At 32.9% G+C, this 144,179-nt stretch overlaps 7 protein-coding genes and 1 long non-coding RNA gene across 19 annotated transcripts; 3 read left to right on the top strand and 5 right to left on the bottom strand.

Annotated features, from left to right (window-relative positions):
* Positions 1 to 56,742: 56,742 nt before the first annotated feature.
* Positions 56,743 to 78,284, top strand: LOC112726825 (uncharacterized). 2 transcript variants are annotated; one of them, XM_025776349.3, is made up of 11 exons: positions 56,743 to 57,041; positions 62,228 to 65,260; positions 65,694 to 65,933; positions 67,920 to 68,645; positions 69,221 to 70,048; positions 70,241 to 70,945; positions 71,040 to 71,858; positions 72,382 to 73,149; positions 74,760 to 75,619; positions 77,190 to 77,251; positions 77,908 to 78,284. In XM_025776349.3, exons 2-10 carry the CDS (start codon positions 62,291 to 62,293, stop codon positions 77,206 to 77,208), a joined length of 7,935 nt encoding a protein of 2,644 aa, XP_025632134.1. In that variant the 5' UTR covers positions 56,743 to 57,041; positions 62,228 to 62,290; the 3' UTR covers positions 77,209 to 77,251; positions 77,908 to 78,284. The 2 variants fall into 2 exon arrangements, with proteins under 2 accessions (XP_025632134.1, XP_025632135.1); XM_025776350.2 differs by having other exon boundaries at positions 56,747 to 57,041; positions 62,252 to 65,260.
* Positions 78,285 to 79,866: 1,582 nt separating this feature from the next.
* LOC112726824 (uncharacterized) lies at positions 79,867 to 81,790 on the bottom strand. Its single transcript, XM_025776348.3, has one exon. The coding sequence runs from the start codon at positions 81,699 to 81,701 to the stop codon at positions 80,043 to 80,045; it is 1,659 nt and encodes a 552-aa protein (XP_025632133.1). The 5' UTR covers positions 81,702 to 81,790; the 3' UTR covers positions 79,867 to 80,042.
* A 2,132-nt stretch (positions 81,791 to 83,922) lies between these two features.
* LOC112726823 (plant UBX domain-containing protein 9) lies at positions 83,923 to 88,923 on the bottom strand. The gene is made up of 11 exons (XM_025776347.3): positions 88,750 to 88,923; positions 88,038 to 88,114; positions 87,092 to 87,515; positions 86,915 to 86,998; positions 86,720 to 86,809; positions 86,016 to 86,138; positions 85,704 to 85,913; positions 85,496 to 85,615; positions 84,909 to 85,052; positions 84,594 to 84,650; positions 83,923 to 84,218 (listed from the first exon to the last, which is right to left on the bottom strand). The coding sequence occupies exons 1-11, from the start codon at positions 88,831 to 88,833 to the stop codon at positions 84,111 to 84,113; spliced, it is 1,521 nt and encodes a 506-aa protein (XP_025632132.1). The 5' UTR covers positions 88,834 to 88,923; the 3' UTR covers positions 83,923 to 84,110.
* A 5,922-nt stretch (positions 88,924 to 94,845) lies between these two features.
* Positions 94,846 to 100,107, bottom strand: LOC112729134 (sugar carrier protein C-like). The gene is made up of 2 exons (XM_025779489.2): positions 99,827 to 100,107; positions 94,846 to 96,651 (listed from the first exon to the last, which is right to left on the bottom strand). Exon 2 carries the CDS (start codon positions 96,602 to 96,604, stop codon positions 95,054 to 95,056), a length of 1,551 nt encoding a protein of 516 aa, XP_025635274.1. The 5' UTR covers positions 96,605 to 96,651; positions 99,827 to 100,107; the 3' UTR covers positions 94,846 to 95,053.
* Positions 97,861 to 99,436, top strand: LOC112726821 (protein EMBRYO DEFECTIVE 514). Its single transcript, XM_025776345.3, has 2 exons — positions 97,861 to 98,389; positions 99,000 to 99,436. The coding sequence occupies exons 1-2, from the start codon at positions 98,045 to 98,047 to the stop codon at positions 99,318 to 99,320; spliced, it is 666 nt and encodes a 221-aa protein (XP_025632130.1). The 5' UTR covers positions 97,861 to 98,044; the 3' UTR covers positions 99,321 to 99,436.
* Positions 100,108 to 102,291: 2,184 nt separating the features above from the next.
* On the bottom strand, positions 102,292 to 104,113 carry LOC140177278 (uncharacterized). The gene is made up of 3 exons (XR_011869094.1): positions 103,543 to 104,113; positions 102,890 to 102,999; positions 102,292 to 102,777 (listed from the first exon to the last, which is right to left on the bottom strand). It is a non-coding gene; the product is annotated as an uncharacterized lncRNA (long non-coding RNA).
* Positions 104,114 to 115,928: 11,815 nt separating this feature from the next.
* On the bottom strand, positions 115,929 to 128,562 carry LOC112726818 ((+)-neomenthol dehydrogenase). Of its 11 annotated transcripts, none has more exons than XM_072208746.1 (7): positions 128,135 to 128,562; positions 127,537 to 127,611; positions 127,222 to 127,401; positions 126,330 to 126,431; positions 125,336 to 126,078; positions 125,071 to 125,184; positions 115,929 to 116,271 (listed from the first exon to the last, which is right to left on the bottom strand). In XM_072208746.1, exons 1-4 carry the CDS (start codon positions 128,510 to 128,512, stop codon positions 126,402 to 126,404), a joined length of 663 nt encoding a protein of 220 aa, XP_072064847.1. In that variant the 5' UTR covers positions 128,513 to 128,562; the 3' UTR covers positions 115,929 to 116,271; positions 125,071 to 125,184; positions 125,336 to 126,078; positions 126,330 to 126,401. The 11 variants fall into 11 exon arrangements, with proteins under 11 accessions (XP_072064847.1, XP_072064849.1, XP_072064850.1 ...); XM_072208748.1 differs by lacking the exon at positions 115,929 to 116,271 and adding an exon at positions 120,691 to 121,387; XM_072208749.1 differs by lacking the exon at positions 115,929 to 116,271 and adding an exon at positions 121,821 to 124,731.
* Positions 120,758 to 124,557, top strand: LOC112729675 (zinc finger CCCH domain-containing protein 48). The gene is made up of 8 exons (XM_025779839.2): positions 120,758 to 120,829; positions 120,917 to 121,662; positions 122,367 to 122,552; positions 122,636 to 122,737; positions 122,858 to 123,004; positions 123,095 to 123,274; positions 123,403 to 123,500; positions 123,597 to 124,557. Exons 2-8 carry the CDS (start codon positions 121,075 to 121,077, stop codon positions 123,721 to 123,723), a joined length of 1,428 nt encoding a protein of 475 aa, XP_025635624.1. The 5' UTR covers positions 120,758 to 120,829; positions 120,917 to 121,074; the 3' UTR covers positions 123,724 to 124,557.
* Positions 128,563 to 144,179: the final 15,617 nt, after the last annotated feature.

Genomic DNA, 144,179 nt, shown 5'->3' with positions numbered 1-144,179 from the left:
TGTTGCCATTTAACGAACAAAGAGGCTGGATTGGGAAGTTTGGGTCAGTCTCCCAGAATTGACGGTAGCAACCTATTGGCGGCGTTACTCTTCACTCTTTCATATGTTTTGTTAAATTTCTTTACATGTGTATGTTAGCGAGAAAACTCTTGTTTCGTTGTTTTTCTTGTTTGGTTGTTGAACTATGTCATCTCCATTAGGCGTACTTGTGCTCAGAACTCAGCCACATGTGAACCCACTCTTATTAATTCCGATTCGTTTTATAACAGCTATTTTTGTGAAATTAATTAGCATTTTTGGGCCTAATTAACGTTATGGCGTAAGTCACGCTGTGCTGGGCCGAATGAACGTAATAATGTAAGCCCAATAACAACTGCTTACTCAGATACTCCTTTCTGCGAACAATATATGGGTCGATCCATTTCTTTTGCGAACGGAAGGGTTAAAGCCTTTTAATAGAGACCGATCCAACAAAAAAATTGTTTTATAATCGAAACTCTCGCTAAAAAAAACCAAAAAAAAAAATTCAATGTGATTATGTGACCCATCAGGCACGAAACCTTTTGGCTTCTAGAAGAAGACTACATCCAAGGGTAATGACACATAATCCTAAGGAGGGGAAGTCTGACTGCAGTAATTGGATAGGATTCACCTTTCATATCAGCCCGATTCACACGCTATCCATTGTGTTCGTGTTCTTGTAAGTTGTGACTCTCAGAATTTTCCCTTCTTCTCTGTTGGTGCCTCGACGAAGAAATGGCCGCAAAAAAACGCAACATCCCCGCGTGCACAAGGGCACAACGATGCGAATGCCGATGTCGTTAGGGTAATCAAAGCGGCAGGAGAGCCGTCGCGACCGATGGAAGGTTAAACCTTCCTCTTCTGTTTTATCCCCAGCGCATCGACCATATAATGCCAATGATCTACAAACTCCGAAACCTCATAATCAAAAAGCATGCATTTCTTAAATTCAGAAGTAAATGTGGGGTTGCTTAGGTTAGAAGTGGCATTCCTCAGCAGATGCCACGCACACAAATAGTGATAGGCCCCAGGAAACACCGCTTCGCTTGCCTTTTTCATCACTCCATGCCCATCTGTTATCACACACCCAGGTGCTTTACCCTTCATGGCGTCCAGAAACTGTTGCAGCAACCAGGTGCAAGTCTGCTCATTCTCATTTGCAACTAGCACAACGGCAAACACAATTGTTTAGTTATGGTGATTGACTCCGGAAAACACAACCAGTTGACACATATACTTATTCTTCCAATATGTCGCATCAAATGCCACGACATCTCCAAACAAACCATAATCCAGCTGACTGCAATTATCCGACCAAAACAGGTGCACCAAACGACCGTCCTTGTCCGCCAACTAACGCACAAACATTCCTGGATTAGCCTGCGCCATTGATTCCAGGAACTTAAGGCAAGTCGTGGCATCCCCGCCAATGAGCCTCCGTTGCTTCCCTATCTGGTTATACATATCCCTCTTTAGAAACGGAAGGTTTTGGAATCCCCCGGCAGTGTGCACAAAAGATGAATAAATCTGTGGCGTTTTGATCCCAACTCTAAGCATCATGTTCATTTGTTCCAAGGCGGCTGCATCTATTTTTGCTATGCCCCGGTAGTATGAAAGTCAGTCTATTGTCCAGCAACTCGTGGTTGTGAACGTCCTGAAAGTACGATGTTATCCATCTACCACTTTCCAAGTGCACGTGGACGCGCATTTCTGCCTCATAGCCACATCTGGTCTCTGCCTTTGGCTCACGTTTCCATCGCATGCCGTCGTTAACGGACCCCATTTCTCTGAACCCCTGCCAGAAACATACAAATTCTTGTTGCGTAACCTCATTCTTCACATTTTGCCGAATCTTATTCTTCTTCACAATGAAACCATTCATCTTCGCATACAAACTGTAAAACAAGAATGCCACCGATCGATCCGGAAAATGGCAGTTATTTCCTTGAAATTGATACACCCCAACTCTGCAATACCGTCAACTGCTCTCTCTTCCCAGTTGTCAAAGAAGTTATCCCCGAAATTCTCCTATGCATCCGACTCCACCCCTAATTCCCCATTAGGGCTGGACATGGATCGGATAATATCCGCATATCCGCAGTAATTATCCACATCCAATCCGAATTTTGCGGATATAATCCGATCCGCACTATGGTAGGATCGGATTGCGGATTTGGCAGTGATATCTACGGATCCGATCCCCAAATCTGCATATCCGCACATCTCATATAAATAGCATAGTTTAAGAAAGTAAACCCTAATGTGATATGAATTTTAGTGTGTTATTTTATGAATTTTATGATATCTTATTTTTAATTTTTTATGTTGTACTTCAACTTAGAGTAATTAAACTTAAATCTTGTGTTATTATTTTGTTTTTATTTTTCAAGAGAACTTTTATTGATAATATTTAGAAGTAAATAGGCTTAAACAGGTGAAAAATGAATTTTCTGGATATTTTTTGTAAAAACTGCTAAACAAAATCTTAAAATAGTTTTTTTGAATTATGTGGATATACCCGATATCCGATCCGATCCGATCCGATTGCGGATCGGATCGGATCCAACCTGAAAAAATGCAGATATCGTATCCGATCCGATCTGATCCGTGTGCAGCCCTATTCCCCATCCTCAACTTCGTCACCGAATTCGCCGGCACCAGGACCAAAGGCATCGCTTCCATCGCCTCCATCTTCTTCAGCGGACAATGGCCGATAACATTCGTCCGCCGCAGATTCTCCCTCCATGCAGGCCTGTGCAGACAGAAATGGCGTTCACAGATTAACATGTTTTTACATAAGACATAATACTCTGTAACAAAAAATTGCCAAAACCCGACCATGCTCTGTCCTAACTTCTTTGCCACCCAGAAATTAGATTTTGAAATAATATCATCGCCAACAGCCGCAGATTCCAATTAGCCTAGATCCCTTAAATTTAGGGCTTCGCCGTCACTTGAGACACTGGTTCATGGTCGTTGCTCTTCACGTCGTCCCTCTCCCAAATGGGCTAAAACTCAGTCAATAGCCCATTCATACAGGGGGTTGGAATGAAAATATATATATAAATTTAGGTATCATAATACTATATGCAGAACTTTATAGGCAATGTTGTAAAATACCTAAAGACCTGACATCAAAGCAGAAACTTGTGTCAGAGGTGACAGGTGCATCCTTCTCCTCAATTGGACCGGTGCAGGCTATAACTCACCATTAAATTATAGTGATGGATTTTATAAAGCAAAATTTGGGCCGGCAATATTCAACTTAAGAAGTGGTGTGTCTCTAGGCTCTAGCCGTGTCAGCAACAAATTTTTAAATAAAATTTAAATTTATAATAAATTAATTGAATAAATTATCATTTGTACTCATGAAAGATACAGACGCTGACAAATGTACTCATATAAGAATAAAACGACAATTGTAACCAATGTTATGAAAATCGGTTCGAACCGTCTGATCGAACCGGGAACCGTTAGCAAATACGGTTCGAGTAGAAGACAAAACTGTCAAATCCAAAAACCAGAGTTGAACCGTCGAACCGGCAAGAAACCGGTCGATCGAACCGAACCGTGACCCGGCCGATTTTTGAAATTAAGCCAAAAAACGCTGCGTTTTGACTTGGAATCAAAAGAGGAACCCTAGTCTTTTGCCCAGACACCCATAGACTCACAGAGCCTCCCCTCTAGCCCTCCACTCTCACCTTTCGCTCTCAGTTCCCACTTCCCAGTCTCCACCTCGAGCTTTCGGCGCAACCTCTGTCCATCCACTGCCGTCGTCGCAAGGTCCGTGGAAGTCACTCACCATCGCAAGTTCCTTTCAGCCATTTTCCGTTCGCACAGCTAGCTTTCCTTTCAGCCGTCGAAATTGAAGCCACCGCCAGCGCCAGTTGCCGTCGCAACCTTCCTTCCCTTCTATCGCGCAGCCACCGTGCGAACGTGGAAGCCTCCGTCGCGCAGCCACGCCGCCGTCGACGCTAGCTCTGTTCCACCACAGCCACTGTCCCGATCAAAGCCCGTTTGAAGGTGTGCCTTGTCTCCGTGTCTCCCTCTTGCGTGCTATGTTAAAGGCTTCTTCTAGCTTCTAGGTAATTTTTTCTTTAACTATAATTGAATAATTTTTCGATTCTATGAAGTTCTGTGAGATATGAACTGTGATTTGTGATTTTTTATTTTTCTTTGAACTGTGAACTGAAGTTACTGAACTGAACTATGAACTTTGTTGAATAATTTTTTATTTTTCACTTTCCACCCCTAATGCGTTCTGCTAACCGCATCACAGAGCACTAGTTGCGGAACTCTGCCGTCGGTGTGCCGAGGAAGACAACCTTGAACTTCCGCAATCTTGTCGCCATCCGTCCTCCTCTGCGATCGAAGGTCATTGACTCAGAGCTAACTCGTTCTTCATCTTTTTTAATTTTTTATGCTTTCTTCAGAAATCATTAAATGATTATTGAATATTTTGTGTTTTTATTGAATGATTATCTATTAATAATTATTGATTAGCTCTCTGCTGTTGTTTTGTATTTTTTGTTTTGTGACTTTTTGGGATTGTGATATGTTGCTGCCTGCTAGTGATGAATTTGTTTTTGTTTACAATTTTGTGAATTTTTTTGATAGTGATGTGCTGCTGCTACTGTTGATGTGCTGCTTTGTGTTTACTGTTTTATGGTTTTCTTTGGTTTTTTGGGGTAGTGATGTGTTGCTGCTGTTGAGGTGTTGTTTTGTGATTTAATTATGCTTATATTGTGAGTTTTTTACTCTCTTAAACTCTTAATGATTCATTGGTTTATGATTTAATTATGCTTAGATTGAGTTTTTGCAAATTTTGATGATTGATAACAAACTTTCATGTTGGCTTTTTATTTTTAGATATTTTTTGTGTTTTTAATTTTTGTTGAACGATTAGTTGATTATTGATTAGCTCTGATTTTGCTGTGCTACTATTTTGTGTTGTGATTTTATTATTTTGATTTACTGATTATTGATTATTGATTAATTGTTTGTGCATATAACCTCTGTCTTGTAAGTGCTTTAACTTTTGTGTTTATGCACTACATTGGCAGAGAAACTATATGATTTTGCAAGCTACCCTTCTTAGGAGCCTGATGAAATGGTTTTTGTTCCCTCTTCTATAGAGCATGATGAACATTTTGTTCAGAAATCACTTTGAATGATTATTGATTATCTCTGTTTACTGATGTTGTATTCGTTCTTCTCTACTCTGAATTTTACTGTATTGTTGTGCTTTTTGTGCTCATTGTTTTTAATTCAATGAAGTAATAGATGAATTGAATTAACTCAATTAACTAGTTAAGTATATGATCAAATATTTGTTATTGGTTTGGTTAATTCTTTATTTTTGTTTTGTTTTTTGTGACTATCTTAATGAGTTCAATAGTAATATAATGACTAATGAATGATAAATTGTTAATAATTATGAAATCAAAGGTTCCATTAGATTTTGGTTGATGTAATACTTTATATTTGGAAGACATTTTAAAATTTATATTAGATTATAATTATGTTTTAGAGTATTTATTTATAATTTATTTATTATTTTATATAAAACGGTTTTTTCGGTTAGATCACGGTTGAACTACTAAACCAATGAATCAATGACTAGAACACTTCAATGACTGGTTCAGTTTTCAGAATCTTAATTGTAACTACGAAAGATTGCTTCCGTGTGCTAAGAGTATCCGGATATTGGTTACGCAATTAGTCCGTTAGGATACTCTTGGCACACGAAAGTCATTTTTCGTGATTACAATTGTCATTTTATTTTTATATGGATATATTTATCAGCGTTTATATTTTTTATGAGTACAAATACTAATTTATTCTAAATTATTTTTAATTCATTAGATTGAAAGATACTGTGAACAACCAAAAAACAATAAGAGAGAATTTTGGTTATGTTAAGTTATTTTTGCGTAATTGACTCCCATACTTGAAAAACGGGATAATTCGTTTGAATCAAGTAAGAACATTGACGTAGAAATAAAATAAAATAAAAATAAGAATTTGGAGTGCTTTTTGACATGGCTAATTAAAACTTTATCAGAAACTTGTATCAATTGTGTGAGAATGACCATTATAATACCTGAAGGGTTGGCATATATGTGGGAACTGAAACGACTTTACTTTCAAGGTTTTTATTTTTTATTTTTTCGTTTTCTTTTCTGAAAGAATATTTGTGATCTATTATAGAATAAGTTTAGTTAATTTCCCGTTCTTACATTATAATTGTTTTATTTACGACTTACTTTTCCACGAGAGAATGAAAGAAGTGCAATTCATTTCACAATACTTTCATTGTACAATAAATTGAATTTGTAATTTTATCATACATAAATTTCATTATTTTAATTTAAAAATAATTGATTTTTGATTTTATTATTTTATTAATTTTTTCACTTTAAAAGATCTTAATCCTATATATAACTAGAGTGAGATGATAGATAAATTATTTATACTATATAATATATTTTAATAAGTGATATGTTATTTAAAAACTAATTATATAATATGTAATTAAATTAATGTTAAATTTAAAAAGTATGTTTTGTATTAACAATATTTTTCAGAACATTTATTTGACAACTCATATATCATTTCATATAATTATTCAACTAAATGTAATGCAAGTTGAAATTTAGTTTATTGGTTTAAGAATTTAAATTCGTTTATTTTTTTAAAAGATATAAATTTTTTATATTAAAATTATACAAAAATATATCTTTATTTATTGTTTTTATTTTTATATTTATTTTAATTGTCATATTTAGTCTTTTCATATAATATTTTTTGGTTTATAAATAATTAAAAAAAATAAATGAATGAGAATAAAAAAATTATGAATTAACTTCATAATCCTGACATATTTAAATATGTATAATAAAAAGATGTATTAAATTTAAACTTATTTAGAAGAATTTTTAACAATTAGTAAGAAAGACTAAGAAACAAAGAGTAGTAATAATCTTATGAAGCATGTATAAATAGACCAAATAGTATAGATATAGTAATAAGAGTCTTTTTTTTTTTTTTTTTATCAAAGATAGGATTGGAGACTCAAACCCGCAACCTCTTAATTGAGTATGGAGAGACTATGCCATTTGAGTTATTACTCATTGGCATAGTAATAAGAGTCTTAATATGTAGAAGTTGTAGAATTTAAATATTTGTAACTGAAATTTTTTATAATAATTATCATTATGATACTTGTAATGTATGTTTATTGCATTTAATTAGTACTTTATATGTTAATTGAATAATAGTAATATATAAATATAAGATTTTTTAAATTTTTAAAAAATTTATACTAAAAAATGATTGATTAATTTTTATTTTTTTTTTCAAATTATTAAAATTGTTGATGTGATATTATTAGAATAAAAAAGATGGTTTAAATTTATTATAAAAGATGTTGGTATCAACAATTAAATAATACATATGTTTATACACAAATTACAGGATAACTATTTAATGGCTGATATAAAAAGTATAACAATTTTGAATGAGGATTTGATACCTCCAAATGAATAAATTAAACTAAAAAATTATATTTAGCGACAGTTAACAATATAAAAAGTATGAATTTCATAAACTTTTAAAAATGATTTGATCAAAACTAATAATTTAAAAAAAAAAAACATTATGAGAACTTCTAACACCATTTTAAATAGAATATAACTCGTAATTTTTTTTATTTGATTGGATTATCAAAAAATTAAAGTTAAAAATACCTTGTTGTTGAGTTACTCAATTTTAGAGCATTATTAACCATGGAAATTAATTACTTAATCTTTTATTTTTATGTGGAAATTATTGTTAAAACACTTTGAGCATTATCCTAAGAATAATGTGTGTGTGATGATTGATTTAATTTATATATAGTTTTCTATGGTATATTTTGGTGGTTGAGATTTTGTGATGTGTTAGTTGTATTTTATAAAATTTGTAATTTGTAGGTAATTTTTGATGAAAATGTCAAAAAGATTAATTATGAATAAAAAGAAACTTGACTTTTCTATTTGAGTTGAGGCTAATACAAATCATCTAAAAAAAGGCTTGAAACTAAGGCTTGAAATAATATGTTTTCTCATTTTTTTATATCAAAAATGTTATTTGTATGTAAAATTAGTCATATATATATTATTTAATTTATTTTTATCAATGTGTATTTTATATTTAAATATATATTATATAATAGTGATTAATTTTATCGTATATCTAGCATGGTTTTTTTTTTTAAAAATAAATAAATACGTTTCCATTTGTTGGATTATGACGTTATTGTGGGTCTGCTTGCAGCATAGACCAATAACTAATGAAAAATTTATTTTGAAAAAAGGACAAATAGGTTTTTCACTTTTTGTCCCGTTGATATTTTCATTCATAACCATTGAAAAATGTTTTTAAGGTTCTAACTTTCACAAAATTCGGACAGATCCCTCGGTCAACAGAAAATGCTTGTCACGCGTACATGTCACCTGAAAAACTCTCCTCTCACGCGTCGTATGGAAAACTTCCCTACGCGTCGCCATGAATTTAACAATACCTCGTTTCTTCGTGAATTCTCCACTTTGCATTTTTTTTTTCATTTCTTTCAAGCCATTCTTGCCTTCAAAACTTTAAATCACTCAAACAAACATATCAAGGCATCGAATGGGAGAAAAGTGAGAATGATACAACCTCTACATGATTAAAGAAAGTTACAATGATGAAACTGTTAGTAACATTTTTCGTCAGTTTTCTTTTATTTTCTTTTTTATTTTTTGCATCATCATAGTCTTGCATTATACATCAAAATGTTAATTTAGTATTCTTTTATATCGTACTGTTATTCCTGCACTCTCAATAAGTTTATTCTTAATATTATTTTGGAATTCAACGTTTATGATTATATTATTACCTATGATTAATTTTTTATTTAATTTATCTTTTTTAATAAGATCATAATTTATATTATAAAAAAATTACACTAAAATATAGTACACGAGAATTACAATTATAAAAGAGAATACTAAAAATATTTATCTTGACAATGATGGAAATAAATCCAAAAGTTTTTTATGATATTTTTATATAGATATGTTTAATACTCTTAATATTCTTTTTTAGTATGCTATAATTTTATTATTATTATTCTATACAAAAAAATAATAAGTAAGAAATGTATATAAACAAAAAAAACACTAAACCTATGTTTGATGCTTCAAACGCTAAGCTAAACACACCCTAAATTGCTAAATTTAATTTACTTTTCTATCATTCGATGCCTTGATATGTTTGTTTGAGTGATTTAAAGTTTTGAAGGCAATAATGGCTTGAAAGAAATGGAAAAAAAAAAAAACATACAAAGTGGAGAATTCATGAAGAAATGAGGTATTGTTAAATTCATGGCGACACGTACGCGTGACCCACGCGTACGCGTGAGAGGGAAGTTTTTCACACGACGCGTACGCGTGACACACGCGTTCGCGTGAGATGGAAGTTTTCCAGGCGATGCGTACGCCTGACACACGCATACGCGTGACAAGCATTTTCCGTTGACCGAGGGGCTGATTCGTCCGAGTTTTGTGAAGGTCAGGGACTTAAAAGTATTTTTCAATAGTCAGAGACAAAAATGTCCGCGGGACAAAAGGTTAGGGACCTATTTATCCTTTTCTCATTTATTTTACATGGAGGTAGATTTATTTTTTGGTCTAGTATTAATCTAGTAATAATTAAAATATTCCAGCTTCATTTAAATTTTTAGTTAATGATTTTTTTTAATGATTATGTGTCTACGCATTTAATTTTATTATTGACCCCTGTTTTTAAATGAATTTTAAAATAATATCTATTATTAATTATTAATACAAAAATATCTAAAGTGTTTTATATAAATAAAAAAAATACATTAAGATATTTACTTAAATATTAATAAAAAATTATCAAGATATCAGTATAATTTATGTACAACACTCTTTGTATTTTTTTTTATATATCATATCTTCGTGTATGTCTAACAAATATTTTAAATTAGTGTACTCATATTTTATGTGTCTATACGTCATAAAACATATTTAAAATATGAAAAGAAATTGAAATAAATTAAAAGTTTGAGATATTTTAAAATTTATTCCAGAACTAAAAGTATTTAAAAAGTAACTAATATTATGAACTAAATAATAGGGTAATATCCTCAACATAAAAAATGAGCAAGATTGAAACGAAGATGTGGGTATCTTTATGTTTTATTGTAATGTCATATTTAGTAGAAATTGAGTAACAAATCATATTTGAGGAAGAAAAATGTGTGTTAGAATTTTAAAAGTGAAAATATAAAGAATTTGTTTGGATAAGTTTTTAAGAAAATATATTTTTTGAGTTATTTTTTAAAAAATTATTTAAAAAAGTAAAAGTTATTTTATGTTTGGATATTTCATATAAAAAGATATTTTTATTTATCAATTATATTTAAGTATAACGATATAAATGTATTTTTTGTTTATTTATCACGTGAATTTTTTTTAAAAGATGTAAATTGTAATTTTTTTAAAAAGGTATTTTTTTTGTTTGTCTAATACTTTTATTTTTACTATTAGAAATTTATCAAATAAATCTAAAAACAAAATCTTTTAATAACAAAATCTTTTTTTTATCAACACTCAAACAAGCACAAAGCTAGAATCGTCAAATGGGCAGACCTATTTAGGCCCAACCCATTTAAATCCACTTCATTCGCAGATCATAATTTTTCAGCTTGGAATGTTTATGGTCAGGTTGATGGGTTAAATGGACTAACTCGTTTACTCTTTTATTTTATTTTTTAAAAAATATTTTGACAAAAAATATCACTTTTAGATAAAAACTTTAAATAAAAAGTTTTTTTTAGTTAGTGAGTTAGATTTTTGGGTCGGATCGAAAAATATATCGACTAAAAGTGCAACTTTTTAAAAAAAATATTAAGAAAATAAACGGGTTACCTGTTTAACCCTCAGGCTAGCAAAATTTTTTTTCTTCGAATTAATCAAACTCAACCCATTTAGTCTGAAATTTAAACAAATTTAATTTTAGAGACAAATTTCGTCTATTTAAATAAATAAATGGACTGACTCGATATATTTGATCCATTTTAAGGCTGAGCACATATGAATAAATATTTATAAAATTAATTCTTAAAGTTAATAATTTTTTAAAAATGAGTAATCTCAATTCTCAATAGCAAAGTATTTCTAACTTTAATTTTCTAATAATCTAACTAAATAATAAAATAATAAAGAGTTATATTCTATCTAAAATAGTGTTAAAACTATTGATAATGTTGTTGTTCTTTTTAAAATCGTTGGTTGTGATGAAACCATCCTTCAAAATCTATGAAATTCATACTTGTCATCATGTTAACCATCTCTAAATCCAATTTTGTTATCCAATTTACTTAGGTATCAGAATTTGGTCCAAAATTGCCATACTTTACAAACATAATGTTATTCATAATTTTATACGATTGTCTAATCAGAATCATGTATTTACATAACAATTTAATACATAACTATAATTTTTAAAATATTATGAACTAAGTCACATTGACATTGTTGCTTTGAATTTAACATGAGTTAATAATGTTGTTAATAAGATGATTAGTATAGTAATAGAGTTTTATTCATGTTGAGAGTAATCCCATTATTCCCAACTAGGGTTGAATAATGTTGGCTATGTTTGTGTTGTAGAAAAGAACTCTAGCATAAGGTCTCCAAGGCCTTTCCAAGAAAGTAGAATCATTTCAAAGACATTGCAATTCTTGAACACAAACTTATTTAAATTCTATGAATTTGTTCTCCCTTGTACGGTTATATATCCTACAAAACCCTTTTTCTAACGCCTCTCCAATCACATTTATACTACACCTCTGTCATTGCCAATACAACCATAATACATTTAAATAATCAACAATTCTCATTCAATCCATTTTTATTTTGGTGGAGTTTATGATAATTGTAGTTATAATAGTTACTATGACTAAACAATCTTAACATTATTTAAAAAATATTATTAAGATTAAATTCATATATTTTTTATATGAATTTTACATTAAATTTTAAATTAATTTTTATGATATATAATTCTATAAATATTTATGTGACATTTTATAAGATTTAAAATAAAATTAAACTAAAACTAAGTATTAAAGATGTTCTTGCGACTAAAAAAATGTTATTTTAACTGAAATCATAGACACAATAGTATGCACCTTTTATATTTCAATAAAATTCAATTACCTCAAATAATGACTAGCCAGCACCAAAAATAAAATCAACAGCACTTTAAATGGTATAAAGTTTGTAGTAATGTCTTCTTTGATTGTCCCATAAAGTGTCTTGCAATCCAAAGAATTCAACTCTATAAAAATAAGACTTGTTTCCACTTATAAATGCAGCTACAGGCAGGAGCCGTGGGGTTTGTATTTAGGCCAATTCTATGTTGTCTATGAGTTAGTGTCTAAATTTTGTCTAACTTACTTTTTGTAGTAAGTTTTAATTTTTTTAAAAATTATTTATTGTTATATCTTTTAAATTAAATATTATTTTTTAACCTTTTTTAGTAAATAGGCACCACCTTTTAGGCACCATAGCAATCACCTTGTATTTATTGGATTGTTGTATGTATTCTATTCCAAAAAAAAGTAAATATGAAATTTCTCAAAATATTTGAATTTATTTTCTGAGAAATTATTTTATAATTTAGACAATATCTTATTAATTTTTAAGATATTTATTTTTAGCTTTGTAACACCCTAATATTCAAATCCTTATACTCGAGTCATAAGTCAATGATAATAAGGTGGTACGACTCTAAAGGTGAATTTTTAATACATAGTTTATAAGTATAATTGAAAGGAGTATTAATCAAGAAGCCTGAAAAGGAATAAAAATAAAATCGTGAATTCGTAGCACTCACGTATTGACAACTAAAAGATAAAGCGTGAAGTCGAAAGCGATATACAGATAAAGGCATAAAGGAGAGTAAGAGAAGGACAGTATATAGATATATAACATAAGTAAATAGCCACTAGTCGCAACTCGCGAAGTTTAGGCCGGCTAGGGTATAATATAAAATTAGTTGACAACAATATCTCCTAATCTCTCCCAAAAGAAACATAAGAGCCTCTATAAGCAAGTTTTCAAAAGGATTAAATACATAGCATGAGTTCTTTAAAAACAAAAGCAAAGAGAATCTAAGCAAAAGTAAATAAGAAATCTTAGAGGTCCTCGCCGTCTTTCAGACAAACCACAGCTCACCATTGAGCACCTGGACCTGCATCTGAAAAACAAGAGATATATACGGAATGAGAACCCCCGACCCATGGGTTCCCAATACGGTAAAGGTGCCAAATAAATACAATGTATTGTAATAAAAACTCACTAAGCATCCTAAACTTCCTTTCACCAAATATTCATCCTATCTTCTCGCTAATCCATGAATAGGCAACTGTCATAAGGGAATGCTAAATCTGATTCATGTTCCTTATGCTTCCCAACTTTCTAACCCTCCAACAATTCACAATCAGAATTATAAACGAAACCATCTGTCTCAGCAATTCTATATCATTACCTCATATCCTTACCTAGAGCAAGTGAAATCACTTCACTGCATCTGCCCAGGGAGCTCAATTACCTCATTTAATAACCATCATCATTATTCAATTACATCATCAACTCATCTCATCAAGAACAGCCCTCAGCATCAACCGACACCAGTATGAGGGACCTCTCAGTTGTACAAACACAAATAATACAGGCAAGTAATATAAAATAAGGTACAAGTAGAACAAGTAACACATAATTAGGTAACATAACATATATGATATAGCAATCCAAAGTAAATAGGCAAACCCAAACAATCCAAACATATGCAAATGATGTATGTCTACCCTATGGCTGATGATATCATCTGTCGGTTATCAAGCCAACCTGACGTGTCCGGTAGCTAACCCAGGCACAGTCTCTCTGTTGCGCCTTATTACCATTATAGGGAATACGTGCCCTGTCACCATTAGAAAGTATATGAGCCCTGTCACCATTAGAGGGTATATGTTCCCTGTCACCATTAGAGGGTATTGGTGCCCTGTCACCCTTACAACCAGAGAGAAAACACAAGCATACTCACATTCAAACATTTTCCATCATTATTCATTTACCACATTCATTCATAATCACTCTTCATTATTACCAATTCTCAAACAATGATCCGGAGCAAGCGGGACGAACCACGACCCTTGCTACTACCCAGGTATCACAAATACATATTCATTCATAATCACTCTTCATTATTACCAATTCTCAAACAATGACCCGGAGCAAGCGGGACGAACCACGACCCTTGCTACTACCCTGGTATCACAAATACATATCCATTCAAAACTCCATAATTAAACTCATTTATCATAATTCTCCTTTCCTATCTCATACCCGGAGCAAGTGGACAACGCCACTTCCTACTACCCGAGGTCACACGTCACATTCATTTTCAAATCAACATTTCTACACTTCATCAATCACAATTCATTACTCCAAGTCTTTCTTCATCAACAAGTTATCACATTTCCTAGCCTCTTCTCATTACTAGGCATACTATATAAATTTAGGACTTAAAGGATGAAAATGGAGGTTTAGAAGTCTGAAATTCGGCTTTAAAAACTCAAAAATCAAATTTTGCTGAAAACGGAGTCAAGCGTGCGCGTCGCCCACACGCACACGTGGGAAACGGAGAAAAGCGGGTGACGCGTAAGCGTCGCCCATGCGCACATGTGGAAAGTAGAGGGAGGGTGATGCGTGCGCGTCAGCCACGCGTCCGCGTAGATACGTTTTATGCCCCTCGCACAAAACCGGCACGCTACCATCACAACTCTTTGGAATTTATACCACGCACTGCATCAATACAACGATGCGTATGCGTCGACCAGGCGCATGCTTGAGAGAGTAAAAATCGTGAGTGACACGTGCGTGTCGGCCATTCGTGCGTGTCGGAGTACATTTTATAAAAAATTTTACTAAGTTTAAAAAGCTGCAGGATTACATTTTCAAACTCGAACCTTCTGACGGGCATAACTTTTTCGTTTCAAATCATTTTCCACCCGTTCTTCGAACGGCATAAACATCTCGGATCCAATTTTATTTCTAAATAGATTTGTTACAAAACAGGGATCCGGAGTCCAAGTTATGCTCCGTTAAAATAGACCAAAATCACAACTTTCGTAAAAACCAACAAAAACTAAATTTTCAACACAAACCAATTTCAAACCTTTTCAAAACCAACCAAAACTTACCAAAATCAACCTCAACCCTCCTCAACTCATATTTTCAACATCCTCATTAAATTCACAATCCACCACTCCACCATTTTAACCAATCTCAATCAAATAACTCAATTTCAAACAAAATACCATATCATATATTTTATTCCACATCTCAAGTTCCAACAATACCAATTCCATCAACCCCCAATACATATAAATCCATATCATCATACACAACCCACATGCATTACCAATAAAGACATCAATTCCTCCCTCAAAACTAATAACCACATAATCCATACAATCTATTGTAACCAAACAACAACAATCACAATTCCATTCAATCTCATATGACATCACACAATACACACATCACTTACCTTTCTTATCTCTTTCTGGTCTCCGGCCCAAGATTCACGGCCTCCGGCCCAAATTCACAATTTAAATGCATATTCCACAAACTAATATTCATTACCCAATTTATCAAATTCCCAATCCAATCATTAATTTACATTATATATCAACTATACATATTAGTACCAACCATTTACATAATCAAAACTTAATCCTAGGGGCATCTAGCCTAGGAATTCTCATCACACCACACGGTACTTAAATAAAACTTAAACCGTACCTCTTAGAGCCAAACCAATTGATCCTCTTCTTTGAAAGTCTCCACCAACCTTAGCTCCAAGCCTTACCAAAGCCCCACAAGTAATATCAATCTTCCAATTGTGCACCAAAATCACCCAATACTCTAACATATCAATTTTCGCACTTATAATCAATCTAGGGTTCATGAAATTGATAAATCACAAGGGTTAGAGGGTTTCTTACCTTAACCCACTGTATTTTATGATGAACATCACCAATGACTCATATTAGAGCACCCCTAAATAACCAAAATCACAAGATTTCCTCAAAACCCAAATCAAATTTGAATTTAAAGAGAAAAATGAAAACTGGGCAGAAGACAATAAAATACTCACCACAAAACTTAGATAAAATTGTAGAGGATGAGAAGAGTGATGCGTGATCGCAAACAGCTCGTCAATCGGAGTTCCGGAGAGAAAGTTATGGTGATTTAAAGTTTGGGAAGTTAGGTTTTCTTTCTCTCTTCTCTCTATCCGCCTCCTCTCTCATTCTCTAGGGTAAATGAGCTGAAATGCTCATAGCTAGTGTTTATATATGTTGGGTCTTGGGCCCACTTAGGCCCGGTTCACTTGGTTTAGTTCGTTAGTCCAATTTTGGGCCAAAACCATTAAGATTAGAGTTTTAAATCGTATTTTAAATATTTCTATCTTCCCAAATTATAAATTCTTATTTCTTAAAATTATTCACTTCTAATTAATTTTCTCAGCCACAGTATCAGACAGATCGCAGCCAGTACTGTCGGTCAAATTTTTAGTGCGCATTTTTATTCAGAAAATTATGTTTTCTGACTCAAAAAAATTCACTGAATCCAAATATCATATTTAAATTATTAAATTCCGATTGCTAAATTTTCTAACTATATTCGCTCCTATTTAATTTATTATTTAATTAATTATGGTTTAACCAGATCTTACATTCTACCCCTCTGACAAAAATTTTCGCCCTCGAAAATTCCATCCGCCACCACGAGTACGTGAGCGTAGTCTGCCTTTATATCCAACGCATAGTAGTCCCAAGGTCTTTTTACTCAGCGCGCTTCCATTGTCGCACTCTGATTCCTTTATCTCCGAGGATCTCGATCATTCGTCCAACGCCGAACAACAGCCTCGTTCATTACTTTCATCATCTCATCAACTCACATCTTATTAAATCTCAAATCATGTCATCAATGATATCACCATCATCATTAATCATAGTCATCATCCCACATCATTATAATCAATCAAAAATCATCACCATACCTTAATCATATTCCATCACTATCCTCTCTCTCTGTCAAGCCAATTACCACTAATCACAGCTCAACTCCAAGCATAACCTCCAGACTTACTTTCTTATTCCCAAACCCTCGAATTTATATATAAATTGTTGTTTTAAAGTCTTTGACTAATTAATCAAAACTCTCTTCAGTTTTTAGAAATCAAATGAGTTTGAAATAACAAGTTAACAAAATCATAAGAATCCGATTTTCTTTAATAATCTATAAAAGCATTTGAAACACATCTCTTTTCTTAAAGTTACTCAAATAAAAATTCATTTTCAAAACCATAACCAACAACACTCTTTCAAATTCTTGGAAAAATTTCGACAGCACCTCCCCTAAAAATTGGAGTTTGCCACCCGTCACAGGTCCTGTTCATACCCTGGGTCGAGCTATCTGACCCGGGATGTTTAGCAACAAGGCGACCGACCTCTTCAGGTCAGATTATCCGACCTCTTCTCAAAGAGCTCGGCCAAACCGATAGGAAAGCCCAAAGAAGGGCCCAAAATCAAGGAACACGACCCAAATCCTAAGGCAGCCCAAGCCTACAGGAATAAGGGCAGTTCCCTTGAAGATAAGATGACCTCACTCAAAGATAAGATAAGATAAGATAAGATAAGATAACTAACTTATCTTATCTAAAAAGGTCACTTCTCACCATTATAAATACACTGGAGCACCTAGGTATAACTCATACTCTGATTCTACTAAAAATCCTACTTAATACCCTTGCTAACTTAGGCATCGGAGTCCCTTGCAGGTACCACCACCCTCCGGTGACAAAGGATTAGCAGCATAGCCAGTCCAACAAGTCGGACGCGACAACTCTGGCCGTCACACACCAACCGGACATGTCATCTCTGACCAGTACAGAAGATCTTGTCCGAGATTAACCTACAGTTTCAGGTAACCTTCGGAACATTGGCGCCGTTACCGGGGACCTGGAAGTCATCCCATCACCATGGCGGATGACCATGACAACGACCACGATTCAGATCTAGAGGATAGAATGCCGCACAAAAATGCGGACACCACACCAAAGGATACTCCTCAACTTAACAACGAAAAGAATTCTCCAAGCACGGGAGCCATGGAGGCACTTCAAGATCGATTAAAAAAACTTGAAAAAGAAGCCCTACATCAGCGAGAGGCCGAGAAAAACCTACAAAGGAAAATAATGCGACGCTGTGAATTAGAGGACAAACTCCTAAAACTCGAAGCCGATCTCAAGGCCAAAGCTAATCAACCCTCTCATGAGGATAGCTCTCGTAAGGACCAAGATCCATTTATCAAGGAGATCATGAAGACTAAAATCCCAAAGGACTTTAAACTCCCGGATATGACTTTGTACGATGGCACTATAGATCCCGGCCATCATCTCAGCAATTTCAGAAGTAGAATGTACCTCACCGACGCCTCAGACGTTGTTCGCTGTAAAGCTTTCCCAACCACTTTAACAAAAACAGCAATTAGATGGTTCGACAATCTACCTCCTCGGTCCATCACAAGCTTCGATGACTTAGTGGTGCACGAATTGTGAATCACACTTTTCACAACGCGTACCACTAACCAGCAAGTGCACTGGGTCGTCCAAGTAATACCTTACGTGAGTAAGGGTCGAATCCCACGGAGATTGTTGGTTTGAAGCAATCTATGGTTATCTTGTAAATCTTAGTCAGGAAGTCAATTATGTTTATCAGCTGAATTGTGAATAACCAAGAGAGCATAAATTAAAGGTTACTTGATGTGCAGTAATGGAGAATATGTTGGAGTTTTGGAGATGCTTTGTCTTCTGAATCTCTGCTTTCCTCTGTCTTCTGATTCACGCACGCACGTCCTCCTATGGCAAGCTGTGTGTTGGTGGATCACCGTTGTCAATGGCTACCTTCCATCCTTCCAGTGAAAACTACGCTCACGCGCTCTGTCACAGCACGGCTAATCACCGGTTGGTTCTCGATCCGGTTGGAATAGGATTTACTATCCTTTTGCGTTTGTCACTAACGCCCAGCCTTCAGGAGTTTGAAGCTCGTCACAGTCATTCAATCCTTGAATCCTACTCGGAATACCACAGACAAGGTTTAGACTTTCCGGATTCTCATGAATGCCGCCATCAGTTCTAGCTTATACCACTGAGATTCTGATTAAGAGATCTCAGAGATACTCATTCAATCGGATATAGAACGGAGGTGGTTGTCAGGCACACGTTCATGGTTTGAGGAAGGTGATGAATGTCACAGATCATCACCTTCATCACAGTTAAGCGCGAATGAACATCTTAGATAGGAACAAGCGTGTTTGAATGGAAAACAGAAATACTTGCATTAATTCATCGAGACACAGCAGAGCTCCTCACCCCCAACAATGGGGTTTAGAGACTCATGCCGTCAGAGAATACAAAGTTTAGATCTAAAATGTCATGAGATACAGAATAAGTCTCTAAAAGTTGTTTAAATACTAAACTAGTAGCCTAGGGTTACAAAATATGAGTGGACTATGATGGATGATGCAGAGATCCACTTCTGGGGCCCACTTGGTGTGCTGGGGCCCACTTGGTGTGTGCTGGGGCTGAGACTTTAAGCAATTCACGTGCGGAGGCCATTTGTGGAGTTGAACGCCAGTTTTTATGCCAGTTTGGGCGTTCAACTCCAGTTTTTTATCCTTTTCTGGCGCTGGACGCCAGAATTGGGCAGAGAACTGGTGTTGAACGCCTGTTTACGTCGTCTATCCTTGTGCAAAGTATGGACTATTATATATTGCTGGAAAGCCCTGGATGTCTACTTTCCAACGCAATTGGAGGCATGCCATTTCAAGTTCTGTAGCTCCAGAAAATCCACTTTGAGTGCAGGGAGGTCAGAATCCAACAGCATCAGCAGTCCTTTTTCAGCCTGAATCAGATTTTTGCTCAGCTCCTTCAATTTCAGCCAGAAAAATACCTGAAATTACAGAAAAACACACAACTCATAGTAAAGTCCAGAAATATGAATTTTTCCTAAAAACTAATAAAAATAGACTAAAAACTAACTAAAACATACTCAAAACTATATGAAATTATCCCCAAAAAGCGTATAAAATATCCGCTCATCACAACACCAAACTTAAACTATTGCTTGTCCTCAAGCAACTAGACAAATAAAATAGAAGACTAATAGGTTGAGAAGCAATAATATCTCAGAGTTTTTGATTGAAGCTCAGATCCTAATTAGATGAGCGGGACTAGTAGCTTTTTGCTTCTGAACAGTTTTGGCACCTCACTTTATCCATTGAAGCTCAGAGTGATTGGCATCTATAGGAACTCAGAATTCAGATAGTGTTATTGATTCTCTTAGTTCAGTGTGATGATTCTTGAACACAGCTTCTTTATGAGTCTTGGCCGTGGCCCTAAGCACTTTGTTTTCCAGTATTACCACCGGATACATAAATGCCACAGACACATAATTGGGTGAACCTTTTCAGATTGTGACTCAGCTTTGCTAAAGTCCCCAATTAGAGGTGTCCAGAGTTCTTAAGCACACTCTTCTTTTTGCTTTGGACCTTGACTTTAACCGCTCAGTCTCAAGTTTTCACTTGACACCTTCACGCCACAAGCACATGGTTAGGGACAGCTTGGTTTAGCCGCTTAGACCAGGATTTTATTCCTTTAGGCCCTCCTATCCACTGATGCTCAAAGCCTTGGGATCCCTTTTATTTGCCCTTGCCTTTTGGTTTTAAAGGTTACTGGCTTTTTCTGCTTGCTTCTTTTTTTTTTTTTCTGCAAGCTTTGTTCTTTGCTGCTTTTTCTTGCTTCAAGAATCATTTTTTTGATTTTTCAGATTATCAATAACATGTCTCATGTTCATCATTATTTCAAGAGCCAACATATTTAACAGTCTTAAACAACAAATTCAAAAGACATATGCACTGTTCAAGCATTCATTCAGAAGACAGAAAGCATTGCCACCACATTTAACTAATTAGAATTTCTCTTATTAAACTCGAAATTTTATTGCCTCTTATTCAAAAGATCTACTATTTTATTCATGTTTACTGATGATGAGAAAAATAGACTATAACTTAATTGGGGATAAAATCAAACTAGACACTAATTACTACTAATGATCATGTAATGAAGACACAGACATAGATAAGCACTTATCATAGAGAAAACGAAAAACAGAGAAAGTAAGAACAAGGAATGAGTCCACCTTAGTGATGATGGCATTTCCTTCTTGAGGCACCAATGATGTTCTTGAGCTCTTTTATGTCTCTTCCTTGCCTTTGTGGCTTGATTCCTAGTGATTTTTGGTATTTCTATCCTCAGTTGCTTCCAATAATTATGTGGAGGGAAGTGCATCCCCTGAGGTATCTCTTGATTTGCAGCCACATGTTCTACCACTGAGCTATAGATCCTTTACATAATTGTTTTACCACACCAAACTTAGAATGTTGCTCGCCCTCGAGCAAAAGAAGAAGAAGAAGATGTGGAAAGAAAAAAAACTAGGATTATGAGGAGGGAAGGTGGGGATCCTATGGGGTCCACAGATCTTGAAATGATCCTGTGAGGTCCACAGATCTTGAGGTGTCAAGGCATTTACATCCCTGCACCAATGTGGACATGCAAAATGCCCTTGCACACAACTTTGGGCGTTCAACGCCCATTTACTAGCCATTTCTGGCGTTGAACGCCAGAACCATGCTTGTTCTGGGCGTTCAGTGCCAGGATGTTGCCCATTTTGGGCGTTCAGCGCCAGAACCATGCTCTGTTCTGGCGTTGAACGCCAGACAGGTGCTTCCTCCAGGGTGTGATTTTTCTTCTGCCGTTTTTGATTCCGTTTTCAATTTTTAATATTTATTTTGTGACTCCACATGATCATGAACCTAATAAAACATGAAAAATCATGAGAATAAATAAAAATTGGGTTGCCTCCCAACAAGCGCTTCTTTAATGTCTTTAGCTGGACTTTGCTGAGCTTTTAATCTAGCTTCAGCCTTGAGCATTCTTGCTCAGTGTTGCCTTCAAGATAATGCTTGATTCTCTGTCCATTGACAATGAACTTCTTATCAGAATCAATATCTTGAAGCTCCACATAACCATATGGTGATACACTTGTAATCACGTATAGTCCCCTCCACCGGGATTTCAGTTTCCCGGGGAATAGCCTGAGTCTAGAGTTAAACAACAGAACCTTCTGTCCTGGTTCAAAGATTCTAGATGACAGCTTTCTGTCATGCCACTTTTTTTATTTTTCTTTATATAGTTTGGCATTTTCGAAAGCTGTGAATCTGAACTCCTCTAGCTCATTTAGCTGGAGCAATCTTTTTTCTCCTGCTAATTTGGCATCAAAGTTTAGGAATCTGGTTGCCCAGTAGGCCTTATGTTCCAGTTCCACGGGCAGGTGACATGCCTTACCATACACCAGTTGGTATGGAGAGGTCCCTATAGGGGTCTTGAATGCTGTTCTGTAAGCCCACAGAGCATCATCCAAGCTCCGTGCCCAATCCTTTCTACGGGTATTTACTATCCGTTCCAGGATTCTCTTTAATTCTCTATTAGAGACTTCAGCTTGCCCATTGGTTTGTGGATGATATGGAGTGGCCACCTTGTGGCGAATTCCATACCGAACCATGGCAGAGTAAAGATGTTTATTGCAGAAGTGAGTGCCCCCATCACTGATTAACACTCTAGGGACACCAAACCTGCTAAAGATATGTTTCTGGAGGAACTTCAGCACTGTTTTAGTATCATTGGTGGGTGTGGCAATAGCCTCAACCCATTTTGATACATAGTCAACTGCCACCAGAATATAAGTGTTTGAGTAGGATGGTGGGAAAGGTCCCATGAAGTCAATTCCCCATACATCAAACGACTCTATTTCCAAGATTCCTTGTTGAGGCATGGCGTAACCATGAGGCAGATTACCAGCTCTTTGGCAACTGTCACAATTACGTACAAACTCTCGGGAATCTTTATAGAGTGTGGGCCAATAGAAGCCACATTGGAGGACCTTGGTGGATGTTCGCTCACCTCCGAAATGGCCTCCATACTGAGATCCATGGCAATGCCATAGGATTCTCTGTGCTTCCTCTCTGGGGACACACCTACGGATGATTCCGTCTGCACATCTCTTAAAGAGATAGGGCTCATCCCACAAGTAGTACTTTGCATCAGTAACTAATTTTTTCTTTTGTATTCGATTGTACTCCTTGGGTATGAACCTTGCAGCTTTATAGTTTGCAATATCGGCAAACCATGGTGCTTCCTGAATGGCAAATAGATGCTCATCAGGGAACGTCTCAGAGATCTCAAGAAAGGGGGGGGGGAACGTCCCTTCCCTTGGCTCTATCCGGGACAGATGATCAGCTACTTGGTTCTCTGTCCCTTTTCTGTCTCTTATTTCTATATCAAACTCTTGCAGAAGCAATACCCATCTAATGAGCCTGGGTTTTGAATCCTGCTTTGTGAGTAGATACTTAAGAGCAGCATGGTCAGTGTACACAATCACCTTTGATCCTACTAAGTAGGATCTGAACTTGTCAATGGCGTAAACCACTGCAAGTAATTCCTTTTCTGTGGTTGTGTAATTTTTCTGGGCATCATTTAGAACGCGACTGGCATAATAAATGACATGCAGAAGCTTGTCATGCCTCTGTCCCAATACTGCACCAATGGCATGATCACTGGCATCACACATTAACTCAAATGGCAATGTCCAGTCTGGTGCAGAAATGACTGGTGCTGTGACCAGCTTAGCTTTCAGCGTTTCAAACGCCTGTAGGCACTCTGTGTCAAACACAAATGGCGTGTCAGCAGCTAGCAGATTGCTTAGAGGTTTTGCGATTTTTGAAAAATCCTTTATAAACCTCCTATAGAATCCTGCATGCCCCAGAAAGCTTCTGATTGCCTTAACATTGGCAGGTGGTGGTAATTTTTCAATTACCTCTATTTTTGCTTAATCCACCTCTATTCCCTTGTTTGAGATTTTATGCCCAAGAACAATTCCTTCAGTCACCATGAAGTGACACTTTTCCCAGTTTAAAACTAGGTTGGTTTCTTGGCATCTTTTCAGAACAAGTTTCAGGTGATCAAGACAGGAGCTGAATGAGTCTCCATATACTGAGAAGTCATCCATGAAGACTTCCAGAAATTTTTCCACCATATCAGAGAAAATAGAGAGCATGCATCTCTGGAAGGTTGCGGGCGCATTACATAGCCCAAAGGGCATCCTTCTATAAGCAAACACTCCAGATGGACATGTGAATGATGTTTTCTCTTGATCCTGGGGATCCACTGCAATTTGGTTGTAGCCTGAATAGCCATCCAAAAAGCAGTAATAATCATGACCTGCTAGTCTCTCTAGCATCTGGTCTATGAATGGTAAAGGAAAATGATCCTTTCTGGTGGCTGTATTGAGCCTTCTGTAGTCAATACACATGCGCCACCCTGTAACTGTTCTTGTAGGAACCAGTTCATTTTTTTCATTATGAATCACTGTCATGCCTCCTTTTTTTGGGACGACTTGAACAGGGCTCACCCAGGGGCTATCAGAAATGGGATAAATAATCTCAGCCTCTAGTAATTTGGTGACTTCTTTCTGCACCACTTCCTTCATGGCTGGATTTAGCCGCCTCTGTGGTTGAACAACTGGTTTGGTGTTATCCTCCAATAGGATTTTGTGCATGCATCTAGCTGGGCTTATGCCCTTAAGGTCACCTATGGACCACCCAAGAGCTGTCTTGTGTGTCCTTAGCACTTGAATAAGTGCTTCCTCTTCCTGTGAATTTAAAGCAGAGCTTATGATTACTGGAAAAGTGTCACCTTCTCCCAGAAATGCATATTTCAAGGATGGTGGTAGTGGCTTGAGCTCTGGTTTAGGAGGTTTTTCCTCTTTCAGAAGAAAGTTTAGAGGCTCTTTCATGTCCTCTGAATCCTCCAAATCAGGCTGAACATCTTTAAAGATGTTTTCCAACTATGATTCGAGACTCTCAGCCATGTTGATCTCTTCTACCAAAGAGTCAATGAGATCAACTTTCATGCAGTCTGTTGATGTGTCTGGATGCTGCATGGCTTTGACAGCGTTCAACTTAAACTCATCATCATTGACTCTCAGGGTTATTTCCCCCTGTTGGACATCAATGAGGGATCGTCCAGTTGCTAGGAAGGGTCTTCCTAGAATGAGAGTAGCACTCTTGTGCTCCTCCATTTCCAGCACAACAAAGTCAGTGGGAAAGGCGAATGGCCCAACTCTGACAATCATGTCTTCAATCACGCCTGATGGGTATTTAGTGGAACCATCAGCAAGTTGGAGACATATCCGGGTTGGTTTAACCTCTTCAGTTAAGCCAAGTTTCCTGATAGTGGATGCAGGTATTAGGTTGATGCTTGCCCCAAGATCGCATAAAGCTGTCTTGGTGCAATCACCTTCTAATATGCATGGTATCAGAAAACTCCCAGGGTCTTTAAGCTTTTCAGGAAAGCTTTTCAGAATGACTGCACTGCATTCTTCAGTGAGGAGAACTCTTTCTGTTTCTCTCCACTCCTTTTTATGACTCAAGATCTCTTTCATGAACTTGGCATAAGAAGGTATTTGCTCAAGTGCCTCTGCAAATGGAATCTTTATTTCAAGAGTCCTCAGATAATCTGCAAAGCGAGCAAATTGCTTATCCTGCTCCTCTTTCCGGAGTTTTTGAGGATAAGGTATCTTGGCTTTATATTCCTCAACCTTAGTGGTTAAAGAAGCCTTTTTAGAGGGGTTGTTATCAGCACTTGTGTGTGTCTGATCCCTTACTGGCAATTGAGTACCAGAGTCAGAAGCTGGAGTGACGTTAGACGCCAACTCACTGTCTGTTCCTGGCGCCTGAACGCCAGAAATGTGCCCATTTTGGGCGTTCAACGCTGGATTCTGCGCCAGATTCTTGCCCATTTCTGGCGTTGAACACCAATCCTGCCTTGTTTCTGGCGCTGAACGCCAGTTTTGGGCATGGTCTGGGCGTTCAGCGCCAGCCTTCCACCCATTTTCTGGCGTTTTAGTGCCAGAATTATTTTTCCCTGGGCTCTTACTGTCCTCAGGTGAATCTTTGGTGGGTCGCTCATTTCTTGAATTTTTGATGCCTTGAGGTGGGGTATTTAATGTTTTCCCACTTCTTAATTGAACTGCTTGGCATTCTTCTGCTATTTGCCTTGATAGCTGCTGCTTTGTCTGCTTAAACTGTTCGTCCATATGTATGTTAGCTATCCTTGTCTCCTGTAGCCTATCTTTGAATTCAGCTAGCTGCTTTGTTAGAAAATCCAATTGCTGATTGAATTCAGCAGCTTGTTTTACAGTACTGAATTCAGCAGTTACTGTTTTAACCTCTTCATTCATGGAAGGGTTGCTGCTTAGGTACAGATGCTGATTCCTGGCAACTGTATCAATGAGCTCTTGAGCCTCTTCAATTGTCTTTCTCATGTGGATAGATCCACCAGCTGAGTAATCTAGAGACATCTGAGCTCCTTCTGCAAGCCCATAGTAGAAGATGTCTAACTGGACCCACTCTGAAAACATTTCAGAGGGGCATTTTCGTAGCATCTCTCTGTATCTCTCCCAGGCATCATAAAGGGATTCATTATCTCCCTGTTTAAAGCCTTGGATGTCCAGCCTTAGCTGTGTCATCCTTTTTGGAGGGAAGTATTGATTCAGGAATTTTTCTGTCAGCTGTTTCCATGTCCTTATGCTGGCCTTAGGCTGGTTATTCAACCACCTCTTAGCTTGATCTTTTACAGCAAATGGAAACAGTAATAGTCTGTAGACATCCTGATCTATTTCCTTATCATGTACTGTGTCAGCAATTTGTAAAAATTGTGCCAGAAACTCTGTAGGTTCTTCCTGTGGAAGACCGAAATACTGACAACTTTGCTGCACCATGATAATGAGCTGAGGATTCAACTCAAAGCTACTAACTCCAATGGAGGGTATGCAGATGCTACTCCCATATGAAGCAGTAGAGGGGTTAGAATATGACCCCAAAGTCCTCCTGAACTGTCCATCTCCACTTATGTCCATGATGGATATATGGATATAACTTGGACTAATTTACCTTTTTATTTATTTTATTTTATAAGAAGTGAATACTTAAATAAAATAAAATAACTAAAAAGGATTTGAATTTTGAAGTTAAATTTTTTTTTTCGTATAAAAAAAAATAAAATAAAAAATAAAAATTAATTAGTTAATAAAAAAGAAATTTTTGAAAAAGAGGGAAGATATTTTCGAAAATTAGAGAGAGAGAGAGAGTTAGTTAGGTAGTTTTGAGAAAGTTAAGAAACAAACAAAAAGTTAGTTGGTTAGTTAAAACAAATTTTGAAAAGATAAGAAGTTAGGAAGTTAGAAGAGATATTTTGAAAAGATATTTTTGAATTTAGTGAGGAGAGAGAAAAATAATAAGATAGTACAAGATTTAAAATTTTTAGATCTAATGCTCCTTGTTTTTGAGAATTTTGGAGGGAAAACACCAAGGAACACCAAACTTAAAAATTTTAAGATCAAGACACAAGGAAAACTCAAGAACACTTTGAAGACTCACAAGAACACAAGAACATGAAGAAAGAACACCAAACTTAAAATTTTTAGAAAACCAAACCAAAATTTTCGAAAACCAAAGGGAAATCAACAAGAAAACACCAAACTTAAAGTTTGGCACAAAATTTAATAGAGAAAATATTATTTATGAAAAAGAAGGTTTTGAAAAGAGTATAAAAGATTCTAACCCAATTACCAAGAACACAGATTAACGCTCTAGCCAAATGAGTTATGGAACTTTCGAAAATTTTAAGAAAGATTATTTTTGAAAACACCAAACTTAAAGTTTGGCCCAGGATTTAACAGAAAAATTATTTTTGAAAAAGTTTTTTTTTTTTTTTTAAAAATATGATAGCCAATTACCATGAACATGAACACCACGTTCTAATTAACTGAGCTATAAGTTTAAAGTATTTTAACAAGGGATAAATAATAAAAGACTCTAAACCAAAAAAGAAAGATTTTTTTCCTAATCTAAGCAACAAAATAATCCGTCAGTTGTTCAAACACGAACAATCCCCGGCAACGGCGCCAAAAACTTGGTGCACGAATTGTGAATCACACTTTTCACAACGCGTACCACTAACCAGCAAGTGCACTGGGTCGTCCAAGTAATACCTTACGTGAGTAAGGGTCGAATCCCACGGAGATTGTTGGTTTGAAGCAATCTATGGTTATCTTGTAAATCTTAGTCAGGAAGTCAATTATGTTTATCAGCTGAATTGTGAATAACCAAGAGAGCATAAATTAAAGGTTACTTGATGTGCAGTAATGGAGAATATGTTGGAGTTTTGGAGATGCTTTGTCTTCTGAATCTCTGCTTTCCTCTGTCTTCTGATTCACGCACACACGTCCTCCTATGGCAAGCTGTGTGTTGGTGGATCACCGTTGTCAATGGCTACCTTCCATCCTTCCAGTGAAAACTACGCTCACGCACTCTGTCACAGCACGGCTAATCACCGGTTGGTTCTCGATCCGGTTGGAATAGGATTTACTATCCTTTTGCGTTTGTCACTAACGCCCAGCCTTCAGGAGTTTGAAGCTCGTCACAGTCATTCAATCCTTGAATCCTACTCGGAATACCACAGACAAGGTTTAGACTTTCCGGATTCTCATGAATGCCGCCATCAGTTCTAGCTTATACCACTGAGATTCTGATTAAGAGATCTCAGAGATACTCATTCAATCGGATATAGAACGGAGGTGGTTGTCAGGCACACGTTCATGGTTTGAGGAAGGTGATGAATGTCACAGATCATCACCTTCATCACAGTTAAGCGCGAATGAACATCTTAGATAGGAACAAGCGTGTTTGAATGGAAAACAGAAATACTTGCATTAATTCATCGAGACACAGCAGAGCTCCTCACCCCCAACAATGGGGTTTAGAGACTCATGCCGTCAGAGAATACAAAGTTTAGATCTGAAATGTCATGAGATACAGAATAAGTCTCTAAAAGTTGTTTAAATACTAAACTAGTAGCCTAGGGTTACAAAATATGAGTGGACTATGATGGATGATGCAGAGATCCACTTCTGGGGCCCACTTGGTGTGCTGGGGCCCACTTGGTGTGTGCTGGGGCTGAGACTTTAAGCAATTCACGTGCGGAGGCCATTTGTGGAGTTGAACGCCAGTTTTTATGCCAGTTTGGGCGTTCAACTCCAGTTTTTTATCCTTTTCTGGCGCTGGACGCCAGAATTGGGCAGAGAACTGGCGTTGAACGCCAGTTTACGTCGTCTATCCTTGTGCAAAGTATGGACTATTATATATTTCTGGAAAGCCCTGGATGTCTACTTTCGAACGCAATTGGAAGCATGCCATTTCGAGTTCTGTAGCTCCAGAAAATCCACTTTGAGTGCAGGGAGGTCAGAATCCAACAGCATCAGCAGTCCTTTTTCAGCCTGAATCAGATTTTTGCTCAGCTCCTTCAATTTCAGCCAGAAAAATACCTGAAATTACAGAAAAACACACAACTCATAGTAAAGTCCAGAAATATGAATTTTTCCTAAAAACTAATAAAAATAGACTAAAAACTAACTAAAACATACTCAAAACTATATGAAATTATCCCCAAAAAGCGTATAAAATATCCGCTCATCACTTAGCCAAGAAGTTTCTAGCCAGATTCTCCATCCAGAAAGATAAGGCTAAACACGCCCCGAGCCTATTGGGGATCAAGCAAAGAGATTGGGAAAGTCTTCGCAACTATATGGAAAGATTCAACAATACATGCCTGGACATACAAAGCCTACCAACAGAGGCTGCCATTATGGTCCTCATCAATGGCTTGCGAGAGGGACCTTTTAGTCAATCTATATCGAAAAACACCTCACATCTCTGAACGAAGTGCAAGAACGAGTAGAGAAGTACATCAACATGGAGGAAAACTCTCGACTAGGAGAGACCTCAGAATCTGGATTCACCTATCCCTCCCGGGATAAGGATAAAGAGTCCAAAAAAAGGAAGATCGACATGGGAAAAAAATCAAAAAATACCACAATTACGCCCCCTCTTCGGGTGTCCCTTGTGGACGTCTACAGAGGAGTTTGCCACACTGAAAAAATACCCCCAGCTCAACCACTCAAAGGAAAGAAAGGGGGAGGAAATCGGACCGAATATTGTGAATACCATCGAATCCGCTGGCATTCCACCAACGAATATTTTGACTTAAAGAATGTCATAGAAAAACTAGTAAGAGAAGGAAAACTAGATCGGTATCTGGCCACCCGGGACGATGAGCAAAGAAAAAGAAGAAGGGACGAAGATGTCGGACAAACAGAGCGATCACCTCGTACACCAGAAAGACACCTCCATATGATACATGGTAGATTTTCGGGAGGATGAATCTCCAAATCATCTCGCAAAAGATACCTTAAAGAAGTGTATCATGTTGAGGGGAAAGAGGAAACACCCGACATCCCTGCAATTATTTTCACCAAAGAAGACGTATCCGGTATCATCTTAGGACACAACGATCCCATGGTCATCACTATTATACTAGCGAACACAAATCTCCACCGCACACTAATAGACCAAGGGAGCTCCGCCGACATCTTGTTCAAAACTGCCTTCGACAAGCTCAGCCTGGAAGAAAAAGAACTTAGAGCATATCCGAACAGTCTGTTCGGACTGGGAGATACCCCAGTTTAACCACTTGGATACATTTCACTACACACAACCTTCGGGAAAGGGAACCAATCAAAAACACTCAAGATAGACTACATCGTGGTCGACGTGAGCTCAGCTTACAACGCCCTAATAGTCGGACAACATTGAATCAGCTCGGCGCAATAGTCTCGACTCCACATCTGTGCATGAAATTCCCAATTGTAGAAGGGATAGCTACAACAAAAGCAGACCAAAAGATGGCACGCCACTGTTACAACGAAAGTCTGAACCTCAGAGGCAGAGGAGAAGAATTCCACACAATCGAACTCGGTGGAATTCAGAGGCGGGAGGAACTCCGCCCACAACCCGAAGGTGAAGTAGAGAAAGTCTAGATCGGAGACATCCCGGACAAAACAACCAATATTGGTACAATCCTAAAAGGAGACATAAAAGAATCACTCGTACGGTTCTTACGAGATAACGTCGACCTCTTCGCATGGAAGGCTGCAGACATGCTAGGCATAGACCCCAAATTAATGTGCCACAAGTTGGCAGTTTACCCAGGATCTCGGCCAGTACAACAGAGACGAAGAAAGCTCGAACCAGAACGATCCCAAGCTGTGGAAGAGCAGGTACAAGCTCTATTGGAGGCAGGATTCATAAGAGAAGTCAAGTACCCACTATGGCTAGCTAACGTCGTCTTGGTGAAAAAATCAAATGGGAAGTGGTGAATGTGCACCGACTACACTGATCTCAACAAAGCCTGCCCAAAAGATCCTTATCCACTCCCAAGTATCGACACCCTGGTAGATGCCTCCTCCGGATATAAATACCTCTCGTTTATGGACGCATATTTGGGATACAATCAAATCCCAATGTATCCACCCGATCAAGAAAAAACTTCATTCTTAACTCCAAAAGTAAACTACTGCTACACAGTCATGCCTTTTGGTCTTAAAAATGTGGGGGCTACTTACCAGAGATTAATGAATAAGGTCTTTTCGGATCATATCGGTAAAATCATGGAAGACTATGTAGACGACATGTTAATAAAGACACAAAGTGAAGAGACGCTATTGTCCGATTTAACCCAAGTGTTCGACACTATAAGAAGGCATGGCATGCGACTCAATCCTGCAAAATGCACCTTCGTAGTAGAAGCTGGCAAATTCTTGGGCTTTATGCTCACACAAAGAGGAATCGAGGCAAATCCGGATAAATGCCGAGCCATACTTGACATGAAGAGTCCGACTTGTGTCAAAGAGGTACAACAACTAAACGGGAGGTTGGCAGCCTTGTCCAGATTTCTAGCCGGATCGGCAATAAGATCTCTCCCCTTCTACGCCACTCTAAGGAAGGGAAAAAAGTTTGAATGGACAACGGATTGCGAGCAAGCCTTCCAAGATTTCAAGAGATTCTTGGGACAACCACCTATCCTAACTCGGCCACGGGAAGGAGAACCACTCATATTGTACCTCGCGGTAGGAAGTCGGGCAGTAGCCTCAGCACTAGTTCGAGAAGACGACGGTGGGCAACAACCCGTATACTTCATCAGTAAAGCATTATAAGGATCCGAGCTGAACTACCAAAAAATAGAAAAATTTGCCTACGCTCTCATACTAACATCTCGACAACTTCGTCCATAATTCCAAGCTCATACCATTAAGATTCGGACCAACCAGCCCATAAAAGGGATTTTGCAGAAAACGGACTTAGCAGGCAGAATCTTGCAATGGGCCATCGAGTTGTCCGAATTTGACCTTCAATACGAAGCTCGGACAGCCATTAAATCACAATACTTGGCCGACTTCATTGCAGAATTTACAGACACCCCGAAAATCCCCACAGAATGGAATCTCTACATGAACGGTTCCTCAAATAAAAATGGAAGTGGCACGGGTGTGATAATTGAAAGCAACCAAGGGACTCAAATTGAACTCTCCCTCAAATTCGGATTCCCTGCCTCAAACAATCAAGCGGAATATGAGGCACTACTAGCTGGTTTGAAGCTGGCTAGGGAGGTTGGAGCTCAAAAGCTTACCATCTTCAGCGACTCACAAGTAGTCACTTCACAAATTGCAGGGAGCTACCAAGCCAAAGACCCCACCATGAAAAAGTACTTGGACAAAACCAGGGAACAGCTCGGACAACTCAGAGAATATGAGGTCCGTCACATACCCCGAGAACAGAATGCCCGAGCTGACGCACTCTCAAAGCTAGCCAGCACCAAACCAGGGGGCAACAATAGAAGTCTCATCCAGGAAATGCTACAGAACCCGTCAATCTCGGAAGAGGAAAAAGTCCTAGCCATAACAGGTCGGGATCAAGGATGGATGACTCCCATAATTAACTACCTCAAAACAGAAACACTTCCTACAGATGAAAAGGAGGCAAAGAGGTTAAAACAAGAGGCACAATACTACACTATCATAAACAATACCCTATACAAAAAAGGGATTTCAATACCATTGTTAAAATGTGTGCCGACTTCCAACACAAAGGAAGTTCTAGAAGAAATACACAGTGGCATCTGTGGCAATCATCTCGGAGCACAAGCAATTACCAAAAAAATACTCCGGGCAGGATTTTATTGGCCAACTCTACAAAAAGAAGCCACGGAGTTTGTAAAGACATGTCCATCATGTCAAAAACATGCCAACTTTCACATCGCCCCGCCAGAGGAACTCATCAGCGTGACCTCACCTTGGCCATTCGCAAAATGGGGACTCGACCTTCTCGGACCCTTTCCTCAGGGATCGGGACAAGTTAAATTACTCATAGTAGGGGTAGACTATTTCACAAAGTGGATTGAGGCAGAACCCCTAGCCAACGCCACTGCTCAAAGAAGTCGAAAATTCCTATATAGGAACATCGTCACAAGGTTCGGGGTTCCGTACTCCATCACCACAGACAATGCCACCCAATTCACAGATACAGGCTTCAGAAAGTTAGTGGCCGACTTGAATATAAAACACCGATTCACTTCCGTAGAACACCCCCAAGTCAATGGACAAGCCGAAGCCGCTAATAAAGTCATATTGGCTGGGCTAAAACGAAGATTATAGGACGCAAAAGGAGCCTGGGTGGAAGAGCTCCCACAAGTCCTATGGGCATATCGAACAACGCCACACTCCACCACAAAGGAATCACCCTTCCGATTGGCGTACAGAATGAAGGCAATGATCCCAGTGGAGATTGAAGAAAGGTCGCCTAGAGTAATCCACTATAATGAAGAAGCCAACTCCCAACTTCAAAGGGAAGAACTCGACCTACTTCCAGAAGTCCAAGAAAGATCTCGGATCAGAGAAGAGGCATTAAAACGTTGAATGGCTTCGAGATATAATCAAAAGGTAGTGCCACGAGGTTTCGCTGAGAACAACCTCATCCTAATCCGAAATGATATCGAAACAACTCGACCTGGAAAAGGAAAGCTGGCAGCAAATTGGAAAGGACCTTACCGAGTCATAGAAGTACTTGGAAAGGGCTACTACAGACTGTCCGAACTCGATGGACGAGAGCTTCCTAGGTCCTGGCACGCCTGCAACCTAAGAAGGTACTATAGTTAGGGATGATAAAGGATCTTGGCATAAGGCGCACTCTTTTTTCTGAAAAGGTTTTTTAATGAGGCACCAAGCCAAGACCTACAAATTATCCAATTTAAAGGGATAAAAATTCCCGCATGTATAAAAATTATCCCAAATTATCAGCAGAAAGTGAAAATCAAATTCACTGCACAATCACGATAAAGACCAACAGAGATGAAAACCAAATTCATCAAAAGGTCGACCAAACGAGGATTAAACCCAATTTCTACAAATCGGCAAAGATGAAAACAGAATAATGCAAGAAGTTATCGAAAGTGATCCATAGAAAGGACCTGACGAGGTCTTAATAAAATGGATTGCTAAAAAATAACTTAAAGACTGGCCAACGTAAAGAAGTCGGCCCAGTTGCAATAACCAAAGTTATAAGTTAATCCCTGGAAAGTGGTCTGGCCAACCCTATAAAAGAGGATTACTATAAATTAGAAGGGCCCGACATGACGAAGTCGGCCCAAAACATAAAAGTTATAAAAAGTAATCCCTGAAAGAGACCTGAACAAGGTTCAAGAAAGAGGATTACAAAAGTAACTTAGAAGGGCCCGACATGACGAAGTCGGCCCAAAACATAAAAGTTATAGAAGTAATCCCTGAAAGAGACCTGAACAGGGTCCAAGAAAGAGGATTACAAAAATAACTTAGAAGGGCCCGACAAGACGAAGTCGGCCGAAAACATAAAAGTTATAGAAGTATACTCTGAAAGAGACCTGAACAGGGTCCAAGAAAGAGGATTACAAAAATAACTTAGAAGGGCCCGACATGACGAAGTCGGCCCGAAACATAAAAGTTATAAAAAGTAATCCCTGAAAGAGACCTGAACAAGGTCCAAGAAAGAGTATTACAAAAATAACTTAGAAGGACCCGACATGACGAAGTCGGCCCAAAATATAAAGTTATAAAAGTCATCCCTGAAAGAGACCTGAACAAGGTCCAAAAAAGAGGATTACAAAATAACTTAGAAAGACCCGACATGACGAAGTCGGCCTCCATAAAATGCTAAAGTTATAAAAAGTAATACCTGGCAGAGACCTCATAAAAGGTCCAAACAAAACAGGATTACTAGAAATAACTTCAGAAGCCTCAAAGGAATCAAAGCCACAAACAGGAAACGCAAAGGCAATCCAAAGAGGTCGAGCAACAAGGCTCCAACACTGCCAAAAACCTAAAAAAGGTACCAAGATAAATAAAAACCGACATGATATTAAAAGCATGAAGTTATAAACAAAAACAAGCTCAAGAGGCTACCCAAATCAGCCCCAAGAACTTGGAAGCTATTTTGTTTTTCAAAATGAAGTTGCTAAACAAGCAACTAACAGAGTGTCAACAGTCAACATCATCTATTAAAAAGAGTTTAAAAGCCCACAAGCCGGGCTATCCACATAAACACTTAGAAATGTCATTCAAGGTTTGAAGGCTTCTCGGCAGCATTGACACGGGGTGAAGGAGGGCGAGTCTGAAGGGGCACTGCATCCACCGTCCCGTCATCCCGATTTAATATCTGACAATCAGGTTCTGGTTCGGGATGACTAACCCCAGCTGGAGGAGCTGAAGAAGTCGGCACAACAGTGGCTTTGGCGACCGGCACTGGAAGAGGTTCAACATCGTCGTCATCAGGGTCGTCAGGGACAATCTTGCCATCCTTTACAACATTGTCCAGGCTGAAGAGAGTAAGGTCGACCTCGGGAGCAAGAACTCGAACTTGCTCATTCAGGTTCTCATAAGCAGCATTTACGCTACCTACAAGGTGACCTTGGAGCTCGGCATAATAAACTCGGGCAGACTCCAACTCCTCCCTAAGACGCATTACCTCGCGGTAGGATGTGACATAACTTTCCTTGTGCCTCAATGCCGTGTCTTCAGCCAACCTCACAGAAGCCGCCAAAGCAACAGAACTAGCCTTTTCGCCCTCCAACTCCTTCTCCATCCTGGCCACCTTCACTTGAAGCTCCTCCTTCAAACCCTTCATTCTGTCAAACTCCCGCTTAGCCTCCTCCATAAAGGCCTTGGTAGCATGAAGGGGAAGATCTTGAGCAGTACAGTACATAGCAGCTCCCATATGTGCCATCTTAATGCTGCTCCGAGTAATGAAGTCTAAATGGCGAAGGAGAGAGACATCGTCAGTGGGGATGGTACCATAAAGACCAATCTGCTGATCAACAAACTCAACCGCGTCAAAGTCAGGGGCGTCAAGGTTAAAAGGCTCAGTTGTCTTCTGTTTTTTATTGGGAGGAGCACCAGAAGTAGCCACAGAAGCTTGCGGAGGATCGACCAAATGAACCCGGGGAGTAGGGATTACCTTCCTCGCCCTTGGTGAGCTCGGTACGGCCGGCTTCGACTGAACCTGGGACGACCCCTCACCGGCCGCCTTGGCCGAGACATTTTGGGCTGCAGTAGCCTTCCTTGCCCTTTGAAGGCCTTCATAGATTCATTATTTTTAATCATCTCTGCAAACAAAACATAACAGCAGGAAACCAAGTTACGAATCAGAAAAGAGCTTGCAAGAAATAATCTCGACAAACAAGGAAAACCAAAAAATTGACCACTACCCAGCTCAGCTCGGAGGAGAGAGGGGTTGGTTAAAAATTTTTTTGTGTCGAGATGGGGAAGCTACCCCCAGTTTTCTTCCAGTACAGTCACGAAAGCTTGCTCAGCCTCATCTAACATTTTCCACGTATATCTAGATACTCTTACATCCTTTTGCCATTCCAAGGGAAAGGCGGGCTCATCATTCTCATCCAGAAAAAAGGGTCGAGCTCCTTCAACAGCTCGATCCCTAAAAAAGTAATTTTTGAAGTCACGGAAAGATTCATCAAACATGGAGAAAACCTTTTTTCCCTGGGAAGCTCGGAAATAAACCCAAGCGGCTTTCTTCTTAACCACCCCAGGCTTTGTCAAAACAAAGAGATAAAAGAAGAGAGATTGTGAAGCAGGGATACTGAACTCACGACACAACAACTGAAAGATTTTTATAAAACCCCAGGAATTGGGGTGAAGTTAGGATGGAGCTACGTTGCAGGACCATAACAGATTGGTCTCAAAAGGGGTAAAAGGAAGAGTAATATTCATTTGACTAAAAAAGAAGTCGTAGGCATAGAAAAAGGGGCGCTCTCCAGCAATTCGGGTAGAAAAATAGACCCTCTCCTTAGAATTTGGAGACACAAGCTCATAGTTCTTCTCATCACTACCGTTATCACAAATCCTATGAAATTGCCTAAGTTGCTGACAAAACTCAGAATCAACCAACGAAACACACAGAAGAACCATGGAATCCACCCAATCAGCCATGCCCTCAGGGACTTGGGAAGACGTCTCGACAATATTTTTGCGAGAAGACATGAGGTGAACTAGTCCTACAAACAAGAAAAGAAAATGGGATTACTAAAAAACATCTCGAACGTACGACTAAACAGCTCGACCAACATAAATCAGCGCAGTACAAACAATAAAAGAAAACCCCAGGCCCCACACCAAAGATCCAGGGGCATCCTTTGGAGGCAGGCACAGAACAAGGAAAACCTACAAGCTCACATCTTGATACATCCTAACAGGAAAACAACAAACCCCTCTTTATTCTGCAACTAAAGCGACACTTTGAGAAGAAGGCTACGAACCACAAAGCCATCAAAATAAATTATCTCCCAGGCTCACCGTCCCAGTTCAAGTAACAAACGAAGCCACCAAGCGACAAAATGTATCAAAGAAGAAATCATCGAAGACGCACCCCAAACAAACAAAGAAAATCAAAAATTTTATCGTTATCTCCTACAAAGTTCAGCAGCAAGGAAAGCTATCAACAAGGCAAAAATCAAGGGGCAATCTTTTCAGAAGACAACAAGTGCAGTTCACAAAACTCAAGCATTAAAGAACTAACCAGAAGCAGCAACAAAACATGCAAAGACAAAAAGCCAGAAAAAATACATCACAATAACGAACAAACACAAGACCACAAAAAGGTTCAAGCTTTCCAACATACATTCAGTCAGAATCAAAGCTTTACCGAAAAAATGTCAAGAATAATGAAAAGAAGAACCACCTGAACAAAGGAAGAAACTTCAAAGGAGATTGAAGATGGAGAGACGGAATCTCCTTTCAAAGAAAAACACCCAGAAATCGCCAAATGACGCCGTAACGCAAAAACGCAAAATTCAGGCGACAACAGAAAGTGAGAGAGTAAAGGGGGAAGTTACAAAGTAAAACGAAGAAGAGAAACCGTTTTTGTGTGTAAAGTTCAAAATAAAGGAGCCAAAGGAAACGGGGCATTAAAAATCAATTAATAAGGGTATTAAACCCTCGCACATTCCCAAGAACAGAGCGCTAATACAAAAGCGCACGCTTTTAGAAGAAAATGTTCCACATTCAAAAAACGAAAACTCTACAAAGAAAGAAGTCGGCAAATGCTCGAGTTCGGCTTCACCAGAGAAGGATCGAAGTCCTAAAAACTAAGACCGAGCTCGAGCAGGGGCACTGTTCATACCCTGGGTCGAGCTATCCGACCCGGGATGTTTAGCGACAAGGCGACCGACCTCTTCAGGTCAGATTATCCGACCTCTTCTCAAAGAGCTTGGCCAAACCAACAGGAAAGCCCAAAGAAGGGCCCAAAATCAAGGAACACGACCCAAATTCTAAGGCAGCCCAAGCCTACAGGAATAAGGGCGGTTCCCTTGAAGATAAGATGACCTCACTCAAAGATAAGATAAGATAAGATAAGATAACTAACTTATCTTATTTAAAAAGGTCACTTCTCACCATTATAAATACACTGGAGCACCCAGGTATAACTCATACTCTGATTCTACTAAAAAACCTGCTTAATACCCTTGCTAACTTAAGCATCGGAGTCCCTTGCAGGTACCACCACCCTCCGGTGACAAAGGATCAGCAGCATAGCCAGTCCAACAAGTCGGACGCGACAGCTCCGGCCGCCACCCACCAGCCGGACACGTCATCTCCGACCAGTACAGAAGATCTCGTCCTAAATCGACCTACAATTTCAGGTAACCCTCGGAACAGGTCCCCTCCTTTCAACCTCAACTCAATCAAAACCAACATTTCAAATCAACGTTTCTAAATCCATCATTTAGAACCATTCCTTATATACTTAAATCAAAGGAAACTAAAAGTCACGGATTCAATCTATTTCACCAAAAATCCAGAAATCACCCAATTAAATAACAAACACAACATATCAATCTCAACAAAAAATCGTTTACATCACTGGCATTTATCCATTTGTATTAATCTGCTAAACTTATCAGATATTCAAAGCCCAAAGCATTTTTGTTTAAAGCAAACCCCTACTCGGACCATCCGGTTTGGTTCTAAGTCTAATACTAAGCTCTACATTCCCAGTTTTATTGTAAAGGTAGTTTTATAAAATCATGCACTGTCCTTTAAGCCTGATTATTGCAATTACCTCAATCTTACTATCACAATCGGCCTGCATCGTAACTCCCTCCTTGTTGTCAATTTCTTGATACATGCCCTGGTAATCCGCACTTGTAACATACACCTAACCTCAATCGGTACGGCCTATTTGGGTGATAACTTCCACGTCTCTGACAGCTCGAAACATCTGAAGCAGCCGTTGTCTGTTTTCTCTTACCGTTCCCTTGGGACTCCTCATTCATTGCAAAGTTATTCCGTCCTTGGGGAAAGTGTTGTGTGTATCCTCTCTCCTTAAACTCTCGACCCCTTGGTGTGAATCCTTGGTAGTGCTCCCTATGACTTCCTTTCTCTGCAGCCACCTTTTTCACACACTCTTCAGCAACTCTGCTCTTAAGACTCAATCACAACCTCTTAATAATCCTTGATCCTCATACACACATTACCTAATCGTTCAAACCTATAACATCAGTTTTCTAACAATAGTCATTATCCCATTCCTACACATTTGCTCGAATCCAAAATACAGTAATGCTATTTACAAGTCTTCTCTCTTCTCAATCACCAAGATCCAATAGATTCAAGCCTAATTAAACCAATCATTTTCAACCATTCGCCTCTAGGTATGTCACTCAGAAATTCCAAAACCAACACATATCACTCATACCACTGTCAAAATTCCTATTTTGGCGTGTTCTCACCGGTTCATTTTTGGAAATTCCTCCCCGATTACTTCATTTATGTCCATGAGACACCGTTCGGGTCTTGTCCACACTAGACAAGCGATATCGAGGTGATCAAACTCAATATCTCATGTTAAGTGATTCAAATTACCAAAGGTAAACTCATGGACTTCATGCTAGATGTATCGGTCGGATACCCTAACTGGCACAGGCACAGACTCAGAGTATGCATTGAAGCATAAGTAGTTCCATCCCTCAGGCTCATGAGGACGAACTGCTCTGATACCATAATGTAACACGCTAATATTCAAATCCTTATGCTCGAGTCATAAGTCAATGATAATAAGGTGGTACGCCTCTCAAGGTAGATTTTTAATACATAGTTTATAAGTATAATTCAAAGGAGTATTAATCGAGAAGCATGAAAAGGAGTAAAAATAAAATCACGAATTCGTAGCACTCACGTATTGACAACTAAAAGATAAAGCGTGAAGTCGAAAGCGATATACAGATAAAGTCATAAAGAAGAGTAAGAGAATGACAATATATAGATATATAACATAAGTAAATAGCTACTAGTTGCAACTCGCGAAATTTAGGCCGGCTAGGGTACAGTATGAAATTAGTTGACAACAGTATCTCCTAATCTCTCCCAAAAGAAACATAAAAGCCTCTATAGGCAAGTTTTTAAAATGATTAAATACATAGCATCAGTTCTTTAAAAACAAAAGTGGAAAGAATCTAAGCAAAAGTAAATAAGAGATCTTAAAGGTCATCACCGTCTTTCAGGCAAACCACAGCTTACTGCTGAGCACTTGGACCTGCATCTGAAAAACAAGAGATATATACGGAATGAGAACCCCCGATCCATGGGTTCCCAGTACGGTAAAAGTGCCTAATAAATATAATACATTGTAATAAAAACTCACTAAGCATCCTAAACTTTCTTTCATCAAATATTCATCATATGTTCTCGCTAATCCATGAATAGGCAACTGTCATAAGGGAATGCTAAATTTGATTCATGTTCCTTATGCTTCCCAACTTTCTAACCTTTCCACAATTCGCAATCAGAATTATAAACGAAACCATTTGTCTCAGCAATTCTATATCATTACCTCATATCCTTACCTGGAGCAAGTGAAATCACTTCACTGCATTTACACAGGGAGCTCAATTACCTCATTTAATAATCATCATCATTAATCAATTACATCATCAACTCATCTCATCAAGAACAACCCTCAGCGTCAACTAACACCAGCATGAGGGACCTCTCAGTTGTACAAATACAAGTAATACAGGCAAGTAATATACAATAAGGTACAAGTAGAGCAAGTAGCACATAATCAGGTAACATAGCATATATGATATAGCAATCCAAAGCAAATAGGCAAACCCAAACAATTCAAACATATGCAAATTATGTGTACCTGCCCTATGGCTGATGATATCATCTGTCGGTTATCAAGCCAACCCGACGTGTCCGGTAGCTAACCGAGCACAGTCTCTCTGTTGCGCCTTATTACCATTAGAGGGAATACGTGCCATGTAACCATTAGAGGGTATATGTGCCCTATCACCATTAGAGGGTATCGATGTCCTGTCACCCTTACAATCAGAGAGAAAACACAAGCATACTCACATTCAAACATTTTCCATCATTATTCATTTACCACATTCATTCATAATCACTCTTCATTATTACCAATTCTCAAATAATGACCCGGAGCAAGCAGGACGAACCACGACCCTTGTTACTACCTTAGTATCACAAATACATATTCATTCATAATCACTCTTCATTATTGCTAATTCTCAAACAATGACCCGGAGCAAGCGGGACGAACCACGACCCTTGCTACTACCCAGGTATCACAAATACATATTCATTCAAAACTCCATAATTAAACTCATTTATCATAATTCTCCTTCCCTATCTCATACCCCGAGCAAGTGGACAATGCCACTACCTACTACCCGGAATCACACGTCACATTCATTTTCAAACCATCATTTCTGCACTTCATCAATCATAATTCATTACTCCAAGCCTCTTCTCATTACTAGGCATACTATACAAATTTAGGACTTAAAGGATGAAAATGGAGGCATAGAAGTCTGAAATTCGTTTTTAAAAACTCAAAAATCAATTTTTGCCAAAAATAGGGTCACGCGTACGCCAAAAACTTGGTGCGGTATTTTAACCCACTAACTTACCGGCAAGTGCACCGGGTCGTACCAAGTAATACCTTATGTGAATAAGGGTCGATCCCACGAGGATTGATGGATTAAACAACAATAGCATTTGATAGGATTAGTTAGACAAACAGAAAATAGTGTTGAGATGCAATATAAAAGATATTAAACAATATAAAAAATATTAAAGATAGGCAGATAAATAAGTTGGGAATAAAATATGGAGAAGATAGTTAAGGTTTCAGAGTTATCTATTTTCCGGATTAATTTTTCTTACTAACTATTTTAATCATGTAGGATTTAATTTATGGCAAACTATATGTGACTAGACCCTAATTTCTTAGACCTTCCTAGTCTCCTCTAAAATTCATCAACAACCAATTCCTTGGTCAATTAATTCCAATTAGAGCATGATAATCAAATTCCAGTTTATATGCCACAAAAACTCTAATTACCCAAAAATAAAAGGATTATATGTCACGTATCCAGTTAAATCCAGATAATTAAAATTTAGGAGAATATGTTTTCAAGCTATTGTTCAAGTAAAGAGCTTTTCCAAGTTTTACAAGAACTCAAATAGAAAGAGGGTCATACTTCCGTTCCACCCAAATTCATAAAATAAAGAACAAAAACAATTCTTAAATTATAAATCCATACATAAATTAAAATAGAAAAAGCAATAAAATTAATCCATAGACAGAGCTCTTAACCTTAACAATGGAGGATTAGTTGCTCATGGAATATAGAATGTAAATTTGTATAGAATTCCCTAATGAAATCCCTCTAATGGTATCTCTTTACTAGAAGAGAAGTCTCCCCTTTTTATAACTAATCCTAATTAATTTTAAATCTAATATCTAAAACTAAAAATTAAAATAATATCTTTTCCTAGAATTAAAATTTGAATTTAAATTTGAATTAATTTAAATAATCAAATCTTCAATGGATGGATGGGGACCACTTGAATTGTCCATGCAGCAGCTTCTAATCTGTGTTTTCTGGGCTGGAAACTGGGTCAAAATAGCCCAGAAATCGCCCCCAGCGTTTTCTGTCAATTCTGCATATCGCTCATGTGACGCGTCCGCGTCGTCCATGCGTTTGCGTCATTTGTGCAGATTCCAGTCCACGCGTTTGCGTCAGGCACGCGATCGCGTCATTGCGATTTCCTCTATTCCGCGCGGTCGCGTGAGCCATGCGTCCGCGTCGGTATTCGCTGGTCATCTCCTTGGCTTCTTCTCTTTCTCTGTAGAAACTCCATCAAATTCCGCCAAATGCTACCTAAAATAAACAGTATTGTACAAAACTCAAAATAGCATCCATAGTGGCTAAAATATAATTAATTCTTAATTAAATTCAACAATTTAGATGCAAATTCACTAGGAAAAGATAGACAAGATGCTCACGCATCACACGCGTGGAAAATGGAGAAAAGCGGGTGATGCGTAAGCGTCGTCCATGCGCACGCGTGGAAAGTAGAGAGGTTGGGTGACGCATGCGCGTCAGCCACGCGTATGCGTGCATGCGTTTTGTGCCCCTCGCACAAAACCGGCACACTACCATCACAACTCTCTGGAATTTATACCACGCACCTGCATCAATACAGCGACGCGTACGCGTCGGCCTGACGCACGCGTGAGAAAGTAAAAATTGTGAGTGACGAGTGCGTGTCGGCCATGCGTGCGCGTCGGAGTACATTTTATCAAAATTTTACTAAGTTTAAAAAGCTGCAGGATTACATTTTCAAACCCCAAACTTCCGACAGGCATAACTTTTTCGTTTCAAATCATTTTCCACCCGTTCTTCGAACGGCATAAACATCTCAGATCCAATTTTATTTCTAAACAGATTTGTTACAAAACGGGGATCCGGAGTCCAAGTTATGCTCCGTTAAAATAGATCAAAATCACAACTTTCGTAAAAACCAACAAAAACTAAATTTTCAACACAAACCAATTTCAAACCTTTTCAAAACCAACCAAAACTTACCAAAATCAACCTCAAGCCTCCTCAACTCATATTTTCAACATCTTCATTAAATTCACAATTCACCAATCCACCATTTTGACCAATCTCAATCAAATAACTCAATTTCAAACAAAATACCATATCATATATTTATTCAACATCTCAAGTTCCAACAATACAAATTCCATCAACCCCCAATACATATAAATCCATATCATCATACACAACCCACATGCATTACCAACAGAGACATCAATACCTCCCTCAAAACCAATAACCACATAATCCATACAATCTATTGTAACAAAACAACAACAATCACAATTCCATTCAATCTCATATGACATCACACAATACACACATCATTTACCTTCCTTAACTCTTTTCGGCCTCCGGCCAAATTCACAATATAAATGCATATTCCACAAACTAATATTCATTACCCAATTCATCAAATTTTCAATCCAATCATTAATTTACATTACATATCAACTATACATATTAGTACCAACCATTTATACAATCCAAACATAATTCTAGGGGCATCTAGCCTAAGAATTCTCATCACATCACACGGTACTTAAATGAAACTTAAACCGTACCTCTTAGAGCCAAACTAATTGATCCTCTTCTTTGGAAGTCTCCACCAACCTTAACTCCAAGCCTTACCAAAGTCCCACAAGCAATATCAATCTTCCAATTGTGTACCAAAATCACCCAATACTCTAACATATCAATTTTCACACTTATAATCAACCTATGGTTCATGAAATTGATAAATTATAAGGGTTAGAGGGTTTCTTACCTTAACTCACTATATTTTATGATGAATATCACCAATGACTCATACTAGAGTACCTCTAAATAACCAAAATCACAAGATTTTCTCAAAACCCAAATCAAATTTGAATTTAAAGAGAAAAATAAAAATTGGGCAGAGGACAGTGGAATACTCACCACAAAACTTAGATAGAATTGTAGAGAATGAGAAGAGCAACACGTGGCCGCAAACAGCTCGTCAATCGGAATTCCGGAGAGAAAGTTATGGTGATTTAAAGTTTGGGAAGCTAGGTTTTCTTTCTCTCTTCTCTCTATCTGCCCCTCTCTCATTCTCTAGGGTAAATGAGCTGAAATACTCATAGCTAGTATTTATATATGTTGGGTCTTGGGCCCACTTGGGCCCGGTGCACTTGGTTTAATCCGTTGGCCCAATTTTGGGCCAAAACCATTAAGATTAGAGTTTTAAATCGTATTTTAAATATTTCTATCTTCCCAAATTATAAATTCTTATTTCTTAAAATTATTCAGTTCTAATTAATTTTTTCAGTCACAGTACCGGACAGATCGCAGCCGGTACTACCGGTCAAATTTCTAGTGCACATTTTTATTCAGAAAACTATATTTTCCGACTCAGAAAAATTCACCGAGTCCAAATATCATATTTAAATTATCAAATTTCGATTACTAAATTTTCTAACCATATTCGCTTATATTTAATTTATTATTTAATTAATTACGATTTAACCGAATTTTACAAGCTTCACATTATCTTTTGAGCAAAAAAAAACTGCCGTAAAATATGAGATATTTAAGTATTGGGTAAGTTGGGTCAATTACATTAATTATGTGATATAATAAAATATGGTGATAATAAATCATTCAAATTAGACTTATTTTAATTTCAAGGTATGTAACATTAATTAAATTTTATTAGTTATTTGTTCACTGAAATTTTGGGGTTTGGAAACCAGATATAATTAAATAAATAAAAAGAATTAAAAAATATTTTTTTTTATAATTCAATAAGAGATTGGTTATCCACTAAGATCTATCATCGTAACATAATAAGAAGGTCACTTATGTCATATATATTAGAAATGGAAGATTTTCAAATATTAAATAATATTTAAGAAATGAAATAAAAATAGGCAGAGAATGATATATAATTATAAATGGTTAGTTATTACCCTGAAAGAGATGGATTTGACGACGATATTATCAGCCATGGATTGAAACGTGGGGCTCTGAGCGGTTGTACCGTTGTATTATGGTCACCCCATTCAACCCACGTTTTCTTCTTTCCAGTTTCCTTCAATATTATGTATGGTTTATCACTTGAAATCGTCACTTTCTCCCTATAACACCAAATTTCTTAAGTCAAATTAAATAAAAGAGTTACATGCCACAACTCAAAATAATAATAAATAAGACTCGATCTAAAAATATTACTATTTACATAAAAATATTATGTGAAAATAACAATTAATTAGGTAGAAACTCAGAGGCATTTAATTGCACCTGAATTTTCACTTATAACTGTTATTTTCACATAAAACATTTGAAGTGAATAGTTATCTAAAAAAAGTTACTATTTCTTTGCAGAGCAAAAGAATATTGAATTTATTACCTGTAAATACCAGCCTTGACATTGATTGAAACCCAATACTTATTGTTGGAAGGAACAGAATCAATGGCAGATTGAATTGTAGAGAAGTTGCCATGTTCGAAAGAATCAACAACAATTTTGCTGAATGGAAGGATTTTGTCTCCAACAATTTGGTAATACTGAGCATTAACAACTCCTGAATTTAGTAGCACAAACACACAATTCCACCAACGAACAAGAAATAGCAACATCGTCAATTAATTCAACACCTGTGTTAATAGTTGGGATCAAATTCAAATTTTTTGTGTATAGATATAAGAAGCAGAAAAAGTAACACTACACACAAGAGGAAGAGGTGACAACAATATATTTGGTAGTGGAATTAAGGAATAATGAAGTGATGATTGTGTATTTATGGACACAACTTTCTCTGTGTGAATTTTGGGGAGAACTTTTTATTTTTCAATTTAACATGTAAGTTTTTCGTATTAGAAACAATTTTATTCCGATTGTATGAGATTTTATAAGAGGTTTAATAAAAAGAATGATACAACACAACTTAGACCAGAGTGTAGGAGAGAGAGAACCGTGTCAAAGGAGAGAAGAGGGGGACCGAGTGGAGATAGAGGCTAACGAGCGGCAGCGGTAGCGAAATGGAAGCCGGCGAGAGACGACAGCGGCAAAGGTTGAGGAGAGCTCTTGTGAGTGTGAGAGTATGATTTGGGAGGGGGAGGGCATCAAATTAGAAAGGAGAAGAGGAGGGCGAAGAATCTCAGGTTGGAGAAACAGAAGAGGAAGAAAAATGAAAAGGACGTCAGGTTGGGAAGCAGAAGGGGAGGAAGAAGGGTTGGAGGAGAGAAAGGGGACGGGTCGAGGATGGAGAAGGGGAAGAGAAATGTTGGAAGAGGAAAAGTGGTTGGGAATGGGGATGAGGAAGGGAACAGATTGGGAATTGGGAGGGGGTGGGCTGGGGGTTCTACGCTACGCTTCTTTCTTTTTTCTTTTTTTTTTTCGAATTGGGGCGTTCTATGTTATGTTTCTTTTTTTTATGTTCAAAACGACGTCGTTTTAAGGTACTGCTGAACGAAAAATGCTTGAAGGACTACTAAGTCTCGGAGTGCAACTTCGAGGATAAATTTGAATAATTATTAACTTCAGGAATTATTTTGAGGCTCGAGTGCAATTTCAGAGGCTATTTTAAGACTTAACTCTAACTTTTATTATGTAATTTGTATTCCAAGTCATCACCTAAGGGACCGGTGATGGACAGAAACTATCTAAAAGACTACTATAAATCTCGGAGTATAATTTCGAGGATAAAATTGAGTAATTATTTTAGAGACCACTTTGAGCCTTGAGTGTAATTTTAGAAACCACTTTAAGGCTTAACTCCTATTTTTATCTTGAAAAAATGATCGAGTTAGTCTTTCCGTCATATTAGTTGCTGATGTAATTAATGCTAGCTAACGTATAATTTTAACTGACAACATAGTACACCCCAAACAATATAGATTTATTATATAAATAATGCTACATATTTAAATTTTTTTGTTAACTAAGTCTAACCAAATTAAATTAACATAACAAAAAAAATTATAACTAAAATTATTATAAGTTTTATTATTTAATTTAGTTAGATTTAATTCATAAAAATATTTTAATGCATAGTATTATTTATATTTCCCTCCAAATTAAACTCTCACTTTTTCATGTCTAGAAGGAATATTCAAATGTTACTTTCCTTTCCCAACTCTCGTAACCATCTCTAAAACCTCTTGTCTAGTCTCTTCTCTTTAAGTTCTGTCCTAAGACTTTTATCCAAGCTCTAAACCTCCTCAGTATATCGTTGTTTTGCGACGACGACATTTGCAGAAGAGTTGGCGCTACTAATTAAAGTGCAGAGTTGAAGTAAAAAGAATTATCATGAGTTTATATGTGTTAGAATATAATTAGGATGAATTAGTATTATTTAGCATATCTAAATATTTATTATAGGATATTACGTTTTTATTATTTCGATTCTCTTAGCACCTAGTTATAAATATTATTTTATATTGTATCGTTTTAGATAACTTGAATACACTCAATAATATACAATTCTTTTCTCCAATTTAGTCTCTTATTTCTAACAATACGGTTGACAAATATGTAGAAGTTGATCAATTACCAATTAACACGGATCGGGTCGATATTGATCAGGTTTCGGATTAGGAGGTCACTCAGATAAAGACGCGTAAAATGTCTTTTTTTAAAGATGTTTTTATGTCGTGTTTTAATTAGTTTCTGTATAATTTATTCGGTGTTCCTCATCACATATTATTAAGTTCCTCAAAAGATTTTCTTTCCAAAAACAATAAAAAATATTTAATTTAGACTAAAACAAAAAAGGTAATAGATTAACTATTAGATTTTTTTTAAAAGATTATTTACATAAAAAAAATATATCACATTCATTATATACGGTAATTCTATAAATAATTATATACGGTAAACACCATGAAAATTATTTTAATCATATATAATTATTTTAAACCATGAAAACACCGTTTATTTTTAATTATATATGATTAAAAAATAATTAAATAAATATATTCGATAAAAAATTAATATTATTAAAAAATAAAAATAAAATTTATTTTAAAATTAAAAATAAAGTTTATTTAAAATAAAATTAAAAATCATGATTTTTTTTTCTAAAATTTATCTACGAGTAATTCTATAAATATTTTATGATGAATAAAAATATTAAACTCGTACTAAAATTTATTCTAATAAAATTTATTTTTATTCTACTAAACGTTAAATAAACTATTAAAAAGAATTTTGTTTTCTCCATTAGAGAAGAATGATAAACTTCCATACTTCTATTATGTTATGGCAATAATTTGACCTGTTATTTTTTAATGTACATAATAATAATAATAATAATAATAATAATAATAATAATAATTAAAAAAAAAACAAGTATATCACAGTAGAAAAGGAAGTACGTCACCAAATAATTTATCATCCGAATTATATATGAATCAAATTGATAATATGAGGGCTAACACTACAAAAATCGATAACAAGGTTAGGGATTTACAAAACCTTTCTTAAGATTATAGAAAAAAACGTTTATATTTGTGTGATATATAAAACAATTATCATATTATTATTATTATTACATTATATATATAAAAGCAAAAAAAGTCCAACTGTTTTAAAGTAAGAAAATTTTTAATATTTAATTAAATGTTCTTGTATTTAGTACCTTTTTTTTTTTGCACTTTCTCTTAGTTAAAAATACAATCATTATAATTTTTTAGTTATTATTGCTAGGGGTGTTTATAGTGGGATATGGCTGAAATTTCGATCCAATCCGCACTAAACTTATTAGATCAAATTCGATATTCGCACTTTTTATGTTTGGATCAGATATCAAATATATCCATAAAATAAAAAATATTAAAAAAATTTATTTTTATAAAAAAAGTCAATAATTTTTTTTGTTTACTTTTTTAAACATATTTACTTCTATCTGATTAGAGTGTGGATCCGATTCGATCCAATTTGATCATCTTATAATACTTATTGGTTTCTGAAATTATGTTTATATTTCAATCCATAGTTGTAAAAACCGAACTGGATCGACTGGTTCGACCGAAAAACTAGTGAACCGTACTAGAATCGGAACCAGACTAGGTTTACTCCTTGGACCGTTTAAGGAATAAAATCGGTGTGAACCGATAAAAATTGGTGCAAACCGGTCTAACCAAACTGGTCTGTTTAAAAAATTTTTTAAAATGTCTCCACAAGGTCTCGAACAAAGAACCTTGGAGCAAAAGCAACCCACTACAAGAAAATAGAGTTATTTTAACACTTTATTTTTTAACACCATAATTAAATGTCAAAATTAATATATATTTTTGACAAATATCATAAATGTCAAATTTTCTATGTTTTCTTGATGAATAATTTGACCGTAGAAAATTATTCATCAATTTTGACGCTCGTTTGTTTTCAATTTACTCCACTATTTTTCTTCTTCTTTGGCTCTGTTAATTTTGACATCACACTGTTCTCAGTTTAGGATTATACTACTCATTCTTTATCTTCAAAATCTCAAGTTATTCTTTAGTTTCAAGATCTCATCTCATTCTTTGTTAAAATTTTTTGTTGAGAATATTTTATAGTCAATAAGTGTCAAAATAAATAGTATTTTTGACAATTAATAAGTATCACAGAAAATATGTTCTCAAAATTTTCTAACAAATTATTTTTGACAGTCAATATTTATTAAAATAAGATTTAATTTTTTTTCACAATCACTTATATGTTAAAAATACTATTTTTGACAAAACTTTTATTAACATATTTTCATAGTTAAAATAGTGTCAAAGTTTATTTTTTTGACAAATTTTAATTTTTTTTTTACACATTATAACCCTCAAAAATAATCTATATTGTTGTAGTGACCTCTACTTGCCACTTAGCCATTGCACTTCTAAGTATTGTATTTGACAAATACTAATTATATAGTATACATAAATATCTAATTTAATTTAATTTTTGTTTTTTCTATTTTTAAAATTAATTATATTTTAATTATATACCATTATTAATATAAATATAAATTTCACTAAAAATTTATTAATTTACTTGATCTATTTTATTGCTAGTATTGTGATTAAAGTTATTTGTTTTGGTGTTAGTGTTAAAATCTACTGATATTATAGTTAGATGATAGGCTTTGTGAATTAATTATTTTTTTATTGTGTCAAAATAAGATACTATTGTAGTATTAAAATTTTATGGTTTTTTTATATTAGTTATTTTTAGAAGTTGAGACTTGATTCTTCATAAAATGTTAGTGAAGATATGTATTTCAAATTTTAATTTTAAGTTTTTAACTATTTTATATTTTATATTTACGTGAGATCGGTTTTATCAGTTCAACTAGTGATTTATCGGTTGAACCAATAAACCAGTGAACCAGTAGCTTGACCGGTTCGATCACTGGTTCGGTTCTAACAACTATGTTTCAATCTAATTTCAAAAATTTCGATTTACTTAATTTAGTCTCCCAACTTAATAGTTATGACTCACATTGGTTCCTAATCTTATTTTTGTCACTGTCTCACAAATTGTTAACGACATGCTGAGATGGACTAACGACTGCTACACTATACATTCTAGCGACTATTTGATGTGACAATTGAAATTTTTTTTACCTTATTTTTTTTCAACTAAACACTTAAAACCCTAATATGAGTCACAGGTACCTAAGTTAAAAAATCAAACTAAGTAAATTGAAACTTTAAAAATCAGATTAAAGCTCGAATATAATTTCAAAACAGAACTTTAACTTATGTAGTGATTAATTTAAATGAGAATCAAATAAATCAAAATTCAACATAATTTTTATCAATGTTTTCAAATTCGAAATTTCTATACAAAAATTAACTAGAATTTGTCTTTAAATTAAAAATTTAATGAAATAGTGACTTTAATTATCTTAACCAATGTCCTAATTAATTACTTTTATTTCTTAAAAAAACTGTATATAAAAAAAATAATTAATTTGTCTATTTTAATAAATAGTTATTTTACTAAAATGAAAGAAACTATTTTTTTAAAATTTTTTAAGAACTAATTAATATTATATATATTTTGTTACACTACATTTAGTTATAAAAATTTTATTTATTTCTAATGCTTATATTAAAAATAAAAAAAAATTTAAATTAGTGAATCTTAATCTATAATATAATAATAATATAGTAATTATTTTATATATTGTACGAATATAATTAATTATTTTTTTATTTATAAAAATTTTAAAAGGCTTAAGCTTGTTATATATATATATTGATGAATGTGATATATTTTTTTATGTAAATAATCTTTTAAAAAAAATTTAATAGTTAATCTATTACCTTTTTTGTTTTAGTCCAAATTAAATATTTTTTATAGTTTTTGGAAAGAAAATCTTTTGAGGAATTTAATAATATGTGATAAGGAACACCGAATAAATTATACAGAAACCAATTAAAACACAACATAAAAACATCTTTAAAAAAAGACGTTGTAGACGTGGCCTCCTTCGGATTATCCGTACTCGTTTATATCCCTTGTTTTCCCTGCAATTTTTTTTTTCATGCATTTATAAATGTCACTGAGCCGATATATAACGTGAAGCATGTGGTACATTCTTTAATGGTTTGGTGTTAAAGAAAAGGGGTGAAATTTTATTAATTAGGCAAACCATGTGGTACAGGAATCTTTATTGACTAATCAATCGGGTGAATTGTGAATAAGAATTAAATATATATATATATATATATAACATATGATATAGAATAGAATATTAATATAAATCAAGACTTGGTGTTTCTAGCCCTTTGCCCTTGTTTAAGCCTCATTTTCAAAACCCACAACTTGCATTACATAAAAATAGACTAAACTAATTTTATAAGACGACTTGAGAGTCGTTTCAGGTAAAATCCAAATGGAGAATAAATTAAAAAAAATATTTATAGACTAAAATTAATTACTAAAATTAATTATAATATATTTTTATATAAATATATATAATTTAATTTATTTTTAACATATATTTATATTTTAATATATATTTTATATTAATAATTAATTTTAATAATTAATTTTAATATACATCTGCCATAATCAATCAAAGATATATGTCACTTTTTGCAAACGCACACAAGATGACAAGACACCAAATATGTCCAAAGCTTCCAGGCAGGAGCAACACCACGTCCAAACAAAAACTAGTATTAGTCTAATATAGTTTTTATTGATAATAATAACACGGGCAATTGACATATATAGTATAATTTTTATTGGAGCGTCGTCACACTGTAAACAACACTAATTAACAACTTATTTTATTCGAAAACTTTAGTTTAAAACTCGCGTTTTGGAAAAAAAATGCCAGATCAATAATGGAACTAATAGTCGATAATTTGCTAATAAAAAAAATTTAAGTACAATATTTTCTACAATAAAATGAGAGGGAAGAGTTTAGAGTGACAAAAGAGCAAAGTTAGCTAAAGAAATAATTTTAAAATAAATAGACTGAAATTAATAATGTTGGCTTATGAATATTATTTCTCGTGGAATTGTGCAAAAGTTATAAACTCAACGTATAAGAAATAGTGAAGATTTAATTTATGTGTAATTATTTTTATATAAAATTAATAATTAAAATTTATTAAATAATAATTTAATCAAATTTATTAAATTATAAAGATATAAAATATATAAGATGGTCTCCCACGGTCCCACCAACCTCATATCGCTTTTTATATTTTGTGTTGATCTTCTGATGATATTTTTAAAAATAGGTTAATAGTTAAATTTGTTCCTGAAAGATCATTAATTTTTTAAATTAGTTCTCAAATAATTTTTTTAGTTATGTTAGTCTTTAAAAGATCAAACGTAAGTCAAATTGGTCCTTCCATTAGTTAGATAATGACGTGTCACGTTAAGTGATCCCATCAATTGATTTTTTAATTATTGAGTTTTATCATATAAATTAAACAATAATATAAATTATAATTTTAAAAAAATTTAAAATATTTAAATTTTAAAATAATTAGTATATTATTTAGTAAAATTTAAAATATTAAATTTTTTAAATATATAATCAACAATAATTTGATAAACTCATTTAAATAAAAAAATTTCACTATAAAAAAAACTTACAATTTGAAAATGTAAAACTTTAAAATACAAATGACAAAATAATTTTATAATAATTTAATTATTTTTATTATTTTATGTAAAGAGAATTTTGTTTATTAATGTCTAAAAATAATATTAAAATTAGTACTATCAAAAAAGATTTTAAATTTAATATTATAAAAAAAAATTAAAAAAAAATATATATATATATATATATATATAAAGACTAATTTGATTAATTTTTAAAATTTTAAGGATGAAAGTGATTTAAGTTTGAACTTTCAGACTATTTTTATTATAAATAACTTTTTTACATGTCAAGTGGCACGTGATATGTTAGGTGTCACCGACCTGACACGTCAACCAATCATCTGATGACACGTGGCACTTAACATTACACGTCATTATGACACGTGGCACTTAACGTGACACGTCATCATCTAACTAATGGAATGACCAATTTGATTTACGTTTTATCTTTCAAGGACTAATATGATTAAAAAAATCCTTTGAGGACTAATTTAAAGAATTAGTGATCTTTTAGAGACGAATTTGACTATTAATTTAAAATATAATATGGAGATTCGATGTATTTTTTATGTGGAGAGTATAAATTAAGTTAGATTTGTAATTTTTTATTTTTTTTAAAAAAATATAAATTTAAAAATTAAATTTATATTTAAATGTACAAATTAAACACTAAATTTTGTATCTAAACAAAATTAAACCTTCTATTTATTCATCACTTTTATCACATCACAAATGGAATTCTAAATTTTGTATTGCAGATAATACTAAACTTCCAATTTTACAAATTTTAAATAAAAAAAGTGTTATTTCTATATTTATAAAAAAATACGCCAAAATTCACAACTGTGCATAACACATACTAAATCTTCATGGCTAAAAAAATTGAGTTATGCTACGTATACACTAAAATTAGCCACCAAAAATAATCATTAGTATAAAATATATGTTAAAATATAAATATATATTAAAAATAAATTAAATCATATATGTATTTATATACAAATATATTAGTGACTAATTTTAATAACTAATTTTAATGTATAAATAACATTTAAAAAAAAAAATTAGTCACCGCATCTGGCCTGGCTGAAACAAAGTTTCGTTAAAACTTATGGAATAAAACCCCGAGTTAATTATTAGATTAGTGATAGTTGCATATTTATGATACGTGTATGTATACGAAATTATTATGGTATAAAAATATATATTTGGTGTTTTATAAAATATTTTTATTATCCCACTGTAAAAAAATTAATTATTCTCCTATGACATGTTTGATTATTTATTTTATTATAATAAATTTAATTATTTTGGTGGATAATTATTTAATTAAAAAATATATGAACACTATATATTATACACAAATATATATAATTAATTCTTTATGATAAAAATTTTTCTTATAAAATAATAATGATAATGAAGGGTACTAATATTGATTCCTAAAAGAAACCCCTACCAGTTTTTAATCTCTACCATATCCACTGTTAAATATTGATATAACACATTATTGATACTTAAAAAATGCACAGCCCGCAGCGACATACACTGCAATTGTTTTTGAGAATAAAATAATATAAAATATTAAAAAATATATATATAAATAACAGAAATATAAAATTTAATATTTTTATATTTTATTTGATAATAAAATAAAATAAATTATAAAAATTTAATTTATTTTTATTTTTTATTTAAAAATTAAAAAATATATATATAATAATAAAAAATATCATTATAAAAAAATTAATAAAAATAATAAAAAATAAAAAATAAATTATATCTCTTGTTAATATTTTTGTATTTTTTTTATTAGAATAAACACAAAATATTTTAATATTTTTAGACACAATTTCTCTATCTATATTTAAACACGATTTTATATCTCAATGTCTGTGTCTTGTCCCAAAGTAACTATACATATCCACAATTTAACCATAAAGATTAATAATTAATAGAGCATATTTTAGTGCTTTGGATGCTATATATTATGTACCACTTGGTAATCTCCCTCTGCAACTTCATTATTTTCAGAGCAATCTCAATATTCTGGTCTTCCACTCAAACCACCCACCCCCCTGGCCACCCCAAAAAAAAAAAAAAAAACAAAGATTAAGATAGAGAGTAGAAAAGCCTCCGTTTGCATCAATCAGAGCATATTACAGCTTCTTGTTTGTTCTATATTCTTATAAAGGTCAAACAACGACTCATCAAAGCTTGATCCAAACTACTACTCGAATCGGAGGTTTGTTTTCTCACTATAAAGTACTTATTATGCAGTTTCTTTCTATGCTTGCAATGTAACAATTTTATAATTTTTTTTCTTAATACACTTTTTAACGAAAACTCTTTATACATTTATTATTATTGGAAAATTAAATTTCTCACTTTTTTTTTTGTTAATGATGTCTCTGATTTTGGATGTTTAAAAAGATATCTATCAACAAAATTTTAAAATAGTGTATCTTTTTAGATAATAAAATTGAGATAAAAAGACAGAGACTAATATTGTATTCAGTTATTAGAAATTAAAAGTAAAATTTTAATATTGGAATAGAAAATTTTATGAAGGGACTGAAATTTTTTGAACTGAAAATTAAAACTTTAATAATATTTATTTTTAAATATATTTTTATTTAACTCTTCAAACTTTAATTTACCTTCAATTCTTATATTTATCTTAAATTAAATATGATATTTAAACATAATTTAATTCAGTATATTTTACATTAAATACAATATAAAAACTTAATTTAATCTCAATTTTCATTCTAGACACAACCTAAATATAATGTGATTTATTAGGGTTGTTGACGTATGTGTACTAGTAGCAAAATTAATTCTCCTAAAGAGTCACACAAGGTTCAATCACTATAAATAACTGGGTTTAACTGTATGTGAGTCAGTGAATACGTGTATGACAAAAAAAAAAAAGAAGATTTATTATGTATAAAAATATTTAAAAATATAAATTAACTAAAACATATAGGTATAATTTTGTAAAGCTTTTATTTTTTAAAAATAATTTATTAAAATTATCTTTTCAAATATAATTTTTTAAAAAATTGCAACAATTATATTTAATAAAATTAAAATGAAAAATAAAATTAATTTTTGATAAATACAATTAACAATAATTGTATTTATAGTAAAATAATTTTAAAATTTAAAAAGCTACAATAAACATAATTATAAGAATAAATTTGAATATTTTTAATATAAAAATTATATTAAACTTTTTAATTTTGATAAACACAAGTTAAATTTAAAAAATTCTTTCTTTAATACTTTTAAAATAAAACACTCCTAATTTCTCAAAATTATAAATACAAACATGTGATTTTTTCTTTATTTGTCAAACATAAAACCAAGCGTATTAAAAAAAAAAATACCAAACCAATTCATAGTCTAGTGTGCTGTAAATTAACTTTTAGTGTCAGTTTAAACATTTGAAAGACCAATTAAACATTGAAGTGCAAAATTCACAAAATGACCAATATAACAATTTATGATTGGGTGACTCAGTAAATTTTTTATGGTTAGGGTATTCAAATGAAATCAAAATAATACAATTCTCACCAAGAAAGTATATTTTCTTTTAATTTACACTTTTTAAATAATTAATTCAAAAGTCTGGAACTGTTGAAGAAAAAACAAGCAACAAGTGCAGGACTGCTAATGTATAATTTTATAAATTATATATCAATAAATTTTTTGAAAAATCAACTCAATAACTAAATGTTATGTCTAAATTGCTTTTATGGAGTGAAAAATATAATAAAAAATAATAAAAAATTTGTTTAAAATTAACCCACTATATTAAAATTTCTGAATTCGTATCTGAATGCGAGACGGATTGAGATGGATTGATAATTCTACCTAAATAGATTAAACCTGTAACAGCCCAGACCACCCGCAAGCACGATATTGTCCGTTTTGGCACACAAGGCCTCACGGTTTTGCTTTTGACGATAGGGATGCTAGCCGAAACCCCCCACACTCACTTGTCAAAACGCGTCATGCTAGGGAGAGGTATCCACACCCTTATAAGGCATGTTTCGTTCCCCTCTCCAACCGATGTGGGCCTTACAAAACCGAATTTACTACTTCTGAATAAATAAGAATGAAATTAGAGCAATTCTTAAAAAGAGACCAATATAAAAATATAACTCTAAAAAAATATAATATAAAAATTAAAGATATTTACACATTAAAATTAAAAAAACTATTTTTATATATAAATATTTAAAACGCCAACAAAACTACTCACAAAAGAATAAAACTAATCTTTTATCCATAAAAATAAAATGAATTTCGAATAACAAAAATACCCAACTCAAAATTTTGTTTACTTCCTCCAAAAATTAATGAGAAGTCTTAAATTAGGAGTGAACTACCAATTCGACCCTTGCTCCATTTTTTTAGAATGACAACGCGACCTCTCAAGACAAAAATGATTCACTTCGATTTCTGTCCTCTATTAGTTTTCTGTGGATGTTTCTCCGTTAACTCTATTACCTGACTTATAAGAAAACTAATTAACCAAACTAACCACTTGCTCATTGTAGAAGGAAGGGAGTCACTAGTAGTTAGGAGTAGAATCTTTTCTGTTAAAATCAATTTCTGTTAGTAATTGGTAGTTAGTTAGAAGCAAGCTAATGTGGTACCTATTTATATATCTATATAAGAAAGATAACTCTAATAGTATAACTTAGTTTTGCCATTCAATACATCTAAGTTTCTTATCTTCCCTCTCCTCTTTCTGTTACAACATTCCACACGCTCTTGTTACAAACACTGCACCATTTATCAAACTCCGAACGGAAAAAGTTGACGTGTCAAGTTTAGAAATGGACAAGAGCCTAATTATTTCTAAATTCAAATTAATTAGCAGTTTATTTGTCCTTATTTTTTAAACAATATATTTTTTAAATTATTTTTTATTCATTATATTAATATTTTTTTAATAAATGAGGAGTGCTACACATACAAGTCATTTTTGTTTACAAGTCTTACAAGTTGGGTCTAACACGCGCGTCACTGAACCATCTTCGCGTGTTTCATCTTCATTTCCTTTTTTACGAAAAAGAAGAAGAAGAGACACGAAGAAAGAAGAGGAAGAGGAAGAGGAAGAGGAAGAGGAAGAAGAAGAAGAAAAAGAGGCACAAAAAAAACGTGAAAACGGCGTGAATATAAATGACTTGTATGACTTGTATGGAAAAGCGTTCTCTCTTTGCCTTCGATCTCCTTCTGTTTTTTTCGATTTTGATGGTTTCTGAAATCAAGCTTTGAAATTGTTTTGAAGATGATGGAACTTCAGAAATACACCCGAACGATTACAAAAATACACCCAAACGATTACAGAAATACATCCAAAGGATTACAGAAATACACCCAAACAGTTACAGAAATAAACCAAACGATTACAGAAATACACCCAAAGGATTATAGAAATACACTCAAAGGATTTAAGAAATACACCAAAAGGATTTAAGAAATATACCCAATATAGGGGGAGACAGTATATTTCTTCTTAAAATCTTTTAATGTTTTGCTGGTTAAGGATGAGGCACATGACAGAGACAATCTAAAAAAAAATCTAGAAGAACAGTAAAACAGTACCTTGAAAAGAGAAAAAGAAAACGAAAAGAGGAGAAGAAATTTCAATAAAAAAAGAAGGGAGGAAGAGGTGGTGTTGATGACGATGATAACGATAGAGAAAAATTACGAAAAAGAAGAAAAAGAGATACGGAGAAAGAAGAAGAAGAAGAAGAAGAGGAAGAGGAAGCACGGAGAAAGAAGAAGAAGAAAAAGAGGAAAAAAAAAACGTGAAAACATGGTGAATATAAATGACTTGTATGACTTGTATGAAAAAGCACTTGTATGTGGAGAATTACTCTTAATAAATTATTAAATATATGGTAAAATAAGTACAAACTAATTAATAAATTATTTAAATTTAAAATATCATTTATTATGAAACTAAATAAATAATTTTTAAATATAATTTTTAAATATATAAATAATAAATATTAAAATACGATTAATACATTAATAATAATAACCCTATGATATATTATTAGTATTATGATTTAGATAATTTTTACAATAAAATAAAAATTAATGAACACATTATTTGATATATAATAAATTTTTTTTGAATAATAACAAATTTAATTTTATTCTCTCTTTAAACTAAATAAATAATTTTATTTGATATCTTTGTAAATACACTATTAATAATTTTTATATATATATAAACTCAACATAAGAATAATGTGGATTAACTAAAATGTTATGTATACTAAAATTCAATTAAATTTTTATATATTTTACTCAAAATATTATTAATAAATTAATAATATTATTGATACTTTGAGTTTGTTAAATTTATAAATGGTCTCTATATATATATAATGTTTAGTTCATTTAGTATTAGTAGCCTACTCATGGTATATTTTAGAACAAAAATATAAAATAGAGTTATTAATTTAGTTTAAAAAGATAAAAAAAATAAATTTGTTATTACTCAAAATTTTTTTACTATATATCAAATAATGTATTTATTAGTTTTTATTTTATTGTAAAAATTATCTAGATCATAATATTAATAACATATTATAGTATTATTATTATTATTAATATATTAATCGTATTTTAATATTTATTATTTATATATATTTAAAAATTATTTATTTAATTTTGGAATCGGAAGAAGAGAGATGGAGGTTGGGGATAAAGAGTAGGGTTAATTTAGGAATTTTGGTTAATTTTTAAAAAAGTCAACAAAAATTTCATGGTTTGAGTACTTTTGTCATATGGAGTTCATTTTTATGGATATAAGTTAGTTTCATTCTTTTGTAAGTAATTTTGGCAGCATTCTAAACATTTATGGGTAGAAATGGTTGTTTTTTCGAAATTTAAATTTTGAGGGAGGGGTAATGCCTCCCTTAGCATACACTGGTCTCCGTCTCTGCTTATAAGATTAGTATTGCCATGAAGAGTATTGATTATTAAAGTAATATGATTGAAACCTTGTGTGCTTCCATCGAATGGCCATGAAGGCGTAATCAAGGACTTGAAAAGCTCATTCTTTGTTCTTCTTTTCTTACTCAATGTATTATATACACTACTCGACTGTAGTACTTTAGTCGTTGTGAACAATAACAATTGGAATTAGAGCAAACAAAAATGAACAATCAAAGCAGAATTTATGGATATTAATCTCAACAATACTTTTATGCTCAAATACACATATGTATTTTTTCATTATGTGCTTAAAATATACAAATTTTTCATCACGCAAAAGTAAAAATACTCTGATGTTGTACAAAAGTACACAAACGTAGTTAGATATCATGAAGGCATTTAACTAGACACTAATTTCAAAAAGTGTGCAAATGACCTTTTTTTCTATTGTTGAATTTACAGTTTCATGTGCATATATATATGCAGAAAGAAGATGTAGCGACCGTAGAAGTTCAAGAATGAAGCATGGCTCTTCCTACACCTCCTTTGCCAGATTGGCTAGTCAAATGGGTAAAAGAGGCCGTAAAGCAAGAGCTGAGCTACCTCGTGTACTATGAAAGTAACATTATTGATCTAAAAAATCAAGTTGACAAGCTCAAGCTAGAACAACGGAACTTGCGTTATAAGGTTGCAGAGGACGAAGACCGGCATGGGAGAGAAATATACGATGATGTGTCAAAATGGTTGGACAGGGCTGATACAATCATTTCTGATTATGAAAAGTTCCTTAAAGAAGAAGACCATGCCCATGCAGTATGTTTCACCGGCCTTCCTCCTAATTTGCTAGCGAGATATTTGCTTAGCAAAAAATCAATACAACTTAAAAAAGAAGCTGAGAGTCAGGTACAGAAGGCAAAGTTTGCTTGTATATCACATGGAGGACCACCTTCAGTGGGTCTTGCTTTGTCTAATGTTGATTATCAAAGCCTTCCTTCCAGAGCCACAGCCATGGAAGACATTATGGATGCATTGAAAGACTCGAGTGCTAGAATGATCGGTGTTCATGGGCCATCTGGTGTGGGGAAGACCACTCTAGTCATGGAAGCGGTTAACAGAATTCAAAATGATAAAGAAAAGCCCAAGTTATTCGATGTACTGATCATGGCAAACGTGACAAAAACTCCAGACATAAGAAAGATTCAAGGGCAGATTGCTGACATGCTGTGGATGAAATTAGAAGAGGAGAGTGAGGAAGGAAGAGCAGGTCGAATAAGAGACAGATTGAAGAAAGAGAAGGAGAGCACTCTTATAATCCTCGATGATCTTAGCGCTAAAGTGGATTTGAATATATTGGGGATTCCTTGGCACACTGGCGATGACAACCAGAAGAATTTCAAAGGAGGGAAGTCCCTTGGCTCAAGGGTTCCTGAGGAGAAAAAGACAGAGCAACAAGACATTGCGCATGGTGTGATGAAAGAGAAGAAGGACCCTGATGGTTCTTCACCTTTGCTAATGTTGACAACAGAAGAGCGTTATAAAGGTTGCAAGGTTTTGCTGATCTCTGAGGTGGGACAAGTGTTGAACCAAATGGACGTGAGGCCGGACATAGTTGTCCCTGTGAACCTTTTAAATGAGAAGGATGCAAGGACCTTGTTCAATAAAATGGCTGGTATAGGTGACAAGAGCCTTGAACTTGGAGAATTACCAGCTCAAATTGTCAAAAAGTGTGATGGATTGCCAATGTCGATAGTTACAACTGCAAAGGCATTGAAAAACCGGAGCCGCTTGGTTTGGGAGGAAACTCATCACAAGCTTGAAACGCAGGCATTGGCAGGAACACCCGAGCATTCTACACGGGTGATTTACGATCTATTGGAAAACGAGGAGCTCAAGATAACCTTCTTGCTTTGTGCTTGTATGGATCATGATGCATTAGTTTCAGATTTGGTGAGACTATGCATTGGATTGGGTTTTCTTCAAGGCATCTACACAGTAAAGGACGCCAGAACCAGAGTGCAAGTCATGCTTATGAAGCTCAGAGAGTCGGGTTTGTTGTCTAACAGCTATTCAAGTGATCGTTTCACAATGCAGAATCTTGTTCGCAATGCTGCATTGTCGATAGCATTCAAGGAGAGGCACATGCTCATGTTGACCAAAGGAAAAATAGATGAATGGCCAGATGATGATGAGCTTAGAAGGTACATTGCTATTTCTTTGCGGCATTGTGATGTCAATGAGGCGATTACTAAGAGGATGCAATGTGATAGACTTAAAATCTTGGAAATTAACAATGATGATCCACAATTACAACTTCCAAATGATTTTTTTAAACAAATGAAAGAGCTCAAAGTGTTGATTTTAACTGGTGTTCATGTGTCACTGTTGGATTCATCCATTGGTTCTCTAACCAAATTAAGAATGCTTTGTTTGGAGCATTGCACGTTAAATTCCTCAAGTGAGGAATTACGCGTCATAGAAAACCTGAAGAATCTAAGAATTCTTAGCTTTTCAGGGTCTAATATTGATTGCTTGCCTGTTGAATTAGGGAAATTGTCTAAGCTGCAAACTCTAGACATAAGTAATTGCCCTAAACTTAGAGTCATTCCACCCAATGTAATCTCACGTCTTACTTCTTTGGAGGAATTGTACATGAGAAAGACTCCAATTCAATGGCCAAAGGTTATCAATGGAGCTGAAAATGATGAGAGGAGAAATGCTAGCCTATTAGAATTGGGGGGTTTAAATCAACTGACAAATCTTGACATACAAATACAAAGTGTGGATCATTTGCCGGAGAACTTGTTCTTTGACAAGTTATCTAGTTACAAAATTGTCATTGGCTCTTTGAGTAGATATTTAGAAAAAGATTTCAAAATACCAGAAAAGCATGAATTGTCGAGATTTTTGGCAATACATCAAAAAGGTGGAATTCACATTCATTCTCAGAAGGGAATCAAAATGCTGTTCGAAAGAGTTGAGTATCTGTTGCTAGGAAAACTCACTGATGTTGAAGATCTGTTTTATGATTTGAATTTGAAAGGATTTCCCCATCTCAAATATCTGGCCATTCAAAATAATCATGACATCCAATTTCTTATTCACCCCAAGGACAGGCAGCAGCATCATGAGAAGGCTTTTGAGAAACTGGAAACTCTTGAACTCTATAAAGTGACGCAAATTGAGGAAATATGCTTCTCTTCATGTTTACTTTCCAAGCCCTCCTTTGCAAACTTGAAAACCATCAAAGTCAATTTCTGTGAAAAATTAAGGCATCTTTTCTCTACTCCTATGCTTGAGCTTCTATATGCTCTTGAGACAATAGAAGCCTCTGATTGTGACTCTTTAAAGGAGATTGTCCCCGTAGAGAGCACTCATGAAAATAAGATGCTTAAGCTCCCTAAATTGCGCACTTTGACACTACAATCTTTACCTGAGTTCAGTGGATTCGATCCCATACCAACAACAGAAGGCAACAAAATTCTATTTCATGAAAAGGTACTATCTAATTCCTTTTTTAGTTATCTCCCTCACACTTAAATAAATAAACATTTTAAAATATTTTTAAAACATAAAAAAATCAAAACTTTCTTTTTTTAAAAGTTAGAAAGATAAATTACTTACCTCCAATTATTTTTCTTTGTGAAAGAGTTATATTGTGCCAACAAATAGTTAAGAGTCCTAATTCATCCTCTTAATACTTAAAAAAGTTAAAATTTAAATATATATGTTAATTTTTGAAAACATAAGATTCAAAATTTTCCTTATTTAAAAATCCTAATTCATCCTCTTAATACTTAAAAAAGTTAAAATTTAAATATATATGTTAATTTTTGAAAACATAAGATTCAAAATTTTCCTTATTTAAAAATTAAAAGTATATATATATATATATATATGATTTTTTTTTGTATTTTTAAAAAATTGGCAGGTTGAAGTTTCAGAATTAGAGAGAATAGAGCTGAAGTTTATCCAAATTGACCAAATATGGATTGGGCAGAGTCCAAATTTTGGAAATTTGATCCATTTGGATGTGATTGGTTGTCACAATTTGAAATATTTGTTGCCATTCTCGTTGGCCACGAATCTGAAGAAGCTTCAAAGCCTTTATGTTGGTGAATGCTACAAGATGGAGAACATCTTCCTTGATGGACCCGTAAAAGTTGCTAAGGTCTGTAGGTAACATTTGTGGTTTTTTTTTTCCTTAAAAAAATATCATTTCTATTTTTTATAATGTCACATTGTCACTTTATATATGATTTTTTTAATATTACATGTATGAATTAAAAAAAGTGATATTATTAAAATAAGATTTGGTTTGGTAAAACTTTTAAAAAAGATGCCTCATTTTGTATTTGGTAAATCAAAAAGCTCATGTGCTATTAAAAGTTAGGAGTGCTTTTGAAAACATCTAAAGAAGAACTTTTTAAAGTTGACTTGTGTTTATCAAAAATAAAAAATCTAATATAACCTTACACATTAATTAAGATTCAAAATTAACTCTTACATTAATATCTATTATAGTATTTTAAATTTTAAAAACTATTTTACCAAACGCACTGTTGCTTGTGCTTATTAAAAACTATTTTTAATTTAATATTTTTAAAAAATTAACTTTTAAAAGCTAATTTTTATAAGTTACTTTTAAAAAATAAAAATTTTACTAAACTAACCCTAAAAATAAGAGTAAAACTAATTTCACTCCTGTATTATCGGAACACGCTGGCAAAAATATCTACACTTTTATTAGCAACAAAAAATATCTTCTAAAATTTTAAAAACACTATAAAAATGTTCAACAGTAAAGAAAAGTCTTTTTTGTTAAAGAAATTAACTGTAGTAGCAAACGAAAATGATAGAATGACACCATTATTGATGATGTGATATGTTTCTATGTATCCCCAAATGAAAAACCCTAATTTTCTAATAAATAACTAAATTATCCTTCAAAATATCCTTCCCTAACACCAAAGTTCCCTTAGACCATCACCACAGCAGCCAGCTCCCTTAGTCTCTCATTATAGCCACCACCACCATATCCGTCCTCCTCATCACCACCATACACTGCTTCCCTCCTCCTCCTCCTCCTCGTTCTCTTCGTCCTCTTCCCTACCATCACAAGCACACTACCTCCACTGAGCTGACAACTCCATGTTGGCTGCCAAAGCTACATTTTCTTATCTTCCCAACAACCAAAAGCTACAACACAACATGATTATTTATGGTTGAGTATTTTTGTAGCAATTTTAAAAATTTGAGGACTTTTTTGTTTATTTTCTTTTAAGTCACAAAAAAAAAAAAAAGTGAAGTTATTTTTGTCGTTTTGATAATTTAGAGTGCAGAATTAGTGGTTTACTCTAAGACTAATAATATTCATTCTTGTTTTTATTCTATCCAACTTGTATAATCTTTTGTTAGCCCCTAAACCCCTACTTCCAAACCCCTATATTTACACTAGCATTCACCTAAAAAACTTAAATAACAATGATTTTTAGAGTTAAATATTAACAAAAGTCATTTATGTGATACGTTACTACGATGATCTAATCGATAAGTGTCATGCTAAAATAGGTAAAGGTCAATTTGCCTCTAATTTTCTAATAAAAAGCATTATCCTTTAGTGTTGTATGAAAAGGGATAAAAACTTATATGTAGTTGTCTCATGTGATGTTAATAATTAAGAATTGTTAAATTATCTAACGATTTTCAACAGACAAATGCACGTGAGTCTCCACAGTTAAGAAGACATGTTGAGACCGATGTCAAAAGACACCACCATTCACACTTGTTTTTCCATTTAACCCCTCATCTACCATCTTTCTTTATCATGTAACGATTTTCAACTGTTAACATCATAAATGCACGTGAGTTTCTATTTAAAGAAAGCCTAAAAATCCGTTTCCCTTCTCTCTCCAAAAATTGTTGACCCTTCTTTGATTGAGGACCACTTTGAAAAATTAAGGACCATCTTCACCCATCACTTCAATTTTGATTGACCAAAGTCAACATTACTCATTTTATAATAATTAATCAAGTTAGCCTCTTTTTGCAGTGAATTCGCTCTTTTGTAGTTCGTGCAATTCATTTTTGCACCACCTAGCAGTGTTATTCACTTCTTTTAATTTGATTATTATATTGTTACGGTAAATCAATGCAGGGTGTTTCTTTTCCAAATTTGAAGAATATCAAACTGAGCAGGATGAGCAGTTTGAGAAAGATTTGGAATCTTAATGTCCCGGTTGGGAAACTGGACACACTGGTCATTGAAAAGTGCAATCAATTGGTGAGTGTTTTCGGTCATGACATGGAGGGAATATTTCAAGGACTAAGCAGCTTGACAGTTACTAATTGCAAGTCAATGGAAACTATATTTGACTTAGCCGCCGATCAGAACCGATATGCTACCGTACTGCGAGATGTTCATTTGGAATCACTACCAAAACTGGAAACTATATTGAGATGCAAGGAAGATCAAGAAGGGACACTTCAATTGAAATCTCTGCAGAATGTAACTGTTCATGATTGTGACAAGTTGGAAAATATATTTCCATTTTCCATTGCTGAACATCAGCTTGAAAAACTGCAATGTTTAGTGGTATCGGATTGCTCCAAATTAAATGAAATTGTAGCAGCCCAAAAAGGTACCAGCAACAACAGCAGCAGCAGCTCAAGTAATCTTGTTCCATTGGAGTTTCCTGAGCTAACCACCATTAAATTTTCTAAGCTACCAAAGTTTCAGAGTTTCTGTCCAGGACATTGTGAATTGAAGTGTAGAAAGTTACATGACGTGTCTATTGAATTTTGTGGCAACCTTGAACTATTTAGAGAAGAAAGCAGTCAAGCCACAACATCTGCACAAGGAAAGCCTCTCTTTCATGAAAAGGTAATATCAAGCAGCCTTTCAATTCATAGAAAAATTCATTTAATTTTACACAAATGTCTCGGTCGGATCAAGTTTATCTAAAGTGAGAAAGTAAAAGTCTAATCACCTTTGAATTAAGGCATGGTGACTCACATGATAGAGACTACAAATTCAATGATGATTAATCCCTTACTTTGTTACTTACAAATCTCCACTTTAGAAGATCTTTTTCCATCCTAGTCAATGGATTAGGTGAGAAACAAAAATACTACATGTACATAAAACACCAGTTTCCAAATCAGTCACTATATATTTTTTATAAATATGTGTTGTTTAACTCATTTTCAATGTGTATTTTGTATTTTAACGTGTATTTTATACCAGTGTCTGATTTTTGGTGTACAAGTAGCATGGCTTGATAAGAAATTATATTAACTTGTATGGTAGATGTCATGTGTTGATCCAAACCTTACAACAATTCATTTGAACCGATGTGAGAAACATTTTAACTACTCACCAAACACTTGAAATCAGAAGAATTTATAGTAAAAGAAAACTGTCAAATTTATACATTTGCTTCATTGTTTTCTATATAGGTAATGAATAAGTTGAGGTCGATGCATATTGAGTTACAGCATACAAGTTCGTCAAGTCGCTATCGACGAGACAAGTTAGAAGTTCTTCGCTTGTCCTGGTTAGAGGACACCAAGATTCTATACCGTTTCCTTCACAGCAATCCTTATTTGAAGAGCCTATGGCTGGACAACTGTCGCTTTCCCAGGTTGGTGGAGCCAAAGTCTGATGGAATTGAAAACATAGGAGTTGTTCCAAAGCTGAAAACCTTGAAGTTAACCAACTTACCATCTCTCAATGATATTGGCTTTGAACAAGACGCAATTCTACAAAGAATAGAATCTTTGACTTTAGAGAATTGTCCTAGTTTGGAGACTATAGTGCCTTCAAAGGAGAGAGTATGTTTCAATTTCTTGACCAGTTTGGAAGTTGTAGATTGTAAATGTATGAAATATGTAATGCCACTATCAACAGCTGAAAGCTTGGGTCAACTCGTCACAATGAAGGTAACCAATTGTGAATCTCTGGAGGAAATTGTATCAGATAATCATCACGGAGGTGAAGAACACAAAAAAGAGTCCATCATAGTTTTCAAACAAATGAAAGCTCTAGAACTTGTATCTTTGAATAATCTTGTTAGTTTCTGCAGTTCCAAAAGTTGTTCCTTTGAGTTTCCATCATTGGAGAAATTTGTGGTGAGTGCTTGCCCCAAAATGGAAACGTTCTCTGAAAAAGAAATCAAAACCACGCCAACAATTATGCAGAAAGTGTACATTGTAGGTGATGAAGAGAAGAGAATGTGCTGGGATTGTAATTTGCAAGATACAATAAAATATATATACAATAAGAAGGTAAATTGTGTTTCAATTCAGCTTCTTTTTTCTTTTCCACTTGAATAATGTAAAATCGAGTTACTTTCATCACACTTCATTTTTGTTTATTGCACTCTATTAGTGCTTTACATATATCCTTATAAGTTTTTGAGATTTATTTACATATCCTTATATGCTTGAATCATGGCTTTATTTGCAATATGTTGGCAGAAATATTATGAAGGTATGGACAAAATAAGTGTTTCTGAGCATTTGGTACTTGAAGAAGGCTGGAAAAATGAAAAAGCTCTTGACAGAGGTTGGTTTTACAGTTTGAAGACTTTGACGTTGGAAAGGTGTAAATTCGAATCATGTGCAATTCCATCATTTGTTCTTCGATGTTTGAAGAACCTAAAGGAATTAGAAGTGCGAGATTGCAAAAGCATCACATTCATTTTTGAAATGAATGACATCAAGGGAACATTCCAGTTGGAGAAGCTCACTCTGGAAGAGCTACCAAATGTGACTCATGTGTGGACCCAACAGGATAAACAAAAAGACAGCCGCTTTCGAAATCTGCAGCAGGTGACTGTCAAGTTTTGTAGAAAACTGAAAGCCTTGTTTCCGGTGGCCATAGCTAGAAATCTTAAGATGCTTGAGCAACTTGAAGTACGTTCTTGTGATGAGTTGCTAGAAATTGTTGAGAAAGATAGGAGTGGAGGTGGCAACACGGAGATTTTTGTGTTTCCTTATCTAATGAAGTTGCAATTGTATAACTTGCCACGACTAGCTCACTTTTATGATGGAAAGTTCACATTGGAGTGTCCAGAGTTAAACAATTTGTATCCATTCAACTGCAACAAATTTGAACTATTTCATACACCGCAAGAAATTAGTCCTTCAACTAATAGATCAGCCCTTTTCTCGAAGATAAAGGTAATTAATTATTCTCTAAAAATCCAAATCAACACAAACTAAAACAAGCAAATAAGCATGTCCTTTATTTTTCTTCTTGTTTTTCCTTTACCAGGACATTTCCAAGGTGGCAACTCTATACATGAGGTCGAAGGATACTTCAGTGCTAAAGTTATGGTTGCAGCAGTCCAGGGATCTTGAATATTTAACAGGACTAATGTTAGCATTTGATGATGATGTGAATAATGAGTACTCTACTTTGCCCTTTGAAATACTTGAGAGGACACCCATGTTACAAAGAATGGCAATGATCAATTCCACAAGCTTCAAGAAGATATTGTTCCCCTCTCAAAATCCCGAGTTCCTTGAACACTTAGAGTACTTGGCCCTAAGCTGCCTATTTGAGCTAAGCTCCATTGGCGGGTTAGACTACTTGGCAAAGCTCCAGGAATTAATTGTTTGGCATTGTCCACTTTTGAGGGCAATAGAGCAATATCCTCCCAATCTGAAAAAATTGAATGTGAGTGGATGTCATGGTTTACAGTGTTTGCTCACATCCTCTGCAGCAAGAAGCTTAAAGCACCTTGAGGAGTTGTACGTTCATGATTGTAAATCATTGAAAGACATAGTGCAAAAAGAGCAAGATGATGAAACAGCCACAGAAGAGATCATCTTTGAGCAGCTAAAAAGCATAAGTCTTCAACATTTGAGAAGCCTGGAATGCTTTTATCAAGGCAATGCTGCCTTGAAGTTACCCTCTCTGGCTTGGGTAAATATACGGATGTGCTCCAAGATGACCATCTTCTCTCAACAATTGAGAGATGAAGATCCTTCAAGAAAAATGAAAGCTTCTTTCTCCAACCCAGATGTTTCGGTCTTCGAATTTTCTCAAGAGGTTCTCAACGTTGTACTAGGAAAGCAGTTCTTATATCAGGTGCGGATTTTTATAAATTAATTAACGAATTTAATCATGGAATGACTGAGATGTGGACGATTATTTCCAACTTAAAAGAACCAAACCAAGATGTGTTACTTCAAAGATGTACTTTGCTTACTAAATTTTTGCCAAATATGATCTCATTTTAAGATGCTGAATTAATGGTTAAAATTCTGAATATGTTTCCGTGATAAATATAACATTGTGAATAAAAAGATAATACATGCTTAGTATTACAGTGCAAATTAAAACTGTTTATACCATAAAAGTAGTTGATAAGAAAAGGGATCAGATTTCATAAATTATAGTTATTGGTTACATATAGTTAAGGATTTATTTTTTTAGAAATCGTAAATTTCCCTTTTGGTGAATAAATTAAGTTTAAATTCTAATATTGTTTCAGTTTCCGTTATGCAATTATTTCGCCTCTACAACTCCTTGGTAGTATTTCATCAATTACTTTTCTATGAATCAGCTGATTGATAATAATATTAATAATAATTTTCTTCAATTATTTCAGATATATTTAACTCTGAATGATTATCCTGAATTGGAAGGAAAATGGGTTGGCTCACCAGAAGTCCCAGTTGAATGGGGTTACCCTTTTCTTAAATTAAAAACTATGGAGGTGGAAGGTTGTGACTTTTTAACAAATGCAGTTCTCCCATCTCATTTACTTCCCCTTTTAAGTAATTTGGAAACCCTGATAGTGAAGAAATGTAAACATGTTGAGGCAATATTTGACGTGAAAGATACATCAGCAAAACATGATGATCCTGTTACATTTCGCCTGAGTAAAATCATTTTGAAGGAGCTTCCAACCCTGACGCATGTTTGGAACAATGATCCCAAAGCAAGTCTCTTCAGCTTTCCATTTCTGGAGGCAGTTAGTGTTGATGAATGTAAAGGAATAAAAAGTCTATTTCCAGCATCAGTTCCCAAAGATAACCTAAAGCAATTAATTGTTAGAAACTGTGGGGAGTTAGAGGAGATTGTTGCAAAAGATGAAGCACTTGCTCAAGATGCAAATAACAAAGAGGCTATTGTTCTGTTCCCCATATTGACCAGTCTGGTGCTATGGGGTTTGCCAAAGTTGAGGTGCATTTGTTCTGGAATTGACAGTTTGTTAGAATGGTCTAATGACTTCAAAACTTTGTTAGTTTTTCGTTGTCCAATGCTCAACTTCTTTCTAGCAGTCATTCAGAATTCTCCAAAATCATATCCTGGGGATCAAGATTGTTTTGCAAGTGATCATGACAACCATGGCTCTGTTTCTTCACCACAAAAGGTATGGAATTCGGATTGAGCTATCTCGTATTTTGTTCATCTTATGTATTATTTGCATCATTTATGCTAGCTAATCAACTAGGATATGAGCCAACAACAACCGACTATTAGTTAGGCTGCACATAAGCCAAAAAAAATTTAAAACTAAATGGAAAAAAACATCCAAAATCTAAATAGAAAGAGTATAGGTAACCAACATCCAAACCCACTTTAGGAAGAAACCCAAGAGGCCAAGATGTGTTTAGTGACAACAATATATGTGTAATATAATATTTGATATTTGTTTATAATTTTAGAACATGTTATATGTTAATATAAAGTAAGATAATCAAGTATTCTAATTATTCGAATTAACTTTTACCAATTTGATTTTTATAAGGAAACTTTTAAATCAATAGTAGAATTGGTGAAACTCAAAGTTTACGTAAAATAGTTACAAACTAATTCTTTTAAAAAGAAACTTAATTTGCCTAAAATAAAATTAAAACAATTTTAAATTCTTTAAAATTGAAACAGTGTAAGTGAGAATAATAAAAAGAGAATTTTTTTTAAGTGTCCAATAATTTTCTTTATTTTCTCTTATATTTGGATCAACATTGCCTAAATCCAGCATTTTGGCAATTAAGCCAAATATAATGTAAACAACTTTCATTAGGTATTATTTGTATCCGTTCTAAATTTCAGTTACTAAAGCTTTGTTTGTTTGAGTGGAAAATGAAATGAAAGAAAATGGAGGGAAAGAAGTTGGAAGGAAAATGATTATTTTCCTTTATCTGATTGAAGAAAAAAATTAGAAGGGAAAAATTAAATAGTATAAAAGGCCGATGGGACCCACCATTTTTTTCTCCAATATTGGATGGAAAATTTGCTATGTTATTTTATTTCAATATTGCTTCTATTCTTTTTTCAATACATTTTATAATATAAAGGTAATATTATATTTTTGTAATATTTTTTTTTTATCCAAACATATTTAAAGAAAATAAAAATTCACTCAATTTCTTTTTTTTATTTTTTTTTTCTATTTCTTTCCTTCCAATCAAACAAGCTGGCTTAGCCTTTTGAAAAATTCACCCTATTTGAGGTAAAGCAAATCGAATCGGCTGACATTGTCATTCCTAACATTTAGTTAATAAAAAGGTAGATGAATAGGCATGTTAGCCTGTTAATGCACTAGTAATATCTACTTCTACTAATATAAAAAATAGAAATATGGAAGAGAATTGGTATACAACTATTTTGTTAAAAATACTCTTTATCATATATAATTTATGAGAGTTGAACCTATGACTTTAATTTTTTATTTTAGTGTAACATACTTTTTATCATAACTAATTTTAAATTTGATATTATTATTCACATTCATTTCATAAAAAAATAAATTAATGGACATGTTAATATCTAATACACTACTTTAGTATAAAGAGAAAAAGAGAAATGCTAGCTAATTAACAAATATTAATTTATAGTCTTTTCTGCTTTCTAATCCCACAAACACGGTCAATGTAATATGTATGATCACTAGTTTATTTCATATCTTAAAGTAAGAAAGAAAGATTCCCAATTACTTACCTTATCTTCATTTGATGTCTTATTGATTTCACATCCTAGGTTATGACCTCCGATTTGGAGAAATTAGTGCTGACTAAGGAAATTGTTATATTGATTGAGGAAGAACAACTTCATGTGGACTTCCAAGAAGCAAAATACTTGGGACTGGATAATTTCAACGATAATGAGTCAGATGTATTTCCAGATTGTTTATTCCGCAAGATGTTAGTACCGAAGTTAGAGGCGATTGAGCTAGTAGATTGCGCCTTCAAAGATATATTCCACTCAAAAAGCTCTGACATTGATTATTCCAAAATCCTCTCGCAGCTTACAACGTTGAGACTTAAAAATCTACACAAGCTCAACTCCATGGGGTTTGAGCAGCCCTGGATGGCCCCTCTTCTTGAAAACCTAAAAAGATTAACAATTTCGGAATGCAACTGTTTGACAAACTTAGCATCTTCATCTGTAGTGTCTTTCTTCTGTCTAACTGTGCTAAGTGTATGTAATTGTGCTGGATTGAAATATTTGTTCACATCTTCAACTGCCAAAAGTTTGGGTGCACTGCAAGAATTGTCCATTACCAAGTGTGAATCATTGGAGACAGTAGTGGCTCATGAAGAGGGAGATAAACCAGATGATATGATACTATTAAGTAGCCTTGGTACTTTGTCTCTCGACGAGTTACCACAACTTGAAAGCTTTTACACGGGGAATTCAACTTTGTATTTCTCAAAAATGGACAGCTCTAGAGTTTCATTCACCATCACTAAGTCCAATAAGATGAAGACTTTCTCTCATGGTGACGTGCTGCCCAGGTTCTTGCAAGGGAAAATAGATGAAGAGCGTTGCTATGGTGAAATGAATAGCCTTGTCCACAAACAGTTTGAGAAAGCAACTTCTGCGAACATGACTTACACGTAAGTGTGTTTAACTAATGCACGCATGCGCACACCAAGCGTATGCACACACACGTACACACATTTGCACACGCAGGTATAAAAATGGACTAGCTGTAACACCAAAATTAGTCACTAGTATAAAATAGAGGTAATGTCCAGTTTGATCCTTGAAATTCCCAACCTAATCAAAATAGTCCTTGATTTTCGGAAAGGACAAAATTGGTCTTTGAATTTACAAATTGTAAATCTTTGATCGTCTCTAATTCAACTGTCGCTAACATAGTGCTGACATGAAACATTACAGTGCCAGTGTGGCATTCCTACAGCAACGTGACTAAGACTTCAATATGATCAAATAAATGTTTCAAATTGGTTAATTAGACTCATTTTAGTCTCTGCACTAATATAAAATCAATTAATTAAAATGAGTCTAATTAACTAATTTAGAACACCAATTTGATCATATTGAAATTTTAGTCACGCCACCTTATTGTTAGGAGATGCCATAATGGCACTTTAACGCCCGTATTATGTTAATCACAATTGAATTAGGGACGAAGGAGATTCAAGATTTGTAAATTTAAGGACCAAGGAATTTTAGAGGTGAAACTGGATATTACCTCGTAAAATATATGTTAGAATACAAAATACACAATGAAAATAATTTAAACAATACATATTTATATATAATACCTGATGTTGGTGCATACATAGTACTTTTGTATACAAATATATTCTACTGTAGCTATCATTATAATGAATATGATTATTGTGGCGCACACACTTATAAAAAGTAAATTTTTTATATGATTATAAAAATTTTAATAACATTTAAGAAGTGTAACTAAAATTAAGATTATATTTTTTATTATTTGACAATATATTTTAGTTTCATCACTTTTTGCTACTTTATTTTGAAATATAAAAATATTACAAAATAGTGTAAAAATCTTAATTTTAGCTTTATTTTCTTCAAATTATCAAAATTTTAATAACGATAGTCATAGTAACATTCATATGTATAATATGATGAGCTGAATTAGTTAATTCTCATGCCCAAGCATATAATGCCGATTAACTCATGATTTCATCCATTTTAACACCTTGGGTCATTTTCATGTTCTGTATGTACTTAACTGTTTGGAAGTTCTTTTTCTTTTTTTTTTTTTTTTTTCTTTTCATTCTATATAAATATTTATAACAATGATGGGATTTTGTTTTTCTTGGAATCGGAACAATGTTGGGATTTGAACTTGGTCTTCACGCATCTTACTAAAACCTCTTGTCACTGGCCCAACCCAATCCTAGTGGCTTACTATTTGGAAGATAAGAACACCTGAAAAGCTGATAACAAATTAAAAAATATGCATTTTATTAATATTCTTTAAATCAAGTCTGTTTGGATAAATAAGAAAGAGCAAGAAAGAAATCATAAAAATGTACTCTTTTTAAGTTTTTATAATGAAAAAAAGAGAAGGCAATCCAAAGGAGCTTACATCATTTGCTTAATGCTTATATTAATCAACAGTCATTTCACCTAAATTCACTATTTAACAATTGCCCTTTTGAAAAATTTGGGAACTGCCAGTGATAGGCTAGAATGCTAATGGTATGCTCAAGAAGAAACAGCCCAGCAAAGTTGAAATGCCGGTGAGTACTATAATTTTCCTGCTATTTTTTTTTTTTTCCATTTTATGGAAATAGTGCATAAATATATATAGCATATATAATATGTTAGTTTTGTGATAAAGGAAAGTGAGTTAGGAACCTGATATAATAGGTAAAATTTTATTTTTGGGTGGAAAATAAGAGGTCTAACCTTGGCACAATATGGTAAGGTTGTTATCTTGAGTTTCAGTCCTTTCCTTAGGAGAGTGCTTGTAAGAAGATTTGAACATTAATACAAGAATCAAGATAATTTTAGGTTCGTAAACCTACTTGAAAATGCTACTCCACGCCACCTCAGTGCCGAAGATATTGGTTTTTCAATGTTCTTGGGTGTGTCGTTGCCTAAGGTTCTTGTGTGTGAGTTGGGGTAGAAAGCCATCTTATATATTATAGACAATAAGGGGTTCAACTTAGCTTGTGGATTGGTCCATGTTATAACATGATGAGGACAGTAAGCAAGGAAGGAAAGCTTTCGAGTGCTTGAAAATAGAAGTACCATGTTTCTAAGAATTTTATATTTCTTTTGTAATGAGACAGAACTAGGAAATGTTTGACATAATTGTCCTTTTTTTTTTCTTTGATTGTCTTTAATTTTCTTCCAATCTCTAATTGCTTCCAAAATTTTCGTGTGTCCCCAGAATACAATGAAAATACAAGTGGATAGCACCATGGCAGCAACTACTAATGGAAAGATTTTCTTCTTTTGCTGGAGTGTAGTAGTGTGCATGAATAAATTGCCTATATTTCTGCAGTAAGTGTGGAAGGTTGTTTTATGAATAAACCTGTATTATAGTATGTGTGGTTTTCTTTAATTGCAGAAAGGATTTTTCATGAATAAAGTTGCACCTGTAATTTTACAGGTGCTTATGGTTTTAGTATTTATTATTATCTTTCAAGTTGCAGGAGTGTTTTCAGAATAAAATGATATGTAGTACATACACCAGAAATTTGTATTGTTTCAAAACTGGAGAAGTGTCTTAATGTCAATAATAAATTTCATATGTTAGTTCCTCAACCTATGCGTATTCTTTATATTTTTGCTGCTGCTTTTTTAACTGTTAGTTCTTCAAAATTAAAAATGGTGTTGATGAAGAAACTGGACAAGAGGAGCTGCTCCTGAGATGTTTAAGCCTCTTATGTACCAAAATTAGATAAAAGTGTAAAATAAAAACAAAAGGAACCACCACATAGACTTTGATACAGTAGTCTATTCTTAAAATTCTTAAAGTTAGTTAATGACTTAAATGGTGCTTTAGCATCAATATCATCTTTTATTTCTATCAAATAAGTGTAAAATACATCTTTGTTATGTTAGGATTAAGTAACATTTTTCATTAACTTATAACTTAAGTATGGAGGAGGGAATGGAGCCCTTGTCCATAGTTTGAGTTGACCTCGACATAGTTTAAGATGCACCTATAACCTTTCCACCCCTTATTCCACTAATTTCAAATCAATGGTACTTATTCTCTACCTAATCGCTCTAAATTTGCAATGAATGATGCAATAGGAAATTACAGAAAGATCATGAAAGGACCAACCACATTTACCTAACTGCCATCGGAATATAATTTTTGAAAAGCTAAGGGGGTGATTTCTATAGACAGATAGTGTCTAATGAATGTATGTTACTCGAGAAAGGACCAACCACATTAATCTCTTTCAACTGAGAAATCTTGTTTTGTTTTGTCCTAATCTATATATACAGATACAGACCAGGGTACTTAGAAGAAACTAAAATGCTAAATCAACTCCTGAAACAATTTGTTTCAACTAAATGCAGTTTATCAAAATCATTTTATGTATCTTACTATCTTAGTCACATAGATCATATGATCTAGATATACTGTCCTAGTAACACAAAATTTGTTTCAACTAAATGCATTTTATTAAACAAAATGGGAAAAAATGTGATGTCATCATTTAAGCCTTTGTATTTCAGGATATATTTTGCAGAAAGAACACAAAACTAATGGATCACAAAAGACAGTAGTTTGATGAACCATAAGTAGTGGTTTTTTCTCCCAAGTAAACAAAAAAATTGAGGTTCATTCAAGTCAGTTAGAACATATGCAGTCAAGAATTAATATAGACACCCTTCATAAAACTCAAGGTAATAAAAGCACAACATAATCAACTTTTATACGAAATACCACAGCTGACCATAGAGAACAACTTTAGTGTCAAAATTGTCAAAACCCATGGCATAAATAAGTGAATGAAAATATAGAAAAAGAAACACTCAACTCTATAGGTGCCAGGCTTCACTGCTCCATGAATGTCTACGAAATCAGAAAGAGACTACAAGGTACAAATATGAAATTTAGTCCATGCGAGAAGAAAAATGATTGGTGCCAAATTGATTATATGATTGTAGAGTATATATGTTCATATTTGGAGATAAGCAGAATGTATGATAGTGAAGGAATAATCTCCAAAGTTACATCCAGAATGAGCATATCCTCACTAAACTGCTTATCTCGCACACTGCACACCCTACTTCATCTGTATATTGATGTCACCCATTATTAAAAAAAACTAGGAATATCCGCCGAAACAGGATGCATGATAGCCATGGTAAGAGAGACTCAAAAATCAGCCAATAACACAAGTGTAAAATTAATTCAATAATAGTGAGATAACCAAAATCAAGGTAATAGTGAGTTCATGGCATTTCCCAAATCCTCCAACCCAATAGGTATAAAGTTTACCAAGTTCTATACAAATTTCGACAACAACAGAAAATTTATTAATTTGAGTTGATTTATTTCTCCTATTGCCTTTTCAATAAGCCTCTAGCAATCATTTCACGAAGATATTTCAACGCTCGATCATTTTCACCTTTTTCCAACAGAGCACGAATAATTGTTTCATAAGTTACAGCATTCGGAGAGCAACCATGGTCTTCCATTTCAGACATTAAAGCCAATGCTTCATCAAGTAGGCCCTCATTGCAAAGCCCGTTTATCATAACAGTGTATGTTCTTGTGTTCAGATGATAGCCTTTAATGGAAAGATCTTGAAAAATCTCTTTTGCATTTTTAAATCTTCCACTTTTGCACAGGCCATCTATAAGTACGGTGTATGCATATATATCTGGATCAATGCAACTCTCTTTCATTCGATTGAACAATATAAGTGCCTTGTCAAGTTGTTTGGTATTGAACATCCCATCCAACAAGGAAGTGTAAGTGACTATGTCAGCAGGTTGACCTCTATCAAGCATCTTTTCAAAAAGCTCCACAGCACAACAGATCCTCTTTGATTTGCTCAAGCCATCAATAATAGTGGTGTAAGTTACCGTATTTGGAACCAAATACCTACGACGCATTTCTTCAAAGAGATTCAAGGCTTCATCGACCATTTTACTTTTGCACAAGCCATTAATCATGATGTTGTAACTTTGAACATCAAGTGACTCTCTACTTAGGGGCATTGTGTCGAATACATATTTTGCCTTATTTACCTGATTAACCAAACAATATCCATCCATTAAGCTGTTATAAGTAACCACATCTGGTTTCACACCATGTTTTGCCATTACAGCCAATACACTCTTAGCATCTTTAATCTTTCCTTCCTTGCATAGCCCATCAATCAAAGTATTATAGGTATAAACATTAGGAGTAATGTTTTTAAGCACCATATCACTTAGCAAATCAATGGCTTCCTTAAATTGACCCTCAAGACACAATCCAAAAATGAGAGAATTGTATGTGATAACATCGGGAGAAATTCCCTTAGCAAGCATTTCAGAGTATAAATGAAAAGCATCACTTACAAGTGTAACCTTACAGAGGCTATCAATAATTGCGTTGTACATGACGACATTAGGAACAATCCCATGCCGTGGGATCTTTCTCAGCACTTGAATAGCAGCTGATGTGTGTCCGGTCTTACAGAGCCCATTGATCAACGTCCCATAACTGACTTCATTAAACTGAAATCCTTGAGCCAGCATTGTGTCGTGAAGGTGCAGTGCTTTTTCAACCTTACCACAGAGAAAGAGACCTTTAATGAGGGTAGTCAATGTTATGGTATCAGGCTGAAAACTCATCTTGAGAATCTTGGCGAATACAGAGAAAGCGAGAGTGATCCGACCCATGCCGCAGCAACAATTGATTAAGATATTCAAAGTAAATAAGTTGGGAGCGATTCCCCTGGCTTGCAATTGCTGAAAAAGGGAAATGGCGGTGGAAAAATGGTTGGTCTTGGCAAGGGATCCCAAAATCTTGGTGAATTGAATGATGGATGGAGGGTGACGCTTAGAAAGCATGCGAGTGAAGGAATCAACAGCTTCGTCAAGCGATTGGGGCTGAGAGTGAGAGTGGAGGGAAGAAGTTGAAGGGAAGCAAAGACGGAGAGAGGAGTGTGGAACACAATAAGGAGAGAGCTTTGGGATTTGAACAGCATACCTTAACAATGACACCATTCTAGCAATCAAGAGGAGTATGGTAAGAATGGAATGCGCTGAGTTGAAGAATGAAGAGTGCTTCCACAGTTCCACCCGAGTAAGGGTAGCATCAGTTATTCAAAGAATCGTTAAAGACGCCTGAAACATTTTTTTAGATGTTTTTTAATAATTAAAATTATATTATTTTTATTAAAATTAGATTATAAATTAATTTGATCTAAAAATTAATATAAATCAAATATTGAACTGATGTAAATTAATAATTTTTATAAAAAATATTATAGTATTTCTATTATAAAAATGACTAAAATATTTTTATTATATATATATATATATATATATATATATTAATTTTCATAATTTTTAACCCTAACTTTAGTATTTTAGTCATTTTTTATAAAAAAAGATTAACTTAGATTGATTTAAGATTTACTTTACTAATTTTTTGGTCAAATTAGTTTGTTCGATCTAATTTTGTCAAAAATAACACGATTTAATTCATTATATATATAAACTTTAGTTACTAAAAAATATCTTTAGGAAAAGATGTTTTATGTGTCTTTATTTAAATGACTCTCATTATTCAATTATCAATTCATGGAGGGAGGGTAGTATTAAGCTTGTTCGAGGCAGAAGTAAATTAATTATAGTATATTAGTATAAATTTAAAAGTGTGATATTATGTTTGAGTTAATGTATAAATTTTACAAAGCATTAATTAACAATTATATATAATTTAAAATTATTTAAGTAAAAGGTAATATAAAGTGAAGTATTGTTTATTTTTTAAAAAATATAAATATTTGATATTAGAGTTATATAAAATTATATTTTTTATTTATTGTTTTTATTTTTGGAATTTTTTTGTTCTCAGAATTAATCTTTTTATGTGGTGATTGTTCTTCTTTTATTTTTTTCTTTTGTTTGAAATTGATTATTTGTTCTTCCTCTCATATGTTTTTATATGAGTTTTATAATATGTTTTTAGTTCCACTTTTGTATATAAGTTTATTATCTAAAGATGTCTCTTGAATTTTTTTATATTGTCTTGATTGATATGTGATCTTTATCTGAAGATATTATTATTTGTGTTGGCTACTATATTTTTTTTAAAAGAGATGTTCATAAATTAAGAACTTTATTTTAATTGAACAATACAAATGATATTTTGAATAAGAAGTTTATTTTTAGTATTATCTATATTATTTGTTGTAATAAGGCTGAGTTTCAGTTTTTTTTTTTTATCTAAAATTTGTGAATCATGTTTTTCTGCACAATTATATAAAGAGGTGATCCATGCTGTACTAAAAAAGTATAGCTAAAAATTAATTAACAAAGTTGGTCTTATGTAATATTTTTTATCTTTTTTATTAGTAATTTATATTTTATTATTTGGTAGATAAAATAAAAACAAATTTATAAAGTTAAGTATATGACCTTAAAATATAATTATATTAAAAGTATTATCAAATAATAGAAAAAGGTAAAAAGAGTAACAGTTATAAGAGTGTTTTTTTTTTTTAAATATGTTTTAAAAATATAATAAGTAGCTTTGTTTTACACTTTATCATCTAATATAATTAATTTTAGGTATATTTCTCCTCATTTGGTAGTAAAGTGTATATTTTATATAGACAAACTACAAAAACTTTGAAAAACCAATTAATTATTTATTTGTTGATTTTTTTCGAATGTTGGTGTTCCATTCCATGATATAATTTTGAGGTGTTCTTTAGTTTGTTAATAATTAAAAAAAAAAAGAGTTAGGGAAAATGAATGAGAACAAAAATATAGTATAAAATTATAAATTAACTTTATTAATCAGATATATTAAAATGTACTTAGTAAAAAAATTGTACCAAATTTAAACATGAAATTTTTTTAACAAATTGTATAAGAGATTAAAGAAATAAAATAATAATAATAAATCTTGTAGAACCTGTATAAGATTTTAAAATTTGACACCCACTATAACGTCATGCTTTTATGTTTAGGTGTTTTTGTCAAATTTTAAAATCTTTCGAAATTATTTTTGTCTTTCGCATCTTTTAGAATATTTTTATCATTATCAAAATGAATATTTTTATCAGTATCAAAATCTTTGGAGTACCATTTTGGTAATATACTCTTCTCTACCTAATCGCTCTAAATTTGTAATGATTGATGCAAGAGGAGATTCCGGAACATCATCATGAAAGGATCAACCACATTTTGCTAACTGCCATCCATCCGAATAAAATATTTGAAAGGCTAGTAAGGAGATTTGTATAGACAGAAAGATACCATTGGCCCTCAGTGTCCAATGAATATATGTCTCAAATGTTAACCTCTTTACACTATATTGCCAAGTGAGAAATCCTGTTTTGTTTTGTCCTACTTTATATGTACAAATACAGATCAGGGTACTTACAGGAACTTAGATGAAAGCTAAATAAACTCCAGAAACAATGCCTCACTCTTGCTGCTAAGGCCAACTTCACTAAAAGTTAACTTGCCATCCTTGGTGCTATAAGCGCATCGCGGGTATGACTTTACCTGTATAAGTATCCAAGCAATGATTGAAGATCATTTTATTTATCTTAGTCACATAGACCATATGATCTAGATAAATGAAAAAGGATGATCTACACATACTGTCCCAATAACAATAAATTTGGTTCAAAATGCGTTTTATCAAAACCAAATGGGAAAAAAATGTGACATCATCATTTCAACCTTTGTATTTCAGGATATATTGTGCAGAAAGAACACAAAATTAACGAATCACATAAACAAACAGTAGTTTGATGAACCATAACTCGTGGTTCTTTTTCGCCAAGTAAACAAAAATTGAGGTTCATTCAAATGACAAAATTGTAAAAAGCCATGGCATAAATAAGGTAAATCAAAATATAGGAAGGAAACACTTACAACTCTATAGGTTCCAGGCTTCACTGCTCCATGAATGTCTACGAAATCAAAAAGGGCCTACAAGGTAGAAATATGACATTTAGTCCATGCGAGAAGAAAAATGATTGGTGGGAAACAGATTATATGATTGTAGTGTATATGTTCATCTTTGGAGTTGAGCAGTATGTATATGATTGTGAAGAAATATAAACATATACTACACCCTACATAGATTCCACCCATTATTAAAAAAAAAGGCATAATGAATTCGATTGCAAAGAACAAGCATCACAAATTCAGAATGCTACAGCCTTCATACTCTAATTAAACAGTTACCTGAAGCTTGTCAGATTTGAGAAAGCGACGTTCACTGCGACTACCATCTGGCATCCGAACGACTATAGTAATTGCATTTTCATCATCTATTGGTGGTTCCTTCGAAAGCCTAACTTCTTTATTATCAAGCTGTTTTTCCAATTCCTGAAACCAGAAGGAATACAGGACTCAGTGAAGTTTTATTATCGAAGGACAAGAAATCCTCCCATTAAATAATAAGAAAACAGAACATTTATATAATCACAAGTAGAAATCTTTCAGTAAAATTGCAAATCCTAAGACTGCTACCCCATACCACAATCCACCCAACTAAGTCAAGAACTATGGCTAAAAATTGAGTTGCTTCAACTAATTTCTAATAAATCCAAACTCCAAGATAATGACATAAACCTCAATTATATAATATTGTGGCAACTTAAAACACTATAAAACAATAAGCATAAGAAAAAAGAGACTCTTTATAATTACTTGTGTTTTAAGAAAGCAGAAAATCCAATCCTTTAAGAAAAAAGTAAATTGGACTGAAAAAGCTCCATAGGATAGAAGGGCCAAAGTCAACAAGTCACTAACTCAGATAAATGTGCTACCTTTGTTTCAAGAATCTTTTTCAACGATTTTTCTTCCCTCAGGCAATGAGTTTCAGCTTCTTTTAAAGAGTTCAATTCCTTCTGCTTATCAGCTCGTAGTGATGCTAGATAAGCAGCATCCTGCATCAAAACATTGACATGTCATGGCATCCTGTCATGACTCATGAACGTTGATCTCACAACCATTGCAAGAAGGAATGTAAAAAACCTGTTCTTTTCTTAGCAACTGAGTGTCACTTGATAATTGTGACATTGGACTGGATAAACGCTGCGTACTGGGATTGATATTTTTCTCTGGATGATGATGCAGATCAGGCAAAGGTGAAACTCTCTGAGAACTGCGAGTGGGTGCCTCACCAAAAAGTGCAGCCTCAAGCATCAATGCTTCATTAAGCTCATCAGAAGAAATATCACCCCACTGCATATCAAAATAAGGGAAAAAAGTAGTAGCATAACAATAATAAATTTTAGGTCTGAATATTCACACATGCATCAAACAATCTAGGGTCCCCAACAGTACCTTGTCTGAAATGAAGACATCTTCAGTTCCTTTAAGTTGAGCAGCAGAACAATGGTTCGATGGATGACCAATGATTGGCTGTGCAACATCTCTAGGTACATTTTGATTTGATGATGTTCCAACCTGTCTTGGAAAAAATATATATAAATTTGTAAGAGGAAAGAAAAACATATAGTATCTCCAAGTGAGATTGGATTACCTAATTGCATAAATCCTCCAAGAAACAAACTTCTAAAGTGCTTTCATTCAAGTGCATCAAAAGCACACAAGATATGCAAACCCAACCAACTTTAATTATATACTAGAGTATTCCTAGTTCCATTTCAGATTTAGGAAAGTATTATTCCATCTATCTATGGCACAACCATAACTTGAAATGGTCTAAGAGAATTTGCAGTGGTAAACACCAGCAAAGCTAGGATGAGACTCTTGGAGAAGCCAAACATATGAACTCAACAGAATTTAATTGAAACATGGAACTTTCTCAAAAGGGTTTTTTTTTTTTTGGGGGGGGGGGGTCCATTTTTATACAAAAAAAAAAAAAAAAATATGCAATTTGAAGTTATGTAAGCTTTGGAACTTGGAAGGGCCATGGCCCTCGAATCTTAAATGCAATTCCACCTAATGTATGCATATAACTCTGCATTGACACATGTGGTCTGTTTGTGGATATGAGAAGAGTATCAAGCTTGGAAAACATGCACCTCCATTGTGCTTCTGCTGCTGTTGCTTTCCTGTGTCTTGCTTATTTCCTTAACCATAAATTCCCGAACTGCTTCTTCTTCCTCCGCAGTCTATATTCAAATTGATTGGAATTAGAACCAGGAATCATAAAGATCTAACTAGTGCAGCAAATATAATGGTCCCAAATAATAATAAATAATAACAATAAATAGAACCTTTATGGACAGTGAAAGTGCATGAGCTAAATCATCATCTTCTTGTTGAAGATGATCACGAGGAATTTCATCATCCAATGAACCCTGAAATATTAATGCTTCGTCAAGGAGAATTTCAAAAGAACATAAAAAACCACAGATAATTTAGAAAGAGTCAACTTTATGAGATGGGTATACATTAACATCGCCATGTTGTTCCCATGTAGACCTTTCTCTGCTATCATTCTTTGAGGCCTCAATTGCAGCCTGAATCAATGCTTCTTCGACATCATTATCAGATACATGTTTAGAGGTGTTAGCCTGTCCTAAATTATAGTCATTATGGTGATAATCATGTGTCCCATGCAAATTTCCGGTTACATTTTGACTTGTGGAAACAGTACGCGGCACATTATCACTACTTGCACCAATCCCATTGTATGAATCTCTGAGTTCTCTCCTATAATTTGGATCAAGTAGTAGTGAAGGTCTAAACCTTCTAGCAGCATTGAGGAAAGGCATTACCCCACGCGACCAACCACGGTTCTGATTATTGTCATTCACATTAGACTGAATATACTGCGGAGAACCACCACCACCACCACCAAGGTTTTGCCTCTGACTAAGTAATTTATTCACATTCACAAGAAAATAAAATAAATCAATAAACAAATGCATGTGATCTTGGACTACATTTCTACTTGATGAAAAGTGATGAAATGAGCTGGATCTAAAATTCTAAATCATATTAGGTTCCAGTTGTTTGCATAAGTTACAGTAATATGAAATCTATAAATATCCCATACCATTCTTACACACTGGTGTTTGGTTACTGTTTGTCCTGAGACACATAAGACAGAGAGATATAGGAAACAAAAACTTGCTCGAAGAAGGGGATCGAGACAAAAACTTAAAATTGTCTCCATATCCAAACAATTTTCAAGATAATTTCTATATTTTCCAAATAGGACACAAGAAACATGTCTTAAAGTACGATTTCTATTGTCCCACCGTCTTCTATCTTAGAACAAGAACCAAATGCTAACTCAATTACATTCACAATGAATATCCAAAGATAGAATTAGGGTTCCAAGAAAGGAAACAGTAAGAAAAACTATTGCAATTATGTCAAACTCATACATACGTGGGCATATTATCAACATTACTATCCAATTGCAGGAAATGAGCATTAATAGCTTCATTCACGTTGCCTCCATATTCCTAACAAAATCCATCAATGTTGTTACAAACAAAAATGTCACAAAATATGATAATAATTAGGTGAAGAAGCTAAGAATATAGTGGAGTAAAGAGAACGTGAGATTGAAGAACTGAAAATGTAATTGATCTGAATTACTAACAATACAAAAACGTATCTATTGCAGAGTCATAGGACAGTATTAGGCTAAGACTCTTTTACCCAATGACTAACCAAACTGAATTTCTATATTGTAATCACTAAATACCAAACTAGCCAAATCAAGAAAGTGTCTAAGACTTTGGAGAAACAGAATCTGTCCAAGTAACAGAATCTTAATTTTGCTTATCTCTATCATCCCCCTTCAAATTCAAGGACACTCTTGAAGTGACCTTGAGTTTGCCAAGAAATTTGTTGAATGCTGCCAATGAGTCTTGGCCTATAAATACTGTCCTATGAGTCTATGACTGCATCAGATACGTTTTTGTATTGTTAGTAATTCAAATCAATTACATTTTCGGTTCTTCAATCTCTCGTTCTCATTACTCCACTATATTCTTAGTTTGTTCATTAGGCAAATGTTCTTCGCATAAAGTAACTAAATCCAAAGAAAAAAAAGCCAAAAAGGAAAAATTGAGAAAGGAAAAGAGATTATTACCTCGAGTCTCTGGCGGGCGACGAACTCCGGTGCACCGGTCACACGCATGAAGTAAACGACGGCGTTTTGGGATGGGGATGCCATTTCAGTTGAGATCGAGATCAAGATCGAGGAGGTGGAGAGAGTAGAGAGTGTAGTACTGTAGTGTCACTGTGAAGTGTCAAGTATGGAGATTCGCGCCACCTTTGCCATTTTATTTTTTTTAATTTAATTTTATGTTTTGTCGTTGTGCAGCATTTCTTTGTGTGACGCGTGGCACCGAATCATTTGGGGGACTTTTACTAATTTACTTTTTGAAATTTTATATTTTACCTTTTTTAATTAAAAAATAATAAAAATGAATTTTACTGATGTTATTCGATACATTCAAAATATATTCACTATTTATGAATTTAATTACTTTTTATATAAATGTCAAAGATCAAGATCAAGAATTTAAAAAAATTGGTTAGCTATATACAGTTAGTTCTTTTTTTTTTTTTTAATCAAAGATAGGAGACTCGAACTCGTAACCTCTTAATTGAATATGGGGAGACTATACCATTTGAGTTATAATTCATTGGCTAATTCTGTTTTTTTTATCAATTGAGTTACGCGATATGTCATTATATTCTATAAATAGTAATGTCTTATACATGAAGTAATATAGAGTTCAAATCATAATAATACAATTATGATTTTCTATCCATTCCTTCCATTCATATTAAAAACTTTTATATAGTATCAAAACTAAATGGTTTACACGATAATTATGATCTTTTTCAACTCTTCCAATTTTAAATATTATACGAATTGAGTTTGATTAATCTAAAATTACAGATTAAACAAGGTAGTATGCATGTAAAATGATTCAATTATATAATATCATTGTATTACATTTATATATTATATATTATATATATTTATTTATTTATTTGGCATATTTTTCACTGAATATATAATACTATATTTATTTGTAATTTTTAAATAAATTAATGAAGTATTTTTTATTAGACACTTAGACGGTCTTTAGTTGTCAAAATTTTTATCAAAAATTAAAAAAAATTAAAAATCTGAAAAATATTTTCTCCACCAAAATAATTGTATAGTTCAGAATGTACTTTATTTTGTTATTATTTTGTTTTTGGATAGAAGGTGTTTTTTTTTTCTTTATTTTTTATTTTTTTGAATATTTTTATTTTTCGGACATCTTTAATTTAAAAATAATAATAATATGCTTATTTTTTAATTTAAAAACTTAGTTTATCAAAATTAAATAAAATTGTTAATTTAAATTACATTCATTTAGATTTTCTATAAATATAAATTATTTAAATAAAGTTAGATTAATTAAAAAATAAAAATAAAAATAATTATTACCCATCCCACCCAATCCAATTCGGCTTCATAGTTCATATTCTATCACGCACTTGCTTCTGATGTAATTTTTGTTATTGTTTTTTTGTTGTTGTTATTATTATTCTTTAGGTCCATATCACACAATATTTAAACCAATCCTACAATACAAAATCCAAATATCATAGACCAAAAATATTCTTCAGAACACCAGACAAAAAGCCCAAAAGATTATTCATGGGATTACCAATTAATGATCAGATAACTCGGTGGTGACGAAAAAAATTTCATTAAGCACAGTAGCATTGGCCTATCCATTTTCCTCATTCACCCCATTTTCATCCTATATTTTTACATTTCAAAATTTTCAAAACTTAAAATTTTCCAGGATCATTCTTTCCTATATTATTCCCTCACCTTTATATAATCCCTTCGTGCACATTGTGCATTTTAATCGCGATGCAAAGACGTCGACTCCGACAACGACGACGATCTCCCCTCAAACGGTGCGTGTACTCAAGGGCTTAGGCGAGAGCCATTCAAGAGCTATGGCATTGGTGGTCGCAGTTGTTGCGCGTGGTGGTGGATACGGAGGAGGAGGAGGCAGTGGCGATGGTGCTTGCTGCAGCTGCGGTGGGATGGGTCATATGGCCACAGATTACAACCACGGAAGAGGCGGATGCGGTGGTAGGTACGACGGCGGAGGCAATGGTGGAAGCTGCAACAGCTGTGGGTATTCTGGGCTTTTGAAAGGGATTGCCCAACAAGCTCTCGCTGAAAAATGTAAATATAATGCTTTAATTTCTCTGATCATTACGTTGTGTTTGACATAGAGAACGGGTAAACGGATTTTCAATGGTTTGCATTTTCTTGGGGTAGTTTCTGGATTTTAATTTTGGAGTTTTTATATTACGGTTTTATTTATTTTAATTTCCGAGTTTTTGTGTTTGACAAGGAAATATTTGATTGAATATTTTCTGTTCTGTCTCTATTGTTAATATTGTGGTCTTTCTGTTCTAATATTGCTCATGGTTGTTCTGTTCTGCTATGTTTATACATATACTACTATTGAGAATTTACTATAAGCATTAGCTAATTATATTGAAATGCTTATGTTGTTGTTGTGGTTTGTTGGTATATGTTCTTCCAATATCATAGTATCTAAATCTATTTGGCCATGTCTATAAAAAATAAAAATAAATAATATTATGTTCATTGATATCATTATATAAATAAGGTTCATCATCGGTTCCTCTCTAAAAGAAGGTGGTCAAGGTGTTTCTCTCTGAACAGATTTAGAAATTATACTTTCTGAGGAACAAGTGTCTCTACTTTATATCATTGCTGGTTCTAATTTTTTTCTTTTCCTCCTTTCAGGAAGTTAGTGTGGAATCTTTTGAGCCATCACTCTTCTTCTCGAGATTATGGAGAGATTTGAACTATGGATGTAGCTGAGTATGAAGGAAAACTATTTGTAGCAAGTGATGCTAAGGAGGTAACTTTAATAATTTTTAGTTTTAAAAATGATAAAAGATAGACACTATTAAGATAAGCAAGGTGCGATATATGTTAATAAAACCAACTTGGTCTACACTTCGAGCACACTATTAAGCTTGGTAGAAGCAATGATAAAGATGACAGAAATTAAGAATGAAATACCTTCCTTTCACCAAAGCCTTCACAATGTTACTTATCTTAAATTTAGTAGACTAATTCTTTCCTTTAATAGTGAAGGTTTTGGTGAAAGGAAGGTATTTTATTTCTTAATTTCTGTCATCTGTATCATTGCTTCTACCAAGCTTAATAGTGTGCTCGAAGTGTATACCAAATTGGTTTTATTAACATATATAGCACCTTGCTTATCTTGAATCTGCTGAGGAAAGGATAGGGTTTCTTGCATAGGTTGTCTTTGGACAGTTACCATATATCTCAAATTTGACCCCTTGAATATAGGATGATCCTTTTATGCATACAAGTTAACTTATTTTCTTAGGTAGTGTTGAGAGTTGATGATATTAAATATGAATTTGAGTAATATTTATTAACTTTTACATCTTTTTAGTGATAGGTATATCTCTCTTATTAATCAGAATTAGGGGGAAAATAGGGATAGTGATTACGGTTGCATTTTGACATGGATATATCTGTATGACTTTGATGTGTGCATGTGCCTTTGAATTATATGCATACTTCTAGAATTTTCATGTTTAAATCTTATTAGAAATTATTATCATGAAGGATGCATTTGTTTGTGATTTTGGGGGTGCAAAAAGTACCTTTCTTTTTTTCTTAATTTTAGTATTATTTAATATGTGATTGTGGTATAGATGTTGTGGATGCATGTAACTTTGGATGTGAAAATTTGAAAATGTTATTATATTTGAAATACTATGCAATGTGCATTCTCTGATTTAACCAGTGAAATTCAAATTCCATATCGACTTTTCTCTTATATGGTACAAATGGGGATGGATTTGCAATTAGTAAAGCAGCAGGTAAAATTGAAGGCATTCATGATAAGTCGCTAAATGAAGTCGAGGTGGCAGCAGCTACTGAAGAGAAAGGAACTCGTGCTTTTAAAATTAATCCTTCTCAGGTAACTTAGTTGTGAGCTTTTCAAAGATATTGTTTTGTTCTTTTACTGTTATGCCAATTCCTTTTTTTTTAGTTTTCCATCATTATTATTATGATGATGATGATCATGACGATTACCTTTTAATGGTTATTATAAATAGTCAATATTGGTTCAGCTAACAGTTTAATTTATTTCATATATGATTGTTTATGATTAACCATATACACGTTTTTATTCGTGGTTCTAATTTGTGTTGCACAATTATTGTTGAATACTGAGAAAAGTATTTGTGATACACATATAGTAAATATTTGCTTAATTCTTGGTTCTGGTTTTTCTTTTCCTCCTTTCAGGAAGTTATTGCAGAATCTAAGCCATCACTATTATTTTTTCGTTTTGCTATTTTCAGCTTTTTCTTATTATTATTTTTCGATTCAGATTTTCTTCTTATAAGTTTTTTATTCATTGACTAAAACAGTTGAGATTGGTTAGCACCCGAATTTACAAAGACATTTGAACTATGGATGTAGATCAGTTTGAGGAAGAACTGTTTGCAGCAGCAAGTGATGCTAAGGTATGATGATTGAATATATCTTCAATAATTGAGGGGTAATTGCATTGACTATATGGTAAGTTGCCAAATATTCAGCACATAAATTGCTTTCAGCTATTCTCCATATCTGTTTTGTTTGCCCCCATCTCTGTGGTCCGTGGAGGAAGTTTCATGTAAATTTAATCTTTTTCTTTTGTTTTCTGTTTTGATTATTTATGAATTAAGATCATAATATTGATTTAATATTAGTTATGTCAGTAGGGTTCAAGCTATAATCAAGAAGCTTTGCCTTAAGTTAGCAAGAAGAGACCACCAGTTTCTTCCTTCAAATTGCTAAAGAGCAATGGAACCTCCAACTTTGCTTCTACACCACAAATCAACAATAGCTTCTGATTCTTCAAAGTGAGATAACAATAACATTGCTACTACCCCAACTAGCAGCAACAACAAGCATGCTTAATTACTAAAAGTGAAATCAAATTATAATCTATATAATCCTTCCCTATGTAACTTGCAGAATTATGATCTTTTTCACATTTTCTCTAATCTTACTCCAATATTTAACCATTGTGTATCTTTTTTAGCTATAGTATTATTTTACTCACGACTCTCAGTTGTTCATCATTTGTCACTAACAAGGTCTAATTTCCCTAATTAATTACCATATAGAGGATTCGCGAATTTGTCTGACCAGATTATATGTATATGTTTTGATATTTGAATAAAAGTTATTAACTAAATGTACTGATTTCACATATATGTATTTATTTATGAATTGTTAATGTCATCAAGGGTCATGCACTTTTTTTTCCTTCCATATGCATGAGGCAACATGGTAATGAAAATGATGTGTGCATCTTCAGGGTGGAAAGGCACAATGAGTCAGTGTTATGTAGCACTTATCAATTTCGACTTTTTTAGTGTAAATTCTATTTTTTCTTCCTACCAAGTATAGAAATAGTACATTCAGTAAGGAATAAAAGGCATATTGGTGAGTTTTCGTTTTACAGCACCCAAACCTGTAAGATTTTTTGGTGACACATGACATATTGTTTAAAAAGTTCTGTTAAGATTTTGACTAAGTATCTTCATGAATGCAAATTTGGTTTAAGAAAGGAGCATTCATATATTATTATGATGAATCATTCTTTCTTTAAATGGAAAGTAATCATAAATTATTGTATCATTAAGCCTAAATTATTTATTTCCGTGCATCGCACTGGTTCATTCACTATTATTATTATTTATTATTTATGGTTAGTTTTTTTTGTTTAATTTGTTCTATCTAATTGAATCACTAATAATAATAATAATAATAATAATAATAATAATAATAATAATAATAATAAAATTGTACAATATCACCAAAAATTTAACAAAAAATAAAAACAAAATAATCATAAAAATTTGTCATTTTTATATTTTTCTTTTTTTGCTATTTTTTCTTGACACTGAATTTGTCATTCTATGTATTGACCTCATATGCTCGTAAATAGCCAATAGCGAATTCCAGTATTTAGTTTGTTCATAATCCGACGAAGAAATACAGCGAATTATGTATGATTATTCGCATTTATAATCCGATAGGATGTAGTGAATTATACATAGATATGTAAAGCATTTTCAATTGTTATAATAAAGTAAATTTGAGTCTACTCATTTTATTTATGTAAATTTGTCCAAAACTTAATAACAAGTGAATTATTTATTAAAATAGAAAAGAAATCTTAAAAAATGTAAAGTCTAAGTCACTATATTTACTATTTAATTAAAAAAAAAAGTTTAGATAACTAACTATAGACAAACTTAAGCTAAAATTGAAACTGTCTTAGAGGATCTAATTAACATGAGTTATCCACCTTAGTATTAGCTTCTTCACTTGCAGATTTGACAAATTTCTTCCAATAAGAATGATTTTGCCATACAACAGACATCTCTTCAATAGGAACTCCTTTGGTCTCTGGAAGAAACTTATAGATAAAACCGCTCATAACCAAAACAAAGCAAGCAAAGAAGATAAAGAGGCCAAATTTCATGTGGCAGAGCATGGAGGTGAATACTTGAGCAATTGCAAAAGTGAAAATCATATTAACGGACACATTGATACTCTGAGCTGCAGATCTTACTTCAAGGGGAAATATCTCGCTAGGAACCAACCATCCAAGAGGACCCCATGACCATGCAAATCCCATCACATAGATGCATATAAATCCCACCACAAAGAACGCATACCATATTGGCAACATTCCTGGGTTTCCATCCACTCCAAATTTACTTGCTATCGCGGCGGTTATCACAATCTGACAGATAAACATCTGAGCACCGCCTTCAAGAAAGAGCTTGCGCCTTCCAACTTTATCAACGGTGAAGATTGAAACAAAGGTAGCAAGCGCATTAAAGCCACCGGTGATCATGGAAGACATAAGAGAAGCATTGCTGCCAAAACCAATGGTTCTGAACAAAACCGGAGCATAAAAAGTAATCACATTCATGCCGGTGAGCTGCTGGAAGAAAGGAATGGCTATGGCCATCACGAGCTGAGGCCTATAATGCCTCTTCAAGAGAGTGGCCCATGGGTGTTTCACTGCCATCGACGATTCACTCGCCTCAACAAGGTCCTTGAACTCTTCGTCCACGTCACTGGTTCCTCTAATCTTGATCAGCTCTTGCTTGGCTTTCTCATCTTTGCCACGCTCGATCAAGGAGCTCGGCGAGTCGGGGAGAAAGATTGCGCCGATGATGATCATGACGGCGGGGACAGCCGCGAAACCCAAGCTGTAGCGCCAGCCTTCACCGTTCTTCATCTTGGCAAAGAAATAGTTGAGGACGTTGGCGACAAAGATTCCAATGGTGATGGCCAATTGGAACATCATGTTAAGGGCTCCTCTGTATTTGTAAGGAGCAACCTCCGACACATAGATTGGAACAGACTGATTGGCACATCCAATTCCGAAGCCAAGCAACATGCGACCAACAATGAGCATCCACACTTTCTGAGCAAAGGCATTGAAACCAGCACCAGCGAGAAACAGAATACCGCCGGACAACATGGTAAGACGCCTTCCAAAGATTCGAGTGATGGAAGACGCACAGAGTGATGCCACGAGAGCAGCCAAATACAGGGAGGATGTAAAGAGTGTCAAAACCTGGCTGTCAAACCTGCAATACTGATTGTCAGATGGCTTCATGTTCATCTCCTTTGCATACACGTCTGGGAAAAATTTCTTCAGAAAAGGATCCATCGATGTAACTCCACCCGAGATGCCAAGATCATATCCAAAAATTAGTCCTCCAAATGCAGCAACCATGCACGTCACAAAAACCCGGAAAGTCAGTTTTCCCGGATATTGCTTCCCATTGGCAGAGCCCTTTCCAATGAGTCCACCGGCCATTGTTATATTCGATCGCTGAATGGAATGGAACAGAACCCTTTGAATTGCTAACAAGGGAGAACAAAAAAGGAATCACTGGTGATGAGGGAGAAATATGACTAAGAGAAGTGAAAGGAAAGGACTAGTGTTAAGTTTGTAGTTGAGTTGAGATCACAACGGAGAAAGAATGCAAAGACTATGATACTTGTATATATAGGGGATTCTGAAAGGAATTCAAATATTAAATTAATAAGCAGTTCAAAATAAATCTATCTTTTAGCATTTTAAAATAATATTTGAATGATATTTATCTATATCTAATACAAATAGATAATATTAAATTAATTTTAAATAACATAAGAAAACAAAATTCAAGTTATCTAATAAATTAAAATTTAATTTTAAAAATAAGATAAAATATTGTTAAATGTATTTTATCTTATTAAAAATTTTCTAACACTACTATTACTATATATTAGAGGTATTCAAATTCAATCCAAATTAAATCGCTTATCCAATCCAATCCAATCCGAAAACCGATTAAAACTGCACTAATTCGAATTTGATTGGATTTTATTTTTTGCAAACCACTGGATCGGATCGGATTTCGGATCTACTTTTCATAATCAATCCAATCCAATCCAAACTGCATAATATGCTATAATATTATTATTTTATTATTATATTTATAATTATACTTATAACATGTTCAATTTGTTATATATTTTTATATTATCCATGTATTATTATTATTTAATAAATCTTTTATATTCAAAATATGATTTATTTATTTATTTTAACTAATCTATAATTTTATTTTTATTGTTATGTTATCGTTAGCTTTTTAAGATATTGTTGACACTTATTATATCATTGTTGATTATTTAAAATTTGATAATGAGAGTTGTTATATGTATTTAATTTTTTTAATTTACAAAACCGCAAATCCAATCCAATCCAAACCGTTTGAAATTGGATAAATCAGATGGAATTTAAAAAAAAAAAATCTAATTCAAACCGCCCCACGAACACTTTACTGCTAAAATAATAAAAAGAAAATCCACTATTAATTGTCTGTTATACAGATATTTAAAATAATTAGTATAAGAATCGTAATTTTTTAATTAAAATTAATTAATTTTTAAATTATTTTTTATCTTAAATTTTAAACAATAAGGCCTAACTTTAAACTATCAAACAAGGCGGTTAGAAGTTAGATCAAAATATACCATGAAGAAATTGACCAATATTAGAGAAATAATTTTTAATTTTTAATTAACTAATATTATTTTTTACATCTCTTCTGAAGTTCTGACTAGGGAGTACCAAGTCATGACGGAGCCTAATATAAAATGGGAGTGGTGCTTCCCACTCTCTCTTGCAGTTACCACATTTGAGTCCTCACTGTCACAATTTTGAATCGATTTAGGGTTTTAATTTTCTCTCAAAACCGTAACGCAAATGGCAGAAGGCACCTCACCGGAACCCGTCGATCCCAGCGCCGCAGCTGTCGACATGGAGCTCGAGAAGGACGACAACGTCGCCGACCCGAACCAGAAGCGACTCAGAGAGGATGCCCAACAAGAAGAAGCAGCGAAGGAGGACGACGTTGTCGCTCCGAAGAAGCAGAAGGTGGAGACTGAGGAGAAGTCCGTAGAGGAACAACGCTTGGAGAAGATTGACGAACCCAAAGGATCAGAAGAAGCCGTGAAGTTGGGGCCCAAGAGCTTCCAGTCTTCCTCTGACATGTTCAATTACTTCTACAACTTCCTTCATCTTTGGCCTCACCATCTCAACATCAACAAGGTATACCCAAAACAAAATGGAATATCGCGATTCATTTTATTTATGATTAGTTGAATCTGTGAATGATATCGATTGAGTTCTGCTAATATTTGGAGCAAAACTTAGGTAAAGTTTCGCAGGTTGTTGCAGATTATAGTTTTCTCAAGGAAGGGTCCAGAGGTTAAAAAATATTATACATGTCACTCTGAGCATTGAAAGAACTTGGCCCAAATTTGGTTCTGTCTAGGCCTGTTAACTTTCTTTCAAAGTGTTTTATATACCTTCATTCACTGATTGATTACCTATATTATATCCAATTTATGTTTATACTTTGTGGACATTCCTGAACTCTTTCATTTTCACTTGGATTTTCGAATCTTTCTATTAAGACATTAAAGATTTAGGAGGGCCGAGCAGCCTTACCTATGCATTAGAAGAACCAGTTGTTTCAATGCATGCATTCTTGATTTGATATTCAGTGCGGTAGTTTTGGCAACAGAGTTTCACTGCATATTTGCATGAAGTTATTGAATTATTGAATGTTTAAATTGGTGTTTGAAATGTATCCAGATTCTGAGTTCTGAAGGTGTACATGTTACTGAATCATTAATGACTTTCTTTTATGTATCAGTATGAACATCTTGTGCTGTTGGAGTTGCTTAAGAAAGGGCATGTTGAGTCCCACAAGAAGATTGGTGTAGGGATCTCTGCCTTCCAAGTCCGCAATCATCCGATCTACAAGAGCAGGTGCTTCTTCCTCATCAGGGAGGACAACACTAGTGAAGATTTCAGCTTTCGGAAGTGTGTTGATCATATTCTTCCATTGCCAGAAGAGATGCAAATAAAATCTGATCAGAACAAGGCATTAGACGGCAGGGGTGGAGGAAGGCGTCCTCATGGGAAAAAAGGTGGCAGAGGGAGGAGTGGAAGAGGAGGAAAGTGGAGACAGTAGAGCATAAAATAGTTCTCTGGTAGGGGTGTGGATCTCTGTTTTGTTGAAATCTAAGATAATTTTATGTATGCTTGACCAGCCTATTCTATATTTATTTATTTAACGTTTTCAGTTAATTATTGTATTATTTTTGCTTTAATATCGTATTAAACTCTTAAAAGAAATGTTCTAAACAAAATCATCTTTCCCCAACTATTATACATCCAAAACTGGTTTCTTAGTCTCAAATGAATCATCTGATATTTGTTTAGATTCCATGGTTCTTGCATTGGCGTCCTGGTTGAATTATTCATCAACTTCCTCTAACTCTTGAATTTTATTTATCTTCTATTCTTGTAATTATCATTTCTCTTTTGTCTGTGATAAATTTTCTCCTCAATACATTTCACTGATTTTCACCGGTTGAACAAGTAATATCCTAGAATTTAGGAATTTCATTACTAGTAAGCAGATTATAAAGGTGCAAATTATTTATATAGACATAAAATCACAAATAAGAATAATACCTCAAACATCTTGTCATACATGCCTCTCTTGTAGTAGATAGATATCATTTTATCAAAGAATTTACGAGGCAAAGCTCTTCAGCTTCATCGATTCGATCATCTTCTGCTAATGCATTCAATAATGTGAAATAGCTTCCCATAGTCCTACCTTGACCTTTGCTTAACATCCACTTTGTTACCTACAATTCCATAGGTGATTTGCATACGCAGGAACTAATTTAGAAGATATCCCGAGATCGAGTATACACAGCAACATAAGACATTAGAAGGTTAAACGAAACAAAAATTAAAAGAATAAACTCAAAATAAATTAAATAGCTCTGGTTCCTGAAGACGACATCCAACAACTTGGTGAATACAACATGAATGAAGACAAGAGCGATAAGGCTGTGTTTGGCAGGGGGACTAAAATTGAGAGAAGGCTGTGTTTGGCAGGGGGACTAAAATTGAGAGAATAAGACTGGAAGACAAAGGCTGAGAGACAAAGACTAAATTAAGTCTCTGTATTACGTTGGTGGAAAATGTATTGAACAGTGTTATGTCTCAATATTATGTTCTGTGTAAGATAAATATGAAAATTGACGGGTAGATTTGGAATTTGAAAAGTTAAATAAAAGTGTTTTTGAGAAGAAATGTTATCAAAGTTTCAATCTCCGTCTTCAAAAATTTTTGTCTCGTGTCCTGAAATTTTATGTCTTGGGATTGAAAATTTAGTTATCATCTTTGGCCAACTAACAAAATACTGAGTTTCAATTTCCCAATCTCTAAAAACAAACATTACTTAAAAGTTTACATGGATAACAATTTTTTAGATATGTTTTCTTTTTGGGTATGAATGGGGTAGGAGAAATTGGATTAAGGTTCATTAGAAATAAAGTAATTTTGTAGTGTATATGAATAATGAAATGTATTTTGGTTTTGACTTTTAAATTGATTCAGATATAAAATTATAAAACTAAAGTTATTGAATTTTGATTAAATTAAAAGGATTAGGGTTGTTTTTGTCCCATATAAAAGAAAAGAATATTTGAGTCTTTTTATTAAAATTAAATAAAATTTATTTATTTTTTTTATTAAAGTATAAAGGTGATTTAGTAAAGTATTGATATGATATGTATTTAAAAAAAATTAATTATTGACGTGAAAAATATAATCCACATGGCGTGTTCTAATTTGTCCATATTTTTATTATATCGGTATGTATAAATTTATCGTCATACGGGAGCAAATACCAAAAAACAACTTAAACATCATAATGTATTGTATGAGCATAAGCATTACCTCCCAGGAATAATTGGCAAATATTCCACACATATATCAAAGAAAGGCTTATTGTATTTATTTAGTTTAGGGTTTTTCACTTAAATAAATTGTATGGGAAGCAAAATTATTTGATTCCCCTGAAACAGATTCTGCAATGTGATTACCCTCTTAGTATTATTATATAAATCGTCCTAGGCTGCATAGGGTTATATAAAACGTAAATCATCTCAGCTTAGAACGATTGATGCATGATCTGGTAAGGCAAAGTAAGCGTAAATTGTGCCAGGGTCTCTAGGGTTAGAAAAAAAGTGTAAATCGTCCCAGACTAGTAGATTTCACGTGTTCATGGGCTAAAACTCATTGGGCTGCCACGATTTGCGACTTATTGAGACCCTCTCCAACCTGGCGCGATTTACGTATTAGTTCATAACCCAAACTGGGCTGGGACGATTTATGCCAAGTTAGTAACCCTAAGGAGGTTGGCACGAGTTGTGTTAGTAGTGCAAGGTGAAGTTGCTGCGGCGTAAAGGTGAGAGGAGGTTTGGGAGCCACCATTTTGATCGGAGAGGAAGCTTTGGGGGAGAAGTGGTTGGGGTGGATCCCAGCCCACGGCGGAGGTGCAACTGGTAGTGGGCAGAGGCGTCTGAGTGGCTCCGGTGGTGGTGGGAGCGAGCCGCCGGTGGCCGGCTGGTGGAGGAAGTAATCCGTCCGGCGGTGATAATGGCCGCCAACCAAGGAGATATGTACCGCCTGAACGGCATTGCGCATGTTGCCGGATTTATTAATCAAGAGGTAAGTTTTCGAATTTTGTAATATTGTTGAGTTGATGCCATGGGAATATTAAGTACGTTAATATGTTGGATCATATAGTATGTCGGATGATTGTATAGGCTGAATATGCATCTTAAAATAATTTTTGATTAAGACGTTGTGCGATACCATGTTTAGTGATTTAGTTTGTTTTTAGTTTAGTATAAGACGTTAGAAATCAGGGTTCTTAATAAATTAGGGAATTCGCTCATGATAGAGCGATGGTTCTGATGGCAGAAGTCCCAAAAATTTATTGTTCTTACCATTGTTAGTAGAACCGGACCGGACCGACGGGTTCGACGGATAATCGGACAACCAGATCCTGAGCCGGTCTGATCCGACGATCTGACTGACCGGTAAAACCGCTCAACAAATGTCAAGTGTGGTTCATCTGTTTTAAACTCGTTTATTTATAAAGTTTATGCCTACGTAAATCGTCCTTACCACCTTTGGGTTACTAACTTGAGCATAAATCGTTTCAACTTAGTGAGTGTTGCTGAAACAAGCATTAATCGCGCCAGGGTGAGAGGGGTCTCCTTTATGTGTAAATCGTGGCAGCCCAATGAGGTTTAACCCAGCAACATGTTAAACCTACCAGCATGGGACGATTTACACTTTCCTTCTAACCCTAGAGACCTGCCACGATTTACTCTTTGTTTCCCATACCGGATCATGCATTAATCGTCCTAGGCTGAGATGATTCACGTTTTATATAACCCTATGCAGCCTAGGACGATTTATATAATAATACCAAGAGAGTAATCACGTTGCAAAATCCGTTTCAGGAGAATCAAGTAATTTTGCTTCCCATACAATTTATTTAAGTAAAAAACCCTTTAGTTGATTCTGATAATTTAAGCTACCATCAGCTGTCGTACCTACATGAATATGAAAACTAAAGTATGAGCATCAATTTTAGGCAGCATCATTAATCAATGTAAAGAAAATAAATAGAAATGGTGATCTTTTCACCTTAAAATTAATACTCACCAAATTACTAGTGATCCAGGCTCCGAAGAATGCATGGTTAATGTTAAATGGTTGACAAACTCTTTCAGATTAGGAATCTGAACACTGTCCAAGTCTACCTCCATATTTAGCTGCAATAATTTGAATACTACTATATAAATTATTGAATCGATTACCAAAAAATGTTATACTCCAGTCAAAGGTTTTCAAAAAACAATTATGTTTCAGTTTCCTAGCAAAAATATGCATGATGAAGGACTCTGTGTATTTATTACGAAAATACTATCATTTTTAAATTATTTGTAAATAAATGAATAATTTAATATAAAAATTAGTATATAATTCATAAAATAAATAAAATAATTAATAGAATGATACATGAATAAATAATTTAAAAATAATAATATCACAATGTACTTCAAAAAAAATGTATCACATTGACAAATTAGCCTAAAAAAAATGTTGACACAACATCACAATATAGTGTTTTTTAAGCCCTAAACTCATTTTCCTAATAAAATAGGTATCATGAATGAGAAGAAAAATAACTTATCAAATTAGATAGGGATAAATTACTCCAAACTGAAAAGGTTAAATGCCAAGTATATCTTGAAAAAGTTAAGTCATAGGTATATAATATGGCATAATTTGAGAGGACAAAAATGTAATTTTACCAGCCATCCATCGAAGCCTAAATGAGCAGCAAGCTCTGTCAAACGCTCTGCATAGATTTGAGCAGACTCCTTTGTTGAAAGTAGAGTTAAACTCAAAATCATCTCTGAGATTGGCGTCATGCACTAAAATCGTTCCTGAGATTTCAATTGCACCAATTGTATCCTGAGATTAAAAAAATGCACTATATTAGTCCCTGACCTATTTTTTATTAACGACGTGATGACATGGTATAATGACGTGGACTGTAAGTGACACATGTCACTTCATGATTTGGCCACGTGTAATGGTATGATGATGTGGCGACCAGTGACACGTGACATGCTGACGTGAATGGTTGTGCCACGTGTCACAATGTTATTTGACCACGTGTCCGTTTGTGCCACGTGTTGCAACAGTATTCGTCTATGTGTCATCCATTATGTCATCGTTGTATATGCACCAAATTAGTCTATCACTTTGCATTAAGTGACTCGTTTTAGTCCCTAAAATTGAATGTCGTGTACCAAACTAATCCCTTCACCAATTTTTTCTCCTTTTTTTTAAATTTAAAATTTTAATATCTTGGATACACTAATTTCAATTCTATTTTTTCATATATCGTTTAAATATAAGTGCTTTCATAAAAATTTTTAAGATTTTACTTTTTAGTTTTAATTATATAATTTTTTTTAATAATTTAACATTGTTAAATTTTGTAATATATAAGTATGTTATTATAAAAAAATAATTATATAATTGATTAGACACATTTTTTTTAATAAAAAAATATGCGTTTTTAACAATAAATTAATAATTAAAATAAACATTTTTTTTCTTATAAAATACACGTTTTCGTTATGTGTAAATGAGTTAGATTGAAGGCCCTTCAAGCACCCTCACTACCATCTTTGACCTCTGCAGTCTAGACGAAAGAGGTCGGAGATGGTAATGAGGGAAGCTTGAAATGCCTTCACGTCAACTCCAAGACGGAGGTTATTAGGGGTATTCGCAAGAAAAAAAATATTTTATAAAAGTGCTGAAAAAGGTCGGAGATGGTAGTGAGGGTGCTCGAAAAGTCTTCACGTCAACTCTAAGTCGGCGGTTAGGGTATTCGCAAGAGAAAAAATATTTTATAAAAACACTTTTATTTGAAGAACATGTGAAAAAATAGAATTGAAATTAATGCATTAAAAAATATTGAGAATTTTGAATTTATAGAAAAAAAATGAGAAAAAACTGGTGAAGAGACTAGTTTGGTGCACGACATTCAATTTCAAAGACTAAAATGAGTCACTTAATGAAAATTGAAGGACTAATTTGGTGCAACGATGACATAATGGATGACACGTGGACGAATACTGTTGCGACACGTGGCACAAACGAACACGTGGCTAAATAACATTGTGACATGGCACAATTATCCATGTCAGCATGCCACGTGTCATTGGTCACCACATCATCATACCATTATACGTGGCCAAATCATAAAGTGATATGTGTCACTTACAATCCACGTCATCATGCCATGTCATCACGTCGTTAATGGAAAATAGGTCAAGGACTAATATGATGCACTTTTTTCAATTTCAGGGACGTAATTAGTGTAATTGAAATTTCAGGAACGATTTTAGTGCACGACGCCAATTTCAGAAACCATTTTGAAGTTTAACTCGTTGAAAGCATTTCATTACAAACATCCCTTCCTCCTTCCTCTTCGGTAAGGAAAGTTCCCAAAACCTACAACGCATTTTTAGTTATAATCAAAATCATCAAAGCCCAACTTATAAGTCTCTGAAGAATTCACACGTACACTACACTATTTAGTGCATGTTTGGACGTCATTATTTTGTTAAAAAAAAATCTTTTTTTAATGAAAAAAGATTTTTTTTTTATTTTTTAACGTATTTGGCAAATTTCTAGTAATAAAAGTAAAAGCACTAGTAAAATCAAAAAAAGATTTTTTTTGAGAAGCTGTAATTTACATCTTTTTTTAAAAGATCTTTTTTCTTTAAAAAAAAGATGTTTTTCATGTAATAAATAAACAAAAAAGTACTTTTATATTGTTATACCCAAACATAATTGATAGATAAAAAGACCTTTTTACATGAGATATCCAAACATAAAATTACTTTTACTTCTCTATAAGATCTTTTAAAAAAAGATAACTCAAAAAAAATCTTTTTTTAAAAACTCATCCAAACAAGCCCTTAATCTCTGATCAATCAAGCTAAATTCTAAAACCAATTTACCTTATAAGCTAATTGTTATGTGGGCAATGTGGCCACTAATATTATGTCATAACTCATAAGTAAACAAATTGAGTAGTACTAATTAACTAAACAATGAAATTTGTTTAAGCAAATGAGTCAAATATATAATAAAAATTAATTAGCTTCTTGAAACCACTCATCTCAAAAATTTAAATGATCGGATCAAGTCCTTCTAAAATAGAAAGTTAGTAAAAAAAAAAGTCTAATTACCTTTAAATTAAAATAATAAATTATTATAAATTTAATAAAAATTAAATCCTCTTATTTTATGACTTTATAATTATTTTATTTTAGAAAATCTTTTTTTTAAATGGTTACTTACGGACATGTAAATAGTACTTAAAAATAATAAAAATCGAACTCTAAATTTTTTAATTATAAAAAATTCTAATATTATATTATAAAATTATTTATCTTAAAATTTAAACCGTCAGATAGATGCACCTAAATAACCATATAAAAATAAAAATTTGTATGCATACCTTAACAGCGTGGCGATGAACAGTGTTAGTATAAGTAACAGGAGGAAGAGTGACAAGATTATGAGAAAAGTAGACAAAGGAATCAATTAGATACCAATGCCACAAGGAGTAGGCATCAGAATTGGTCCCTCCTTGGACATACTTATCATCCAAATACCCACCAGCCATGTCATGGCACACTAGAATTTTGCCACGTTAGAAGAAGAAGTTGGAGTTTGAATAAGGGGAACAGAGGCTTTGTTGAAAGGATAGGGAAAGGAGTCTAAGTAGGAGCGAGACTCAAGCTCCTTCAATGTCTTGAGTGGGTATGATATGGGCACTGATGCTTGTTTTGGATCAAAACTAGTAATGTCTTTAGACATCATTGTAATGATGAATATTGATTCTGATTTGTACTAGGATGTTTGAGACTAGAGTAATGTTATAGATAAGAGAACTAGAGAAGAAGACGACTAAAGACTAGGAATAAAACACCATTGACTTCACTGGTGGAACTTGTGGATATGATTCTCTTCAATTTTTAATTTATTTTTTTCTCCCACTTCCCAGACAACATAACATGGCTCAGGATTTCTCACCAATCATGATGAAATTCCTACCACTTTTATGAATTTGTTAGTTGCACAGACAAGTGATAGGGAAAAAGTGTATGTTCATCATTGGAGATTTTTTTTATTCAAATAATTTAAATATAATATTTATAAAATTGTGTAATCTACAGAGTATTGACCCATGTGCACAATATGTCATTTTTCCGGTACAGTGTCTAAAATTACGTTAAGGTACATCTCAGTTGCAATCGGATAAGTAAAAAAATGCGCAAATTGAGTATTGTGTACCTGAGATATGCTCATAACCAAATACCAGGCACAGTATCCGGGATGTGTTTAAAAGCTATAAAAATGGGTGCAACTTAGATCTTTGTGTTCATTCTAAATTTTTCGAGTTTTGGATAATTTAAAAAACATACATGACTCAACGAAGGGGTTATGTTAGGTCACAATATAATTTTTTAAGCCATAAACTCACTTTCCTAATAATATAGGTGTCATGAATGTGATGAAAAATAATTTATCAAATCAAATGGGGATAAATAAAATACTCCAAGATCTAGTTAAATGCCAATTATAATTTTAAGTCTCATGAAAAGGTTAGGTTATAAGTGTGTAATATGGCATAATTTGAGAGGACATAAATGTAATTTTACGAACTATTTATCGAAGCCTAAATGAGAAGCAAGCTTTGCCAAACGCCCTTTATATTTGAGTAGACTCCTTTGTTGACAGCAGTTCATTACCATGGTTCTGAAAATCGGATCATATCGGTCAGTCAAATTGGTTCGACCAAGAACTGAAAGCTTTTGCAATTTGGTCTATTAAAAAAACCACCATTTCAAAAACCGTGTGAGAACTACTGAAGCGGCTGAAAACTGATTGGTTGGACCGAACTGGAACCCGCCAGTTTACATCAAACGACACCGTTTTATGTCATTCCATTTCTCCTTCTTTCTTTCCTTCAGAATTGAAAATTCACTCTTGTTCGCTGCAAGGAGTGGGACACTGCCACCTCCGACTCTTGTTTGCTCTCACCGATCGCAGCTTCTTCCTCGAGGTCAGCTCGGCGTCCGTCACGCTCAGGAGCTTTCGTCCTCGTCTGGTGCTCGTGCTTCGAGTTTCCAACCCCTCTGCTCGTTGTGATCCTCGTGTGGTTGTCATCTGGTCGCCGTCGTCTGGTCACCGTCACGTAGTTGTGTTGTGCTGCTGGAATATTATGATGTGCTTTGTTGATGCTTTGGGCTTAATTGTATAGTTATCAAACTTGGACCGGATCGATCGGTTCGACCAAAAAACTAGTGAACCGGATTCTTAATCGGTCTGGGTTAAGTGTCTGACTATTTTTGCTATTGACCCGTGAAGAATTGGTTTGACCCGCATTGAACCATTCAAACTTGGATTGAACCGGTCCTATTGTCCCGACCGGGTCAATGTAACCCGCATGCCTCCACGGTGCACCAGCGGTCCGCGGGATCACAGTAAGGGATAGTTTTGTGTATTTTTTTTTTTGTGACTAAACAGAAAAAAAAAAAGAAAAAAATAGAGACAAAACCAAAATAATTGACTAGATTCATATCTAAATCTATTAGATGTTGAAACTCACTACATGGCTGACTCCAATTCGAGTGAATGTCCGTGCCACAAACAACTGCTTTAGCCATACAATCTGCAACACTATTTGCATTATATTCCTCTGAATTAAAAGAATAGAGACTCTCCAATTCCAATTCATAACCTCCTATATATATTTTGCCAAATCCCATTCCGGAATATCCTTACCAAGCATTCTTTGATTTACCAAGAAATGAGCTTTTAAACAGTCTGTTTCAAAAATAACCTCACGAAATCCACTATCCCAAGCAAGAAGTAAACCTCTCCAAATTGCATACAATTCAGCAAAAAGAACACTGCACACTTCGACTTTCCCAGTGCAACCTTTCAACGAACATCCATCAGAATTGCGAATGATACAACCAAAATCAGCATAGCCAAAAGGAGCAAAACAACTAGCATCACAATTCAATTTAACAGAATGAACTGGAGGTGGAACCCAATGTAAACAAAGCGAAGGAGGAGACAAAGATTGATGTATAGCAAAAATAGTGTGGAACCCCTTACTGAACTACAAATCAAACTCACCACTTTACTAGCACTTCAAGAGTCATCTATATTAAATAAGTCATGATTCTTGCTTCTCCAAATCCACTAGATGGTCGAAAAGAAAAAAAAAACATCTCCACTTCTTGCACCTCTGTTGAGCCAATCACGTAAATCTGAGTTATCTGAATACAGGTCTAAAAGGTTCCAGATCTCCTTGGCACTAGGGCACTCCCGAAGACAATGAAGAATAGATTCAGAACTATTCTGACACCGATGACAGGTGTTAGATAAAGCTATGCCACGATCCAAACGAAACTCTACCGTAGGAATAACATTATGAAGGCTGAGCCAAATCAAGAACTTGTACTTCTTAGGAATATGCAGTCGCTATACCCACAACCAATTATCATGCTCATTCCAGTCAAACTTTCTTTTGGCTAGCCAACTGTACCCACTCCTAGCTGAGTAGAGTCTAAAAGATGCCACACTCCACGACCAACCCGAACTCTCTCCAGCATTCAAATCTGGATTATAAGCATTCAAACGTTGTTTGACATCTTCTGGAATGTTAGAGAAAACATCATGGAGATTCCATTAACCATCTTTTCAAATGTCTCTAATAGTTAAATCAGAGTCAAATATATGTACAAAAGGGATATCTTGAGCAATTAGGCCCTCAATACTCCAATTGTCAAACAAAAAAGATTGATCAAGTGACCTAACGCACCAAAAGAAGGCATCCTTAAGAGCACCAAAAGCCTTTGAGATACTCTTCCAAACATGAGAAGGGTTGCAAGGGACAGGGCCATCTAAAACTCTCTCATTCCTCAGATACTTCGCCCTCAATAGAGTAACCCAAGACTTTGTGAGAGTAATTAAATTAATTGCATCCAAAATTTTTATTAGTTCTTCTCACAATAGCTTAGTATTTTTCTTTTCTTTCTTTTTGCTTAGTGTTTTATTTTTATTTTTTTTTAGTATTAAAGTGGATGAACATGATAAGCTATGTTGTTATATAATGTTTGTTTGATGCATGAAAGAAATTTTATATCTTACTCTATGCTACATAAGATAAGTGAGGTGAAATTGAGTTTAAAAGAGAAGAATCTAAACTGTTATTTGTAAAAGGTTCAACATTCTTATATTAATAAAAGTGACGTTCTTTATCCTAATTAATTCACAATTTGAAGGCAAACGTTAAAAGAGTTTGTAACTAAATGGTTCCTTTATTTAAACCCTAACAGAAATAGCTTCCATAAGTATTATAGAATTCTTAATTCTAATAATTCATTTGATAATTTTTATTTTCATTTCTTCAATTACAAAAGCAGAAGAAAGATTTTACCTTTTTCATTTGAAAATAATTATTGGATGACTATAATTCAAGTGATAGATTGCTAATTAATATTAGAACAGAAAAAAAGATTTATTCCAAATGTTAAAAATAAAAATAATACTTTTTTCTTATTATTATATTTGTTCTGTATTCAAGCCGAATACAAGCACAAAGTTAGTGGATTGAAAAAATTAATAATACAATATCGCTTATTACTAGATGGAATTTTGAGAAAAAAAAGAAGAGTGGAAGTGAACTTTTTCTATAGCCCATTATTATCATCACCAATTGTAAGTAGATAATATTTAGTATGCCATTTTTTTAATAGTTATGTATTATTTTGGATTAGAAGATCTTTTTTCAAACAAAGACATATATTGTGTTGCTAGGTTTTTCATTTAAGAAAATCATTATATTTCTTATTGAAAATTAATATGCGAAATAATTGATTTAATAGAATGGTATCCTATTACAGAAAGCAAAATAAAAATTACATTATATAGTCAAATATATTCAAATTTCAACTTATATCTTTCTAAAACTACTTAAAATAATTTCAATTTTTACACATATATCTTTCACTTTAAATCCTTATAATAGTTACAACTTTTTACAATCAATAAGTGTACTTAGTTTTTAATAATTGTTTAGATAGACAATAATTTTTTTATTTTTTTCATATTGTGCGGTGGTGATGAACATAGTATTGGATGAGTAGTTCTTTTATTTCACAATCAAATCCAAATTTTATATCTTGAAATAATTTTATTTTTTATGATTTATTGTCTTTTACTTTTTACGAAGATTTTATTTTTTATTTTTGTAACAATAAATCAAATAGATTTCATTTAGGAAGTATGTTAAGATAATGTGTATGTGATATACTAATCTTTTAACATATGATGTGGGTGGGAATTAAGTACTAAAAGAGGAATTATAATATAAAAATGATTGTATGATGCTAAGTACCAAGAAATTTTGCTTTTAGTATGAAAGGACCATCCAATAAATAATTTATTTAAGTTGTATAGAGTATTGAATTGTAGGAGATGATTTATTTTTTGAGTATGATGTAATGTTTTAAATACGAATTTAAATTTTATTATTCTTCTATTGCTAACCTTCAATTTGGATTTATGAACTTTTGTTGCCTGTTTTGATTAGAAATAAAAGTATAGCAAAAAAAGAATTTAATTACTTTTATATTTTTAAATATATTATTTTTTATATAGATATATTAGTGATTATAAAATTTTTTATATGATATTTATTTATGATACCAATCATATTCAAAAATTGAAATTAAATTTTTCTTTTTCAATTTTGTATATATATATATATATATATATATATATATATATATATATATATATATCATATTTTCATTTTTAAAGGCAATTTAGTTTAGTACTGATTACTGAAAGATAAGTGTAGTAGTAGATTGGAGTGGTAAAATAAAAAATTAAGAGGGTCTTTATTATTATTTTCTAGGGGTGAACGTGGATCAAATTGGATCGGATATGGCCAAAATATTGATTCGATCCGCACTAATATTATTGGATCAGATCGGATCTAATATCCGCAGTTTTTTGCTTGAATTCGATCCAATTTGTACATTTGCAGTTCGGATCGGATATCGGATATATCCGCAAAACATAAAAATATCTTTTATAATCTTATTTTATTTTAAAAAATCAATAAAATCTTTTTTTACTCTTTTAAACATATTTAATTTTAAAATAATATTAAACATATTTTTTTAAATAATAAAAATAAAATAATGTGACATATATGATAACTATTAGTTGAAATAAAACATAAAAAAATATTTACTTATTTATTTTTGCGGATAAGCGGATATGCGGATACCTACATAAAATTTACAATCCGATCCTACTAGTGTGCGGATTCGATCCGATAGCCTTGCGGATCAGATCCATATCCGCAATTTTCAGATCGGATTTGGATAAATACCGCAGATATACGAATCGGATCTAATCCATGAACACCCCTAATATTTTCTATGAAAATAAAAAATAATATAAAAGCACAATCAAATATAAAGATATTTCATAAGATTTTTAGACCATTATACTATATATTCTATTATTTTAATTTTAGAATTTTATTTATTAATGTTTTTACAATTTAAACTCCGGAGTATTTATTTGTGATCTTAGACTCTTGATATAAATTATGATCACTTTTTGCAAATAATATCTATTTTAATAGTTTGCTTACTTTGTAAACTATAATATTACCCTTACAGCTAAATTGAAGAGAATGTTAATTATTTAAAAGGTTTATTTGATACATTTGAAGATCTAAAATTTTATATTAATGATAGTTATATTATTGTATTGTCTCTAAAATTTATACAAAACTAATGTTTATATATTCAATAATTACTATATTAAAAGAATTTTTAGATGTTACAAATTTTAAAAAATTATCTTTTAAAAGTATCTCTAACTTTTAAAAGTCACAAGTATAAGTACATGAGCTTTTGATTTATCAAACACAAAACGAGGTATTTATACTTTTGAAAAATACGAGTATCTCTTCGAAAAATTTTACCAAACTAAGCCTAAGTCCATTCAAAATTATATCTTCAAAAATTTCACAAATACAAAATCAAGTTATTAAAATAAGTATTATGTTACATTATTATATGTTCAAATTCTTCCCGTGATAACAAATGGATCTTGACAAGAGATTGTTAATGCTGATTCCTTTTATCTATGGTATGAATATAAGTTATTAACTTTAATTCAAAATATGAGATTAAGGTCTTCAATAGAAGATGAAAGCGTCATAAAATAAAAAATGTGTATAATGGATCCTTGATTTGGGAGATAAAAAGTTTGCACATTTAAAAAATAAATACAATGTAGTACCTATACTATCTGAACTCTCAAAGTCTCAATTACAAATTTTGATGACTCAATTCATTTAATTGTTGAATTAAGCATGTTTAATCAATACACGATTTAGAATTATTAGTTATATCTAGGGGCGGAGCTTAGTTCAGACAAGGGAGGCCATGACCCCCCAAATTTTTTATAAAAAAATTAGTAGTACTTTTTCAAAAGATAAAAAGTAGTTTAATTGACTTAAATATTTTACTATGACTTAAAGTACCCAATAAATTCAATAAACAACACTCTCTCTATCTTTAAGTTCAAATATAAAAAATTAGATATTTTTTATTTATTTAATTTAATATTATTTTATATATTATTGTTTATTTAATTTAATTTTTTATATGATAAAAAATAATAGAATATTCAATAAGTATTAATAATATTATATTTATATAAATTGATAAAAAAAATTCAATAAATATTATAAATTTTAATATTTGTCCTTCTAACTTTTTCTTTACATATTTGATAGGATATATATTCAAATTTTATATAAAATAATAATGAAAAATCAAAGAATTGATGTATTTTTTAAGAGGAAGGCTAATATTTAAAAAGGAGAATATATAACTTTTACAATATTAACACTTGTAGATAGTTCTTCTACTTTAATGAATCACGAAAAAAGTGAGATACAACCTTTAAAAGCTCAAAAAGTTACATCTGATGAATTTGACCTTAATTTTTTAGAACGAGACCGTAGAAAACGGCTTTAAATTTGGCAATATCACCCAAACTAAAGAGATGAGATTAGACGAGCTTATCTTAAATGAAGTTCATATCAAAAACATCTTGACAATTATCCTCTATCTGACTCCCTCCCCCCAAATTTTGTTTCAAGTTTCGCCACTGATTATATCATTGTGATCATATTTCTAAGCTCAATAAATATATATAAGAAACATATCATTATCCAATTTCTATGTGTTCCTTTTATATTTTTATTATTAATTTCACAAACTCAATTTTTATAAGAAACATATCATTATTAATTTTTGGTTCTCTTTTCTGCATCTACACATTATTTGGTTTGATAGAAAATGGGTGGAAAGAAAATGGATGGAAAGAAAATGGATGGAAAATGATATTTTCTTTTGTTTGGTTATGAAAGAAAATAGGAAGGAAAGAAAATTTTTATATGGTCCCACTAAAAAAATTTTCTTTCCATCACAAGCAAGAAAACAAAAAGAAAAGTGCTATATTTTTGTATTTCCAATACTACCCTTAGTTATATTACTATTAGCAAATATTAATATAAATTTAGTTTTAATATATTATTATAATAAAAATTTATATTTAAATATTATATGTATTAGATAAATAATTTAAATCAAATATATAAAATTATAATATTTTATAATATTTATAAAATATAATAAAACATGAATAAATAAAAATATTTATACTTTATTTTATGATAAGGGTATTAATGTAATTTTATACTATTATGATTTTCTTTCTTCTCACTTTTTTTTCCATCCAAACAAAAGAAAATTTTCTCTCTATTTTCTTTCCATCTATTTTCTATTCATCCAAACAACACACAAATAACTTAACTTTTCTTTCCATTTTCTTTCCTCTTATTTTCTTTCCTCTCATTTTCTTTTCAACATCCAAACAAACCACTAGTGCTTCCGCAAGGTGAGAAATTGGATTAATTACCACCGCCTCTTGTTTCATATAATCATGTTTGCTTATATCAACTTCGTACTGTTGCTGATTTTGCAATTTCTTGCTTGCTTAATGAATTTGGGAATACAAATTAAGGTAATAAATACATAATATTGTATTATTAACAAGAATATGAAGCTAATCAATATATAAAACCAGTAAACATGTAATAAAATCTTTTAATTACAGGTTCATTGTGTGACACATGGCATTGAATCCTATTGAAATACAAAACCAGTGAACATGTAATACCCATCGACAAAACCGGCGAAGTAACGCATGTAAAAATATACACAAATATATAGTGACTGATTTTTGGAGTTCAAAGAGAATTTTTGGTCCTCAAACTGTTTTAAGAAAGTTAAGTTGATTTTGTTGGTAACTCTGGATTTAGTTATCAACCTGTTATATATGTTATAGGCGTACACACAGTTGCTAAAATGTTCACTCTTATGATTCCAGTTCTGGTCAATTTCTGTGTGTCGAAGTACAAATTTCCCTTCACTAGAACTGGCTCTGCTTTGACAAGATACTAAGCAGAAAAGTTTGATTGTCTAGAACCTTTTGAGCTAATTCTTTCCCGTTATGCACATTTTCTATTTTCTAGAGTTTCTCTTTTTCACTGAGCATTCATGTGTTACTAATGTAGTATGTTACTCGTGCTTTAGGTACTGCATGGTGCTTTTTGCAGGCATTGCAGCTGAAGCTCTTGTTTATGGTGAGGCAGAGGGGGGAGAAAATGATGAAAATCTATTCAGAAACATCTGGCTTCTTTTGGAGCCCCCATTATCTTTAGCTGAGGTATCTCCACAGTGCACAATCGACTCCCCTGTTCTGATGGTATATATTCATACTTGATACTGAAATTTCAGCCTTAACGTTCTTGCCTTGAGAAGATGCCTAATCAAGCATGATGGTCGGTTTTACAATCTTATAATTTGCTCCAGTGGCACAGAGCTGCGCACCGAGCTGCCATTAAAGTGTTGGAAATTGGTGCCAGTCTGAGTATAGTAATTAGGAGGATTGAGGAAACTTTGTATTGCAAGAAATGATCCTCAGAAGTTCAGAATTATAGACAAAAGCATTTTGTATATTCAACCTACTTACAGGGCCAACATCTCTTCTCTTCTTACAAGTATTCATTCACTTTTAGTCTTACAAGTACTTTGCTTTGTTTATTTTCTCATGCAGGGTTGTTGCAGCTGCCAACTGGTTTTACTGGTCTGCATATAGTTTTCAGATGCCCCTCTGTTGGACCTTGTATAGGATGAAAGAGTGCCATGCTGCAAACAAATGAAGACTTTCAGCTTCAGCAAGTGACCTCTTTGTTCACTTCAGTGTTCACACTGAGACATGAGCCATTCCAAAAGTTGCACGCCCCGCTGGGTATATTATATTCTGTTGCAAACAACCTGTAATTCCCATATTGTCATATTGATATGGAGTTTGTATATTATATTTAAGCTAGACAAATTGGTTATGTTCAAACCTAAACTCCCTAGAAACTGAGCTAGATTAATCTTTTTTATTTTTATGTTGGCCTACATTCCCTCCCAAAAATTCATTATTTGAGCTATGAATTTAATTTTAATTATGTTTTATAACTAACTAATAATAAAGACTTGATATGTTGGCCTACATTCTCAGGTTCTTTGTTCTTCTCTGCATAGAGAGTTGTATCAGGTTCAATGTTAAATTGAGGATTTGAAACAATTTTTCGTGTCAAAAAGTGCGCATTGAAACGTGTGTGTTGAAAAGAGTGAGAGTGTGTTCACACGCGCTGGGTAATGAAACTAATTTTTGTTAGATTTGGACCAACTTGATTAAATTTGACTGCTAAAAAGTCTTGGATGTGTGGCAGAACTGATATAATAAAACATAATTTTGATTGGAACAAATGTCTTTTAAACCGTACTGAAAACATCATATGAATGATCATAAATTCATAATAATGATAGCGTATTAGACTACTATCAGTTGCAATTTTTGTGTTTTGATTTAGTTTTGGATATGAAATCTAACAAATTCAAACTATATTATTTATACCTCATATATCTCATATATATGGTTAGGATTGGATAGTTTAGATTTAAAAAAGAGAATGTTTAGTTTAGATTTAAATTTTTTTTAATACAAACTCATTTTTATCAATGTAAAAATGACACAAATAAAGAAAAAAAATGCTAAAATTAAAGTATTATAAGAAAATTATACGGTGAATGATTGAACCAAGATATTTTTATTATATTTACATAATTAAATTTTACAGTAATTGTGTATCGAAAAATCAGTTAGAAAACAAAATATGTAACAGAATCAGTTTTGAGCTATAAATGAATTTCATAATGATACTATTTAATATTTATTGATGATTGATTTTTGTCGGTTTAATTTAATTTTGGATGTTATGAAATCTTTTTCTGATTAATGCCCACCGTCAACGAAACCTATAAATAAAGGACGTGATCCAATTTTCTTTTACACTATTATACAAACACTCACTTACACTCTCTTCTTTGCTGATTCAGTGATTCTAATTCTGATCAGTTTTATTGCACTTTCCGAATTCAATTCTACTCTTAATTCAGGTTTGCTTCTTAGCACGTTACCTTCTTTGGAATTTCTTTTTTTTCTTCCTTAGTGTTCATATTGTATTTTACTTAAGTGGTGTTAAGTTGGGTTGATGGGATGAGGGAATGGTTTCTGCAGCTTCTTCTAATTGGGTGAATAAAAAAAGAGTATCACGTTTAAACAAAATATCAATAATAATAAAAATAAGGGTTTTTACTTAAATAAATTTTATAGAACCCAAATTTATTGGATTCCTCTGAAATGAGATTTGCAACGTGATTATCCTCTTCCTATTATTATATAAATCGTCATAGGCTGTGTAGGATTAAATAAAACGTAAATCATTTCAACCTGGAACGATTAATGCATAATCTGGTAAGGAAAACAAAGGGGAAATCGTGTCAAGGTCCCTCGAGTTAAAAGGATAACGTAACGTTCCAGGCTGGTAAGTTTAACATGTTGTTGGGTTAAACCTCATTAGGCTGCCACGATTTACATACAAAGGAGACTCTACTCACCCTAGCGCGAGTAACACAAACTGGACTGGGACGATTTATGCTTGCAATGTTGTTGAGTTGATTGCTTGGCAAAACTAACTACGTTAATATGTTGGATCATATGTGTTGGATCATATAGTATATGATTAATGTGCAATTTAGAATAATTTTGAATGAAGACGTTGTGCGATGGTGGGTTTAATGATTTAGGGTGTATGTAGTTTAGCATAAGACGTTAGATATTAGGCTTCTTAATAGCTTAGTTAACACTCAGAGTGATGGTTGCATAATAAGGTACTTTTATTTATAATATTTTAATTTAAATTATATCTATTTAAATTTTAACTTAAAAAATAAAAATATACTTTTTATAATTTCAATTATTGATTTCATTGAGAAGATTAAATTAAATTAAAAAAAATACTAACAAATTATAATAAAAGAGTACTAAATTTTAATATATAAATTTTAGTTTTTTCTTTAAAAAAATGTCAAAAGGTGTTAAAAAATATTATTTGCATAATATAAATTTATGTTGTTTTAAGTAACATAAATTTAAGTTTTTATGAAATTTTTAGTATTCGTTGTTTATATAATTTTTTTAAATCATTTTTATTAATGCATATTTTTTATAGAATTTTTTTTGTCATTTTTTATTTGACTTCATATAAATTTTAATTATTAATTCTATTAAAAAAAACCAAACTAAATAAAAAATACTAACAAATTATAATAAAAAGAGTACTACATTTTAATACATAAATTTAAGTTTTTTTAAAAAAATGTCAAAAGGTTTTAAAAAATATAATTTTGCATAATATAAATTTATGTGATTTTGAATAACATAAATTTAAATTTTTATAAAATGACAAATAAAATTTTATAAAAAATATGTATCAATAAAAATGATTAAAAAAATCATATGAACAATGAATACTAGAAATTTCATAAAAACTTAAATTTATGTTATTCAAAACAATATGAATTTATATCATTTAAAATTATATTTTTAACACCTTTTGATATTTTTTTAAAGAAAAAAGCTTAAATTTATATATTAAAATTTAGTACTCTTTTTATTATAATTTGTTAGTATTCCTTTTTTTAATTTAATTTAATCTTATTAATGAAATTAATAATTAAAATTATAAAAATTATATTTTTATTTTTTAAGTTAAAATTTAAATAGAAATAATTTAAATTAAAATATTATAAATAAAAGTACCCTATTATACATAAATCGTGCCAGAGTGACTAGGGTCTCTTTTGTGTGTAAATCGTGGCAGTCCAATGAGGTTTAGTCCAACAACATGTTAAACCTACCAGTATAGGACAATTTACGTTTTTCTTTTAACTCTAGGGACCCTGGCATGATTTACCCTTTGTTTTCCTTACCAGATCATACATTAATCGTTCCAGGCTGAAATGGTTTACGTTTTATTTAATCCTACACAGCCTAAGACGATTTATATAATAATAGGAAGAGGGTAATCACGTTGCAGATCTCATTTCAGGGGAATCCAATAAATTTGAATTCTATAAAATTTATTTAAGTAAAAAATCCTGAAAATAATAAAAGTGGTTAATTTAAGAGTAATACGTATGTTATTAAAAACTTTTACTCTAAAATAAAAAGTATACTTTATCTTTTATATTTGTATCATGGAATATTGAATAATTGTTAACTTGTATGAAATTTAAATAATTAAATAGGACTATAATAGAGAAAATATATAAAATAATTTTTTTTATTAGATTGAAAAAAAAAAAAACTTTGTTGTTTCATAATCAAATTGGCCGTTATTGTTTTTAGAATAGGATTTTAATCACCAATAAATTAAGTGCACTTGAATTTTGTTAGGATTGGATAATGTAGATTCGAAAAAGAGAATGTTTATTTTAAATTTAAAATCTTTTTTAATATAAACTAAATTTTATCGGTGTAAAAATGACAAAAACATAAAAAAAAATGCTAAAATTAAAGTATTATAAAAAAATTATACGGTGAATGATTTGAAACAAGATATTTTTATTAAATTTATATAATTAATTGTATATGTCGCAGTAACTATGTATTGAAAAACTAGGGCCGTCAAAATGGGCTAAACCCATCGGGCCAGCCCGTTTACCCGTTTAAATGGGCGGGCTTTTTCTCTAAAATTAAGCCCATTTAAATTTCGGGCTAAACGGGCTGAGCCCGATTAACCCGAAAAAAATAACGGGTTAAATGGGCTAGCCCGCGGGCTAAACGGGTGGCCCGTTTAATTTTTTTTTACATTTTTTTTTAAAAAAAGTTGCATTTTTAGCCAATATTTTCCCGATTCGACCCGAAAATCCGACCCATCAACTAAAAAAATATTTTTTTTAATGGTTTTTGACCTAAAAGGGGTACTTTTTGTCAAAATATTTTTCAAAAAATAAAATAAAATGATAAACGGGCTGGCCCGTTTAACCCATCGGGCTGACCATAAACGGTCCGGGCTAAAAAATTCTGGCCCACGAATAAAGTGGGCTTAAACGGGCCAGCCCGTTTAACCCGCGGGCTTAACGGACCGGGCCTAAATGGGCCGGGCTAGCCCGTTTGACAGCCCTATGAAAAACCAGTTAGAAAAAAAATGTAACAGAATCACTTTCGAACTATAAATGAGTTTCATAATGATCCTATTTAATATTTATTGATTATTGATTTTTGTCGGTTTAATTTAATTTCTGATGTTATGAAATCTTTTTCTGATAGTTAACGAAACCTATAAATAAAGGACGTGATTCAATTTTCCTTTACACTATTATACAAACACTCTCTTACACTCTTCTTCGCTGAATCTCTCCTACTCTGATTCAGTGATTCTAATCCTTATTAGTTTTATTGCACTTTCCAAACTCAATTCTACTCTTAATTCAGGTTTGCTTCTTAGCACGTTACCTTCTTTGGAATTTCTTTATTTTCTTCCTTAGTGTTCATATTGTATTTTACTTGAGTGGTGTTAAGTTAGGTTGATGGAGAACTGGGGTAACAGAATTTGGGTTTTGATGAGGGAATGGATTCTGCAGCTTCTTCTAATTGGGTTGTTGTTTAAGTTTTGGAAGAGATTAATGAGCAATGAAGGGTGTTATTGATGGGAATACTGTGTTTTATTTAGTAGTATCATGGCTATTATAACAACAACAAAGAGAACTGAACGGTTCCGTCGAACAACACCACCAACATGCAAGTATTGGCTAGCTGGGAGATGCAACAGAAATCCTTGTCAATTTTCACATAGCTTACCAACCTCGCCATCCAATGTATACTATAATGCCAATACGACATATAAGCATTCGAAAAAGCCCGATTCGTCCGTTGAGAAGATGGCCAGTTCCTCTGCTAAGAAGGCAATAAATTGCGCACCCAAGGCCTTCAAGAAGCCAGAAAATTGTGCACTAAAGGCTGTTGAGTGCAGACCAGAAGCAGAAGCTATATCTGTTGAGAAGCCAAGCAAGTGTGAACAAAAGGCAGAAGCTATATCTTCCGTTGAGAAGCCAAGCAAGTGTGAACAAAAGGCTGTATTGATTGAAAAGACTGCAGACGTGGAAGATGTGGCCACTGTTGCTAAGGCTTGTGTGGATAAATCACGTAGTATTTGCAAATATTGGATGACTGACAATTGTGTGGACGGTGACTTGTGTCAGAATTTGCATTCATGGTTTTATGGTGATGGGTTTTCTACACTTGCAAAGCTTCATGAACACAAGGAGGTATATACATGTCCGATTCCACCTTTTATTATTTGATATGAACACACGAAAGTGTATTTTGTCTTGGTTTAATTTGAAAGTTAAGTGAATATTGCAATTGAAATAAGTTTGAGGGCTAGGAAATTTGAATATAAGCAAAAAGTAAAAAACAGCAGAGATGCCATAACTGAGTTGCAATAAATTAAAAAAAATTCAACACGAAGCATAGGTGTCTATATTGTATTAGTTATAAACTTATAATCCCAATATTTGTTTCTAAAATCTAAAGAATCCATTCTATAGAAGCATCTATAGAAGCAACCATGATAAGAGACATTAAGAACTATGGAAAATTGAGCCGTAATTTTTTAGGCCAGTGCTTAGCACCTGCTTCACATAAAAATAACCGTGTTTGCCTAGCTCAGAATAAATTAGAATAGAAGATCCTTAGTTTAAAATTGATATGGAAATGGAATCTAATACATTTTACATACACTGCATTTATTTTATTGTCATTCAAGTATTAAGCAAGACAGCAAGACAGCATTTATTTTATTGCCATCAACACGCATATTAGAAAATGTATATTAGAAATCTTACCCACCTTGCCGAAGAGTATCAAATCTAATTAGGACACGCTCTTACATAAGAGCAACATTCTACTAATATTTAAAAGTGCCATTGAGTTGGATTCGTTTATGCTAATATTCAAATTTTGTTAATAGGCAATCACTGGCATTGCACTGCCGGCTGGTTCAAACAAACTTATTTCTGGTAGCACTGACGGCACAGTTCGGGCATGGGACTGCAACACTGGCCGTTGTGTTAACATGATCCATCTTAATTCTCAAGTTACCTCACTCATATCTGAGGGCCCATGGATTTTTGCCGGTGTGAAAAATGCTGTGAAGGTATGTTTTATTGTAATAATGATATCTTATGTACAGGAGCTTTAACTGTAAACTTATAATTTGATTGTGGTTGTTTTGTTAAGGCATGGAATATTCAGACGGGTGCAGATGTTACTCTTGATGGACCTAAAGGGCAAGTCCTTTCCTTGAATGTTGGCAATGATATCCTCCTTGCTGGAGCAGAGGTAAATTACCTTGCAGTGATTTAAGATTGTTGTAATTCAACCTTGGTTACTGATTATAACTATGACATTTCAGCTACTTTTGCTGTCCAATAGTTTTTAAATAATCTATTTAAATTGCAGGATGGTGTTATTTATGCTTGGAGATGCAGCTTTGAGACTCCTTTCAAACTGGTTGCAACACTAAGTGGTCATAGTAAACCAGTGGTTTGTCTTGCTATTGGATGTCACAGGATGCTTTATTCTGGATCCATGGACCATAGCATTAAGGTAGTGTTTTTGTTTATTTATTTATATGCTTCATGTAATTTGCACACTATTCCCCTTTAGCTAAGCAATTTCTTACCCTGCTATCTACAGGTTTGGGACCTTGATACATTCCAGTGCACAATGACACTTAACGGGCATACCAACGTTGTCACATCACTTATTTGCTGGGACAATTACTTGTTATCGGGTTCATCTGATTGCACAGTCAATGTTTGGGTGTGCACCGAGGAGGGAACTCTAGAAGTGACATACACTCACACTCACCAAATTGTAAGTTGTTCAACCACTAACCTTTGTTCACAAATACGTCTTTAAGCTGATATTTTGATTTTGTTTAAGAAGGAGATGATTGGTTTGTCCAATTCATTTTTTTATTTTTATTTTATTTGTTATTATAGGCTGTTCTTGGACTGTATGGGATGACTGATGCAGAGGCCAAGCCAATATTGTTCTGCTCGTGCAAAGATAATTCAGTTCGTATGTATGAATTGCCTACGTGAGTGATGATAAATCTTTCATCTACTTGTCTTGCTACTTTCACTGGGCTTGTTTTTTTTACTGTTGTAGCTACTTACTGTGCCTACTTCTACAGGTTTCTAGAGAGAGGTAGACTATTTACGAGACAAGAAGTTCGATCCTTTCAGATAGGCCCTGGCGGACTCTTCTTTACTGGAGATGGGACTGGTTTGCTGAATGTGTGGAAATGGTTAGAAGAGTAGTAAAATACATAAGATTTTGAGTTACATGATGAGTTATTCTAATTACTTTGATGTGGTGACCTTATCTTTATTCTCTGAATGTATGAATTAACTGAGCATACTTGATGTTGGGGTTGGGCATATTGGTTCTTGAGGTACAAGAATTTAGAGAAGTATTATTGATTCTCTGAAATATAAAAAAGATTGATTCTTGAAGCAAAAGAAACAGCAAAAAAATAAGAAAATAAAAAAAGAAAAAGGTCCGAGACTTTGAGCATCAATGGTTAAAAGCATCAATGGTTAAGAGGGTCGAAAATTGGCCTAAAAAGCTCAAAAGAGTTGTTCTCCCTAACTATATGCTTGTGGTGTGAAAGTGTTAAGTAATCCTTGAGACTGAACATTTAAAGTCGTGACCTAAAGCTATTAAAGAGTACGCTTAAGGCTCTGAGCACCACTGTCTGGGAATTTAAGCAAAGCTAAATTCGAATCTAAAGGGTTCCCCCAGTTAAGTGCTTGTGGTGTTTATGTATCAGGTGGTAATACTTGAAAACAAAACACTTAGAGTCACGGCTAGGCTCAAAGGTGCAAAGCACCAAAAGAAATAAAAGCTGTGTTCAAGAATCAAGAAAAACTTAAAAGAAGAGAGTCAATAATATGATCCGGATTCTAATTCTAAGGGATACCAATATTGCTGAACTTCAAAGGAAAGAGAGATGCCAAAGCTATTTAGAAATAGAGAGTGAGTAGCCCCATTCAGTAATTAGACCTAGCTTCATCTGACAACTCTAACTTCCAATGTATAATGTAACATTCTATGTATTATACAATCCTCAATAAGACCATCAATTTTGAAAAGGATGCGTGTTGTTTTAAATTCTTCATTTAACTTCTGAAATTATAATATCGGTTTTGATTTTTTTTAAGGAGAAAGAAAGAAAAAAGTGACCAATTGAAAAACTACATAATAATAGGCAACATAATTTTGGACTGTTAGAACTTTTCTGCAGCATTTAGGTCTCTTCGCAGAACCTGAAAGCAGTACACCCTTACTTTTTTTAATTACAAGCTTCAAAAAGTTATTTATAAGTATAAACCCTTTCCAAGATGGAAAATTTGACTCTTAATTGGAAATGCACTCGAGCTTTAAGTTCATGGTTGAAAAAATGTAAGGATGAAAATCTTGAGAGTTTGAATAAACTTTACCGTTTTAATGATGATGAGCATAATAAGTCTAATGTGCCAATTGAATTATTTGAGAAGACACCCAACTTGGAAACAATGGAAGTAAGCTATTACTATGATGAAACCCTCAAAAATAGATGAAGCTAGTAATAAGGAGATTATTGGAAACTTAAAAAAGAATTGTACCTCTTCAAATTATGTGTGTTGCAATCCATCAATGGGTTAGAATAGTATACTTGTCAAAGCCGCTGTGTCGAATGTCCAAAATTGATAACACTAGTACTATAGCCTTCCTCCAATCTGAAAGAATTGAACATAGAATCATGTGAGGCAGAGGCAGAGGCATTGCTACGTCTATTTACACCTTCAACAGCGAAAATATTAATACGCCCTGAGGAGTTGCAAGTTGAGTATTGCAAATCAAGTTTCTAGAAGGATTCAAGTTTCTTACAACTCGAGTGATGATTCGGTCTTCCACCATGATCTTAATGCTGCTGCAGTATGACAGTTTCTAAGTCAGGTAATAAATAAATAAATAAAGATTCTTCAAATAAAATTTTATTATGTCCAAGTTTGAAATAATTTCTACACTTGGTTATATCAACTGAAGTGATGAACAATTTATTTTCAGTGATTTCAAATTTAAGCAACAGAATGGAACAGAAATCATTTAATCTTTTAAGCTGATTGATCTGATTCTTATTAACAGATTACTTTATGGATAATAACAACTTAATTTAACCACATATGTGTGTGTTGTTAGTTCTATGATGCATATTCCAGAAGGGTGTGAAATTTCATCAAATGCATTACTACCATTTCATTTACTTTCTTCCCTGAATGATTTGAAAGAGTTGGTGGTGATAAAATCGAAATGTGATTCTATTGAGCCAATATTTGATGTAAAATATTCTTCACCAACACAAGATCCAAACATGATTGACATTCCCAGTGGTCGATAGTGGCTTCAAACAGATATTCAACTCACAAAGGCCTTTGCTTGACACCCAAAATTATACCAAAATTCTTTCACAGCTTAAATCCATAGGTTCTGAGCAAACCTGGATGGCCCCATTTCTTGAAAATCTTGAACACTTGAAAATTTTGGCATGTAATTGTTTGATGAACTTGGCACCATCTACTGTATGTCTTAGTGATTTGTTTACATCCTCAACTGCTAACAGTTTTGCTCAACTGAAAAAGATGTCCATATCAAACTGTGAGTTGTTAGAGACAGTAATCGAGTTAACATAATCATTGAATCAAGGTACCAGACAATATAAAATACTATGACAACCAATTTCGGCTAATATTATAGCAGATTACTAAATAAGACCAACATAAAGCACACTAAAGATTATTTTTTGTTAAATTTGAAATTGGAATGTTTCTTCTAATTGAATATACATAACCAAAAACAGAAGAAATGAATATACATAACCAACCTCAATTGGATTAGAATGAAGAAACTTCATTCTGAGAATAGAAAAGGCCAGAAGAGGCATTTGAAAGCAATGCTATTTTGACAGCACTAGCAGCACCTTCTTCTGCCGTTAAAAATCCAGTATTGGCAGTTATATCAGTTTTAACATAACCTGGACACACACTATTGATGCATATAGTAGGGTACTTTTTAGCAACAATTCTTGTATATGCATTCATTGCAGCTTTTGAGATAATATAGGCACCAAGAACCTTAGGCCATCCTTTTCTTTCTAAACACCCTTCTTTGATATCTTTCAGAAATTCATTCAACACTTCATCAACTCTCTCTTCTGTAAGGTTTTCAGCATGGAAAGCAATAATAATAACAGTGACAAAACAGAATCATAAAATAGTAATGGGGAATAAAAAATAATAAAATAAGCCTATTAGTAGAGCAACAACCAAATTTAGCGAAGAAATCTAAGATCTACTTAGTTTTTAAAAAAAATTAATTATTCTGTTGGTCTTCATAATTTCATCAAAATTTTAATTAGATTCTTTTCGTCTAAAAGTTTGTTATTGATTCTCTAAATTAAATAAAAACTTGCTATTCTATTGGGTCTTTTTTAACTATTTTTTGTTGAAAAATCAATTTTATTTTAAATATTTGATTTTGTGTTTGATGTAGAATGAATATGGAATATTCTAAAAGCAAATATTTTAGCATTAGCGTGTTTTATTCTGAAAAATAATCAATAATAAAGATTTAATTACAAATTTTTACCTAATATAAAGATCTAATTACAAATTTTTAAACTATAAAAATCTAATCACATAATTAGTAAAACTATGGAGATTATTAGAATAATTAAACTTAAAAAAACACACAAACAAAGAGAGTATCCTAGCTACCTTTAACTTTCCAAGGGAGGATAATACATTCACAATTCTTGGTGATTCAGATAATTGGAGAAAAGGAAGAAGAGCTTCAGATGTTCTTTTAGCACCATAATAATTTATTTGCAAGCATTCTTCAGCTACTTCGAATGTTTGAACGATTCCGGCTTTCTCTATTACATCATCTAATAATTCCTAAAAATTTCACCCAATTCAATATACTAAGAAAACATCTTAGCTTGTGTTTGGTATATATTTTTTAAATTCTAAAATAGAAAATGTTGAAAAATAAAAAAAAATAATGAATCAAACTGGGTGTAAAATTCTTACCCTGCTTTTCAATAACACTTGAGGGACCAAATCATTGTCCTTAATCACAAGTCCACCAATCCCTGCATTGTTGATCTACAAAATGCAATTCTTTTCTTCAAGAATAATATTCAAATATCAATATATATGACAAGGAAAAAGATAGAATCCATTTCAATTGAAAGCTACCAAGTCAAGGTTATTAATTAAGGCAATGAACTCATTCCTGGTTGGTATCCAAAATGAATAACATAAACCCTAAACATGACTTGATAGTAAACCTCTTAAGTCTTAGCATGCAGAGCTTCATACGAGAAGTTTAATTTATTACATTCTGAACAAATTAGTCAATTTCATTTTTTTAGTAGAATTGTAAGAAAAAAAAATCCTTAACATGCAACTAACAAACATGAAAATAAATGAGAAAATCCCAAATCATACAATAGAAAATTTATATATATATAGTTGACTAAATCAATGAAACTTATTTCTGAGTAGAAAAATGCAAACATGGAAATTTTATTTTCACATAATTCATCCTGTATCCCCTTCCATGCAAACAAAAAAAGAAAAAGAAAGTGATATATATATATATATGGAATTTAATTTGTCAAGTTACCAAAATGTGGAGTTTTCCAAATTCGGATTTGATGAAATTTGCAAGAGAATCCACACTAGCAGGATCACCAACATCAAGGTGGTGAAAGAGGACAAGATGAGAGAGATGTTTGAGAGTTTCCAAAGCATGAAGGCCTCTCTTCACATCTCTTGAAGTCAACACAACCTTCACTCCATTTGAAGCTAATTGCCTTACTATTTCTATTCCAATTCCTTTGTTTGCTCCACTCACAACTGCATATCTGATTAATTTGGAAAATAATGTAACTCTATTTTTCTTAGAAAAAAAATACTGAAAATAAAAACTAAAATCAAACAGATCCTGTTTAACATCAAAATAGGGTTTGAAGTGGGATGAAGTATATAAAAAAAAGAGCATTGAAAATGGTAGTGTCTCCAGCAAGAATACTACAAGAAAATGGAGTTGTACTTTACTTTTGTTGTGCTTATTCCATCTTTAATTTGAGGCTTTGTTCGTTTCTAACGGAGAAATCAGAGAAGAAGATATCATGAGCACTATTTCCATGCATGTATGCCACTTGCCATGATTTCCCTCTTACAAGTTTGCTGAGATAACAATAATCAATTTGAGTATAGTTTGTTTTGAGTTTTTAAATTGATTAATTTGTTTCAGTTTTATAACCGTTAATTAAGAAGTTAGCCTTTTACGTAAATTATTTCTTAGCATGAATTACTACTAATAGGATGCTGACTAGAGATTATTGTGAATAGTTAATGCTACTTGGGATGCTAATTTTGTTTGATAATGATACATATAAATGGTTCCTTAATATGTTGTTATTGCGCATTTTTCAGAGGGTACCAAGGCTATGTACGCCGCTCTTGGGTCCTCATAATTTATTTTCGTTAAACACTATCAATAAAAGGCTAATCACACACTTAGAAAGTGTTTAGTTTGTATTTTCATTTTTTATTTTTGTTTTTAATATTTTTTATTTTTTAAAATTTATAAAAAAATGTGAAAATAAAAAATAAAAATTAAAAATAGAATTTTATTATTTTTACTATTTTCATTTTTTCTTCACAAAATTCAAAAAATAAAATACATTAAAAATAAAAATAGAAAATGAAAACACAGACCAAACGTATCTTTAGATTTCGTTTAGTTCTGAGAAAAGAACAAAATAAGATACTGAAAACAAGACACAAAAAATAAAGATATAAAAATTAGTATTCTTATATTTTATTTGGTAATAAACTAGAATAATTATAAAAATTTAATTTATTCTATTTTTTAATTTAAAAATTTGAGAAAAAATATAATTATAAAATATTAATAAAAATAATAAAAAATAAAAAATAAATTGTGTCTTTTGTTATTAGTGTAAAACTGTAAATATATTTTTTTGTCAAAATAAACATAAAATATACTAATTCAATATTTTTTTATATAATATTTTTATCTATTTTTTATCTATCAAATATAATTTTATATCTCTATATTTTTATTTTAGTGTCTCATATTTATAAATAAATATAACTTTAAAATATATTATTTAATTATAATTTTTATATTTCTTAAATCTAGACTAATTTGATCGTTAAAATCTCTTATAAGTATTATTTTCATCCGACTCAAAAGTCTCGATCCACATTTAAAAAATCATACTAAATAAATACTGCTAAGCATATGTCATTCGACACACTTGTCATCCTTCTATGTATTAAATAACAGTGACAAAGTTTTATTCATTTGTCAAATTTACCACTAAATTGAAACCTTGTGAAAAAAATTGTGTGCTTATTAGTCATGAAGTGAAAATTTGTTCTATAAAGATCTAACTATATACACACTTTATCTTCCGTCTCTACTTCTTTTACTCACTTTTTTTTTGGAAAAATTTCTCTTTTCATAGCTATTCTTGTCTACTAGCAAGATAAAGACAGAGGCAATGCTATGGTGTAGAAGTTAAAAAGCTTCTACACATAAAGAATTTACGTGGCTTGTGTTTAGAAATAATTATTAGAATATCATAATTAGAGAACAAAATCAGAAAAATATCAAAGAGGATTAGGAAAAAATCAATGTAATTTATTAGGATATTATTCCATAACGAGTATACTCTTAGCGTACTCTTGATCTATATATTGGTAAGAACTTTGTAATCAAAAATGAGAAATATGAATAACAAAATATTTTTTTTCCTAAACTCTTTGTACCATGGTAACATGGTATCAGAGCAGAGTTAGGTTCTAGGGACTCAAAATCAACCATTTCTTTACAAATTGCAAATATGCTGCGCAATAGTTTTGGAATGCGATCATTACAAACCAATTCTGACAATTTGTCAATTGGTTTCAAACTAAAAGGATATGATTATCCATTATGGACAACTCTGATGAAAAAAGCAATTGGTGGAAGAAGAAAGAAGAAACACACCAAAGAAAACTGCTTTAATATTGTGGGTTACTCAGATTGGTGGAAAAATAATCCCAAGTCATCAAGAAATCAGAATAAGGGAGCCGTAAGCATCTCAGAAGTCACCAGTAGCGGTGGCAAGGCCAGAAGAGAGAAAACAAGTCACGATGGTAAGGCAGCTGCGGCGGTAATAAGGGCAAGGACTACTGAACTCCTTGGCTGCTCAGCCCAGACCGCGACTCAATATAAAGGGGATACCCAAAATCAAAATCCAATTAAAAAGATAAATGATTGGATTTTCGATTGTGGGGCTACCGATACTATGACTCATGACCTCCATGATTTTAATAGCTTGACTATACCCTCAAAAGCTCATATTGAAACAGCTAGTGGAGAATTAATTGATGTTAAAGGAGGAGGCTCCATTACTTTTTCAAAAAAATTGAAATTAAAAAATTGCCTCTATGTCCCTGAACTATCATCAAAATTATTGTCTGTTAGCCAAGTAACAAAGGAACTAAATTGTGTGGTACTCATGTACTCTACCTTTTGTCTTTTACAGGACATTCTTACGAAGGAGATCATTGGGCGTGGTACTGAGCGAGAAGGCCTTTACTACGTTGATGAAGTAGCACACCAGGGTCATGCCATGCTTGCTCACGGAACGGTTACTAGGCAACTTTGGTTATGGCACAGGCGTCTCGGACATCCTTCATTTGGGTACCTCAAGTTACTATTTCCTAGTCTTTTTACAAGTAGTACTGAACCCTTTAAATGTGAAACTTGTATTCGTGCAAAAAATCACAGAGTTTCTTTTCCTCCAACCAACACTAGAGTCAATTCTATTTTTTCTCTAATACACTCAGATGTGTGGGGTCCAGCTCCTATTTCCCATAATAATTTTCAATATTTTGTGTTATTTGTGGATGATTTCTCTCGCATGACTTGGGTATATTTTTTAAAACACAAATCTGAAGTACCTGATAAGTTCTTTGCTTTCTACCAAATGATTCAAACTCAATTCAACAAGAAAATCCAAGTACTTCGCTCAGATAATGGTGGGGAATTTATAAACCAGTCAATGCGCGATTTTTTTATGAAAAATGGTCTTATTCATCAAACTTCCTGCCCAAATACACCCCAACAAAATGGTGTGGCTGAGCGGCGAAATCGTAAGTTACTTGAGATGACCCGAGCCATGCTTTTTGATGCACAAGTTCCAAAAATTTTTTGGCCTGAAGCTATAGCGACCTCTGCCTACTTACTAAATCGCCTACCTACCCAAATTCTTCACCACAAAACACCCTTACAAGTCTTGGCTACTCAAACTGCAATCCCGCCTATTCTAACCTTACCACCTCGAGTATTTGGATGTTCCGTCTTTGTCCATATTCCCAAAGCCAATAGAACCAAACTTGATCCTTGTGCAGAAAAATGTGTTTTCGTTGGGTATGCTACACACCAAAAGGGGTATAGGTGCTACAATCCAATCACTCGTCGTATTCATGTGACCATGGATTGTGATTTTTTAGAATCCGAATTTTATTTTAGCCGCCAACATGGCATTCAGGGGGAGAACAATAAAGAACCACCAAGTTGGCTAAATAACCTTTGTTGTCCAGAAACTGTTCAAACAGAGCAAGTAGATGGAGCCACCGAGCATACTTCACTCAACGTAGCAAACAACTCGGTACATACAACCAGTGAGAGTCCTTTTGAGAATGTCAGACAAGAGGTAAGTAATTGTCAATCTGATAATTTACTCCCTATTTTTAATGAGGCCACTAACAATAACAGTATAGCACTGGAACATGAAGAACCAGAGCCCAATACCTTTAGTCTTCCTCCAAGAAGAAACAGAGGGATTCCTCCTGATCGGTACTCACCAGAACATGTTTCCCGTAACTCAAGATACCCAATAAGAGCGGCTAGAGAAGGAATGACAGATGTTGCAAAGGCTTTTTCCGCCAGACTCTTAACAGAAGATATTCCAAGAACTGTCCGAGAAGCCAATGCGAAAGCTGAATGGCGAAAAGCCATGAATACAGAAATGGAAGCTCTAGAGAAGAATGGAACTTGGGAAAAGTGTATCCTACCGACAGGAAAAAAGCCAGTCGGATGCAAATGGGTTTTCACCATTAAACACAAGGCAGATGGCACTATTGAACGGTACAAGGCAAGGTTGGTGGCCAAAGGTTATACACAGACCTATGGTATCGACTACACTGATACTTTTTCACCGGTTGCAAAGATTAATACTATCAGGGTGTTGTTTTCAATAGCAGCAAATGAAGACTGGCCACTCCATCAATTTGACGTCAAGAATGCTTTCTTGCATGGAGAGTTGAAAGAAGAAGTGTACATGGAAGCTCCTCCAGGTTTCTCAACGGGATTTGGGAAACATGAAGTTTGCCGATTAAAGAAGGCTCTTTATGGGCTTAAACAATCTCCACGTGCTTGGTTTGGAAGATTTACAGTTGCCATGAAAAGGTATGGGTACAAGCAAAGCAACTCTGATCATACCCTTTTTTGAAAAAACGGGGAGATTTAATCACTTGCCTAATAATCTATGTGGATGATATGATCATAACGGGAAGTGATGTTGAAGAAATTGCAAAATTGAGAAGGAACCTATTTACAGACTTCGAAATGAAGGATTTGGGAGGACTAAAATATTTCTTAGGAATAGAGGTTCTACGATCCAGTAAAGGAATCTTTATCTCCCAAAGAAAGTACATTTTGGACCTTCTGGCAGAAACAGGAATGGTGGATTGCAAACCAATAGATACGCCCATGCAAGTTAATCACAAGTTGAAGATGGTAGAAGGTGCCACCCTAGCAGATAAGGAAAGATACCAGCGACTGGTTGGAAAACTAATTTACTTATCATATACTCGGCCTGACATAGCTTATGCTGTGGGAATAGTCAGTCAGTTTATGCATAAGCCACAAGAAGATCATATGGAAGCTGCTATGCGGATAGTTCGATATTTGAAGGGAGCTCCAGGAAGTGGAATCATTTTCAAAAGGAATGACCATTTGAAGGTTGAGGCATACACTGACGCAGATTGGGCGGGCAACCCAAATGATAGAAGATCAACAGCTGGTTACTTTACACTTGTTGGAGGCAACTTGGTAACTTGGAAAAGCAAGAAGCAGAAAGTTGTAGCTCTTTCAAGTGCTGAGGCAGAATTTTGAGGGATCGTTAAAGGCATAACTGAAGTATTGTGGATAAGACAATTGATGACTGAGGTTGGGTTTCCACCACAATCGCCAAGCCAGTTGAAATGTGACAACAAAGCTGCAATCAGCATTTCAGAGAATCCTGTACAACATGATAGAACAAAACATGTTGAGGTGGATCGACACTTTATCAAAGAAAAAATTGAGAATGAAATTATTGAGCTTCCATTTGTGAGATCAGAAGACCAGTTGGCTGATATTCTTACTAAAGCAGTTTCAAGACAAGCCCTTGCTAAAGTTCTAACCAAGCTGAGTATTGGTGATCCCACTACTCACCTTGAGGGGGAGTATTAGAATATCATAATTAGAGAACAAAATCAGAAAAATATCAAAGAGGATTAGGAAAAAATCAATGTAATTTATTAGGATATTATTCCATAACGAGTATACTCTTAGCGTACTCTTGATCTATATATTGGTAAGAACTTTGTAATCAAAAATGAGAAATATGAATAACAAAATATTTTTTTTTCCTAAACTCTTTGTACCATGGTAACAATAATAAGTGCCTCTTTTATTTTTTTAGCCATTCAAAAAAGGTATACTGGACTTAACACATTTCACATTTTTCAGGATTTTTGCAGTGTATTAAAACTTAAAAGAATGAATTAAAATTAAGTTAGTTTGTTAATTTTCTTTTATTGGGTCAACTGCTCTGAATAATTTTTTTACCTTGGATCCAAAATTTTGAGCAACAAGAATTGAAAGAACAATATAACAGGAATTAATAATAAATCATTAACTTTCAGTCATTTTTATACTATAATCAAATATATTTTTTAATATTATGAATTTTATTAACCCAAAATAAATAGATATAAACTAAATAAGAACGAAGGATCTAATTATTATTCGTATAGTATGGTTAGTTAGGAAATTAAAGTTAAGTTTTTAATGTTTTTAATATATTGAAAAAAATGTGAAATATTTAAAATAAACAAATAAATCAACGTATTAATTAAGAGAAAATTAGTTGGAAAATACCTATTAAATTTAAGTAAGGAGTATAAAATTTTTTTACAAACCTTATCCCCTATTTCATAGTGTTATTGATTAACATGCTTTCATTATATTTGTTTTTGAAAAGATGCTTTTATTATAGTTGATAAAAAACAAATTTGTCAATAGTAATGTTAGATAACCAAACAGTCAACATTAGTTATTTTTTTAATTTATTTTATTTATCTCAAATTTCATACTTTAAATAATAAATTTTTTATTCTAAATTTTAAATTATAATCCTAAAATATTTGAGAAGAAAATTATCATAAATATAGTAAACTATAAAGTATATAAAAGAATTTATATTTAATAGCATTTAAAATAATATATATTCACTAAAATAAGATTTTTTTTCAAATTTATATTTACTTTCAATTAAAAAAAATACCAATTTTTTGTTTCCTCAAAATTATTCCAATATTTGCTATAGTATATTTTTTTTTCATGAAAACATTAATAAAACACTGTAAAAATATGGTGGGGTTAGTTTGATTTTGGTTTGATTAATTAGTAGTAATTATATATATTATCATGTTACATTCATTAATAGATGAGCTTTTTATGGTAGGTAATAGTATTTTAGCGGATTTTGTGATCGTTGCTCCATTTTTTTTGTTTTAATCAGAAATGGTTGCTCCTTTCAATTCCTTTCAATTTCAGTTATGTTGTTCTTTCAATCCCTGTTGCTCAAAATTTTGGATTCAAGGTTAAAAAAAATTACTAAAGTAGTTGGCCCAATAAAAAAATAACAAACCAACTTAATTTTAATTCATTTTTTTAATACACTGCAAAAATTCTAAAAAAGTATTAAGTCCTATATATTTTGTTTGAATGGCCAAAACAGTAAAAGAGAACATTATTGTTGTCTCTAAATACAAGCCACGCAAATTTTTCGTGTGTAGAAACTTTTTGATGTCTACATCGTAATATTGCCCGACAAGGCAAATGAAGACTACAATAGCGTAAATATAAAGCATATTTAAAATATTATTTGGATAAAAAATAAAGTCATATTGATATTGTTTAAAAATATATGAAAAAATTTAAGTAAATAAAAAAAATTGCTATTAAAAAAATGTTATAAAAATATTATATTATATTATTATTCATAAATGATGTTGTAAAAATATAAATATAAATAATGCACTAAATTCTTGTTATTTAACTCGATTGTTAAAAATTAAAATAATAATATTTTATTTTATATTAAATTACATACATTACATTATTTTTTTAAACACTAATGGTATTTCTTTATTTTTTACACCAATTAATCATTTAAATATAGTCTACATTCATCTTATACTCTATTTATTTTACCTATGTAGACGTACGAATAAATTGTTAGATTGGATAGAAAAAAGCAACATATTTAAAGAAGATATCAATAATAATAAAGTAATAAAAGTAGCTAATTTAAGAATAATATGTTATGTTGTTACTAAAAATTTTTATTCTAAAATAAAAAACATACAATACCTTGTTTTTTATATTTGTATCATAGAATATTGAGTAATTGTAATTTTGCATGAAATTTAAATAATTAAATAGGACTATAATAAAAAAAATATATAAAACAAAAAATTCTTATCAACATTGAAAAGGAAAGAAAAAGTCTTAGTTGTTTTATTTTCAATTATTGTTTTTAGAATAGAATTTTGGCTACGAGTAGATCAAATGTACTCGAATTTTGTTATTGATAAAGACAGGGATGGACATACGGGAGCAAGTGGAGGCCTCGACTCCCCAACTTTTTAAAAAAAAGATTAATAATAATAAGTTATTAAGTATTATTTAATTTTTTCTAAAATTTATTTAGTATTTAGTCTAATATAAATAAAAGTTCAGTCTAACCTAAATATTAATGATTTCTAATATCTAAAAAAATAAGTAACAATATTAAAAAAATCTGAAAAAATATTATTACTAATATTTTTTAATTAAATAAAATTTTTTTAAATCCTATAAAGTGGATTTTTTTTCTTCTTGTGAGCATCCTTCTTGATTCATTTGGTATTAATTTTCTTTGTTTCAACTATTACAACTGAGAGATCTTTTTCAGCGATAAATATTGTGAAGAATAACTCATAAACAAAATGAAAGATTAATTTCTTGCTAATTGTCTTTTAATTATATTGAAAAGAAAATTGTTGAAAAATTTGACTCAAATTCTATTATCGATAAATTTTATGATACGAAAAATCGACCACTTCGTTAATAAGAAGTACATACATATTTTTTGTACTTTAAAATATATTCTCTATCGATATATTTTTTTAATACATTTTACATTATATAATTTTTTGTATAATTTTTTAATATTATATAGGGTTAAGTACTGAAATCGTCCCAAATCGTCCCCAACCTTTTTTTGTTATTAAAATCATCCTCAACGTTACAAAACGTTATAAAATCGTCCTTTTCTACTTCAATTTTATTTTTTTTCCCATATTACCCTTCATTATTAATAAAAATAATTAAAAATAATATTAAAAAATTAAAACAACCCCCCTCCCCCAAAACACCCCCTCCCTTCCCACCCCTCAACCCTCCCCCCTCCCTCACTCACTCCCGCCCCCCCTTCTGCCCACTCCCTCACCCCCCCCCCCCCCCACCCCTCAACTCTCACCCCTCCCCCCTCCCGTAACTCCCTCTCACTCACCCTCCCGACCCCCACCCCTCAACCCTCACCCCTCCCCTCTCCCGTAACATCCCTCACCCATCACCCCACTCCCGACTCCCTTCACTCCCTCACCCCCTCAGCCCACTCCCTTCAGCCCACTCCCCTCACTATCCCGTAACCCCCTCACCCCACTCCTGTAACCCCTTCCCCCAGAACCCACCACCACCCCCACCTCAGAAAATCATAACTCAAAAAATCAGAATAATCAAAACTCAGCAACAATAATCAACAAATTCAGCAACAACAATAATCAAAACTCAGCAAAACTCAGCAATAATCAAAACTCAGCAACAATTCACAAAAAATTCAGAAATTCTACAACAAAAAGAACAGTGGCAGAAGAAGAAGAAGAAGAACAGTGGCAGATCACAGGCGGCTTGGTCGTCGTCCCTAGACGCCGTCGCGTCAGGCGCAGCAGTGGCCACCGTCGCTGCAGAGAAGCCGCACTGCCACCGTCGCATCCTCGCCGCCAGCTTCGCCGGATCTGGCCGTCGAACCCGTCCTTGCCGCCGCCGTTGGAGTCGCGAGCAGGAGCGGGAGAAGAAGATGCGAGCCAAGGCCGAGGCGGAGGGGTGGCCACTATCGCTGCAGAGAAGCCGCACTGCCACCGTCGTCGCATCCTTGCCGCCAGCTTCGCCGGATCTGGCCGTCGAACCCGTCCTTGCCGTCACCGTTGGAGTCGCGAGCAGGAGCGGGAGAAGAAGATGCGAGCCAAGGTCGAGGCGGAGGAGGCGCCGTGCCTGGCAGCCGCCATCCCCCGGCTTCCCTTCCCTCCCCCTCCCCCCACCCCCCTTCTCGCGCCCCACCCCCTTCTTTCTCTCCCCCCGTTTCTCTATGTATCCCTTTCTTTCCCTCTTTCCCTTTTTTTAATTTATATTTATTTTATTTTATAATTATATTTATTTTATTTTATAATTTTTTAATGAGGGGTAGTTTGGTAATAAAAAAATAAAATTGATAAAAATGATGATTTTAAAGCGTTTTTGAACGTTGAGGATGATTTTAATAACGAAAAAAGGTCGGGGACGATTTTGATTTTGACCCAAGACATTAGGGACGATTTCAGTACTTAACCCTATTATATATGTTATTGGCCCTCCAGAATAATATTTCTGGATCCGTCCCTGGACAAAGATACTCTCAAATAACTTTAAAATGTGATAAAAAAAATCCAACATTAAATATGTATTTTCAAAAAATATCTTAGAGATTGAATTATTTCGATGCAATTTTTTGCAAGCATGATTAGAAAAATGAGATATTTTTATCCTTAAAATTTTTTGTGATTTTTTTCAACAACCAATAATACTTTTAAAAAATCACAAAAAATATATACTTAACAAAAAATTACCAAATTTTAAAAATAAAAATATCTCATTTTTCTAATCATACTTGCAAAAAATTGTATCAAAATTCAATCTGTAAAGTGTTTTTTTGAGAATACATATTTAATGTTGGATATTTTTGTCGTGTTTTTAAATTATTTGAAAGCATTTTTGTCGATAGCAAAATTCGGGTGTATTTTTGTCGGTGACAAAATTATTCGAGTACATTTTTGGTAATTTACCTCCTTTTGAAATAATGTTGCTGATTTTCTAAAATAATAGTTGGTGTTTAATTTGAATGATTCTTGAATTTTTTCTGAGTTAATTTGTCTGAGTTAATTTTTTATGGATAATTTTTTTGGGCTGTATATTGAAGATAGAACAACCACAAAGTGATTAAAGATGGATAATTTAGTTATAAATTTTGATGGTTGAAGTTGTCTGTGAACTTTTAATGATAGATTATAGATAATTTATTATGCAAAATTGTAAAATTTTAAATTTTATTTGCTTAAAAATATTAAATTTAAATATTTTAAATTATATATTAAATTTTTAATAATTTTATTTTATATTTAAGTGTACCGTTGAATTCTGGTTGAACTATTAAACCAGTCACTCTATCAATTTATTAATTAGATTAGTTTATACTCACAACCTTGATCTCATTCAGATTACAAGAATTACATGTAAAATTAATGAGGTTTAAAGCTGATAGAGAACCCGAAAATTGATCAGTCAAACCAAATTGAAAAATTGATTAAATGATGTCATTTCTTCTTTATTTCTCCACCGAGCTCTTTCTCGTCCAATTTCTGTGTTGTGAAAAGTTGTTCAGTTCAAGAGAATAAGAGAGAGCATAAGTTGTTGCTGCTGCAATATTTCCTAAAGCATGAGTTGCTACGCTATTGCAATGTTTTTTAACCAATTACTATAGACGACTAGATGAACACTAAAGTTAGAAAAAGCTATATTTGAGCATTGGACTAAGTTTGAAGCTCAAAAACTAAGCCTTTTTTTTCTACTCATTTATAAGATATAATTTTTTATGAAGTAGTAGATTGTAATAGGCACGGGTGGGAGGAGAACTTTCATAAAGAGTAGATATTTAGAGGCTGTTTGAAAATTCTTGGAATTCAATTCCCACAAGTATTGAATTCCATCATTTGAAATAAATAATAATAATAAATTAGTTTAAATGAAATTTAATTTCACTATTTTCTCCTAAAATCAATTCCTATTTAATTGATAAAAGTGGCATTCTTTATCCTAATTAATTCACAATTTGAAAGCAAACATTAAAAGAGTTTGTAACTGAATAGTTCTTTTATTTAAACCCTAACAAAAATAGCTTACATAAGTATTATAGAATTCTTAATTCTAATAATTTATTTGATAATTTTTATTTTCATTTCTTCAATTACAAAAGTAGAAAAAAGATTTAGCTTTATTATTTAAAAATAACTATTGCATAACTATAATTTAAGTAATAGGTTACTAATTAATATTAGAACAAGAAAAAAAATAAAATTTATTCCAAACGTTAAAAATAAAAATAATACTTTATTCTTATTATTTTATTTGTTCTGTCTTCAAGCCGAATACAAGCACAAGGTTAGTGGATTGAAAAAATTAATACAATATCACTTATTACTATAGATGGAATTTTGAGAAAAAAAAAGAGCAAAAGTGAATAGCCCATTATTATCATCACCAATTGCAAGTAGATAATATTTAGTATGCCATTTCTTTAGTAGTTATGTATGATTTTCATTTAAGAAAATCATTATATTTCTTATTGAAAGTTAATATGCGAAATAATTGATTTAATAGAATGGTATCCTATTAGAGAACATCAAAATAAAAATTACATTATATAGTCAAATATATTCAAATTTCAACTTATATCTTTCTAAAACTACTTAAAATAATTTTAATTTTTACACATATATCTTTCACTTTAAATCCTTATAATAGTTACAACTTTTTATAATCAATAAGTGTACTTAGTTTTTAATAATTGTTTAGATAGACAATAATTTTTTTATTTTTTTCATATTGTGCGGTGGTGATGGGCATAATATCGGATGAGTAGTTCTTTTATTTCACAAGCAAATTCAAATTTTATATCTTAAAATAGTTTTATTTTTTATAATTTATTGTCTTTTACTTTTTACGAAGATTTTATTTTTTATTTTTGTAAAAATAAATAAATAGATCTCATTTAAGAAGTATGTTAAGATAATGTGTGATATACTAATCTTTTAACATATGATGTGGGTGGGAATTAAGTACTAAAAGAGGGATTATAATATAAAAATGATTGTATGGTGCTAAGTCCCAAGAAATTTTGCTTTTAGCATGAAAAGACCATCCAAAAACTAATTTATTTAAGTTGTATAGAGTATTGAATTGTAGGAGATGATTCATTTTTTGAGTATGATGTAATGTTTTAAATACGAATTTAAATTTTATTATTCTTCTATTGCTAACCTTCAATTTGGATTTATAAACTTTTGTTGCCTGTTTTGATTAGAAATAAAAGTATAACAAAAAAGAAATTTAATTACTTTTATATTTTCAAATATATTATTCTTTATGTAGATATATTAGTGATTATAAAATTTTTTATTTGGTATTTATTTATGATACGAATCATATTCAAAAATTGAAATTAATTTTTTTTTATTTTGTAATATTATATATATAATGACGGATTACCATGTGTTCATAACATGCAGCGGAAGAAAAGAAAGTAATCCTTAAAGATCTATTTTGTGCTTAAACTTTATTCCAATAATATAATATATAAATCAGATCTAAATACCTGAATGCGCTATAGTAAAAATCACTTTCTCCTTCGATGGTACGAAGGCGCTATGTGTATCCACACCGAGACCAACCTTTGCTGTCAACTCTTTGACCAATGGATATCTGATCTAAATTGAGAAACCTCTTGCAACTCTTTGCATGCTATAAAATTCTTCTCTAAGAATTAGACTCACATACGTTTATGTGTGTAGAGGTAAAGGAATAAAACTCTTGTTATTCTCTTCTGTTTCTCATCTTTTCCTCTACTCTTGGCATACATATATATAGTATGAGATTTGTTTCTGATTTTAAATTTGAATCTCAATTCAAATTTAAATCATATCTTGAAATTTCAAATCTGAATCCTTCAAATTTATGAATCATATCATAACTCAATTTGAAACAGAATCAGTTAGGATCTCATCCAAATTTAGAAATAGAAATTCAGAAATAGAATAACTAATTATTCTCAAATCTCATTTAATATTCTCAATTATCATACTATTATTATATTCTTGGTGCTAGCAAAGAATATAATAATATTCCATTAATATAATTATTTATTTGATCAAATCAAAATAATAATTAAATAATTCTATAGCAAAGATTAGAACACTCGTTAGTGTGTGACCCCATAGGTTCAATACTAAGCGGGTAGTAAATTAGTCATACTAAATTTACTAATCAAGGTTGGCGTCTAACAACACTCCTCAATGACCCGATAGTATGAAGTAATATATTTTTACTAAGAACCTCAGAAGAACAAAGTATAATTCCTTTCATCTTTCCAGCTCTTGGTTAACCTTAGAGTATGGTTTTAATTGTCAAACTCTAACTTGTTACCATTATTATAATGAACTGTGAATGACTTAAGAAACTCATTTCTTCATTCGTTCAATCCCCTTGGCCAAGGTTTTATTCATCTCAATCATTATAATCATAGAGCTCAAACTCTTTACCGAGAGTTGATGGATTCCTTATTGACTAATCATTAATTCTACAAGTATTTAAATCATACCCAATATCCATTCAACTAGCACCCTAGGGTATTAGGTGTCCGGAATCAAAGTATAATAAATACATTGTTAATTACTATGACAGTCGCAGGTCAAAGGAAACTCAATTACCATGTTCATCTTGAGACTATCCTATTGACAAATATACGGTAATTATAACCATTAGGAAATCTCAAAGTGAGTCAGTTCAATGGTCATATCTCTATATGCACCATCTATATATATAATTTAATAAATGAGATCTATTAATCTTCATCCAATGAAGATCATTATATATATATTGATCTTTCCGGATTATTAATGTCCTTTTTAATAATCCTATGACCAAGAACAATTTAGATTAAATTATAAAAAATTTATCTCTCAATATTATGATCACTATCATAATGATAAATCTCTAAATTTAATCAAGGACCTTATTATATTAACATTTTAATATAATAACAACAACAAATTATTTGACACATGATTGATTGGATTGTGGTCATACTTCTTATTCCCAACATATAATTTAGTTTAGCACTAAAAGATAGGTGTAGTAGTAGATTGCAGTGGTAAACTTAAAAATCAAGAGGGTGTTTATTATTATTTTTTAGGGGTGGAGGCGGATCGAATTGGATCGGATATGACTAAAATCTTGATTCGATCCGCACTAAAATTATCGGATCGGATTTAATATTCGAGTTTTTTAGCTTGGATCCGATCCGATTTGCACATTTGCAGTTTGGAATGGATATTGGATATATTTGCAAAACATAAAAATACTTTTTAAAATCTTATTTTATTTTAAAAAATCAATAAAATATCTTTTTTTACTCTTTTAAACATATTTACTTTTAAAATAATATTAAACATATTTTTCTTAAATATTAAAATAAAATAATGTGACATATATAATAACTATTAGTTGAAATAAAACATAAAAGAATATTTACTTATTTATTTATTTATTTTTACGGATAAGCGGATATGCAGATACCTACATAAAATCCGCAATCCAATCCTATTAGTGTGCGAATTCGGTCTGATAGCCTTGTGGATCAAATCTATATCTACAATTTTCAGATCGGATTCGGATAAATACATCAGATATACTATTTTCTATAAAAATAAAAAATAATATAAAAGCACAATCAAATATAAAGATATTTTATAAGATTTTTAGACCATTATACTATATATTTTATTATTTTAATTTTAGGATTTTATTTATCAATGTTTGTACAATTTAAACTTCGGAGTATTTATTTGTGATCTTAAACTCTTAGTATAAATTATGATAATTTTTTGCAAATAATATCTATTTTAATAGTTTGCTTACTTTGTAAACTATAATATTACCCTTAAAGCTAAGTTGAAGAGAATGTTAATTATTTAAAAGATTTAGTTGATACATTTGAAGATCTAAAATTTTATATTGATGATAGTTATATTATTGTATTGTCTCTAAAATTTATACAAAACTAATGCTTATATATTCAATAATTACTATATTAAAAAAATTATAGATGTTACAAATTTTAAAAAGTTATCTTTTAAAAGTATTTCTAACTTTTAAAAGTTACATGAATTTTCGATTTATCAAA

This window comes from Arachis hypogaea, chromosome 12 (genome assembly GCF_003086295.3).
Source record: "Arachis hypogaea cultivar Tifrunner chromosome 12, arahy.Tifrunner.gnm2.J5K5, whole genome shotgun sequence".
NCBI classification, from domain to species: domain Eukaryota; kingdom Viridiplantae; phylum Streptophyta; class Magnoliopsida; order Fabales; family Fabaceae; genus Arachis; species Arachis hypogaea.
This window is presented reverse-complemented; position numbering and strand designations above follow the sequence as displayed.

What these genes read in the sequence shown, in the direction of transcription:
- LOC112726825 (XM_025776349.3), top strand. Translation starts at nt 62,291, where the DNA reads ATGGCTCTTCCTACACCTCCTTTGCCAGATTGGCTAGTCAAATGGGTA. An exon ending in AAATTCTATTTCATGAAAAG is followed by an intron (nt 65,261 to 65,693) that starts GTACTATCTAAT and finishes AAAAATTGGCAG; the next exon opens with GTTGAAGTTTCAGAATTAGA. An exon ending in GAAAGCAGTTCTTATATCAG is followed by an intron (nt 71,859 to 72,381) that starts GTGCGGATTTTT and finishes CAATTATTTCAG; the next exon opens with ATATATTTAACTCTGAATGA.
- LOC112726824 (XM_025776348.3), bottom strand. Translation starts at nt 81,701, where the DNA reads ATGGTGTCATTGTTAAGGTATGCTGTTCAAATCCCAAAGCTCTCTCCT.
- LOC112726823 (XM_025776347.3), bottom strand. Translation starts at nt 88,833, where the DNA reads ATGGCATCCCCATCCCAAAACGCCGTCGTTTACTTCATGCGTGTGACC. An exon ending in AGTTGCTAAGAAAAGAACAG is followed by an intron (nt 85,616 to 85,703) that starts GTTTTTTACATT and finishes GTTTTGATGCAG; the next exon opens with GATGCTGCTTATCTAGCATC. An exon ending in AGCCTGGAACCTATAGAGTT is followed by an intron (nt 84,219 to 84,593) that starts GTAAGTGTTTCC and finishes ATACTTATACAG; the next exon opens with GTAAAGTCATACCCGCGATG.
- LOC112729134 (XM_025779489.2), bottom strand. Translation starts at nt 96,604, where the DNA reads ATGGCCGGTGGACTCATTGGAAAGGGCTCTGCCAATGGGAAGCAATAT.
- LOC112726821 (XM_025776345.3), top strand. Translation starts at nt 98,045, where the DNA reads ATGGCAGAAGGCACCTCACCGGAACCCGTCGATCCCAGCGCCGCAGCT. An exon ending in ACCATCTCAACATCAACAAG is followed by an intron (nt 98,390 to 98,999) that starts GTATACCCAAAA and finishes TTTATGTATCAG; the next exon opens with TATGAACATCTTGTGCTGTT.
- LOC112729675 (XM_025779839.2), top strand. Translation starts at nt 121,075, where the DNA reads ATGGCTATTATAACAACAACAAAGAGAACTGAACGGTTCCGTCGAACA. An exon ending in GTGTGAAAAATGCTGTGAAG is followed by an intron (nt 122,553 to 122,635) that starts GTATGTTTTATT and finishes TGTTTTGTTAAG; the next exon opens with GCATGGAATATTCAGACGGG. An exon ending in ACACTCACACTCACCAAATT is followed by an intron (nt 123,275 to 123,402) that starts GTAAGTTGTTCA and finishes TTGTTATTATAG; the next exon opens with GCTGTTCTTGGACTGTATGG.
- LOC112726818 (XM_072208746.1), bottom strand. Translation starts at nt 128,512, where the DNA reads ATGCTCTTTTTTTTATATACTTCATCCCACTTCAAACCCTATTTTGAT. An exon ending in TTGGAAAACTCCACATTTTG is followed by an intron (nt 127,612 to 128,134) that starts GTAACTTGACAA and finishes TGCATTTTGTAG; the next exon opens with ATCAACAATGCAGGGATTGG. An exon ending in CCTCCCTTGGAAAGTTAAAG is followed by an intron (nt 126,432 to 127,221) that starts GTAGCTAGGATA and finishes TTTTAACGGCAG; the next exon opens with AAGAAGGTGCTGCTAGTGCT.